Genomic DNA, 136,931 nt, shown 5'->3' with positions numbered 1-136,931 from the left:
AAACATTTCTCTGCATTTATTTTGCTGGTAGCTACAGAGTAGCTGGGACAATCTGGTCCTTACGTAGGGCTTGTCAATTTTTTCAGCTTTCAATTTCCAAACACTAGGGATACTCAAGTTGTGACATGCCTTGGGGATTGTAAAGATATTTTGGTTACTTTATATAATTTAGATGTGCTTGTCAAATAACTACATAAATATTATAATTTTTAAGCATTTTATTTGTTTCATTTGAAAGGTTCGTCTGTTTCTTTCTTTTTGTTTACAATTATTTTGTCTGAGAGTGTTAATACTGCTGGCCTCATTTCCCGTGAATGTGATAACTGATCTGTAATGGGTTCTAAAAAAAGTTATAAAGAAGCCTTAGACCAAACACACGTGCCCTCTACTTCAAAAGGAAAGACAGAATACCATTGATTAGAAATAACAAATGTCGCTATGCAGAGCATAAGATATGGTGTTGGTCTATGTGCCACTGCTGCCATTACCACAGCCGCATTCATAGATGCTGGCTTGATCACCAAAGAAGGCAAGAGATTTGTAGTTGACCACAATAAAGTCAAAGGAGCCCAGGAAAAAATTATGAAATTCCTAGATAAAGAATTTGATGAGCTCTGTAAGAAGGGCGAAATAGATTGCATCTTCTTTGATGGCTGTATTATAACATAATGTATTTTACTCAGTAAACATATGAGCTCCGTTTTCACTAACAGAGGCATCATGGGCCAGTCCTTTGCTATTTCTGGGCCAGCCCTGTGGGCCAGGTCTAAGCACCCTGTGGGTCGGATCCTGCCCATGGGCCTTGAGATTGACACCCCTGCTCTATGTACAGAATTTCAGTCTTCACTTTAAGTTTGTGATTTACAATTACATTCTTTCAAATTATTTCCCCAAAATGTTTGAACTGGAAGTGGAGAACTTCTCTTTATGAGCCCCTAATCCAAAGATTTTTTTTTTAATTCAGTAGGGGGTTGCATACATTAAATATAGTGCTATGGAACTATCTTTCCATAGTTATAAAGATGGAATTATAAAGATGGAATCTAGATCAGTGTTTGTTAACCTCAGTAATTTTTGTGTGGACTTCAGTTTCCTGAATTGGCTTCAACCCCAGAATTGGCACCTTAACATTGAGGTAAATAAACACTGACATAGATATCCGTTATAAGGTTTCACCTAAAATTTCAGGATTTTCATCAGGTTGGAGGGGACACAGCTGGTTCTTGAAATATGCAAATGGGCTGTCAGCCAGCTGAAAATGATACTTTCAATACCTCCTCAGGAGTTGATGGGGACAGCTGCTTTCATTTTTGAAGAATTGCTCTTTGTTCCCCCAGTTTGGGTTCCAATAGGAACCCCTCATGATAGGCTGCTATTGAGAATGATTGAAATTAATTCCAAATTCTCAAACATTTACAGCCATATCTTTGGAGGATATAAATGACACAAACAGTTGGAGGGGAGTGAGCCTAATTCTAGAGATAAAGGAAGATGTCTGCCATGTTATATGACATCTGCATTGCTTCTTTGCTTGGACCAGATAAAAATACTATCTTTTCCATAAGTTCTGGGTAATCCTCTGAATTCTACAACTTTCTTATTTCTGTTCTATTTTTTTTTAAAATATGGTGTTTATTTGAATAACAAAAGCAAAGTTTCAAAAGAGGCTCTATTCCATTTTCTTCCCAAACAGACTAAACATACATCTTTCTACAATTCAATAGTTCCTCTAAATATAGAAATAAAAATAAAAATTGCTAGGTGTATTTTATGAAAACATACATATGCCTTCCTAGTGAAATTAATTTCAACAAAAAAGCAACTAAAAATAGTAGATAGATAGGCATTTTTCCAAAAGCAGCTGAATGGAGACTAATTGATTGAGCATGGGGATATTGTTACATAGGCAGACCAGAACAAATCAACAATGAGAAAATAGCAGACCATACATTACACCTCAGCTGTTGCTATTACAGACTACAAGTCTTTCACACAACGTGTCTAGATGGAAAGATTGCATTTGACTCAAAGGAGACATTATCTATGGCTTACCTAATGGTAAGGATATGGCCAGTCAGTTAATAAATTAAGGTAAATCAAATCATGGCCTGATTTGAGATATGACTCTTAATTTTTTCCACATCAGATATTTTTCTGGTCAAGGGCTGCTAGCCTTACCAAATTGCATATCAAGCAGCTATCCCATCTTTTCTACCTTAGTGGCCTTTGAATTATAAGGAAAACCTAGAAGAAGCCAAGGGAAAGCATGGGATGCTTACAAATAGAAAATGACAATGATGTCTAAATATTTTTTTTACAAAAATATTTCATGATGATACAAGCAATTTAGGAGTTACAAAAGGGTTGCTGACTACAGAGTAAGAACTTTGGTGTAAATTCTTTTAAGAGTATGTTCACAGTATGTCAATTGTCATAATAAAATCCTGAATCCAATAGGGTATGATTCTAAATATGCCCAAAATTCATGGGCAGATTTAAGAAGTACCTAGCCAAATGAAAGCAGCTGACTGAAAGAACTGTAACTCTGCAGCCTAATTTCCAATGCTGAATCTTGAGCAACACCAGCTGATGACTGAAGATATTACAGTTACAATTTAAAGCAATGTTTTTTTTACAAAAAAAGAAAAGGCAAAGGTTCAAATCATTAAGACAGAATAAAAAACAAGATATTCTTAAAATGTTCTATATATTACTACTATTAGATGAGGTGGGGGGAGGTCCCTTGCATTCAATCATATTCAATTCTCAGGGACTTCTCTGCCTGGAATTCTACTGTCAATCTTCACCTTGAGCTATGCCAGTCTTTATCATGTACTTTTACCACCATACAACATAGGACTCAAACATCACTAAATCAATTGACAGTCACCCAACTTTCCAGTAAATATATTACATGAATTAGTGTTTTACAAGTTGTTCCTAAAAGTGGCTCTATCTCAGGACAAAAGTAATAGATCTGAATTTCTTTCCCAATCCACGAAGATATTTCCATTGCCAAGTAGAGGCTGCATTAATAAATCATACATAGAGGGAAGAGGGACTTACTATTATATGTATATTTGTGAGTGCTATTGGTTTTCACAGAGTAAAACAATACAAATATTGATTTGAAGATAACAGAAACAGAAAAGTAGTAGAAAAGTAAAAAGTATAAAAAGAAAGTAAAAAGAAAAGAAGAAATAAGTGGTTTCTGATCCTCTTAACAGCAGTTCTAAGCTCTTTTATATTACACCCTATTTCTCTTAAGTTTACATCAAAATTTTTTTCCCATAAGCTGCCTTTTTTAATAATCCAGAAATCATCAGTTCATTTTTTTCAGCAAAAATTCCATTAAACAGTGTCAATCTCTAATAAATGTAGTAGTTGATCTTTCTCTAAGCAAAGAGGTTAATTTTACCATCTCTATTAGATTCATTACATTCATCAACCATTCCTCTGTATTTCAGAATATTTCCATTTTTGTATATATAACTGTGTCGCAGAAATAATCATAACAAAAACAATGTGCCATGGCTTTTTTCCTACTTGTCTGCCCATTGATCTTAACAAAAAGGGTTCTGGTTTCAGTTGAATCCTTGTCTTTAAAAATCCTTGTATGTATTTGAATCCAAAATTTTCTGGCTTTTGTGAAATCCACCAAGCATCATGAAATGGTGTCCACTTTTCCATCGTAAGTTTGAAATACCTTTATGTTCTGTATTGTACATTAACATTCTTGTAAACACCGTGCCCTGATTGGCCAGGGCGCACGGCAACCGGATTGGCCGAGCGAGCCACACTGATTGGCCCGCCGCGAATCCCCGCGATTGGTGAAAACTGATCACGGGAGATTTGAGGCGGTGTCATTGGCCGCGGCCGGCGTGGCCAGCCCCATATAAGCCGCCGCCGATCCTCAGGACCCCGAGTCGATCTCGGGACAAATAAAGAGCTGAAAACTAGTCACTGACTCCCGAGCCTTCTTCCGACCGCCTACACAACACTGGCGACGAAGGTGGGATCGCGGAACTGATACCCACCGAGCACGTGGCACCGAGACGAACGAGACCAACAAGATGGCCAGCATCGTGCCACCCGCACCCTTTAACCAGGCTACTGAGGACTGGGAATCATATATTGATCGGTTCCTGATGTTCCTGGAGAGTAGCAACCTCAAGGACGCAAATGGGCAGAAAAAAAGGGCCGTATTCCTAACACACTGCGGGCCCGCAGTGTTTAAGATGGCCAAAGCCCTCGCGAAACCTGAAGATGTGAAGGCGATGGACTGGGCCGACCTCGAGCCTCTGTTGCGAAGCCACTATGCTCCCGCCGTGCCCACCCTCATCAGACGGCATGACTTCTACCAGCGCGACCAGAAAGAGGGTGAGAGCATCAGCGATTTCGTGGCTGACCTGCGAAATCTGGGAGGCATGTGCGGCTTCACGGATATGGACAAGGAGTTTCGAGATCGCATCGTCCTCGGGCTCAGGGACCCTGTCCTACAAAGCCGGCTGATGGCGAGAGGCGACATCTCCCTCACCAATGCCCTCGCCGAGGCCACCGCAGCCGAGGCAACCCGGAAGTCAGCGGCCTGAATGCGGAGGCAAGACGCCGGGGACCCAACCACAACCTCCGAGACGATCCCGGCAGCCAAGGCACAGCCAGAGGCAAGCCGAGAGTGACCACCACCACCCACCATGGCAACCTCGACTCCCCCTCCGACACCATGGACGAGGAGGAGGACATCCACTGACTCCAAACAGAACGAGACCGGCGCGAGCGGTGGAGTCGTAAGTCGGGGCTGCAATGTGCCGGGTGCGGGGGTGACCATCCTCATCGGAGTGCCGATTTTTCGACGCGATCTGCCGCCAATGCGACAAGAGAGGCCACATCGCCCGTCTGCCAACTCAAGAGAGCCTACAGCCCCCGACGACGAGACAGCAGCGGCCGGAGACGAGACGGCACCCCCCAGAATAAGGGACCGCCAAACCGAGAGCCGTTGGAACCAAGACGGACGGGGCCGACAGAACGGCGAGAACCAACAAAGAGAGGAGACCCACCAGACGGTCATCATCGGCCATTCATCTAGCTGGGACGCCCAAAAGGTACACGTGGAAGTGGGCATCGAGGGCAAGCCATGCAAGATGGAGGTGGACTCCGGGTCCTACCTCTCCATGGTTGCATGGCAGGAAATCAAGCGCCTGGTGCCCGCCATCTACAAGAGGGGGCTGGAAAGCCAGAAACTAATCCTAAAGGACTACCAAGGGAACCGCATCCCTGTAGTCGGAACAGGACATTTTGAAATCACATTCAAGGGGCGCACAGCAAGGCTTCCCCTGACAATCGTAGACAGAGACCGACCCAGCCTCTTGGGACTACAGTGGTTCGCGCCACTCGGGATCGAAGTAACGGGCATCGACCACGTCGCAGAGGTAGACTGGGAGGAGCAACTCGCAAGGGACTTCCAGGAAGTATTTGATGGCACCCTAGGCAAGTACCGAGGGCCCCCTATTTCCTTCAGTTTAGACCCCAGCGTTCCCCTGATACGCCTAAAACCGCGGCGAGTACCCTTCGCACTCAGACCCAAGATCGATGAGCAGATAGACAAGCTCATCAAACAGGGAGCCCTAGAGCCAACCGATCACGCCCGGTGGGAGACCCCCATAGTCACCCCAGTCAAGCCCGATGGGTCGGTGAGAATCTGTGGGGACTATAAGGCCACCCTCAACTGCGCCTTACAACAAAGCGCTTACCCCATCCCAGTAGTACAGCACCTTCTGCACTCACTGGGGGGAGGCAAGGTTTTCGCGAAACTCGACCTGGCGCAAGCCTACCAACAATTACCAGTCGACGCGGAAACCGCCGAGGCGCAGACCATAGTAACCCACCGGGGGGCCTTTCGCTGCAAGAGACTCCAGTTTGGAGTCAGCGTAGCACCAGGAATTTTCCAGAGCCTCATGGAGAGACTCCTACAAGGAATCAAGGGGGTGGTGCCCTACTTTGATGACGTGCTGGTGTCAGCGGCCAACCAAAAACAACTGGAAGGTCGCCTGAGGGAGGTACTACAAAAATTCAAAGACGTGGGGCTAAAAGTCAAAAAAGAAAAATGCCAGCTGCATACCAAGAGGGTCGAGTTCCTAGGGTACCTCCTAGAACAGCACGGAATTCACCCAACAGAAAAAAAAATCAGAGCCATCAAGGAGGCCCCCAGGCCAAGGAATAAAACAGAACTGCAGGCATTTCTCGGGCTGATTAACTTCTATAATGTTTTCCTACCCCAAAAGGCGACCGCGGCGGAACCGTTGCATAGGCTGTTGGACAAAACAGCCACCTGGACCTGGGGGAGACGAGAGGAAGCCACATTCAACCGAACCAAGGACCTGCTCACATCGGATGCCGTCCTCATCCAATACAATGAGACCCTCCCACTAACAGTAACGTGCGACGCATCACCGTTCAGCATCGGGGCGATCCTCAGCCACACACTTCTGAACAGAAACGAAGCACCCATCGCCTTTTACTCAAGAACCCTATCAAAGCCGGAAAGAAACTATAGCCAACTAGACAAGGAAGCCCTGGCTATCATCGCCACCGTAAAAAGGTTCCACGAGTACCTCTACGGCAGGACATTCACCATCATCACCGATCACAAACCGCTGTTGGGCATCCTGGCAGGGAACAAGGCCACCCCGAACATTCTATCCCCGAGAATGACAAGGTGGTCTGAATTCCTCGCCACCTACAGTTACCGGCTGACCCATCGACCCGGTAAGACAATCGCACATGCAGACGCCTTGAGCCGCACCCCGCTGCCCGACCTGGACGCCGACCCGGCACCCACAGCATCCACCCTGAGCATAGAGACCTTACCCAACCTCCCTCTAACCGCGTCAGACATTGCCCACGACACCAATAAAGACAAACATCTGGCGCGGGTGTTACGATGGGCGGAGAAAGGGTGGCCAGAAAAAGACGGCGACGAGACATTCAGGACTTTTCGGAACAGACAAATGGAACTTTTCATGCAAAAGGGTTGTATACTATGGGCGGACAGGGTTGTTATTCCGGATAAATTACAAAAAAGGGTCCTGGAGTTGTTACACGAGGGACACCCAGGCATCGTTAGGTCAAAAGCCCTGGCCAGAAGCTATGCCTGGTGGCCAGGGATGGACAAACAAATTGAAGCCTGGGTGGCAAGCTGCAAGCAATGCCAAGAATCCAGGCCAAGCCCACCCGCCACCCCAATCCTGGAATGGGAAACCCCCAGAGGACCATGGTCCAGGATACACATAGATTTCGCCGGGCCCACAAAAGGACACACATTCCTCATAATGGTAGACGCTTACTCCAATTGGCTGGAGGTAAGCGACATGAGAACTACCACTACCGAGGCCGTCATCAAAGAACCCAACAAACTATTCTCAACCCACAGTCTCCCAGATGTAATTGTGTCAGATAATGGTCCACAGTTCACCGCACTGGAATTCGAAAAATTCCTAGCGGAACGGGGTATACGACACGCCCTGACAGCGCCGGCACATCTGGCGGCGAATGGTAGGGTGGAACAAATGGTCCAATTCACCAAAAAAACAATCCAGAAAATCGAAACGGGGGACATGCAAGAGAAAATAAATAAACTACTTTTTATCCAACACATAACACCAAACACAACGACCAACAAGAGCCCCGCAGAACTGCTAATGGGGAGGAAACTAAGATCCCCCCTAGATAGGCTGCACCCCACATACAACCCCGAAAAACCCACTGACTCATCGAGCAGGCACCGAACGTTCGCACCAGGAGACGCAGTATACGCGAAAAACCTTAGAGGGGACCCCCTCTGGATACCGGCAACGATAACCCAGGCAACAGGTCCCTGCTCGTACCGGCTACAAACAGTCGATGGACGAGCATGGAAACGACATATCGATCAAATAAGATCGAGAACGACCACGGGAAACACAACCGACACGCAAACAGACAGAAACATAAACCCAGGAAGGGAAAAAAACCACCCAAGCACCAACTAAGAGGGGAGGGAAAGCCCCGGGAACCAACCCCAACCAGAAAGAAACCAAGAATACTCACCAACCGAAGCAGAAATAGACAACCAGCTCGAAGCCTCGCCTGGAAGAAATAGCCAAGCCAGCTCAACCAGCCCGGAAAGACCGGGCAGGAGCGGCAAAGCCAGCAGCTTGACCAGCCCGGGTAGACCGGGGGGAAGCTACGACGAAAGGCCCGGCTCACCCTTCCAGGCGGTTCCATCAACGAGGCGGAGAGCAGCACAGAACCCGACCGAACCGCCCGAAGGCCAGGCATCAACTAACCTGCGCAGGTCCAGTAGGCAAGTACGGAGCCCTGCCTACTTACGGGACTACGTCACGTAGGACCATACCAAGAGGGGAGGGGTGTTCTGTATTGTTCATTAACATTCTTGTAAACACCGCGCCCTGATTGGCCAGGGCTCACGGCAACCGGATTGGCCGAGCGAGCCGCACTGATTGGCCCGCCGCGAATCCCTGCGATTGGTGAAAACTGATTGCGGGAGATTTGAAGCGGTGTCATTGGCCGCGGCCGGCGCGGCCAGCCCCATATAAGCCGCTGCCGATCTTCAGGACCCCGAGTCGATCTCAGGACTAATAAAGAGCTGAAAACTAGTCACTGACTCCCGAGCCTTCTTCCGACCGCCTACACAACACTTTATATATTCTACCAGTAGATAATTTTGTATATTAGTACATCATTTTAAAAAACTCTGTTTTACATTTTAAAATAATGTGTATTTAAATCCTTTCAACTACAGGATTTCCACTTTTCCAACAATAAATTATATCTAAAATTCTTATCCTGTTTTATCATAAACTCTTTCACTTGTTCATGCTCCATGTCAGATTTTAGAAAGACTAGATACATTTGGGGAATTGCAAATTCATTATTGATATTTAATTCAGTTTTAAATTCTGTTCCAAATGCCCTGATTATTAATATTAAAATTTATTTAATGAATCAAAATCTTAAGTTTTTGCATTAATATTTCAATTCCCTCCAAAGGACCTTCTGAATTTATAATCAGATCATTAGCAAATGCCCATAATTTATATATATATTACTTTTAATCCTCACTCTAGAAATGCTCTCCTCTGATATCTCTATTCAATACCTCCAAAACTAACACAAATAGAGGGAAGATATCTGTCATGCCCCAGCATATAATTTTTATGTACTGTTCTTGCTCTCTAACCTCCTCTAGTGGCTGGAGAGACAAATACCAATTATATTTTTGAAGCTGACCCAACCCCTTTACTCATCAGCCCACACTCTCAAAACAAGTGCACACTGAGAAGCCAGGCTCCATTTCCTTTAGCAGTTGGAGAAGGCAGAAGCATAAAGAAAAATCCATCTTAATCTGCGGCACATAGTCATCCAAGGACAAATCCACATTCCACACACAGAGCATCGCGGGTGAGATTTAAATTACTTCTATTTATTAATTGTTATGTTCAGCAGTAACTCAATACTGCCTATCTTGTATTTGGTTTTCACTGTATGTGTACCTATTTTTCCCAGTTTCACCATATCCTGTTCTTTGAATAAAGCATCCAGATCTACCCACAAGGTCTGTTTTATTGGCGGATAGGTGGGTTTAGCTGTATGTAGAGCTGCACACAGACTAACGTGTCGTCTGTGAGGACAGAACAACAGTCTTATGTTATCCTGTTCTTTATCTCACAAGGTTTTGTTAATTCTCTGTTATTTCATTATTTTGTTAATTCTGGTCCTTTTTTGAGGTATAAATAGATTGTAACCATTTAATAAAATCATTGCCAAAGTCCATATCTTCACAGCTTGTTTTTTTTACTGTTTTCTTCAAGATATATAAAAATATCCAAAAGATTTCTAATATTGTCTTTCAACTGTCTTTTAGCTAAAAACTCACATTGATTTTCATGAATAAAGTCCAGTAAGATTATTTTCATTCATTTGGCTAAAACTAGAGTAAATATCCTATAGCGTGGGCATCAAACTGGTGGCCCATGTGCCTGATGTGTGATGCGCAGGCCATGCCAACCCCAGCTCCACAAAGGCAAAAAAACCTCATGATACGCCACATGATGCGATTGAGTTTGACACCTGTATCCTATAGTAATTATTATTCAATATCATTAATTTTTTCATGAAGTCAAATCATGACCTTATTTAGTTGTTAATGCTATATTAGCATCCATACTGTTTTTTCAGTCTGTAAAATATAATTCATTATTTTTTGCAAGTCTTAATATAGAATAAGAGGATGGTAAACTGGTCCTCCATTTTTACTTTTTATGGTTTCACAAACTTCCCCCATTGTTAAGGGTCCTTTCATTATTTTGTTTTTCTGTGTTCTTCAGTAAAATAAGCAAAACCAGAGAATTTTGAATTTGCAAATAAGATAGGGAAACGGTTGACATATAAACTGAATAGGTGCGAACCTGTAGAATCCCACCCCTGGTCAGAGGTTTTCCGAACTACTCAAAATTTCTGCTACCAGTTCTCTAGAACTGGTCAGAACCTGCTGAATACCATCTCTGAGTTATGGTCAGAAAAGATCTTTGGCAGTATGTCCACTTTATGGACATTAAATACAGGTAGTCCTCGAGTGACAACCATAATTAAGCCCCACAGTTATTGACATGTCACAATGATTGAAAAGTGGGTCACCATGTGATCAGACCCAATTTTACAATCTTTTTTGCAGTGGTTGTTAATCATCAGTCTGTATCAATTCTGATTGTAATTGGAAGTTTATATACAGAACAATGCCATTTCTCTTTTTGATTGCCACTGAAATAAATTTTTCATTCAAATTTTTTCAGATCAAATATTTTGCATGTTTTTTCTATGTATTTCTTTTAAACAAACTATTTTTAAAATTTTTTAAAAGGAAATAAAATTTTTTTGAGTTGCATTTGGTCATTTATATTCCACTCTATAAAATTTATATATATTTATTCATCTCACCTTTATTATTTTTATATTTATGCCCCAAACTTAGAGAATTTATCCTATCAAAATAAAACTATCAGGGTAATGATGATTTAATAGCTGACCAGCTGCTGTAATACTGTAATGATGCTACAATGATGTAATGCTGTAATGCAATAGTAGTAATGAGTCAGCAGGTTTTTTTTGACTGCTACTACTTTAAGAGGCTGCATTATAAAAGAGGCCCTGTTGGGGTGTATCGCTCTCCATCTCCATGTGCTTCCGTGCTGTAAATTACTGATTGCTGTTTGTTCAAGGCCTGTATTTGTATATATATCTGCTTTTGTAGGGATAAAACATATTGATCTCTCTGATCTCCATACATCCACTTTTTTGATTACAATATAGCAATAGCACTTAGACTTATATACTGCTTCACAGTGCTTTACAGCCCTGTCTAGGTGGTTTACAGAGTCAGCATATTGCCCCCAACAACTGGGTCCTCATATTGATGTATTCTCATTGTGTTCCTTATTTCATGGGTTCTATTATTTTACTTCTGTTTTGTTTATATTCTTTTTTTTCCTTTTTATTATTACAAGCTGCCTAGAGTAGCCCCATGGCAAAATAGGGGGCAAATAAATTTAACAGATGAATAAATAAACTTAATGCTCTATAACTCCATGTCTGAGCACTGATATCTTAAACTCTATTATTCTGAATGGTATGTAAAACATATATATAAAACCAGATTCTTTACCTCCTAAAATATAGAGCTTATATTGATAAATTAAAGAGACTAATTGTGAGCCTGAGGTATTTCTTTTGGGGTCTCTAGAATCAGGGTGTCTCATTTATGAAATAATCCTTAGATAATTCCCAGGAGTACAGACTATTGTAAGGAGAACTCCACCGTGGCATTAATTTTTCTTGCTAGAATTAAGTAGCTTTAAGGTGATATGAATTGATCTTTAGATTTTCTAAGTTCACCCAATTATTAAAGGAAAAATGGGACAGTGTGTGTGGTAGTAAACGTTCAGTAGAACCAGTTCAGAGAATTTATATGCAAATATTACACCTAAATAATAGGGAGAATAAAAAACTATTTACTAAGTCTGCATTACTATTACTATTAATCCTCCCATTTTTTCTTTCACCTATTTCCTCCCACGTGACTGTAGGACTGTAACTTTGTTGCTTGTATCCTTACAATTTATATTGACTTTCTTAATATGATTTGATTGCTTACTGTACCCTATGACTATCATTAAGTGTTGTACCTTATGATTCTTGATGAATGTATCTTTTCTTTAATGTATACTGAGAACATATGCACCAAGACAAATTCCTTGTGTGTCCAATCACACTTGGCCAATAAAGAATCACACTTGGCCAATAAAGAATTTCTTTCTTTCTTTCTTTCTTTCTTTCTTTCTTTCTTTCTTTCTTTCTTTCTTTCTTTCTTTCTTTCTTTCTCTTTCTTTCTTTCTTTCTTTCTTTCTTTCTTTCTTTCTTTCTTTCTTTCTTTTCTTTTCTTTTCTTTTCTTTTCTATCTATCTATCTATCTATCTATCTATCTATCTATCATCTATCTATATCAATCAATCAATCAATCTATCTATCTATCTATCTATCTATCTATCTATCTATCTATCTATCTATCTATCTATCTATCTATCATCTATCTATCTATCTAATTCCTAAACTAATTTCTGTCCTTGGCAAGTGTAGGTAATCCTTCTGATGCCCTTCCTTTAGTTTAATATTTCCTTGCAGTAATAAGTCTAGGATCCAAAACCTGGTAAAAGAATCTTTTCATCTGTAGTCAGCCAGGTCAGTTGGAGTGCTATGAATACAAATTTAGAGAGGTACTCCATCAAGTCCCCTCTTTTCTTCCAGCCAGCTATATTACAAGTTAGTTACTGGATAGAACCCTTGTGCTTAATATTATTGAGAATGATTGGGATCGTTTTGGAATTTGGGACTGAAACACATGGATTTTTCAATCATTTAATATAAATGATGGTATCCAAAATTCCTTTGTGTTAAAAAAAAATTAAACACTGATTTAAAATATGTCTACCTTTACCACTGCCTTGTTGTTTTATAAGCTCTGGCAGGTTTTGAAGTGAGCAGAAATTTGGATGTGGTACTTTTGCAAGTTGACAGCAGGGGTGGGATTCTACCGGTTCGCACCTATTCTCTAGAACCGGTTGTTAACATTCTAAGCAGTTTGGAGAACCGGTTGTTAAAGAAATTACTGGCCTAATCCTGTAAGGAAGGCAGGAAGGAAACATTCTGGTGTTGCTTACAGAAACTGCCTCCCTGTTAACCCTTATTACATTCTTGGCAGGACTAGACTTCCTGTCTCATGTCACCCCAGTCCTTCTTTTGATTCTACTAGATATACCCAATTTCTGCAACCGTTCTTCATATGTTTTAGCTTCCATCTCCATAATCTTCATTGTTTGTATTTTAATTTTGTCTCAAATTTTATTTTCTGATTTCTTAAATATAAGAATTCATAGATAATTCACTTGTACTGGTATATTACTGTAACGAGTTTGGCACGGTAGCTTGATTTTGTACAAACATTCTTTGTAATATCTTATTACATTCAGTAGCAGCAAAAATGTGGAAAATAATACTCATGAGTCATTCATTGGTTTAAGTGTTGGTGGATTGCTGTGTTACAATCGCCATCGGACATATCTAGCATTTTCTCAGTTGAGATAGCTGGAGAATTACAAAATTACATGCTACTGAGCCATGATTATTGCTTAAGAATTTAGAATTTAGAAGCAAGAATGAAAATCCTCATATTCTAGCAGCTACATTCGTGTTAAGATCTAAGAGGAAAATCCAAAGAAAAGATAAAGATTGCTGTACTCATTCTAACAAAACTCAAAATGAAAGAAAGAGAACACAGGGATTAATATGAGCAGGTTTGTAAACCAAACACTCCTTGCCATCCTCAGTCATAATGTTGTGATGCAACCAGGAAGAGGAAACTTGATGCATGAGTATGTTGAGCTATAAATTTCCTGATGAAAGCCTTTGTCTTTCTGGCATCATAATTCTTAGCATTTAAATAAATCAAAGTGCTGAGCAAATCTTATTGGGCACTGTCATGCTGACTGCCAAGGTCTGTTTGGTTTGGTTTCATAGATCTAGTATTTCCACTGGTGAATTTAAATCCATACATAGATATTCTTTATATCCCATTTCTAAGCACCCTGGTTGTCACACTGCAGCACCCTGATTTTCATATAGAAAAACAAGAAAGAAAGCACCCTGGTTTTCACATAGAAAAACAAGAAATAAAAAAATAAAAAGGATCCTACCCATATGATATCACTGTCTTGTTTAGAGTTTTGCAATGTGTGTATGACAGAGAAACTGTCTTGTCACTGTCTCTGCATATTATACAACCCTATGATTGTAGTTTACTCAACATATCATCTTAAACTTTGGCTTAGTAGAATGCATGAATCTGGCCTATGATCTAACAAAAATATTTCTAAGCAAGTAAATTATTTTGTAGCATTACTAACTTATTTTTGTGAAATGGATTTTCATTTGCATTTAGTTTATAATAACTATTGTTGTGAACATACTTATTAGCATAACAATTATTGATCTGCTACACCAAATGAAGATGCCAAATATCCCTAAGTGTGAGGGTTTGTAGATGGAAATTGTAGAATGCTTGTTTACTCTCAAATCCCAGTGATTTCAAGAAAGTAAGCTTACTTTCACATAACTGCACACAATAACGCCCTAATGATGAACAAATATAATTAGGAACAGAATTCATTTCACTTTCCCTTTATTAGAATTAGCTTACTAATGAATAAAAGCTATAATTCAGACAACCTGTTGGAAGAAATATCCTTCTGGGTTCAGTTCCAAGTGGGAAAAAACACACTGGAAACATGGAGGCTATTTGGAAAGATGATTTAATTGTAGACAGGACCACATAGCTCAAAGCCCCAAAGAAGGATGATCACATGCTCCAAGGTGAAGGAAAAAGAGAAAAAAGGGCCACCCAAGATGCTGAGAAACCCTTATATACAGGGGTGGGATTCTACAGGTTCTCACCTATTCTCTAGAACCGGTTGTTAACATTCTAAGCAGTTTGGAGAACCGGTTGTTAGAAGACATTACTGGCCTAATCCTGTAAGGAAGGCAGGAAGGAAACATTCTGGTGTTGCTTACAGAAATTGCCTCTCCATTAACCCTTATTACATTCTTGGCAGGACTAGACTTCCTGTCTCAGGAACTTCTCTGGAGGTTTTTTTTCCTCCTTTGCTGGTACTTTGCTTGTGTGGAGTGACCATTCAAAGTTACAAAGGCACTGAAAAAAGTGACTTATGACCATTTTTCACACTTATGGCTATTGCAGCATCCCCACAATCACGAGAAGCCAGGCGAGGAGATATGTGCCTCAATGTAATGTTGAGTTGGCCATGCCCAACCAGTCACATTACCACCAAGCCACATCCACCAACTAAGCCACGCCCACAGAACCAGTTGTTAAAAAAATTGAATCACAGCCCTGCTTATATACCCTCTGTTGGGCCCTGCCTTAGTGTTTCCTGTTTCTGTGCAAGAAATGTATCCCATTGGCTGTCAGGCTCCCAGGGATGGGGGTTTTATCTAACTTTGTAGCCTTTCCTGAGTTCCAGGTTTGGTTGAGCCTTGCTGGATGATAAACTGAAAGGGCTCTTGGGCAATTGCTATACCTTTACCTGGAGATCTTTGTTATGTAAAATATTCTGTCCCGGGTCTGGTGGGGGTGAGCTTCTGTTTCTGAGGTGAGTTTCTGCTCTTGAATTTCTACTCTTTTTAGGGGAAATATTCTGCCTTTCTAATATTTCCTAGGATATTTCAATTTTCTAGGAGAGGTGTGGGTGCTAACTTCCTACATACCTAAAGATAAATATTGTTTATTTAAAAATATAACAGTGTGGCAAAATTTGTATATATACACACACAGTATAAATCAACAATCTTTCAACTGTTGGAAATAATAAGAATCTATCCCTGCACCATTTTAGGGCAGTGTTTGTCAACTTCAGCACTTTAACAAACTCTCTGAATTCCCTAGCTGCAACTTAAAGTTGTTGAAATTGAGACATAGTACATTAATATCATTATTCTTCAAAGCACCTGAGACTAGGACAAGAAGCAATGGATGGAGGCTCATTAAAGAAGGAAAATTTCCTGAGCATGAGAACAATTAATCAATGAAACAACTTGCCTCTTAGAGTTGTGGGTGGTCCATCACTGAAGAGTTTCAAGAATAGACTGGACTATTTAACCTGGCAGGTATAAAGACTCCTGCCTTGAGCAGGGAGTTGGACTAGAAGACCCCAAAGATGCCTTCCAGCCACGGGTGGGATTCTACCAGTTTGCACCTCTTCGCTAGAACCAGTTGTTAACATTCTAAGCAGTTCGGAGAACTGGTTGTTAGAAGAAATTACTGACCTAATCCTGTAAGGAAGGCAGGAAGGAAACATTCTGGTGTTGCTTACAGAAACTGCCTCTCCGTTAACCCTTATTACATTCTTGGCAGGACTAGACTTCCTGTCTCAGGAACTTCTCTGGAGGTTTTTTTTTTCCTCCTTTGCTGGTACTTTGCTTGTGTGGAGTGACCATTCAAAGTTACAAAGGCACTGAAAAAAGTGACTTATGACCATTTTTCACACTTAGTACTGTTGCAGCATCCCCACAATCATGAGAGGCCAGGCGAGGAGATGCGTGCCTCGATGTGAGTGATATTGAATTGGCCACGCCCAGCCAATAACATGACCACCAAGCCACACCCACCAACTAAGCCATACCCACAGAACTGGTTGTTAAAAAATTTGAATCCCACCCCTGCTTCCAGCCCTATGATTCACTCCAACCAAACCATATTCCACATGTCAGAAACTGACCAAATAGAATAGAATAGAATTCTTTATTGGCCAAGTATGATTGGACTCACAAGGAATTTGTCTTGGTGCAAATACTCTCAGTATACATAAAATAAAAGATGATTCATCAAGAGTCAAGAATCATGAGGTACAACACTTAATAATAGTGATAGGGTACAATAAGCAATCAAATCATACTAGGAAATAGTAAATCTTGACCAACAAATGCTCTGTCCTACACATTGGTAAAAAAATCAATACACCAAATACAAGCTAGGAGGATATGACTTTGTTGATGACCCTCATTCTGTCAAGGACCTTAAAGTTCTCATATCGGATGACGTAAGCGCCAAAACTCATTGCAACAGTATTACCAAAAAGGCTTTAAGAATTGTAAATCTAATTTTATGAAGCTTCTCCTCTGGTAATACTGATTTGCAAACTAGGACATTCAAAACCTTTGGTAGACCAATACTTGAATACAGCTCTGCTGTCTGGTATCTGCATTGTATATCAGACATAAATACAATTGAGTGAGTCCAGAAGTATTTTACCAGAAGAGTACTATACTCCTCTGTTCGCAACAGAATACCCTACACCACCACACTTGAGATTCTAGGTTTAGACAACCTTGAACTATGCCGGCTAAGTTTGGACTTAAGCATAGAACATAAAATCATATGTTACAACATCTTACCAGTTAATGAATATTTCAGCTTTAACCACAACCACACAAGAGCACACAACAGATATAAACTGAAAGTAAACCACTCCAAACTCGATTGCAGGAAGTACGATTTCAGCAACAGAATGGTCACTGTCTGGAACTCACTACCTGATTCTGTTGTCACATTCTCAAACCCCCACGCCTTTATCCTCAAATTATCCACTATTGACCTCACCCCATTCCTAAGAGGTCTGTAAGGGGCATGCATAAGCGCACAATCATGCCTACCGTCCCTGTCCTATTGTCCACAATTATTAGTTCCTATTTTTTATATTTATACTTATGTTTATTCTTATTTCTATTATATTGTAAGCATTTGACTAATATTATATTGTAAGCATTTGACCCATCAAGCAGAACACAGCAAACTCCGAGACCAATAAACACAGACCAAGACTCCCAACCAATCAGGATGAAGAAAAAAACCATTCTGGCACAGCAATAGGCTGCCCCAAATTTAAATCTGAAACCACTGTAAAAGTCTGACCCACAGACGGACACAATACAGAAGCCTGATGATGGCAGATGAGATTCTGCTGAAACGTTGCTACAACTTTAAAAGAACTACAATGACGTGGGAAAATACCCGAACCAAGCCGAACACCATACGTGTAAGTACCCGCGAAAACTTAAGAAAATATATATATCACTCTGAGAAGCACAGAGCAGAAGACACAAGCCTGAAGATGATGAATAAGACTTCATCGAAATGTTGCCTAGATACTTCCAATCTTACGCGGGAGAAAACCCGAATAACCAAAGATATATATATATATATACACACATACATACACATCGTAAGGATACAAGCGACAAAGTTACAGTCATACAGTCACAAGTGGGAGGGGATGGGTGATAAGGAGTGATGAGAAGATTAATAGTAATACTAGTGCAGACTTTGTAAATAGTTGGAAGTGTTGAGGAAATTATTTGTTTAGCAGAGTGATGGCGTTTGGGGAAAAACTGTCCTTGTATCTAGTTGTTCTGGTATGCAGTGCTCTATAGTGTCATTTTGGGGGTAGGAGTTGAAACAGTTTATGTCCAGGATGTGAAAGGTCTGTAAATATTTTCACAGCCCTCTTTTGGACTTGCGCAGTATATGAGTCCTCAATTGAAGGCAGGTTGGTAGTCATTATTTTTTCTGCAGTCCTAATTATCCTCTGAAATCTGTGTCTGTCCTGTTGGATTGCAGAACCAAACCAGACAGTTATAGAGGTGCAGATAATAGACTTAATAATTTCTCTGTAGAACTGTATCAGCAGCTCCTTGGGCAGTTTGAGCTTTCTGAATTGGCACAGAAAGAACATTCTTTGTTGTACTTTTTTGATGATGTTTTTGATATTAGGTATCCATTTTAGGTCTTGTAATATGATAGAACTTAGAAATTTGAAGGTCTGTACTATTGATACTGTGTTGTTTAGTATTGTAAGAGGTGGTAGTATGGGAGGGTTTCCTCTAAAGTCTACCACCCAGTGGTGGGATTCAATTTTTTTTACTACCGGTTCTGTGGGCATGGCTTGCTGGGCTTGGCAGGGAAAGGATACTGTAAAATTTCCAGTCAGAGGTGGTATTTGCCGGTTCTCCAAACTACTCAAAATTTCCGCTACCGGTTCTCCAGAACTGGTCAGAACCTGCTGAATACCACCTCTGCTACTACCATTTCTACGGTTTTGAGTGTGTTCAGTTCCAGATTGTTCTGGTCACACCAAAAGGCAAGTTCTACAACCTCCCATCTGTATGCTGATTCATCATTGTCTCGAATGAGACCAATCACTGTTGTATCATCTGCAAACTTCAGTATTTTAACAGATGGATCCTTTGAGATGCAGTCATTGGTATAGAGAGAAGTGGAGAAAGCACACAGCCTTGGCGGGTGGGGGACGACGACTCTGTGCTAATTGTACAGGTATCAGATGTGATTCTGCCTAGCTTCACCTGCTGCTTCCTGTCAGGAAGCTTATGATCCACTGTAGTGTAGAGCCATATTAACAGCATCACCTGTTGATTTATCTGCTTGATATGCAAACTGCATGGGATCTAACAGCGGATCTGTGATATCTGGCCTACACTCCTTATGAGTAATTTTGACATTTGGAAAAAAAAAAAAAGAAATAATCAGGCAGCTTGAAAGAAACTGCATCCCCCCTTCCACAATATTTTTTATTTATTAAAATTATATGTAGCTCATCTCCCCAATATAATATAAAATGCTTGTGTATTTCGATTTCTTCTTACATCCTGAGTTTAGATTTGGACTTTATGCATGCACTTTGCCTCTACCCCACCCTGTTCCATCTCAGAAAATTTATTGCAAACTTTGTGAAGGGAGGGCATGATTATATGGGTAATCTGATGAACCTCAGTCTACAAGCCTGCACAGTTATACAGTTCTGACCCCAGGTGTGGGAGCCAGACAGATTTGCTTGCTTGCACATACATTCTGTATACAGGGCTAGACTTGCCTACTAAACAGAGTTCTTTTCTTGCTTACTGGTCACTTTGTTCCCTAGTTGGAAAAGAGTCCATTGTGCTTGAGGTGCCTCCAATGAAGCCCTCTTCAACACAGTCTTCTTGGAGAGAGCACTAAGTTTCTCTGATGCCCAGATGGAAATCAGAAGTATTCATATCTTTCTTTCTATTCAGACTTTTTGGTTTGGCTGGTGGTTTTTGTTTTCAGACAAGAAATAGGATTGCTTTTTAATAAATTGACCAAGGTGGAAATTTGCATCAGACATTCCATTTTTTAATGTTGTAGTCTACTTTCTAAACACTTTTTTTAAAAATTCAAAGCCATGATAGTTCTAAGCTCTTGGCGAAGGTAGACACTTCTTTGGTTGCTCAGAGTATAGAAAATGTTTTTTGAGCAAACTGCTAGTTTTTGCTTCAGGTGGCTGGTGCTCTGGTTAGCTCTGTCCACTGTAGAAGGTAAGGCTCCCTGGCTTTCTTATGTTTTATACAGAGTTCATGTATGTGTGCATACTAAAGAATGCAGAATTGTAAATGTGTTAAACTCCTCACTTTAAGGTCATTATCAATATATTGGTTGTAATTTGAGAAAGGGGCAGTTGGTATAATTATTATCAAAAAGCTCTTTGGGAATGTCTTTATAGCTAATCTGTTTTTTAAACAGGTTTACTCCCTAAGCAATTCTAATGTTTTTTTCTACTAGTTCTTATGAGGGGAAATTTCCAATAGTTTACGTTGCAAATATTAGGTAATTTAAATGATGAAAAAGTGCTGATTCCTTTTATAGAGTTCAGATTAATTTTGTGTTGTTTATTTGATTTTATGCTTGCAATAAATGTATGAGATCAGTTGGGCTTAAAAACATCTCCCTGGAACAAGTTCACTTAGAATCCAGAGGTGTGTTTTAGAAAAGTTCACAGCCAACTCATCTACCATCACAAACTGGTTCTAATATGCTTAATACTCTAAGTAAACACATTACTTCCCACATTTATTTTAAATTGGTAAAAAAAAGGTTATTGAAAGAGAAGGCAGCTCTTGCTCAAAGATGCCCAATCTAATAAGTACAACTTGATAGGAAAAAAAAGAAGCAGGGAATAGTATTAGAGGAACCTGTCTAGCTTTGTCTCAATCTAGATGGGAAAAGAGGATTTGGAGCAGCTGTCTCTGCTGTGATTCTTAATCTGGCAAGAGGAAAGCAGGTCTCTCTCTGACCTGACTTTCTTTTGGGTAACCTTTGCAAGCATCTCATATCTCTGATTGATTGACAAAGCAGGTTTTGGCAATTGCAGTATTGGGGGGGGGGTGTATTGAGCATTACTTGGTTGAACCCAAAATTGTTTATTACTGTATCTAAGTTAACATAAACAAATTGTAGTGTCAGCTTCATAAATGCTTTTATCAAGGAGTATGCCAACCACATGTATGTGCAACAATAAATAAAATATGCCTGACACCTTTTGGCAGTGAAAGGGGATAATACTTAGCAACCTTTTCAAAGCATAAGAGACAGGATAACAACTTGAGAGACACTGTTTTTATCATTACAGTGACAAACAGAAAGGCATATTTTCCCCATCCCTTTCCCACAGTCAAAAGATTATTTCTATCTTCCAGACTGCTGTTCAGGTAATGAAAAATATTCAGACAGTGCAATCCTGCCATTAATATCCTGCCATGATGGCTCTAAGTGTTTTCAGGATTGTATTTGGGATCGTACACTTTCCTAGAATATAACTGGCATATGAGAAGAGAAATATTTCTTGCACTTGGCCTCATGGGTTCCCAGAGCTGCTATATCCTTTCATGATCAGAATGCTGCTCTTTTACTATAATCATAATTAATATGTTATCTTGGCATTGATTCTTTCTTGCAATTAATTCTGCAAGCGGTTTCAAATCATATTGTATTCCACATAAATGAACAGTATTTACTATACAGTATCTGAAATGAATTTGTTTCTAATAGGTACAGTTATTTTATTTATTTATAAATTTTATTGGCCACCCATCTTACCACAAGATGCACTTTATAATATGCTTGATGTCTTTATTAACTGAGCATCACTTCTCTCAGTTAATAAAGACATCAAACATATTATAGAGTGCACCTTGTGGTAAGATGGGTTGTCAATAAAATTTATAAATAAATAAAATAACTGCCTACTTGAAAAAAATTCATTTCAGACATAGTAAATACCGTTCATTTGCCTGGAATACCATATGATTTGAAAATGCAGAATTAATTGCAACAAAGAATGAGATGACAAACAGCAAATTGTAGCCTGCTATTACAGTTATGTGTCTATATTTAATGAATGTGCAGAAAGAGCTGTTTTAATGTCAAGTTCATATGAAAGAAATAGATGCCAAAATAATTCATAGCAGATTTGATAATGGAGATCTTGATCTTTCTTAGAAAATTATTCCTCATGTTCCTGGGTTAATCACTGAGCCAGTGTTTCTTAATTCCTAACAGTATAAATATGAATGTTAGTAGTACACAGATGTTCTTTATCAATAGCTGAATTTGGAGAGAATTTATTAGACATTGATTTGACAGAGGACTTTTGGGACCTAATGGCTTTAAAAAATGGTCTTCAGACATCTTGAATAGCAACTTCTTTCAGTTATTATTTGAATTAGATCTGAATGTTCTGAATGAACTTGAAGCCCAATTTTACTCATTCACTGCCAAATACAACCATAAGTAGCTCCTACAGATGGCTCCTTTTCACGCCCATTTAACAATATGCATTCTTGATTTGAATGAATGAATGAATTCTTTATTTGGTCCAAACTAGCAGCATAAAATAGCTCTCAAGAATCAAATGCCCAAACAATAATACAATGTCCAGGTAGTTCTCAAATTATGACTATGATGGAGCCTTGAGTTATCCTATCAGATACATACATTCTTCCTGGCAATTCTGTCTTCCAGCTGAGAAGATAGAAGATGCTTAAAAGTGAGCCTAAGATTATGTTCTGTAATAGGTAGATTGTTCCAAGGTGATAAAATACCTTAGCTGTCTGTAGGCTCTAATTCAAAGTCAAGAACCTCACTTTATTAGGGATATTCTTATTTGAATTCTATTCTAGCAATTCTAGATTACAAATGTCATCAGAAAATGTAATTTTTGTCAGATCTAGTGGACATTAACTGGATAGATCTTTTCAGAGAACTGAGACAACACAATTGCATAGTCTGTTGTCTGAAATACATAGTGACATTTTGAGGCTGGAAAGATTTTTATATATTCTGGATTATTATTTTATTATTATTTATTAAATTTATTTGCTGCCTATCTTACTATGGGGCTACTCCACATGGCTTACAATAATAATAAGGAAGAAAAGAAAAGGTGTGAAAATAGAACAGAATTAGAACAATAACATAAACAATAACATGGGAACACAATGAGGATAATGCATCAAAATGATAACCAAAGAGATGGGTGGGTGGACAGCAGAGAACAAGGAGGGAGAGGGAATCTGCCATTAACCCAGCAGCCATTTCCAGCAGCCACTTCCAGTGAGCCTCCCATTTGGGCTCCAGCAGAGCCAGGATAAATGCAGTAGTTAGAATCAGGGTAGGACAAATATGCACCTTTGCCTTAGTTTTAGTAAAAACTGGCTAAAAGCTATATTGAAAATTTCCATATTTCAGCAATATATGCTGGAATTGTTCTCAAGATTTAAAATGGGTGTGTGTGTGGGGGTACAACTATCTTTGAAAGTTTCCTGCTGTTACAGTCAAAGCTATTCATCCAGTTCTTTCTGAAACATCTCCATTCTTAACATCAATGATCCATTGTTTACTCTTATATGTGAGATGCATGTTGCTTCTTTTTCAGTGTTCCAATGAAACTCCCCATTTCATTCAGTACTCAGGAAAAAAGTTCACCCAAATAAGAATTTATTGAAGAAGTCATATTGGCACATCAGGGAAAACCCGAATCTGGGGGTTCCAGGTTTTTCCTTCATAATTGAAAATCAAAACCCATCCCCCTGAACCCACCAGTCCATCACATGGTCCAATCACACATCGTCCCAACTGGAGAAGTTCCTCCATCCATTCCTTTCCAAGTACAGGTTGCCTTGTCCTTGACTTTATGAGAAGAATGTTGTTATGTCTAAACTTCCACCACTCTATGAAATCCCCCCTCCCAAATTCCCCGGCCCAAGCTGACAATGCAAGGCAACACATGTTGAATGGTGGGAGTGGGAGAGGAGAGCAGGTTGCATAGACTCTTGGACTGGTTCTGTCATTATCCTTTGTAGGAAAAGACTCAAGCCTTTTCCAAAGAGAAGAAAAGAGAGATGTCAGCGTGGAGCTGACTAAGACAGACGATGAACCTGTTGATGACTATAATGAGTTTCCAGCTGGATGCATTGCAAGAAGTAAGTATGAAAGAAGCAGCATAAATACCAGACAGCCCAAACTATCAAGTTATGTTGTTCACCTTTTTAAAAGTGTACTCCTGGAACTAGCTGTGGTACATTGGCTAAGCTTGAAAAAGCAGTTAACCCTGGTTAATACTAACAAGAAATCCCTGGGTGGTAAATAGGATTAAGAAATCAAAAGGAATCCTGAAGGTCACAATGGAAGCCACTGTAGTACTAGTGCCAAAGAATTTTTTTTTTTTAAATGATGTCCATGAAAAGGATTGTGCACATTTGATTTAGAGAATTACTGGGATTAATGGGAAGAATATAAAGTTCTTGGACTGTTTAATTTACTATGAATAGTAAAAGAAGGTTTGCATGTATGGTTCAACAAGGTGGTTATGTCTATTTATTATACTAAATAATTGGTACAGTCCACCTAAACTGTTTTAATCATTATGTCAAATAATATGTGAAACGTTCCTAGGCAGTTTAATAGAAAGTGTTCTAAATAAAATGAACTGTATTTATTATAGAAATGGCAAAGCGGTCCGCTTCCTTTGGTCTATCACAGCTTAGAGGCACAGACAGCCAAGAAACCAACTGTCAGATTGTCTCAGTAACAACTACAACACCTCCAGTCACCAAAGCACAAACTACAACCAAAGAGATGAAGAAGATAACTCACACAATTGAAACAGAATCATCAGAAGATAGATCTCGAATTTTATATTTTCTGCCCTATTTTCCACGTCCATCACACACTGTCTTTAATGTTATATTTCCTTTCAGTAAAGGTACCATTGGTTATTATAACACCATCTGGAATAACAAAAACTTAAGAGATGACTCTTCAGAAGAAAAGAGAAGGAAAAGAGACACACTAATGGTTAAGAAAAAAAGCAGGACCTCAATGAAGTAAGATGGTTCTTTGCGATGCTCACTTTTCTTGGTTTTCTTCTTTTCTGGCAGCTACAACAAAGACATTAAACAATGATCTTATAACCAAGACTGAAACTACAGTAAGTTAACAAGAGTGAATCAACTATTGGACATATCTATTTTTAAATCTTTAAATAAGCATACAAATTTTACTTATAAACAGTTTAGAGAAAGGAGTTGAGAAAAGTTTTCTCATTGACGATGAACAGAATCCATTGTCATCATACACAAGGACCAGTTAATTTCCCTTTCTACTAGTTCTACCAGGATGCAACAACTGGTCAAAAATGGTCAAAAGTCACCATTTTCACAATACAGTAAGCAGAGATGTATCCACTGGAGACAGACATATCCTGTTGCCCAGGCAACAGGAACATATTTTGTCTTAGCAGTGTCTTCTCTGCCAGTGAGGCAGGTAGCAGGGGATATAAAACAAAAGAGGAGATTAATTTGGGGGGGAAAAGTTCCACTAAAGGCAGCACCATTCCAAATGCTGATTTGGAATTTACATTTCCTATTCATTCTCCAAAGGACTTGAGACATCCCTGTAGCCATTAATGTACAGTCAGGATTGCAGACAGCTAATATGAGATTTCTCCTCTACCAATTATATCAAATAGTTGGTTCTATGAGGCCAGGATATCTCGAGTAATTCCTCGTGCTCTTCATCCATCATGGCACTCTTAAAAGGCAACCCAGGGGTATTTTCCAGTAGTACACACAAACACCCCTGCCTCAGAACATCTCTTCCAAAAGCATGGTGGCTAGCTAATTACAGTGCAGAGGAATACAGAATACTGCTAACATTGTTTCTATTATAGTACATGATAACCTTCATGAATTGTTTTTCATTACTTTCAGCTTGTCGGCCTCCAATTGCCAAATTAGTAGAAAGCTTTCTCATTCATTTTTTTCATATGGTGCAAGCTGCAGTATGGATTTCTAACTGGAGAATTCTGAGAGTTGAAGTCCACAAGTTTTAAAGTTGCCAAATTTGGAGACCCCCAAGGTAGATAATTACAATGTCTCGGGGTCTTCTGCCATTTCTTATGTGCATGGACTAGGGTTATGAAAAGTGTGTACTCTTCATGGTGCTCTAGGGTCACTGGTATCAAACTTGCATCACTTTACTGTCACGTGATGTATCGTGACATTTTTTCCCCTTCATGGAACTGGGGTGGGCATGGCCTGCACTTGATGTATCTGGTCCGTGGGCTGCCAGTTTGACACCCATGCTCTAGGTGAATGCAGGCTGTCACATTAGTATTGTGCTATAAGATTTGATAGCAAGAAATCTATTTACTGGTTCCCCTTGCCTCATTTATGGAGAAGCTGGTTATAACTATTATGGGGCAGAGTGATCTTACAACATAAGAAAGCTTTCATTTTATATTTGGGAATATTTGGGATCTTGAGCGCCATGATTGTATTCATATTCAAATATTATTTAGTTAACTTTAGAAGTATGTGAGATTCAATCTCACATTCAGTTAGTGATACTACTCTAAGGCTGTTGTTTTTTCCTCCTTCATTTGCTTTCATTACCGCATGTGCTTTCACAGATATGACTTCAAGCATCCTGATGGAAAAGATTGGTTCTTATGCAACTTTTCTATCTCTTTGGGTCAATTTATTTTCAAATGGGCCAATGGATAATTTGTGTGGGAGTCAGGAGGAGTTAGTTTAAACCTTGTGTATGACTGGATTTTTGGAAGGGTTAAAACTGGATCAAGGGAAAGTTTACAATATAGTTATAACTGCCCTCCCCCAACTATTTATGTGTGTCATGAGAATAAAGCTAAAGAGTAATATTTCCTAGTGTTTTTTTAAGCTTTTAGAGGAAAACCCAAACTGCCACATTTTATTTTACACAATAGAATTTAATAAAACACTAAGACAAGGATTAGATTTCTTTGCCACTACCTAGTAGTCATCAGATTTTTGCATTTTGGATCTGGTAGGCTTAGATTACCTTCTAGAAATGATATAAAGCCTGAGTAATCACGAGATTTAATGGTTGTGGCTTGCTGATTGCCTCTTTCTGGCCTTCTCTACTTATCTGGCTTTTGGTAAAGAACGAAATAAGGAAGAAGCCTCCTCTCCCTTTCTTAGCAAGTGTCACAACCATATTGTGTGATTACAGATCAAGGAATTAGGGGCCAATAACCTTACAGACTGCTCATTAAAATATAATTTCCAGGATTCTTGTAGAGAAAGAAATTATTGATTTCACACATCATGTAATGTTCAAATTTTTCATTGATTTGTTGATTCTGGCTAAATTTTGGAAAGTTATACAAGAACCAACTAATTAAGCTTTCTTCAGTAAGCCCTTAGTAAGCTGGTTAGTGAATCTAGGAAAGTGAATCGCTGTTAATTAACAACTACAAGTTTGGAGTATGTGTGCCCATACAGCAATTTTGGCATTTCCCTTACAAGTAGAATACAATCAAAACTCTGCATAGATTACATTGGTGTGAGTCATTATCATGAGTTTTAATTAGCTCCAAACATCTTCAGAAACAGATGTATTGATAATGTAAATGATATGGTTAACCCTTCCTTCACAAACATTCTTTACCTAAGTGTTATGTATGTAACATAATAATCCAGGGGGGGAAAGCTTTCTTAAAGACACATAAGCTTTAAATTTTCTTCTTGTTCTTTCATTGGGTGTTAAAAGGATTTCTGTAATATTGTAGCAGAATAGTAGAAAGTGCTACAGTGCAGTTAAAATCCTACTAACAAACCTTTTGCATTGCCAAGACTTGTAAAGATTATTTTCAACATTCCCTTGAATGCTGGGATTACTGTGATTTTTTCCATATTAAATGTTTAACAAATATGCTCAAAATCTTCCTCCTGACAACAGTGCAGTTTTCAGTCTTGTCCAAGACCTTCTCTTAAGCAAGATGTTCAGAGATGGAATAAACCCATGTACCCAGATCTGGGGATTCAACAGTATTCCGACCATAAATGTTGAAAGATTTTTGTAAATAAGAGTTTTCCAAACTCTTCTCCTAAAGATTTTCATGAATGGAATCCTTCCCAAGCTCTCTTTAAGTTTGTTAAAAATCTAAGACAGGGGTCCAAAATCCCAGGCAGCGATCCATTACTGGGCCCATTCAGAACCAGGTTGCACAAGCGGTGAGCAAACATGTGCAAAAAGCTCCACTAGCACAAGCAGCAGGTACTTACGCATGAAGCTCCACTCACAAGTGGTGCATGTGTACACCAACCACTTGCACAAATGGAGCTATGCATATGCGTGCATGCCTGCCACTCAATGGAACCATCCCCTCTCCCTCCCCACACTGTGCCAGGCCAGGCTACCAAGCTAGAAAGTTGGGGGGCATTAGTCTAAGACACTGCTTTATGTTCTATTGTTTGTGTTTGCATTATATTGAATTCCAATATGACATGGTCACTCTCCCCCAAAGTTCTGGCAACTTCATTCCCTCGATCACCACTTCTGTTACTAAGAATTAGGTTCAGTACAACTGTCTCTCTTGTTCCTTCCTCTATCTTTTGGATGACAAAATTCTTAGCTAGGCTGGCCAGGAACCTGGTCAATCTCCCACTTGATGCAGAGTTAGTTGATGTCAGGGTAGTTAAAGGCCCACATTACTATTGTGCTGTTTCCTACATACTGGTTAGCAAAATTTCATCATTTTCTTTTGCTTGGTTGGGTAGCCTGCAGTATATACCTATAGCAATGTTGTTCTTTTTTCCTTTTGTATTGACACATATTCATTCTAGGTGGCTTTCATTCTTGGTTTTGTGCATTTCTATAGAGATGTAGTGATTTCTTACATATAACGCAACTCTATCTCCTCTTTTATTAGTTCTGTTTCTTTTGAACATTTATATTCTTCCATCAGTACATTCCAGTCATGAGTTTCATCCTACCAAGGTTCAGTAATGGCAACCATATCATAAACTTTTGACAAAATATTTGTATTCCTAAATGTTTAACAAAATAGAAATGCCTGTTCCACAGACACAACAATTTGAGATTTGTTTTCAAAGTGTGCTGGATAAGTAACCCAATCAGGTAAAAGTTACAACTGTTAATTGGAAAAAATGTTAACTACTGTGTGAATAACAGCTCTATTTCTTCCAAAATCTTATTCAGCAACAAAAGCCACATCAAAGAGATGGTGAGTGAAGCTTCTGCTCCTGAAGTTTATAATTACTCAGACTGCTACAATCTTGAACTTGCTCCCTAATATACTCCCTGCATTTATATTGGAAGCAGACTACAGAAGGAACAGATTAATTCATAGATTACTCATGTAGTTATCTTTGCTAATTGCTTTGCTTCAAGTAACCCGACATTCATTCCATTCCTGGGCAAAGCTGGGTTTGACTGGTTCAATTCTTGCTGTATCTTGGATAAATGGATACTCCAAATGAATATATCTGTCAGCCAGCATTTAGTTGTAAATCTTCTACTAATCCTTGAATCCTTGAATTACAATACTTACTTGGCTCTACAAGCTGGATGCCCGGGCTGGTTTTTTTTCCTGAAGGAGAGTGGAAAGCAATGGTAAGAAGAAAGAATGGTCCAAGGGGTATTCGCTTCCACTGCTTCCATTATGGGACTGGAGGAAAGGGATCAAAGTGAAAAATAGGAAACAGTTCTGCTAAGGAACCTCGACTTTATATGCACTGATTAAATCTACTGATTGAAACCTACAACTTGGATGCAGAACACTCAGTGAATCATGTGAAGCATAGATAACGGGATTAAGAACAATGAGTTGAAACAGTAATGATGCAATAATGTTCATTTCCAACAATAAGGCATGCTATGTAATGATTCCAATCTAATATATCTGCTTTTTGATTTTCATATTCACTTTTAATAGTCAAAGATTACTGAGGCTGAAATTAATTTTTTTAAAAATGTTAAAGCTTTTCCAAACTTATGAGATCAAGCAGTGTTTCTAGCTGCATATTTCATTCTTTGGAAAGAATATATTTTATCCATGAAAGTAGGAAAAGGTCCCTCTCTTGAAGCTATCTTAATGCATAATAAGGGTCATACACTGATTTTTTTTTGTTCTCTGTATTGTTGAAAATGTGCAATAATGTTCTTTTGCTGAATTCCTTCAAGGAGGTTCAGATAAATGGAGGTTGAAGGCTGATTATAATCCGCTTCCTTATTAAATGCTGATGCTAATACTTTTAGATATATAGAATTACAGAAAATATGACTTTTGATTGCCCATACAGTGCAATCCAATTTTATAAAATGGTGGCGTTGTGAATAATTTTAGATTATTAATTGATATTTAGTAAAATTCAGGCCTCTGATTTCAAGTTGGTGCAATTATCTTATGAGATGGCCTGTGTGTGTATGAGTGTATGATGTTATAAAGGATTAGCTATCACTTGTGCTGGAATTATAAAATGATGGAATATCTGCTTCTCCATATAATATGGGCTTGCCTCACAATTTGATTTATTATCCATGTTCGTAAATAATGCTCTAGGAAGAAGAGGAATATAGTTTAAACTGATGTTTAGGGGAAATGGAGAGCAATCTTGAATGGAAAGATTTTCCAAAGTAAAAGTCAAGCATCTCCTTCCACTCTCACTCGATTGGTTAAAAAATAGTAGAGCAAGAAAAGTTCACAACTGAAGCCATTTTCAGCCTTTCAACTTGCTTATATGAAGACTAAAAGCAGAAAGATCATGAGTATGCAGAGACACATATTTAACAAAGATTAAGAATATTAAGTAACAGATAACTTAGAACAAACACAGAAGATATGTTCAGGCAGACCTGTCCAGATATTAGTAAAAGTGGCAGTAATGCCCCATGAAAGGATAGAAAATGGTGACACACTATTCCCTTCCCTACATAGAGAAAAGGAATTGTTCCTTCAGAATCCTGATTTATGCAATTTTTAAGTCACTTGGTGAGCCTTTACAGGAAGAACAGAGCAGGAGAGTGGATGAAAGGACCCACTCATTTCAGCTCTTTACCCGATTAAATTAAATGCAGATGCTCCGCACTTTTAATCATATTTAAGAAAAGTAGGTCCAGTGGAATTGCTGTAAGGGAAACTTAAAAAGCTGGCACAATGCTTCCTCTTACTTATTTCAAGGCATTAACTCACCCTCTTAAGTCACTTACTTCTGCTTTACTATCAATGATTTTTAAATCCCCGTTCAAACACGAGACAGACGTTTAATTAACATTTTATGTACACAATGAGAAATACACGTTTGAACATTGCAAAGCCACAGAGGTTAGAAATTATAGGTTATTTAAATGTTGAAATCAGAATGGTATTTTGTGGTAACATAAGAGTGAGGTCAGTATTTGGATAAAAATGATAGCATTTATGTTTTTATTCATATGAAAAATCAAACATAAATATTGGCCTACGGTCTACCCAGTAACAACAGTTTTTTCTTCTACAAACAGAATTATGTTCATGTGCCATAAACTAATAGCAAAATCACATATACAAGGTTCACTTATGAAAACAATTAATCAGTGAATTAATTAAAGCAAAATCAAATACAAAAATGTCTCTGGACAGCAGATGCACTTAAAAATATATTATTTTTCTAATCTCTGAATTGTTTTATTCACATCATTTAACAAATAATCAGTTAAAAATATGCATCAATGAAAAGTTTTCTACACTAAAAGATAACATGATACAGGAGATAAGCCAGAAGGTAATAAGGAAGTCTTTTCTCTTATGCAATAAAATAAGTCATATAAAAGTCACAGCAAGAAAAGAAACAATGTAATTAAATCTCCATTAATTAATTACAACATCCTTTTGAATTCAAGAGATATACTCTTCAGAAAATTAAAGAATGTATCTCTTCACATATTCGTACCCTTAGCCATTGGGTTGGGCATTCCTAGTTTAAATATGAGGGTATAATAAGAGACCTGGAGAAAAATTAGAGACAGGGAATTGCTATCAAGGGATGAAATAAATAATGATAAGCAAAAGTGGGGAAAGACTAGGAAATATGTAGGATTCATACACTTTGGGTTCTTGACATCTATTCATTTTTCTGGAAAAATTTCCTCTCTTGACTACCATCTTGCCATACCACTCCAGTCCAAATTATATACCAATGCCTTCACTGTAGATCTGTGTCAGGTGGATCAGTGAATTGATGTCTCGTTCACCACTCTTAGCATATAACTTGATGTAATTTATGTAGAGGAAGTGGCTGACGGTAGTTCCACTCCTGAACTTGTATCCATATCAAGTCCCTGTGATTAAAGTCCCTGGCTAAAGGCGTTCAAAGCTCTGTTGAACAGCAATGGAAACAATGCATCTTCTTGGTATGGCCACTTATGTAAGCTGTCTTGTACTACTTTCCAGTGTTGTCTTCCATTGGGTTTTTCAGGAAAGTCCTTAGTGTCTTGTTAACTTGTAGCCCCACATATTCACAGTGTGGTATGTGTGTGGTATTGAGTCATAGGTTTTCCTGTAATCAATCCAGATTGGTCTGTCTAGACTTGATTCTTGGGCAACTGCTCTATCTAGAAATGTCTGGTGTTTGGAGCCTCTGGGGTTCCCAATGTTCTTCTGAGCTGAACTCATATATTGGCCCATATGGTTCTGTAGCTTGGTAGCTATTAATGTCTGAAGGTACTTTATATATTGTGTGAAGGCAGGTTATTGGTTAGTAGTTGGCCATTGCTGTTCCCTTGTGGGGGGTCTTTCAAGATCACCCTTCCTTGTGTTAGCCTGTCTTGGTGGGAAGGAATCTGCTGCTAACTGGTACATCTGTGATGCCAGACATTCATGCCTGTTTTATTCCTTAGTCAGTCAATAGGTGTAGATTGTATCTGGGCCTGGTGCTATTCAGCTCTTCATGTTCTTAACTTGCTGCTGAATGTCTGCAACTGTAATAGTGACTGGTTCTTGTTCTGGAAGACTGCTGTGGTGTGGTGCAGGTCCTGCAGCCACTTCACATTGATATTTTATGTCTTCTCTTTCTCCCATATGTTATTCCAATACTGTTGTTTCTGCTAATGGTTGTTATCTGCTGTTGTTATTGTGTTATTGCACTGCAGTTGAGAGTACACTTTGGATGGTTCTTTGGAGACAGGGCATTTATCTTCTTAGCCTCTGCTTCTATATCTTCTTGGCCTGGTAGCCAGTGCTGTAAGCCTTTGTTTATCAGTCTCAATGATTTCCGGTAGTTTGGCTTTGTATGTTTTAAGAAGCCTAATCTTATCCCAAATCTTTACACCTTTCTGTAATTCCACCAGTTAACTAAGCCTCTTTCTGAGTTATCTTGATCTTAGCCTCTAACCTCATTTCCCAGAGGGAGTATTTATTACTGTTTTTCTTATTGTGTAGCCAGATATAGGAATACAGTGACTGTAGCATATACCAATTCATTAGTTTGAATTATTGTGATACCAGGGATTGTTGTAAGGGCTTCTAACATATTATCTACTGAGACTTGGTAATAACTCTCAGGAGTTGATTGTAGCTAGTTTGTGATCTTATCTTATCCCTCATATCTGCTGTTGCCCTTTGTAAAGGAAAGAGTAATGACATTCCAGTTCCAGGGGTTGGCTACATGTCCAGTTCTTCTTCCAAGTCTTCTTGAATTTAGGATGTAATGTGTAGCTGATCGATCTCAAATTGTGAGATAGATCAGCGAAACGCTACACAATATGGAATGTGGACATCAATAATCCAGTTAATGTCCAAGCCAGAATAACACTTCTAGTTTGTGTAAGTCATATTTTGAGATAGGCAGATGAAGCATTAGTTTTTTTTTGCCAAGGATTCATACTGGTAAGGTAGGTACCAATTGGGATTGGAACTCCAGTCTCCCATCTCAACGATGGTTTTCTACTAAGCTATCTAGCTGCTATAAAGAGCTCTTTTATCACTGATGATTCAATATACTGCTTTTTAATTAATAAACAATTGTACCCATGAGGGGGCACAATGGCTCAATGGTTAAAGAATCTGAGCTTGTCAGCTGGAAAGCTGACAGCTCAGATTCAAGTCCTGAGCATTCTGCAACAAGGTGAACTCCTTGCCCCAGCTCCTAGCAGTTAGAAAGCCTGCAAATGTGAGTGGACAAATAGGTACCACTTTGATGGGAAGATAAGAGTGTTCCATGCACCTCGGCATATACTCATGCTAGCTACATCACCATGGAAATGTCTTTGGAGAACATTGGTTCCCTCTGCTAGGAAACAGAAATGAGCACTGTCCCCTAGAGTAGGATACAACTAGACCAGGGGTCTCAAACACAATTTACCTGGGGGCCACTGGAGGCAGAGTCTGGGTGAGGCTGGGCCGCATAATATTATACTTTATATTATACTTTATATTTATATTATACACTAATATTATACTTTCATATCACGGTGGGGGCCACAGAATATCGTCCTGCAGGCTGCAATTGGCCCGCGGGCCGCGAGAATGAGACCTCTGAACTAGACAGAGGAAAGCTTTACCTTTATATCCATCCGTATTTTTAAAAGTACTTGTTTTATAAAAGACTTGATTTGTTTTCATTAAAATGCTGAGACCAAAGTAGATAATACTTCCTCATACAAATTCCAGCAAGCAGCATCCAAACATCAAGTTCTTTGCCATACTTGCAGAACCCCCTTCCCTCCTTCATTATACTTTACAAAGGTGTTAGTGGCAAGTAAGAGAAACTTCACATTACCATCGGCCTCCAAGTCAGAATCATCAATATAACAGAAAATAAATCTGTATTTTTTATGATGCCATTACAATTACAATAGCAAACACAAAGGACATATTTACAAATCAAATTTAAGTGCCTTTTTAAAAATTAATTCTAGCTTGTAGAGTGCTAAATGTGCAACAATGTAGTAAATCCGTTTTTGGTATCTCCTGGAGAGAAGGAATCAGTATTAAACTACTGCAAGTCTATGTTGCAGCAGTGGTGGGATTCAATTTTTTTTACTACCGGTTCTGTGAGCGTGGCTTGGTGGGCGTGGCAGGGGAAGGATACTGTAAAATCTCCAATCAGAGGTAGTATTTGCCAGTTTTCTGAACTACTCAAAATTTCGCTACCAGTTCTCCAGAACTGGTCAGAACCTACTGAATACCATCTCTGTGTTGCAGACTAGAATTGGTAATTATTATTATTTTTTTTGGCCTGCTGGGAGTTTTAGGAAGTACAGCCAGTGATATTAGGATGTGGAATTTTTAAATACATTTTAAATTTTCCTATATCACCAAAATGGAAGAATGGTGGTTCTGTATAATGTTCAATTTTGTTCAATCTGGAGAGGCAGTCAATGGGAAACTGAGGTATGTGTGAGTGTAGCAACCCACATAGTGCTCAGATTGTCCACTCTTGCTGTAGATATGAAATATCACTGGTATTCTAATATTACAATTACTACAATTTTATTATGTGGAAGCTAAAAATGTTAGACATCTGTTTACTCAAAACAGTAACAATGATGATAATTTCCAAATGCACTGAGTTGTAAGGCAAATATATGCAAACACTGCTATTCACAACACATTTTTAAGCATCTTCAATAATACATCTTATATAAGAATGCTTTAGAAATGATCAGTTCACTTTATTTGGGTGCAGTGATATAAAAAATATTACTCAAATAACATTAACTTCAGTTTACAAGAGTGATGGTATTAAAGAATTAGGAACATATCATTTAGTGCAGTGATCCCCAACCTTTCTTATGCCGCGACCCGGTATCCCCAACCTTTTTTATGGCGCGGCCCGGTACCGGCATTAGCTGGCGCCGCCATCTTTTGATGAAAAGTGCTTCCGGTGAGCTTTCTACCCGGAAAAGCTCACCGGAAGCACTTTTTCATCAAAAAGATGGCGCGGCAGCAAACCAGCGCCCGGTAGGACTTGTTCCACGGACCGGTACCGGTCCGCAGACTGGTGGTTGGGGACCCTTGATTTAGTGAGATCCAGATAAATGGAATGGAATAGAATAGAATAGCAGAGTTGGAAGGGAGATAAAGGCTAGTTTATAGAGAGCCAGTTTCCAAACATAATGTTTAGGAGTGCTGATTTTCCTTAAATGCATGCTTGTAACTACATGAAGATAATTCAGTGAAGCCATACACTAAATAAATTCAGTGAAAACTAGGACATGAATAGAGAAACATAGAGCTATGAATACAATAATTTTATCAATCTTGATAGAAAGCTTAGACAAAGAAAAGTATCCCTTGAGTTGAGTTTGACTCCCGGTGACTTCATCGCTGAGCTTGACAGGTGATTAATTTTTCCAAATTTCCAGGATCTACAAACTTGAAATTTCTTGATGATTTTTTACGCAAGTACTAATCAGGTCATATCATGCTTAGTTTTTTTCTAATTCATCCAAGTTAATTTATTATGAGAGGAAAGTATTTGTCACAAATATTGCAAATATAAGCTGTAATAGAATTTTAACCAAAAGCATAAAAATAATTTTAAACAATAGTTTTATCTTTTATCAAAGCGTTGTTTTCTCTTTTTCCTAAAATATCATTACTGGGTCTGTTTGCGTACTGTGTTCAGTCACAGTTAACATAACTATGCTCTCTTGAATAAACCACAATTGGCAGGGCTCATATAAAATGCTAATCTTATGGCTGTCAGAATCAACCCATAGTATCACTGATACGAATTCACAGTAGGTTTATTTCAATGGAAACTTATGCTAATTTTGTTTTACTTTAGGGATTTACAAAATATTTTATTTATTTATTTTATTTTAATTTTGCATTTCTAGACCACCATCTCTCTCCCGTACTAGATCAGAGCTAAGGCTTTTTAGCCCCAAATTCTGGCTTTCACAGGACTGAATTAGATATTTAAAAGAAAGTTAAGATACCAAGTCAATGGCCTTCCCCTGATTTATGATTTCAATTCAATTTGCAATTGAATACCAAGGAGTTTGAAATCAAAAGTGAAAAAATGATGCTTGTAAAATACCTATTAGTGCAAGGGTGTCAAACTCGTGACAACACGTTGTCACGTGACATATTGCAACTTTTTCCCCCCTTCACTAAACTGGGTGGGCATGGCCAGCGCATGACACATCCGGCCCATAAATTTGACACCCCTGTATTAGTGTAAGACAATGCTGTAAAATCCATCTTTCCTGTCTAAAGTACATGCTTGACCTCATACTAAGTGCTAAGTCATATACAATTTCACAGCCATGTACAAATAGCCATGATGATGCCAAAATTATGAAATATATGTCAAGGTATCTGTCCTTTCATATTTATATTGCAATGGTGAATGAAAGTTTGTAAGGGTTTGTGTTGCATTATTTTGATATTTGTTTCATAAGTGGCCGTGTTTTGGCGTCATGGATACCCATGTTTGCCACCTATGTTTGTCATTTACCAAAATATGTGAACAGCCAGTAAAGAAGACTTTAAAAGCCTGACTTCTAATGAATGACAGCTTTTCTATAGAAAATGTGAATCAGCATTGAGGAAATGAGAGATTTTCATTTAAATGGTTAAATTGTAATCCTCAACTGTTAGAGATCTCTTCCCACAACTTTCTACCAAATTACATCAGTTTTCAAGATAGCTGAAATGATTAATTGTAGATTATTTTCTTCACACACATGACATTATAAAAGAAGTAGCAGCCTTAGTACCATAGTGCTAGTTAACATAAAATCATTTTTCCTTTTACTGCCATTAGCTTAGCTATAGCAAAATACTAGCAACTTCCTCTCCCTCCCCAAAATACCTCCATAAGGGTGTAAAAGTGCTGTAGATGTGTGATCAATGGGAATCACATAAGAGTTGCCAATTCTGATTGTTATTGATGCTCTACCTTGGGGAAGCTGGCTTCTGAGGTATCTTGCAAGGAGTTTCCAGATATCTGCAAATCAAGTATATTTTAACTGAAATTCAAGCATGCTAATGTTTGGGCCGCAGTTAGTGTTAGCAGAAACATCAATAAGAAATAACAATAACTAGAATCTATTACCATGTTTGATCGTATTGAAATAATTTTATGAATTTTTATTATATTCCTCTAACTCATCCTTTATACATTACAAAGTCTAACTTCATCAATATTTATCTTATCTTTCTCTAAATATTCCCCCTCATATTTCTCCTGAGATAGTATTGATATAATGGTGTTCTAACTGAGCTGTATAAAATATAATTTTGATATTCTCTGCTTTATTTTCAATACAATTACTAATCAATACAAAGGTGAAAAGCAAGTTTTTTTTCTTCTTTGCATTTTTTCTACTGTGCATTTTTTTAAAGGAAAGTAAGGCTGCATATTGGAAAGATACATACTTCATAGGTAATAGTAATAAGAAAAACAAATGCCATAAGTTGTGTATGCATTTTTACCACCACCCCTCCCAAAATAAAAGGAACCAAATACCTGATGCAGAGCCAGGTTTGGATTCTGAAGATCTATCGTGGCAAGAGATGGCATGCGAGACTCTGGAATAATTTTGTTTTCTTTCTTTAGAAATCTGGAATTCCAAACTATTTATGAAGGAAACATTTGATTTTTGTTTAACAGAAGTTAGTCTTTACAAAATTACCAGACTTCCTAAAATGTACAATGCTACATAGGACTATGAACTGCTTTTTATTTTCATTTGACTGATTCAACTATTAATTGCTAGCCACTGATTTATAATACAGTGGACAACATGTGGCCTTCCACGATTATTGGATTGCAGTTCATATTATCATCACATCCGGTCATGCTGGATAGGTAAGAAGATAGTTAAAGCTTAACAGAATCTGGACATTTACACTATATCTTCTAAAAGAGTTTTTTTCAAGTTTGCTTACTTAGAGATATTTATTTTGAATATTTTCCATTCCCTTAATTAAAAAGCTAGTATGGACTAAAATAATTCCAAACGAATGGGCAGGCTAACATCAATCACAGTCTTCCACATCTGCAGCAAAGACAGAAGGCATGTTTATTATGGACTGAACATCTGTGCACAAGCATATGCATAATAAATTTTAGGACCACCCAGTGGTCGCCAACCAGTGGGCCAGGGACCACTGGTGGTCTGCGTGAAAATTTTGGTGGTCCGCAATGTCACCCCCAAAGCACCCACCCAAAGCAATCCAGACTGCATGGAAACACAGGCTTGCGTCACTTGCTTTGTGAACAACATAAGATAGTGAGGGGAGGGGGAAAAGGGCGGAGGGGGGAAACTTGCCCCACTCACCCCACACACCTCGCCTGGCCACCAGGCTGCTTCTTTCTGCTTCTTTCTTCTGCTTTTGGCTGCACGCAAGGAAAGCAGCAAAAGTCTTTCTTTCTCTCCCACAAACTCCACCAGAAATGAGTCTTTGGGACCCTTCAAGGCATCCTGCTCCAAGAAGCTGCGCCAGCAAAAGTCTCACAAAGACTCATTTCTGGTGGAGTTTGGGGCAGAGAAAGAAAGACTTCTGCTGTTCCTGCTGCTTTCCTTGCATGAAGCCAAAAGTCTCTCTCTCCCTCTCTCTCCCCCGAGCACGGAGCTGGAGACGGTATCCTGCAATCCCAAATAAAGAATGATTGATGGGTAGGAAAACAGGGTGGCAAATAAACCTGCAGACCTTTTTGGGGATTTCCCCAGGGTCTGTGGTCTGCGGGATTTAAAATTATGAGTTTGGTGGTCCCTGAGGTCCAAAAGGTTGGCGATCCCTGATATACAGAATTTGCACGCATAGAAATGAATTGAATAAAACATTATAGAAAAACAAAACATATCAACTTATTGACTTTGTTAATGTTCCTAGTTTAGATAGAGCAGGGTAAAATTTCATCAATGTTTCTATTTTTGAATTTTCACGTTTCAGAAAAATGTAAATGACAATGATACATTGAGCTGTACGTTTTAGCTTTGAACGTTATTATTCAATCAATTCTGAACTATAAAATGTAAAAGACTGACATCTTTTATAAACTTTTTGCTGAAAATGATTAAAAATGAACAGATGATTTAAAAGGTTTGTTTACTGGAAGGAACTATAACATGCAATATGAGATGGTGGAGATGTATTGTTATGCTAACTGCTACAAACTGCTTACAAAGATGACCAGAAGTTGCTTCTTTGGGTATCTTTCTTTTTCTTACTCTCTTGATAGTCTTCATTTTTTCTTTCCTTTATTTATTAAATAGATTTATATGGTCACACAATGACTTTTTCCTGTTTCTATAGTTTACAAAAAATCTTTGTAAAACCTTTATTATATAAAAATTATTCATAACCATTCTAAAACCAAACACAAACCCTTACCATCCACACCTTTGAGTTCGGGGAGATGGCTGTAATTAAGCTCCGGAAAATGGACATCTGCTTTAGAAAACTCCAATTTTTTCTTGAGGGATTGAAGAGTATTGTTCTCTTTTGGCATCTATTACCAGGCAAATAAAATGTGAAGGTTTTGCAAAAAAAAAAAGAAAGGTCCAAATTGAAACACTGTTTGCAGAGATTATATAAGCAGTAATAAATATTTATTCTATCCTATATCCTATATCAATAGCGAGCCCACTCTTTAACACCCAAATAACTTTAAGCAATATAATGGAGAGAGTGGGGCTGGGGGGCGGGGAAAGAATATTTACAAATATCTGCAGAAAGAAGTGATAGCTATTGAAAATATGTTAGACTATTGGCTGGGAAAGGATGCTATGGTGATATACCTACGTTAAATCAGCTAAATGAAGGCTATTCTCTATTAAGGAAAATTGAAAGCTTGAGTTGCATCCTATAGTAGGAGATACAGGTACAATTAAAGTCTCTCCCTGTTTGCATAAAATATCCTAAATATTCAAATTGTTTGTGCCTGTATCTTGATAAGCTTTCAAAGCAGATGCTAAATGAGTTATGAAACATAACAAAAATTGTAATATTTTGTGTAATTTGGACAGGAACAATAATGAAGAAATATGTGTGTGTGTGTGTATTTGTTTTCTTAAGTACCCTTCTTTCGCGGGTACTTACATGTATGGTATTCAGCTTTGTTCGGGTATTTTCCCACGTCATTACAGTTGTGCTTTTAAAGTTGTAGCAACGTTTCAGCAGAATCTCATCTGCCATCATCAGGCTTCTGTATTGTGTTCGTCTGTGAGTTAGACTTTTACAGTTGTTTCAGTTTTAAATTTGGGGCTAGCCTACTGCTGTGCCAGAATGGTTTTTTCTTCATCCTGATTGGTTGGGAGTCTTGGTCTGTGTTTATTGGTCTTGGAGTTTGCTGTGTTCTGCTTGATTGGTGTTTCTAATATCTTCTGTCTGTTTTGTGGCTCTTTTTGTCTTGATTGTGAAATATCTCAGAGGTGATATTCAGCAGGTTCTGACCAGTTCTGGACAACCAGTAGTGGAAATTTTGAGTAGTTCAGAGAACCAGCAAATACCACCTCTGACTGGCCCTGCCCCCATCTACTCTCTGCCCCCAAGTCCCAGCTGATTGGTTGGGTCTTCTTTGGTTCCCCTGCACAGGAGAACGGAGCTGGAAAGCAGGTTAGTGGGATAGGGAGGGAATGGAGATTTTACAGTATCCTTCCCCTGACACACCCACCAAGCCATGCCACACCATGCCCATAGAACCAGTAGTAACAAAATTTGAATCTCACCACTGAGATAGATAGATCGATCGATCAACAGATCGATCGATCGATCGATATACACACATATACACATACACACACATACACATATACATTTCTTCATAATTGTTCCTGTCCAAATTACACAAAATATTATCATTTTTGTTATTTTTCATTACACACACACACACACACACACACACACACACACACTTTAGAAAGAAAAAAGCTTTAATTACAAATTTGTAACTGAAAAGGATTGAAGAAACTCTTCTCTTTTCCCCCCTTACAAATGTTTCATATTTTAAGAAAAAAATGCTTAATTTCTTTCTTTCTTTCTTATGTGTTTTTTTTCCCCTCTTGGTGCTGTGAATGTTTCACTATAGGTTTGCTGGTAGGATTGCTTTATTTTTATTTATTTTATTTAAATCACCCAGGGAACATTTTTAGCTGATGAGTATAGTAGAATATTTTAACTAAACAAAAGGATACCAAAATATCAAGGAGAGATAAAATGTTAAGAGAAAGGCCCTACTTGCTAGGTGCACGTGGAAGTGATAACTTTGCTTCCCTTGCCTCTGCCCACTTTCCAATATATGTATATTTTCTAAACAGAAATGGCTAAACTGTAAAGCTCATCCTATGCTTTCCTAAATTTCCACAAGATGTGATTTCATAAATGCCAAATGTCAGGAAGGCTCAAAATTTTTGAAGAGAGCTTACCGATGCTGTTAAGTTTACATTGTATTGACCTGCTGGTGATTTTTTCCCTTGCTTGATACAAGGATTGAAATATACTTTGGTTTTTTCATCAATTCTAGAAATAAACAGAGAATGGTCATCCTTAAATAGCCAGATCCACGACTATATAATTGAAAAATACAATTGTCCCAGATTGATCTACAGGCAGAAGATGTTGAGACTTTGCAGAAATTAATTAGATCTACAACTGAGTCAATGTTTGCATAGAAGACTGCTAACATGAATTAATATTGAAGTTGTCATGCTATATACTGATTATAAGAGGTAATATTTGCTTATAGCTAGGTAAGAGTTTTCTCCCTCCTTCAACCTTCCTTCACTCTGTGATGTCTATTCAGTTACAGGTCTTTTGTTCCACCACTGCACAATTGGGTGTTTTTTAAAAAAACTGACTATGAGGCCTAAACATAAGAAAAAATACTGCTGGAGCAATTCTCACTTTGCATAGGAATCATCATCCTATTTCAAAATGTATACTGTAGTTATATACTTAGGAAATAATGTGTGAATTAGTCCTTAAGTAACATCGGATAATATGCAAAGATATATATTTTCTAAATAGAAATGTCTAAAGTGTAAAGTAATCTGCGATACTGATACCAATCGGATAGTTCACTCTGATGTTGTACCTGTAATTATGGCTTGCTAATGTTGTCCCCATTGTGGGGGTCCTGTTGATGCTGGATTGTGTGGTGGAATAATTCTGTGTAATGGGAGGAATTACCATGCTTGGATTCTTCACATATTCTAGGCTACTGTTTGAATCCTTTAGATATATTGGAATTGTATTAAATTGTCCAACACTGTTATCATACAGGAAACTTATACATGATGATCTTTCAGATTTCAGTATGTCAGCCTTAGATACTTTCATTCTGAACATCTTGGAATCTCTGAGCTTTGAATTCACATCTAAATCCTGTTACAAGACACAAACCAAGTACTATAAATGAACTGAACACAATTAAAAAATAATATAAGTGTTATATAAAGGTCACAGAAAACTGAAATTCTGTTAACATTTGAACCATTTAAGGAGACACTAGGAGAACTACATGAGAAAAAAAATATTATTTCTATCTGCAAGCAGCAACCAATCACATTCAAATCCACAGTATTGCTCTATATATGTACAATTATCCTGATCTATGGAAGAATACAGAATATTTTATCTCAATGAAAGACAGAAAAAGTAACATTTAAAATAAGAATTCGACAGAGATAGCAATAAATCTGTTTTCACGTATACAATTAGACAACCAACTAACACCAATCCTGGTTCTCTGATGAGTTGCCCTGCATAATATATACATAAATGTACAATTATTTCTGTGTTCAAATATTCCATCATCATTTGAATCAAACCAGACAGCCAAAATAATGAGTTTCAGCAAAAAAAATATTTAGTTTTCTGGTATTTTTTAATGACATACTTTCTTTTCTCTACTCTTGTCCTCACTTTATTTTATTTCGAAAATAGTAACTATTAATAAAATATACAGAAGTAGATAGAAGGAAAGAAATATATAAACAGGTGTAAAACAAATTAATGGACCTCATACTAAATCACCAAGATGTGGGGTGATCTTAATTCTTTAGTATCAACATTTAAGCAAAAAAAAAAAAAAATAGACATTTTTAATTCTATAGCAGCAGGAAGCAATGAAAAGGTAAACCTTTGTAGACTATTTTAGAGCAACAATAAGAATGAGATGTATAACCATCACCTTAATAAACATCCATTTCTACAGTATATCCTGGACAGCAATACTGTCACATTCCTTAATTCTCAGTATTTCTTCCTACTTTATACTTTGTCTCTTTTATTCTTCAGTAAATCCTACTTAGTACTTCAGTGGTAGCAGCTGAACTACATTTGAAATTGAAGTTATCATGTTACAAAAATTGAGAAGCAACACCTGTCCAAAGAGATTTTAATTACTGTTTTTCAGCCTAAAGATTATTAGAGATATCACACTACTGCAACCTGATACAGTTGTGCTGCTTAGGAAACTGCAGTTCAAACCTATTCTTATGTCTCTATAAAGCCTTGTATTTATCCAGCTTCTGTCATCTAAAGTTAGAATTCTAAGTCTGAACATATTCTTGGAAGACAAACCTAACACTTCATTAAAATATTTTTTCAGAAAAATGTATTTCTTAGAAATGACTGAATTACATGTTAATATAATTTAATATAGATGATTCTTTGCCACAACATGCTGCCAGTTGACATATACCTAAACAAGTGAAATTCTAGTGAATCTCCTCTCACACAAAAATGTAGATGTGGGCAGGAAGAAATATAAAATGCTAAAGTAGATAACAAAGACATTAAAAAACAATGCACGTAAAAACAAAAAAGAAATTAAAGTGTATTCAAATGTTTGTTACAAATGTATCAATGTAATTAAAACATTATATTTATTAATTACCAGGGAATAGTTGTATATACTAAAGGAGAAAGAGTTTCAGGGGTTCCTCTCAAGATGGCTGCTGCATGGTAAGGGCTTCTTTTTTTCTTACCGATGATCTGCTGATTTTATTGCCAAAGCTGGTTCTTTGGCAGTGCTATTCCCTGGTTTTAAATGGGAGCATTTAGGAATGACCTAAGATGACTTTTGGACAATCATGAACCCAGCTGGGAAGGTGGGGGGGGGGGGTCTTGAAAATTGCAGTTCCTTCTGGAAGCGATCAATGAATGTCTATCAATGAAGTATACACCTTCTTGTCAGCAGTTTCATTTTCTTAAGCATGTCTGAATATTAACTTTCACTTTTTGAACTTATTGTTTTGTTTTTTGCTTTAAAAATTTATTAGCAGTTGAATGCTGATTTATTTCAACCCCTTGTTGGATTCTAATTGTTTTTTTATATATATTTCTTCTTTTTGTATTGTATACTTCTTGTGCAAACCGAGATGAGGCCCTGAATGTTCTCTATCACACCATCAGTCAATTATTTACTTGGAGGGTGCTTTTATTGTTGTAAGGGATTTTAATCAGGTTGGTTTGAAAATAACTCCCCCCCTCCCTTTCCATCAATATGTGAACTTTGCAATCAGAGATGGAATACATTGGTTCTTTCTTATTCCAATATCATGAATGCATTCAAAGCTATTCCCCGCCCTCACTTTGGCTCTTTTGACCACCTCTCTGTGCTGCTTGACCCAACATTTAAGCCTCTATTATTTATGGGAAAAGCTAATAGTGAAGCACGTGAGAGTTTGAATGGAGAGATCTATAGAAGCATTACAAGATTTGCTTTGAGTATACAGACTGGGGCATGTTTAAAGAAGCTGCTACAGTTAACCAACATATTAATGTAGAAGTGTATGCCACTACTGTGTTTGCATATATTCAGAAGTACATTGAGGATGTCTCTGTCCTTAGAAACATTGTGGTGCACGGTAATGAAAAACCATGGACGAAAATGAGGTTCGCAAGATCCCAAAAGCACAGAATGCGGCTTTTAAATCCAGTGATATGCTGGTGCTCAGAACAGCCAGAACTAATTTGAAATATACCATAAAAACAGTAAAGCAAGCGCAGTCAGAAAGTTCAGATCTTCTTTCAGGACTCTACAAACACATTAGGTGTATATGGCAAGGCATTCAGGCCTTTACAGACTATAAATTGGCTCCATTGTGCTATAAGGATGACACAGTTTTTAAAAATGATTTGAACAAATTTTTTAGGAAGATTTGAGGCATCAAATATTACCCAATAGGAAAGCAATATCCCATCCTGATGAGAAAATGATTAGCTTTGATGTTACCTCTGACTAGAAGACATTGGGAAAGTTAACATTCATAAATCAGCAGGCCTGGATAATATCCCTGGGCGTGTTCTTAGGAAGTATGCAGATGAATTGGTTTGTGTTCTTACAAATATTTTCAATTGCAGCAGGCAGTGTTCCATCATATTTTAAAACTGCCATTATTTTACAAATGCCAAAAATGTCTTTCAATCACATTTGATGATTATCATTCAGTTGCAATTATGTCCATCATTATGAAATATTTTGGAAGGCTGATAAAGGACTTTATTGTATCCAGCTTCCTTCCAGTGTTTGACTCACTTCAGTCATCCAAACCATTCAGCTAAAGATGTTACTTCCTATGTTCTCTATCTGAGTTTGATGCACTTAGAGGAAAGAAATACTCATGTGCGAATGTTGTTTGTTGGTTTTAGTTTGGCATTTAATTTGATTATTCCTCAACATTTAGTAGATAAATTGGGTCTTTTAGGCTTCAAAACTCCTTTGTGCAACTGGATTCTTGATTTTCTCACTGATAGGCCCCAGTATGTGTGAGTTGGGACTAATAATTTTAACACCATGTTCTTGAGCACAGGTTCTCTTTACAGCTGTGTCCTAAGTCTGCTATTATTCATCCCGCTGACCCTTGACTGTTGTGCAAGGTTTGCTACCAGCCATATACCAGGTACGCAGATGATATAACACTGGTGTGCCTTATTCAGGACGATTATGAGGGCAATTACAGGAGGAGGTAGAGGGTTTGATGAACTGGTGTAATAAAAATAGCCTGGTTTTAAATGTAAGAAAAACAAGAGATCATTGCTGATTTCAGAAAAGGCAGGCATAGCCGTACACCTCTGTGTATTAACAATTCAACTGTGGAGGTCGTTAGTAATATCAAGTTTTTGGATGTGCAGCTGACGACCAGATTAGCTTAGTCACTGGACAGTGAGACACTGGTGAAGCGAGTATAGCAGTGCCTATATTTTCTCCATTGTATGAGAAGAGTACATCTTCCTCCCCCTCTTCTTATCATTTTCTATAGAGGGATAACTGAAAGCATCCTGTTGTGTTGTATTACTGTGTGGCTTGGAGATATTACTGCTTTGGACAAGAAAAATGTGCAGAGTGTGATGAAGACAGCAGAAAAGATTATTGGAAGTTCACTTCCTTTTATCTAGGACATAGCATGTAAGTATTGCTTGACTAGGATCTGCAGTATTGCCTGGGACATTCCATATCCTTTCCATGACTAGTTTTGTTATTTTCTGGGAGGAGGCTCTACAATATCCAAAGCAAATAACTAGATTCTCTAATAGCTTAATACCATATAGTACCATATCAATCTTGTTTGTTGATTCTGAAAATGCTGCATATGCAGCTCAACAATGAATTTGTCTTTAAAAAGCTCGATGAAACAATAATGATCCTGCAAAATATATTAGGGCATGGAATTTTGGATAAAGATACACAAAAGGACTTTGATCCAGTTTCAGACCAAATAAACATTCTAATGTTGGAGAACTAAGTGAATTCCATCTGCTGCTCTGAACTTTAAATCTGCATATTTCTACAATACCAGGACTCTGACTGAAAGGGGAATTGGCAAATTCCTTTCTTCTACAAAGATTGAGGGAGACAAGATGGATTAGTTACCGTATTTTTCAGTCTATAAGATGCTCCGGACCATAAGACACACATTACCTTTAGAGGAGGAAAGCAAGAAAAAAACATCTACCCCTGCTTTCCGGCATCCATCTGGTATTCATCTGGCTAGCATCCTTGCAGCAAACTGCAAACAGCCCAGTCAGCTTCAGCACATTATCACAAGTCCCAGCATGTGATTTGTCAAGGCTCTGCTCCATTGTGCCCACCACCAGTTCAACTGAGCTGAACTCTGCCACCACTGGCAGGGAACATTGGAGCCTTCGTTGCCAATAGCCACCTATCGCCATTGCCCTGCTGCCTATCACTACCCATTCACCAATGGCAAATGGGCTGTGGCGATCAGCAGCAAACAGGCGGCAGCCAACAGTAGTGGCGGCGGTGGCAATCCCCATCGCCTAGAACTGATCGATGGTATTCTGGGAGGCCGATCCAACCGCCAATCAGCTGCTCAGCACCGAAGGCTCCAGAATTTCCCAGCAGCAGTGCACCAACCCCTCTCCTCTCCCTGCAACATTTGCTCTGTAAGACACACAGACATTTTCCCCACTTCTGAGAGGTGGAAAAGTGCATCTTATAGCGCGAAATATACGGTAACTGGTATCACTTCTACTTGGACTTTGACTGGAAGATAGACTTATTCTGGAGACTGAATCTATTATATTTAATGAAACAATTGATAAGAAATGGAATTAAGAAACAAACATGGATATTTGATCCAGGATGAACTATTTATAACTTTTGGGATGACTTGGAATAGATAACATGCCACTGTAAACCTTCTATGATTACAACAGAAGTTTGTTAACAGAGAGTTTTGAAACTTTAATTTTGTTTTGTTATAGTACTATTATTGTTCCTGTTAACTACTTTGTCACTATTATAGCATATAGTAGACGACGGGTCAATAATTTGCAAATAGATTTAGTAGTTTAAAAAATTTGGGATGGCCTCTTTTGCAAGTGGTGGATATTAATATAGTAGTAAAGTATTAATCCGTATTCAACTAGAGGAGATAATATGTGTATGTTTTTTTGATGTATCTTTTTAATATTTTTGATCATGTTTTTTACTTTTGTTTTGTTTTGTTTTTGTCTTCTTTTAGATTTTTTTTTGGGGGGGGGAATTTCATACTTTGTATTTTAATCTTGTCTTGAATAAATAAAATATATAACTAAAAAAATAAAGAAAGAAGGATTTCAGAGAACATTGCATTTAAAATAGGATGCTATGTAATTAATGGAGAGAACAGGGTTTGTATGCAAATATGCAGTATGCAGTAAAACTGCACGATTTCTAATAGGAAAGCTCTTAGAATGTTACATTCTGACAGTCCCATCTCAAACAATGAAGAATAATTTTTCATAGGCACAGATTAAATTTGGCTTTAAAATCATTTTTATACATATATTCATATAAAATTGTAAAGAAGGGAAAAAATCCTGAGTTCCACAAACCTGGATTAAAAGCATTTTTCTTTCATCACCTATATCATCTTTGTCCTTCTTATTTGTTTTTGATTTCTTGGGTAGAGAGTGTTCTTTTTCCTTTTGAATCTTGATTTTAAATTCTTGAACAAATCTTATGTTTCACATTAAAATGAAAACATAAAAATGAAACTTTTATTTAATAAGCAAAAGCATTTACTCATCACACATTCACATTTAAAACCCCTTCTCTTATATTTTTGTTGTTATTCAATATTTTCAAAAAATATAAATTAAAAATATCTTTACCATGTTGGTAAGAAAAGACATTTCAATATAGTTCTGGAAATACTGGCAGTTTTGAGTGCAGTTTTGAGTTTGAATGCAGGGTCATAAGATTTTTGTGGAATTTAAATGGCTGAGAGTAATGGGGTATTTACATTTTTAAATTGCATAGAGATTATTGTATGGTTGGTTGTGTTTAGTTCAATTTTTTTCTTTTAGTGGTGTTTGTCCAGTTTTACTTTGTGGAAGAGCACCTCATTTCGTTGCACCCGCTAGCGAGTGTAATGACAAATAAATTCTTATGTCTTATGTCTTTTATTTATCATTTCTTGATGTAACTAGAAGTACAATGAGATAACAAATAAAACTGCCATTTAAACAGGTCTAAGGAAAAATATAGGACAATATATGTGACTCACACTGAACTATGGAGTCCTTGATGCTCTCTGAGCTTGTGTGTATTAATGATTGTTATCCATTCAGATAATGAAACTGCACGCAAACAACCAAGCTTAGAGCGTAAAGGACCTCATAAAACTCTACAAAGCTATACACTTTGATGCAGACCTAGTGCTGAGTGCTCTGTACAATGGCCATCTTGGGGTTTCTCTGCTATCATTCTACAGGGGTTCCTGATAACTGAGTGGATATTTGTTATCATCTTGCTTGGTGTGTTATGTTTTTGTGTTTCTGTTTAAATCTGTCTACTAAAGTTAATAATAAAGCTTATTTTTATTTTACATTATACTATTATTTCAACAGATGTTTGCAATCCTATGTTGCAAAGTTTTTATTCGTGGATCAAAACTGAAATAAATAAATTGACTAGAATACAAAAAAAGAGATTAAAAATTACAGGTAGTCCTCAAGATACAACTGATCACTTAGCAACTATTCAGTTATTGCAGTCTATCCCTAAAGCTACTCATTTCAAAGTTACAGTTGCTGCAGCATCCCAGTGATTATTCATCCTTACAACTGACTGGAGGGAGCCAGCTCTTCATCATCATTTGAGCTGGTGCCTGAGGGAATCATCATATTTGGGGCAAGTGGGCCTGTGCTTACCATTTCAGGGCCTCCCATACCCAAGACGCCTGTGATCTACTTATCAATCTGCATCTTAACAACTGCACCAGGTAGAGCAAGGGGCAGAGGTCATTAAGCATGGTCATCTCTCTTAATGACCATCATGACATGTGACTATAAGAGGCAAGTTCCATTATAGCTATATCTTAAGAACTACCTGTGTGGGTTTAATATCATGTCTTTTTCACTCTTGCCCAATCTCCATTTATTTTTTAATTAATGCTAGTTATAGACTCAGATCAAATACATTAAGATTTTCACACATAGATTTCCACTAAAAGCACATTCCAAGAAATCAGCAAGAACATTTTAAAAAATTATCTCTGTACAGAGAAACTACCATACATAAACACTGAGTTTTATATTGTTCAATTGTTCATAAACTCTATGTTTATGAACACAGACTTATGTAATAAACACACATAAGTCTAAAAGATAAGCCAATGTGAGTTAAATAGATGTGAGAAGGGGCAGTCTCTAATGTGAATTAAGCCTCATTTGAAATGTCACTTCCTATTACAATAAATTAGGGGTCTTGTTCTGGTTAGTAATATATTACTGGCACTAACCATTTGATAGCAAACAAGGAGCAACTAGTTTGCATTTGGTACAGGAAATGGAAAGAAGTAAAATTCTTCTGCAATGAAGAATTAGCTGGGCCAGATCATGCCCTATACCACTTTGTTTTCCTGAGTTGTAATTAGACCAAATCTGTAATCGTTTTTCTGAGAACGTAGCAGCAGAAAAAGAAGCAGATAAGAAGTGTCATTATTCCCATCCATGATTTTCACTTAGTGACACTATGTAAGTCTTTTGCAGCTCCAGAAGTCAACAATGTCTAGTTCCATCTTCATATATGCTAAAAGGAGAATGTATTATATACATAGAACTTCTCAGCATTCTTTCTTTTTAACAAGTACTTTGATAAAATCAGGAAACTCACCTTTCAGCAAACCCATCTTTGCTAAAGAGGTTGCATTGCAGCAGTTCATTACAAGACGGCCTCTTTTCTGGATTAGTTTGCAGGCATTGCTGAAGTAAGATTAAAACTTTAACTGGTTAAACACAATGGAATCAAACAAAATGATCCAAGCTCTATTAAACAAAACACAGTATCAGTACATCTAATCTACATAAGAAGAATTTAGCCTGGATTTTATGAAATCCCTTTCATATTATACAGCAAACCATTTCTGAAGCAGAGGGACAGCAAAAGGTATACAATATAGTGGAAATGGAGGGGAGTAATGGCAGAAGCTAAAATGTCAAAAATTCCATTGAACACTCCAGTCTTCTAGATCTAAACTAGTCTTTTGTACTTTTGTAATTAAATGAAGTAAAGTAAGCTAACATTTTACAGGATATATTCAGAGGGTAATCATACAAATCTAATCACAATATTGCCAGGAAGTTCTATATCTGAAATTAGGACATCACATCACAAAATATAAAATGGATATTGAAAATAGTACAAAACTGAGAAAATTCTAATTCCACTTGAGGCATGAAAGCTGGCTAAGTGTCTTTGGGTCAGACACCCTCCCTTCAGTCTAACCCACATCATAGAGATGTTATAGAGGAAATACAAGGAGGGAGGAATATTACGTATGTTTGCCACCTTGAGTTATTTTTTAAAAATAATAAAAGCAGGAAATCTAATTCAATAAAACAAGTGAGCAATCACTCAAAGAAGAGGAGGCAAAGACATTATAGCTAAGTTGTGTCAAGATATTCCAAAAGTTTTAAGCCGTCACTTGAACCAAGAAATTAATACTGGAAAGACTGAAAAAGTCCTCTAAAAAGTCATTCAGAATGCAGGTTAACATCTGTTTTTTAAAAAAAGAAAATAGAGATGTTTCTCTATTGTACAGGTAGTCCTAATCGTACAAGTATAATGGAATCTGCCCATTAAAGTTACAAATTGTTGTTAAGTGAGACAGTGAAGTGAGACTGTTTCGTTCAAAGACTCCAAAATCAACCATACCAATTGTAGTCACTAACTGGGGACTACAGTAGTCACTAACTGAATGTATGGGTCATTAAGCAAATGTCCTAGCACAAGGTGCTGTGGGGATGCAGAGGAGGACTGGCACTGGATTTGCGCGAGTTGGACAGTATGCTGAAGTACAGCTCAAATGCAAGAAAACTGGGAAAGAAGCCCAGTCTGTCCTAGAATGGGAAGGCAGCACCCCAGCCCGGCCTCAGTCAGGAAGGGGAAGGCAGAGACAGGAAGGCAGAAAGCAGGCAGATCCCAGGAATGGAGCAGCCATTAAAGCCACTTCAATCTAAGGCTAAGCCTTTCTTCACACACAGCAACAGCAATCAAACTGTCCCATTGGTGATTTCCCTCTTACTGGTGACTCTCCATACCACAGAACACTTACCCAAGTCTTTGTTCAACCCCCCGCCATCGCCACCCCCACCACTGCCAAGGTTGGGTTTAGCCCCTCATCTCTACTACTCAGGTCCCAATCTTACTTGTCTGCAGTTGCCGGTGACTGTGGCTGATGAGGGAGCTCCCTTTCTGTTGTGTGGCCACGCTGTCCAAGGGGCTAGCAGTTCAAAAGAAAGTGGGGCTGCCCAGCAGAGAGAAAGAGAGCTCCCTCTCTGGGAGCGAAATGGTGGGAGGGAAACCACTGGCAGGAGCAACTAAGGTGCTGTTTCATAATGGCACGTGGAAAATGGCACACACTTCTGGAATGGAACCAAGCAGTCCAGAGTCACCGACTGGCGCAATTGAAGGTGGATGGGCTCTGGTGAGGTGGAAAACAGATTCAAGGCTTGCAGCAACCTGGTGGGAGAGATAGGCTGGGGGGGGTGGGGGGGTGGGGGAGGGAAGCTGCAGCATCCCTGCATTTGGTTGTAAGGACAAATGTAAGAATGCCGCAGCGGCCCTAACTTTGAAACTGGGTCATAAGTAGCTTTTAAGGGGTCTGTAATATCTCTGAATGATTGCTAAACTGAGGACTAGATATCTGGCTTCTTTGGAAGGCTCTCTCAATTGTTTTCATGTGTGTGTGTGTGTGTGTGTGTGTGTGTGTGTGTGTGTGTGTATCTTTGGTTATTCGGGTTTTCTCCTGCGTAAAATTGGAAGTATCTAGGTGACGTTTTGATGAAGTCTCATTCATCATCTTCAGGCTTGTGTCTTCGGCTTTGTGCTTCTCAGAGTAATGTGAACTTGCAGCTGCTTCTTCCTTTTAACTGCTAGTGAGGGTGTGATTTGATTGGGTGGGGGCTTGGCTGTGTTCTGATTGGTGGGGTGTGTTCTGTTCAGGTGGGGGCTTGGTTGTGCTCAGGTTAGTCTTAGTTGCTGGGGATTTGAGCTGGTGAGCTGTGATCCTGCTGTTTGGCTTCGCGTTCGTGGTCGTGCCGCATCTTCATGGTGGGCGTCAGTTCGCTTCATGTATGGGTCGGAGGGGTTTGAAGCGGGTAGTGATGCAGCCGCGGTGCGGCTTCTGGTCTGTGGTCATGTCAGAACAATCAGAACACAGCCAACCCCCAACCAATGAAAACACACCCCCACCCAATCAGAACACAGCCAAGCCCCCACCCAATCAAGTCACACCCTCACTAGCAGTTAAAAGGAAGAAGCAGCTGCAAGTTCACATTATTCTGAGAAGCACAAAGCCTGAAGATGATGAATGAGACTTCATCGAAACGTCGCCTAGATACTTCCAATTTTACGCGGGAGAAAACCCGAATAACCAAAGATACATACATACATACATACATAATTAATTAATTTTGCTTTTTTTTCACCTGAAAAGCTAAATAGGAGGACATATGCCTACCTACTAAGATAGCTAGGAACAGTTTCTAAAGCAGTCGTGTGAGTTTGGGAAAAGATCACTGATATTGAAATGATTGGTTTTCTTATCAATATTCAATTTCACAGAAACTTGAAGATTCCTAAAGGCATGATTCTGTTAATAGGAACAGACTAGAAAGATAGGAGACCTCAAAATTACCTTTGCAAATTCTATGACTGCAATGGAGAGCTTTGAGTATCGTTTTTCAAGAGGTTCTAACTCTTTGATTTCAGGCAATCTCACTCCAGCAAAGAGAGGATTTTTGTAGAATAACTCCTGGTGCTTTGGAATTAAGTTTCCTAAAATTTATAATCGTTTATATCAATAACAAGACTTTAAAAGTATAATCTTACAAAAAAATGAATAACTAGCTAGCTAGCCAGACAGATAAAAACATACACAAAAAGGCAGGATGCATTCTTACCTAGACTTTTCATAATATGGTATAATTGGTCAATATCAGAATCTCCAGGGAAAAGGGGCTCTCCTGTAAGCATTTCAGTTACCAGGCAGCCAATGGCCCAGACATCAACAGCCCTGCAAATAAAACATACTTATGCAGAACTAGCTCTACCTTAATTGCCTATTTGTGACAATAGAAAAAGAAGTTTATTCTATTTGATTTTCTACAGAGTGTATATTAAAATAATAATAGTACTTTTAAGTTTCTGCTTAAGCTACAATTCATCATATCCATTAATTTCCTTTTCCTTGTAAATGTATTTAAAAAAAAGCTAAGAAAATTTTGGCCCTCTTTTCAAAATGGCTCCTGTTCACTGTGGATTTTCCCCCCCTCTTATCAACGATCTACTGATTTCACTGCTAAAATTGGTACTTTGACAGTGCTGCTTCCTGGTTTTGAAGGGAGCACTTAAGTGTAACCATGATCTGCTTGCACTCTGATTCAAAGATTGACATACTATGGAGACCGAATTTACATTTAATTAAACCACAATTGACAAGAGGATATTAAGAAATAAACATGGATTTTTGACCTAGGACAATCTCTTTATAACTTTTTATCTATTTATCTTGGATAGCTAAGATACAGTGGTAAATTTTCTATGAGTGGATTATAACAACAGCTTGTTAACATAAAGATTTGAAACTTTAATTTTGTGCTTTAATTATTTTTCCAGTTAACTACTTTGTCACTAATATAACATATAGAACACAGGTCAACAAGTTGCTAATAGATTTAATAGTTTAAAATTTGGGGGAGAGCCTGTTTCACAAGGGGTAGGAATTAATTGTAGTAATATATTAATCAGTATTCAACTAGAGGGGATAATTTGTGTATGTTATTTTTGATGCACCCTTTTTAATGTTCTGTTTTGTGTTTTTTTCTTTTCTTTTATGTCTTCTTGGATTTTTATTGAGTTTTGTATTCTAACTTTGTTTTGAATAAAATAAAAATATTTTTAAACATCTAAGACTATCTTAATATTGAATTATTCTATATTTCCTTACTTGCCATATTTGGTATCACCAACTAACAGCTCAGGAGCTCGATACCACCGTGTTGCCACATAATCTGTATAAACTTCACCAGGAGCGGCCAGCATTCGAGCAAATCCAAAATCACAGAGTTTGATAATTCCTGAACAGGAGACCAATATGTTTTCAGGTTTAATATCCCTGTGTATGATCTAAAAAAAGGATTCATATCCATGTTAGCAAAGTCACTATAAACCCATCATGGAAAACCATCCATAGAAAACATCTACGTTCTTCAGACTAATCTAAAGAGGATAGCCTACTTCACATTCTCATTGTTTGACAAATGGAATGTGAGAAACTGTACTGGAAAATGGATGGTCCGTGATGTTATATCTCCACACATTGAATTATTTTTTTAAAAGGATATTTTTCTAGAAATAAAAAAAATACAATAAAATGTCTGTTAAAGAACTCTCTCCATTTCCATAACTGTGCAATATTGCGCTATCCCAAAAGAAGAACATGTAAATTTTTACTCACTCTATATGAGCATACAAGTGATAAACCTGCAGAATGTTCAGAAAATATTAACACAAGCATAATAATATATCCTTGCCTTTGAAATAATAGCTTTGCATACTAACCTTGAAGCAACTATTACATCACCAATTAATGGGGAAAAACATGATACAAACATGTCACTTCCACAAAGAATAGAAATCAAAAAAGGCAGTTTGTTTTCATTAGATAGCATATAGTTTCATAGCTGTATGTAAGAAACATGAAAATACAATTATTGGAATATTATAAATTATTACAAATGTAAATTTATTCTGAGGTATGAAGCTAGCATCTCTCTCAAATATCCTAACAAGAAAATAGACAAACAAACTCAAACAGATGCAGCAATGTACTTACATTATGACTATGACAAAATCCTACCCCTTTTATAATTTGAAATAAGTATTTTCGAACTCTGTTATAATCCAAGCCATTGGGAAACATCTCAAGATCATCAAGGATTGTGTGATCTACAAATTCAAACACCAGATACCATCGTTTTTTCTTCTTGCAGACTTCCAGCAAATTCACCAAGTTGTCATGCCTTAATTGCTATCAGGAGACATGAAGTACGTCATAAAACTACAATAGGAGACAGTGTGTTGCATGAGAACATTCACAATAATTGCCTCTTGAATAATATGTACATCATTAAGTAAACCATATAAATACTTCCAAATACTGTCCTGTTCTATGCATGATTACTAAGTAACAGTACTAACGATTACTAATATTCACAAATTATTATAGTCTCATTATTTACACAATCTCTTTTCCCTATCACTGTATAAACAATTTAACTCAACAATCCATTACAACCAAAGTACACTATTTTTTTCAGAGATTAATCCATAAAGGTGGAAATTTTCTCCCATTTATTTATTCAGCAAAGTCTAATTGATAGAACAAAGTTAAATACTTGTTTAATTCTATGCCCTATTTCTAGGCCATGACAATAAGGTTATACAATTTAATATAAAATAATACATATTTTTAAATGATTTCATTTTCTAAATATTAGATTTCTCTAAACATTAGAACTCAGTGATAATATAGTAAAGAGAAATTACAATCTTTTTTTCTAACTAGCTAATAACTCTAGTCTACAGCAATAAAATCATATCTTAGTAATTACCTAAAGACCAAACAAAACCCAGCTTTTTAAAATTTATTCTTTTTCGTTGAATAAATGATGTATTTTCTACTAACTAGTTCTTCCTTATTCATTCTTACTGTTATGCTTGTAATTCCCTCTAGTAATACTAATTTCCTTTTCTCTAAGAACAGTTTTCTATATACCTTTTGTTTAATATTTAACATGCTGGAGCCCAATTCACACTACATATTAATCATCAAGTAGTTTGGATTATAACAATTATGGTTAATAAATTATTATGGATTTTTTGTTCTGGGAATCTAGCCAATGGAAATCAGACATATGAAATCAATCTAAAACTAAACATAAATAATTGTATTTGCACACATCTCTTTGGTGTTACTTTATCTCTGCCATCTCCTGTGTTTTAATTTTTTTTTAATAAACGTCAAGAATAACATTATAGCAAAGACGAAAGGTCTACAAAATTACATATATATTTATATGTGACAGGGCACTACAGATTTAGAAATATGAACTTATCAGCCATTATCTTACCTTGAGAAATTTTATTTCTCTCAGGGCAATTTTTTTAACCATTTTATCATCTTCACTTTCCAAAAATTTTTTAATGGCAACAACTCTGCCATTCTCCTTGTTTCTGCATTTCATCACCATTCCATAACTTCCTTCTCCCACAAGTCCAAGGATCTCATATTTTTCCATCTGTATTCAAACAAATGGGTTGTTTATAGTACACAATTAATACCCAGTGTACATTAGTTAATATACACATTTAAGCAATAGACTGTATATGTCCCAGTATCAATTATTCGTTCTTTTGCTCATAATATTTCAGTTTTTCATTAGGGATCAATATATTACCTTCTAAGCAATTATCACAGTAAGTTTCTCAGAGTAGAGGCTTCACAGAGTACATTATATCCTTATAAGAAAAGCAGTTAATATTGTAGAGAACAGCCAAGGGTTAAGTATAAAATCCTATAAGATGCCAAGAAATGAGGACAGCCTGATTTGAAATTGTATTTTGTAGCCTGTTGCTTGGTTTGGATGAAGAAGTGGGTACTGCTGAAAAATAAGAAAAATTTAGAACTAGAAGAGCACAACCTTTCTGTTACTAAAAAATATAAATGTAACTTGTAATTCCTATTTGAGAAGACCAGAAACCACTTCTTTATAACTTTTTCTTTTATTTCTTTTTTCTTTTTCTTTCTTTGTACTTTTCCCCCTTATTAGTTTCATTTTCCTTATTTTCTCTTTCAAAATTGTATTGTGTATTGTGCTTATTTTTGAAAAAGCACTTATTTCAGAAAAATTATATTTAAAAGAGGAAGTAATTAACATTGTTGGCTAGGACTCAAACTTTTATGCTTAGTATTTAATAGGGAAATCAATTATTTTAAAAGTCACTAGCAACACAAATATACTCATTTAAATAAAGTTGATTTAAAAACATACAAGGGTAATAGATATCACTAATCTTCACTTTGCAAGGAAAAAAATATTCAAGGGATGAGTATATGAGGAAAACATAATGGTATAATTATAGACACTTGCCAATAGGAGTTGAACATTTAATGAACTAAACTAGAATTGAAATATGTTTTAAGCTCTCTATTGAAGGGGAAAAAATGTTTCTACCTTGTTCACTTCAATGGGCTGATCTTAACACAATGAAATAAATGGAACAAATTATAATGTCCCATTGACTTTATTTGGTTCAGCTTCATTAGTTTTACAAATACCATGTGTTCACAATGCAAATATTATGTCATATTTTGTATTTACATTCAATATTTATATCCTTTGTTTAATTAAAATAATGCTGAGGAGAATTTACAATGAAAAAATTAAGGACATTAAAAAGAATCCTAAATTATAAAACAAATAGATGAGACTCTGCAAGTTCATCATAAAATCACACTATTATGGGGAAAAGCAAGTAAACTATGCTTCATATATCCTACAAAGATATAGGTAAAGCCTGGGTGGAAAATGTGTTAATCCATCTGAGATCCCTTTTGTCACTTCCAACAATTCTGATTTAGTCTGACTGTACTCTCACAGGGCAGCAGCTGCTTTAGAAATACAAATGTTTTACATATGTTTAAATGTATGTCATTTCAAAGGCACTTCAAATAAAAAAATAAAAACTGAATATCAATCTGCTGCCAGCAATATATAATAAAATTATGGGATAAAAGTTAAAACTTCAGCAATATGCAATTCAAAATGTCTAGCAATGTGTGCCTTTTTATCAATCTTGAAAGGATTGCAAAAGTACAGTTTTAGATTTTTCATGGGAAGGGCGTCTCTATTATCTCCCTTAATAAAATCCCAATTACGGTTGAAAATAAGCATTATACAAACAAGATATGTATATTTGGTTTAGATTTTTTTATCCCACCTATTTTTTAATAAATAACTCAAGAGGGGGAACATACCTAATACTCCTTCCTATCTGCCCCACAACAATACCCTGCAATGTGAGTTGGACTAAGAGAAATTGGTCCTGAGTAACCCAGCCAGTTTTCTTGCCTATGATGGGCTAAAGCTCATCTTTTTTTCTTTTTTTAGCCAGGTGTCTTAAATGAATCAAATTGATTCAAGCCATGGTTTTATGTCTAAGAAAGGTTTTATGTCTAAGGATCACTATTATGAAAAGGCTGTATGGAAAAAAAATGTTCCTTTGAATTAGGCTTCTAGATAGTGGAATTTAAAAGAGAGGAAAGTCAAAAATCTCAGCAAGATTTTTCAGCAAGATGAGGATGGAGCGCTACAATGTGGGATTTGTCTGTTTGGAGCATTCATGAAATGGCACACATACATACAAAGGAGGTGGCAGGCAGAGTGTTATGATGCAAGCCACATTTTGTTGATTTTATCTTCCTCCTTCCCCCACACATATATAATTGCAACTCCTGAAGAAAACTGAAAAATGACTTGGAAAAATAGTTCAATAACCGAAGAAGTAAAATTAAATTATCGGGAAGCACATTATAGTGCCTGTAGCAATGAATGCAGTACTGTAATAGGTCCAGCAGATACACAACATACAAGACCAAACTGACAAACTAGCCTCTAGTTAAAAAAAAAACAAAGTCCATTCCTATCTTGAATCACCAATAGGAGTGCCTAAAATACCGGCCTTAGTAGGACTTCCAAAACAGCAAAGCTACTGTTGAAATCACATGCCATCTTGGTTACTGCTGCCACTTAGACTCACCACCTATGTTTAGTAATAGTGTACAGTACCGATTTTCTGATCTCACCTCAGGTGGACATTCCACGTTTGACTTCATAAATTGGATAACCGTAATATCCTAACTAAGATACCAAGCTCAAAGGATCTCATCCCACATTTTCACGTAGATATTTAAAGCGGTGGGCGCTATAAATACCTACAGGTTCATCACTCCATTAGAGCTCCGTCTCCAGCCCGCTCTTCCGGAGTCATTCTCTGCCAGGACTGGAAAGTCAGTGAGCAATTAAGAGTACGCTGTCGGAAGGGCCCGCGCATAAATCTTATTGCAGGACTTGTTATATAGCTGTCCTTCTTCCTCTTGGTAAAACAGTAACATTATCTGAAAATAAAATCCAGATTGCACTTTTTCTGATCCTAGAATTATTTGCATTGCAGAAATGGATGAAACTCACCGAGCCTGTTCCGCTTGCAAAGTTCCCTGGCGAAGCTTGCTCGTGCCTACCACCATCACCCACTCCTCACTGCAAGGCTTCTTGGGGGAGCCACAAACCTATGGGAAGAAGAAAAGAATCCGCACAACCCGAGCTTAGACGCGGCTGCGAGAATGGAACGCAAAGGCCCAGGCAGTAACCAATGGCAACAGTCTGCTTGCTCTTGCACAACACGTAGCAGAATCAGTGGCCGATGCACGCCGCAAGGGAAGGAGGGGCAACTCCAGGCTCTGGTGGAAGAAGTATCAGTGAAGATCCTGGTCTTCTTATGCTCCTCATTCTGAGGCAGATATGCAGTCAATAATAAGGTTGAAGGATGTTTATCCAATACAAAAGCAAGTGCCGTTTTCCAAGGATGGAGAGTAGATCAGTCAAAAAGAGGCGTCCCAAGGCTTGAGGAAGAAAAATTAGCTATGCGTAACAAAACCCAGGCTTCACGGTGAATGGCAAGAACCACCTTGCCCTATTTCACACTTCCCAGTTCTTTTTTACTTTGCGGCAGAGAAAATGATAGTAAATGGTGCGCAAAACTTGGGCTCAGACAAGTTGGAGAAGGGGGAGGGAATTGCCGGCGGTTTACAGGATACTCAAATATTTTTAGTGATGAAAAACAGGAAGGCAGGATCGAAGCAATTGCCCCGAGCGTGGTACTAGAACGTTTTCCCTCTTTTCCTCTTCGGAGCAGAAGCTTTTTTTTAAACAGTGCGTCGTTTCTCCAAAGGCTGCTGTTCCTCCAAGATGGAGCATCAAAATAGAAGTGAGGCTCTGAGGATTTAAATAAGGGAATCTAACTGTTTCTGAGGGTAGAAACAATCCACTATGTCTTAAACGAAATATCCAACATCTGTTTCAGTCCCTAATCATCCTAATACAAAATCCGATCTGATCTCCTCTGAAGTGAAAAAACAAAACAAAACACTTCCTTTCGTGCCAAAGCCAGAGAACTACGGCTGGCAGTTGGAATATGCTAAGGTTTCCATTTCCCCAGTAATAATAATACATTAAAATCCCCAATAAATTACAAGAGGTTACAGCAAGGTTTATACAGAACAGCTGCAATCCACTTTGACCAGACAATTCACTTTGAGAGACAGTCTTGCCCTCTCTTGTGTATTACCACTGAACCACGTGTGGTACTGACAACCCCAGTCTTCCTAAACAGGTCTGATCTCATTCTCGGTCTGTGATTTGAATCTCCCTGAGTTGTCAGTAAGCAGAGAATACCTATATAAAACAGTTTCCTCCCCAACAACACAGTGTTAGCATCACTTATTACATCCCATGAAATGTAAATGTGTAATGCTTTGAAGGAAAACCAGCACATATTTTTTGTTTTGTTTTCAACCATTCTTGTGTTTATATTTCTTTGGAATGTATAACTTTTCCATTGTTCTCAGACCACTTATAAATTTGTACCTGCTGCTGTTATTATTATATCTAATGCTTTATCAGCCATTATTTTAGAGGCTAGATCAGGAGATCTGTTCTAACTATAAGCCGAGATGTGCTTGGGTAACATTGTGAGTTACAGGCATCCTCCTTCCCTTCTGATCACCAGCATGCCTCTACATTTTGCTCACCTTGTTCATCAGCATTTTTTTACAGATGATTTCCTCCACTTTCTGTGTTTTGAGGGAAAAAAACTTTTCCAAAAGGAGAGCAGTATTTTGTTACATTTAATTTGATAACATGGGTTGTAGTAGCATTGTTCTACTTCCATCAGCATTCTAAAACAGAATCCAGAGTATCCCTACTTTGTGGCATCTGGAAAATAATAATCTAGCTCAGCATCTAGTCACTGATCAAAACAAATATCTATCTAGTTCAGCAACTTTTGATAGTTTCCTTATATTTGTCAGTTTTATTCACTTCTTTTATTCCATGTATAGCAAGAAATCATTATCTAGCAGCTAGTCAATTTCAGTTCTCCCAGTCTATTGACCAAGATAATTGCAGAACTTGCCTCCCTCTTCTTTAGAACCATTTCTACCTTGATGTTTTCCCATATGTTTTGTTTTTTGCTTTTAAATAAAAAATAAATGCCCCAATGGGAAATGGGAGGGGCAAGGTAGTGGTGGTGGGAGGTTAATCTATTCCCACTGAGATGATTGATAAGATGTTTATCCCGCTGGATCATAGTGTATTGAAATCACAACAAAACCCAAGTGGAACTCAAGTGTTAGCATACTCATAGTGGGTAGCATACTCCCAAATCATGATACTATCATTTGGCAATGACTTGGAACAGAAGCAGTAGAGGCAGTACAAGATTGTAAACTGGCAGGTGGGAGAAGCAAATTTTATGCATTATTTTGTCCCAACTCAAGGAAGAGTAGTAACGTTCTACATTAAGGCAAGAAAAAGCAAATGCATAGTGCAGTATATGTGATACCTTGCTCAGTAGTAGTAACTGTGAGAGGGATCTCGGAGTCCTAGTGGACAATCATTTAAATATGAGCCAGCAGTGTGCTGCAGCTGCCAAAAAAGCCAACACAGTTCTAAGCTGCATAAACAGAGGGATAGAATTAAGATCACATGAAGTGATAATACCACTTTATAATGCCTTGGAAATGCTACACTTGGAATACTGCATCCAGTTTTGGTCACCATGATGTAAAAAAGATGTCCAGACTCTAGAAAGAGTATAGAGAAGAGCAACAAAGATGATTAGGGGACTGGAGGCTAAAACATATGAAGAACGGTTTCTGGAACTGGGTATGTCTAGTTTGATGAAAACAAGGACTAGGAGTGATATGATAGCAGTGTTCCAATATTTCAGGGGCTGCCACAAAGAACAGGGAGCCAAGCTATTGTCCAAAGCACCTGAGGGTAGGACAAGAACCAATGGGTGGAAACCAATCAAGGAGAGAAGTAACTTAGAAGTAAGGATAAATTTCCTGACAGTTAGAACAATTAATCAGTGGAACAACTTGTCTCCAGAAGTTGTACATGCTCCAACACTGGAAGTTTTTAAGAAGAGATTGGATAACCATTTGTCTGAAGTGGTATAGAGTTTCCTGCTCTAAACAGGGTTGGACTAGAAGACCTCCAAGGTCCCTTCCAGCTTTGTTATTCTATTCTATTCTATTCTATTCTATTCTATTCTATTCTATTCTATTCTTATTCTATTCTATCCTATACTATCCTATCCTATTCTAGTTGTCAAGCCCGAAATTGACATATGCATAGTCATTTTATTTAGCCTTATTATATATTCCTTTTCTTTCTTTCTCCTTGCTGTTTATGGGGGGAAGAGTTTCGGGCTTGTCACATTCCTAAGGTGGGAGGAATAGAGATAGAGTTATTTAGGCTAGGTGGTTTCCCATGGGAGCGAATGCTGACCCTGCTGAGACCTGGAGGTGGAGATTGATGACACCAAGCAACGTTGATTTAATTCTATTGGGGAATGTGACTTTTTGGGGGTTGTTTCTAATTTCCAATATTATGTGATGTAATTCCGGGTTGTGTCAGATCCGGAATGACAACAGACTTTGCCAACTTGATGTTTTCCTAAATAAAAGAAATTGTTTTGGAAGATGGACTTTGCTCTTTTCTTTTTAAATGGATTTCATCACTTGGAAACCTGACATTATTCCGGATCTCAAAAAAAAACACCGTAATCCCGAACCGGGTTTGTTATTCAGGATCCTGATCCCTGGCTGTTTACATGGAGCTTTGGGCAACAGCAAAGACTCAGAGAAGATGGCAGAAGGATGGGACCCAGGGGTACCGGAACATGAGTGCAAACTCTGTGCTACTGGTCCAGCAGCTGTTCTGACCTTCTCTGGTTCCAAAAGAGCAAACATGAGACAAAGAGAATAGCACAACCTTTTACTGTTTCATTTACGAATCCCGCTTCTTCACAGATAAAAGGCTGCTTGCAACTAATTAGTTCCAATAAGAAAGAACCTTGCCAAGTTTTTGCAAGGCTGCCAAGAATACCAATCAAAGTTATTAAACAATAAATCAAAGATTTTTCAAACACCAACTCAGATATTCTAATGTCCACCAGGCTCGAGTATCAAACTTCTTTGCCTTCTGTAAAGAACTGCAGTTTCTCAGCTGACTTTTATCTTCTCAGGGAGGGGCCATTACCTTGCAGCCTTACTCTCGAGTCGCCCATGCTGCTGCAGCTGCTCTTTCCTTTGAATAGCTCTGCGCGCATGCGCGCTGGGCACAGGCTCCTCTTCATCACTGCTGCCAGCCTCTACAATCTCCAAAGTCAGCATTCCACTCCCTGATGATCCTGGCCCATCCCTGCATCATACGCAGGCCCCTCATCTAAGTCCTCACTCTCCAAGACCTCAGCCATCTGCACCTGCAGCTGGAGAACCACAACAGCAGCAGACTTCCCAACAGATTCCCCAGGAGACGATCAGAGTAACAGCAGTCATGGAGGATATTGCGCACCAGCTAGGGGCCCACCCAAAATCCCCAGTTGAATGGTCTGGAAGCGCAGGTATGCAATGGATGGAAAGAGACTTGCTTGGCCAGGCAACTCTTCCTGACCCGCTCATCGATCAGCCATTAACTGCAGCCGGGGAGTCTCGAGCCATGATCTTAGAGTGGAGAGCAGCAACTGAACCCATAGGACATATGGGAGACCACAATGAGCTGGCTGAATGGCAGTACCAAACGGCGATTTGCAGCCAAACCTTCAAGGATCTACCTGACCAGCTGGAGCAGCTCATCATCGGACATGAAGGCAGAAGTCAGCAAAGGAAGCAAATGCCCACCTGGAGAGATCGTGAAACACGACTTCCAGCCCGTTCACTTTCAGTTTAACCCAGCTGTTGGGAGAAGTATCTCCTCCCAGAAGAGGGTGATCTACCACTGCAGGAGATCTACCACCATTATACCATTCGCCCCCGAGAGTGGAACGGAGAGGGGTAGGTAGAAGGGGAATCCGTAAAGAATCCATCAAGGAATGAGCCTCCCCAAACTCGTCTATCTTCAGCTGACCAAATCCCTCTGGGATGGGCATTTTATCCAGGCAGAGGATGGGTTTGAGAACAAGCTCAAATGAGGCCAGCCAAACTGCAGCCCCACCTCCCTCACCACAACCAGCTCCGTGTGCGAATGCCCCAACAGCTTTTAAAACCATGTTTGATGGGACAGCAAGTAAACTTGCACTTTTCCTAACAGAGCATGGTTTTACATCGACAGGTGTGGAGATGAATTCCATGATGATGCACAACTAGACCAATTCCTTGAAGACAATTTGGAGGAGGAAGCATCTGAATGGTTCACCCAGCTCAATGATGAAAGCGCTCCTGAATTAAACAACATGGATGACTTCCTAAGACAGCTCCAGTCACATTTTGAGGCAGAAGCAGAAATAAAAAGTATCAGGCAGAAGGGTAGACCCAGCAAGGAACTAGTGCTTGAGTTCAGACGCCTGGCCAGTAATCTCAGGCATTGGTCTCAAAGGATACGTGCACTATTTCCAAAAAAGCCTGGATGAGGAGTTGTTAAAAATCTGCCTTTGCCTTGGGCTGCCTGAGAATAGAATCTATGAGTGGTACCAAATGGCCATAACAATGGACAATGCACTCAGACAGCAAGACAAATGACATGACACTCAGCCTCACCTAAGGCAAAGGACATCAAAAAGCAGCCCCCCGCAACTTTCATGAGGTGTTTCTGTTGTGGGCAACAAGGGCATTGCGCATCGGTGTGCTTAGCACCATCCCAGTACCTCAAGTGAGAGCACTCACTCCCCCTAAAGGGAAAAAGGCACTAAGAAAACCTCCTGAGAAAAACAAATTTGTGTGCCAAGCCATCGAGGTCCCTATCCCTCAACAACCAACAGGGGAGGGAATTCTGGCAACAGGATTGCCCATCATTCAAGATGCAGACAGCAAAGGAGATGACCCAATAGTAAGTGGAGCCATTCAACTTTATAAAATTGAAGGGACATTGACTGTTACTCGCACAGGCGTAGAAGGGCCCATAGATATTATTATTGACACTGGCAGTTCACGGTGCCTTATCAGTCCCAAGACTGTGCATAGTTTAGGCATAGAAACTAAACCATTAACTACCTCCATTTGATTCCAACAAGTGGATGGATCCATGATAGCAGGAAATCCAGCTACACAAGTCACAGAAAAAGTAAAACTAACTGGGAAAGAATCCAGTTCATAGTAGTCCCAAAGATGACCCAATCAGTAATCCTGGATCTCGCCTGGTTAGACAAATGGTGCCCAAATATAAGCTGGGAGGGTGGCTATAGGGGGATTAAATTAGCACTAGGTACTAAGCCACCTCCTGAACAAGGTAACATCCAAATTGAGAGCCCAGAATTACAGGGGAGCCAGGAGGACCAAACAGTAGCATTAGCTGATCAACCCCCAGGGATTCCTGAAATCCCAATCCAGTACAGCGATCTGGCTCAAGTCTTCAGTGAGGAGGAATGCAATGTGCTACACATTGCAACACTGACTGTGCAATAGAGTTTATAGAGGTGGCGAAATTACCAAAACCAAAATGTACTCCATGATAACTAAGGAAATGAAAAAGCTATGAGACAATATAGACACAAATCTATCCAGAGGTTTCATCCAACCTGCAAAGTCCAGAGTGGCTGCCCCCATGCTATTTTAAAAAAAAAGATTGGGGGTGTATTTCTGTGTTGATTTTAAGGCAATTAACAGGGTGAATATTCACAACACTACCCCTTACCGCTCATGAAAGATATGTTAGGACATATCCTTAGCAAAAACGAAAGTATTTACCAAATTAGATCTCCGAGAAGCGTATTACAGAATCCGCATCAGAGAAGGAAATGATTGCCCTTTAAGCAGTTTTCAGTTCAGGGTAATGCCATTTGGATTACAAGAAGCCCAGAGGTCTTCATGCAGCTGATAAACAAAGTCTTACATCAATATTTGTAAAGGGGTCCTGGTTTATTTGGGTGACATTCTTATTTACAACGAAACTTTAGAAGAATACATCAAGTTCATGAGAAAAGTATTAAAAAGACTGTTAGATGCAAAGCTGTATGTGAAACTATCCAAATGCGAATTCCATAAAGAGTCATTAGATTATCTTGGCTACCGCATTTCAAATCGGGATAGAAATGGATCCAGCAAAAGTGAAAGCAGCCTTGGATTGGCAACCCCCAAAGAATCGCAAACAGCAGCAAAGTTTCCTGGGATTTGTGAACTTCTACTGGCAATTTATCCCCTCATTTGCGAAGATTGCATTACCGGTAAGAAAACTATTAAAAATAAGGGGGGGGGAAGGGAAGCAACCTAGCCAAAACCTGGACAACCCCTTAAATGAACTCTAGAATGCCAAAACACTTTTGAATGGTTAAAAAGGCATTTCGCACAGGAACCCATTCTAAAGCATCCTGACCCAGCATTGCCTTTTATAGTGAAAGCCGACGCTAGCAGCATAGCAGTGGCAGTTGTTCTATTCCAGAAAAATGAAAAAGGAGATCTGCAACCTTGCGCATATACCTCCAAAAAACTCACAGACATCTGAAAGAAGATGGGCTGTATGGGAGAAGGAAGCTTATGCAGTTCGTTGGGCTTTGCTAACTTGGAGACAGTTTTTAGACAGCAGCAACATTCCATTCAAAGTGTGTGCAGACCACAAAAACTTAGAAGCTCTAAAAACACCCAGGAAACTCTCCTAAACAAGTTAGATGGGCTCAATACTTCAAAAAATTCAATTTCCAATTGAAGTACCTCCCAGGATGGGGGGGGGGGGAATCTACTAGCAGACATGCTGTCTAGGAAACCCCAATTTGACAGTAAGCGAGAAGTATTTCACCCAATTTTTCCACCGTCCCCACAAGAGACAGTTCAAGTAATCACGCGAGCACAAGCTCAAACCTAAAAATTCAAAGACAAATCAGAAATGACCAAGAGGTTGCAAAATGAATTAACAGTAGATATTTGAAAACTAGCCCTGCACAAAGGATATTGTAATAATTTATAGTTTATTAATAGATTATTTTGTCAAGCTATTCCTATCTAGAAATAGCTGGTATTATATATTTCCACTGACAGTGATGGATTTAGGAGCTTGTCTAACTTCACCAGTTCCCTGTGTTCATCGTGTTCCCTTCCTTTCCATCTTCTTAATTTAAATTAATGTATGTTAATTTCAGAGTTAATATTTATTGTTTTAATGTTTTACATGTTGTTTTCATAAATATAAGTAGCCTATAGACCTCACTAGGCAAGAGGGGTGGCATAAAATTTAATAAAAAATAAATAAATCTGCATACTCAGGCTGTGAAACTTTCTCATCATTGTCAAATCATAGAAAAACATGACAATTTTTCTTGAAACATCTCATATTTACATATTGGTCTTAAGGGCTTTCGCATAAATTAAAAAAGGGAGTTGCATGAAAAAATATCAGAAATGATACATTTGTAAAGGATTACTTTCCATGTGTTGTGTAACATTTGGATTTTATATTTCTAGAAGTGGACCAATAATTCTTCCTTTTCCCCTGAAAATTTTGCAAGAGCAATTAATACAATTTGACAATATTTCAGAATTTATAGATGCCAATGTGCATGTTTGCAGATTAGTCTATTGAAATTGTAACAGGTTGCTGATATGATTTAAATACCAACTATATTTTCCTCCTTATTTCTCGGGTTAGCCACTTTGCCTGATGAAAAAATTCCAGAAACTTTTTGTATACGCGATATACAGAGGTGGGATTCAATTTTTTTAACAACTGGTTCTGTAGGTGTGGCTTAGTTGGTGGGCATGGCTTGGTAGTCATGTGACTGGCTGGGTGTGGCCAACTCAACATCACTCACATTGAGGCACACATCTCCTCGCCTGGTCTCTTATGACTGTGGGGATGCTGCAACAGTTGTAAGTGTGAAAAATGGTCATAAGTCACTTTTTTCAGTGCCATTGTAACTCTGAATGGTCACTCTACACAAGCAAAGTACCAGCAAAGGAGGGGGAAAAAACTCCAGAGAAGTTCCTGAGACAGGAAGTTTAGTCCTGCCAAGAATGTAATAAGGGTTAACGGAGAGGCAGTTTCTGTAAGCAACACCAGAATGTTTCCTTCCTGCCTTCCTTACAGGATTAGGCCAGAAATGTCTTCTAACAACCGGTTCTCTGAACTGCTTAGGATGTTAACAACCGGTTCTAGCGAATAGGTGCGAACTGGTAGAATCCCACCCCTGGATATATATGTCATATTTGTAATATGTAATATGCTATATTTGATTTTTTGATTCAGAATTCCAATTTTACTGACTGGTATAATTGTTTAATATTTGAATATGAATTGAGAGTAATTTTGATGAAGATATTGCTGAGTCTTTTGTGATTTGCATAAATGCAATATGTAAATAGATAAAATATGAAGTAGTACAAGAATGTAAGTTTATACATAATGAATTATATTCCAGTGTTGGAACAATGGGACATTCCCACTTTCATTTCTTCTAGCAAAATAAAATTTTGCAGAAATAATATACCAGATAATACTATATTGTACTTTTAACTAGCTATTAAAATATGTATAATAGCTATTAACCAAATTATGATCAATTGTGCTCATCTAGAGTCTTGTCAAGATCTGATTAGTTTAAATATCAAGGTCATTATTTTTAAAGATGTGTTTATAAGATTCTTTTCCCAGAAGGCAAAAGTTTTCTTGACTGTTTCATTCTAATTTTAGAACAATTTTAGAAATCAGACTGGAAGGCAGCAGAAAATTTGCAAAAAAAAACCTTGGGATTCAATATTTTGTGTGTTTTTAATAACTGAGCCCACTTTTTCTGTTATTGTGAGTTTCCAGAACTGAATGAGCAGTTGAGTATCATACTATTTTGAAAAAAATACTCACATTGCATTTCATCCTAAAAGGAAAGGGAACTGAAAGTTGGTGTTTTTATAAAGGCTTCGCAATATGCAGTAATCATATTAACTCATTCTGTACAAGCTTGTTTCCAAATATACATTACCTTGACAAAAAGACTTGTAGGGACCCTAATGCAATCTAAGTAGATGATTGACTGGGGGAGAAAGTATACAGGTGAAACTCGAAAAATTAGAATATCGTGCAAAAGTTCTTTTATTTCAGTAATGCAACTTAAAAGGTGAACCTCATATATGAGATAGACTCATTATATGAGATAGACATATATAACCTCATATATGAGATAGACTCATTAGACTCATGACAAATCACGGCTTGAACTAGTTCAAGCCGTGATTTGTCATAATTGAGATGTTATGGCTTACAGCTTATGAAAACCCCAAATCCACAATCTCAGAAAATTAGAATATTGTGAAAAGGTTCAATATTCTAGGCTCAAAATGTCCCACTCTAATCAGCTAATTAAGCCATAACACCTGCAAAGGGTTTCTGAGCCTTTATGGGAAATGAAGATCATGGGAAAGACTGTTGACCTGACAGTTGTGTAGAAAACCATCATTGACACCCTCCGTAAGGAGGGAAAGCCTCAAAAGGTAATTGCAAACAAAGTTGGATGTTCCCAAAGTGCTGTATCAAAGCACATTAATAGAAAGTTATGTGGAAGGGAAAAGTGTGGAAGAAAAAGGTGCACAAGCAGCAGGGATGACTGCAGCCTGGAGAGGAATGTCAGGAAAAGGCCATTCAAGTGTTGGGGACTTTCATAAGGAGTGGACTGAGGCTGGAGTCAGTGCATCAAGAGCCACCACACACAGACGGATCCTGGACATGGGCTTCAAATGTCGTATTCCTCGTCAAGCCGCTCCTGAACAACAAACATCAGAAGCATCTGACCTGGGCTAAAGAAAAACAGAACTGGTCTATTGCTCAGTGGTCCAAAGTCCTTTTTTCTGATGAGAGCAACTTTTGCATCTCATTTGGAAACCAAGGACCCAGAGTCTGGAGGAAGAATGGAGAGGCACACACTGCAAGATGCTTGAAGTCTAGTGTGAAGTTTCCACAGTCTGTGTTGATTTGGGGAACCATGTCATCTGCTGGTGTTGGTCCACTGTGCTTCATTAAGTCCAGGGTCAATGCAGCCGTCTACCAGGAGATTTTGGAGCACTTCCTGCTTTCTTCCACAGACGAGCTTTATGGGGATGCTGACTTCATTTTCCAGCAGGACTTGGCACCTGCCCACACTGCCAAAACACCAAAACCTGGTTCAATGACCGTGGGATTACTGTGCTCGATTGGCCAGCAAACTCACCTGACCTGAACCCCATAGAGAATCTATGGGGCATTGCCAAGAGAAAGATGAGAGACATGAGACCGAACAATGCAGAAGAGTTGAAGGCCGCTATTGAAGCATCCTGGTCTTCCATAACACCTCAGCAGTGCCACAGGCTGATAGCTTCCATGCCTGGCCGCATTGAGGCAGTAATTGCTGCAGAAGGGGCCCAAACCAAGTACTGAATACATATGCATGCTTATACTTTTCAGTCTATGTACAATCCTTGTTTTATTGACTGCATGTAATATTCTAATTTTCTGAGACTGTGGATTTGGGGTTTTGATGAGCTATAAGCCATAATCATCTCAATTATGACAAATCATGGTTTGAACTATCTTGCTTTGCATATAATGAGTCTATCTCATATATTAGTTTCACCTTTTAAGTTGCATTATTGAAATAAATAAACTTTTGCACGATATTCTAATTTTTCGAGTTTCACCTGTATATAGAAATAACGTATCACCTTATTACACATGAGTATTTCAGGCCTGATGTTAAATTACTCATACATCTTGTCTGATTTCAGAGCATTTATATTGCCTTGAAAAAACTGCTAATCATCTGGTGAGCTAATCTAGTTTCCACTCAAATATTGTTGCTGCTGTGTTATTTTAAATAAGCCTGAATATAGCTTCCTGGAAAAACTACATTTTTAATCAGAAGTTCTTCTACTCAAAAGACCAGAAATTTAATTTCATAGAAGACAATGATATATATTTATTGTTTCAGAGTTTAACATCAGTACTCTACATATTGAAAAAGAGGAATATGTATTGTAGTTCGATTTACATCTCCTGATGAGATGCAAAGAACATATTGGTGGAAGATGTACAAGCTTGTTTGCCTAAATTCCTATTCAAACCCCGAAAATGACATATACATGGATTTATCATGTCAAAGACTAAGTGCTATGTTGGATGTAGCTTTTTATGACTGCTTTGAATATTTGTTCAGTGTGTGCAATTTGTGGTGCTATGTTCATTACATATAGATTTTGAATGATGCTCCAGCTGCCAAATTTGTGCATTATCTTTGGGCATCATGACTTACAATGATAGAAATAACAATCAACAGAAGAACACAAATTCCCTCTGCAATGTTTTTCAAAACATTTAATAGTTTTGTATATTTGTCACTGGATACGAGTTTTACATTCTTTCCATTTAATTCTGCTTCTTTTCTTACTCCATGTTCTGACTGGCAAAATACCTACTTCCTTTCCAAGTATAAAAGATTTGAATGTTCTTAAGGTATGCAGTTAAATCTAGGCAAAACCATCCATACTGTCTATTATTTAGCTTCAGGATATGGCCCATTTTCCATTTTTTATATTGTTTTTGGCTGCCCTTGAGAGTTAAGGATGGGCAGGCCAGATTAATACTGAAATGACATCACCATGAAGTCCCACCTGCCTTGTGCAAAAGTCCCTTCAAACCCTATGATTCTATGTCTATCTGCAGACTAGACTAGGAGATTAAGAGCAGACCATATTTATATAATTGCCAGAAAACTAAGCTCAGTGCAAAAAACATACAAGATAAATCAGTGAAGCAAAACAAAACTCAACTACAGTGAATATATGAAGCAAATCTTATGCAATAAAAATAATAAATGTAACTCAGAGTTAAATTGTGGAGTTCTTGCTACTGAGCTTGGTTTGTTTGCAGACATTTCATTACCACATTAGCTAACATCTTCAGTGTTAGTGAATGTGGAGTTTTCTCTTTGTTTGTATATAATAGTTTTCCTTACTAGTTTGGGGGGTTTCTCCTTGGTTGTACCTTTATTAGGCTATTGTTGACACCCAGAAAAGACCAGACAAAAAAAATCAAACAGAAAACGAAGCAGGGAGTAATATCAGACAAACAAGCAGAAAACAATACCTTAATCAAGGAACTACCAATATGAAAACCACATGGTCACTAACCTGGCAGGGCAAGCTATTGTATGTAAACAAGGAGCAAATCATACACTACTACTGATATTACCTAGCTGGGTAATGAAATGTCTGTAAGAAAATATCCAAGCTCAGATAACATCAAACATTCCATATGCAGCTATAAAGCATAAGATATACAAATAGTCCTTAACATATAACTGTAATGAAGCCTGCCCATTAAGGACACGTGTCATAATAGCCATTAAGTGAGACAGGTTTGCTTAATGACCCGTATCCTCAGCTTTCCCTCCCTCCCTGATGAAGCTGTTAAATGAACATGTGGGTCATTGAGTGGAACATGGGTGAGGCCCCCTAAGGCCTAGTGCAGCCCACTTCCCTGGGTCCCCCCTAAGGCCTCCCCCACCCCCAAGACACCCTGTGCTGCTTCCCCAACCCTTGGGACACAGCAGGCCTTCCCCCCCCCCAGTGAACTGTCCTAGAGCTCTTCCAAAGATGAGTGTTTGGGGCTTGGGAGGTGGGAATCATATTAAGGCTGGAGAGATCTGGTGCGGGGGAAAAGGCCTGCAGGGATCTGGTGGAGAAGGAAAATTTTGCTAGGACCTAATGGGGGAACGAAAGGCCAGCTGGAACCCAGTGTTAGGAAAAAGACCTGTGAGTACTGTGGGGAGGCAACTAAGCAAGAAAGGAGGCACTTGGCCATAAGGGCAAATGACTGTGGGAGGGCTGCAGCAGCCATAATGTTAGGACTGAGTTATAAGTAGCGCTGGAGAGTCCATTGTAACTTTGAATACCTGTTAAGCACCAGTCATAAATTGAGGACTATTTGTAATTAATTTCATGGACATTGGGAAATATAATCATTTGAATGCTCATTGGACAGATTTTTAGTTTTCCTTGGCAAAGATGTAACTACTGAAATGATTATCTGTTATCTCAAGAAACAATTTTGCATGTACATAATCAGTCAAAGGTTTCATCAGGCCTCAAACATATATTGAAATACCACAAGAATCAAAGAACTGCTTTATCTACTCTTCTTCTGAGTAGAAAAATGTCATTTACCAGCCAATGAAAACTCAAAAGAACTTCAAGGCCCAAATGACCAAGATCAAATTATCATCTTTTCAACACATTATGAGAAGATCTAGCTCTCTTGATAATTTTACAATGTTGGCAAAGACATGATGATGATCAATTCAAGATGGATGGATTCAATTACAGCAGCAAATGCACCTTTAGAAGACCTAAAGAACCAGGCTGGAAATAGATTAGCTTGGGAAAAATCCATGTATGTGATCACTAAGTATTGACACAAACTAGATGGCACATAATCAAAAGCACATACAAACTAATCATATGAAGTAACCATAGCAATACAGAAATGAGAGCTCACTAGCACAAGTGATATACACCGTAGAATCATTAAGTGACCACTTTGTATATGCTTTGTGTTTTAAATCAAGGTTCGGCTATTAAATTGTAAGCAACAATGAGTTATTAAAATAAAATAGAAATATTTTAACATTTTCATTGAATATAGACATTTCTGCAATCAACAGGAATTTAGAGATTGTTCTTGTTGACAACCAGTTGAATGAGATGTCCATGTGAAGGGGTCTCATGGTTATTGTCTTAGTGTCCTTGTGATTACAAGATCACAATCTGAGCATTTGACAACTGGCTTGGATTTATGATGGTTGCAGATCCCACATTCATGCAATCGCCATTTATGGTCTTCACTGCCAGTTTCTGACACAATTAATGGAGAAGTCAGAGGAGATTGCACATAGAGATTCTGGGATGTTACAACTGCTGTAGCCATTAAGATTTATCTAACAACCATAGCTTAGACTGCTGCAACTGCCACTATAAGTAAGGCACAGTCATATGATGTCATATTTTAAGACTGTTGCTTAGCAATAGAGTGCCCAGTCCCAATTACCATTGCTAAGCTAAGACTACTTGTATCACAGTTCAGTATGAAATGATGAGGAGGCAGTTTTGTACATCATTATCAAAGCAGAATTACCGGTCAGAAAGTTGCCAAACTAAAATACTAAATCACATTGAGAGAGAATTCTGGACCATTTGTAAACGCTGCAGACATCAGTAGTTTATTAGTATGTTTAGTCAAAACACATTCAAAAATGGAAACTTAAAAGGTAAATATTTTCTACCTGCAACAATTAAACTAGGTTCTACTAGCATATAATGCTCAACACATTACAGCAATAAAGATGGTAGTCCATTGTTTGCATACTTATTAAAGCCAAAAGATGATTAAAGTACATTTGTTGACATAGGACTGTAACAATAGCAATATTACCTATATCAACAAATCAGCAATAAAATAGATCAAAGAGATCTGTTCGTTTCTTCTAGAGGTACATTTATTGAAAACAGGAACAAGAACACTATGTTTCCATTATAAAGTAGGTGAACAATCACCATGTAAACGTCTGTGTATGCTTCCAATATTATTAGTTCATGGCATTTAAAAAAGCGAACTTGAAAGCTCAATGGCTCGGTAGTTCCTCTAATTGTAATTACATTTTTTTTTTTTTATTATTCCATTAGTGCTGTTTGCCTCAACAGTTTTACAGAAGGTGGTAGGACAATATTATAGCACTAAAAAGCCAAATATAAATACTGAAACACTGGTACGCAACTGCTTCTTGAGAAAAGCAGTTTAAAAAATGGTTTCCAATTCAATATGATTCATGGAGAAGCATTCAAGTACTACATATCCAGGTATCATCTGAAAATGAAACAATTCAACACAACCCCCTCCCCCCACATAAACATGGCAATAGAGAAATGTACCCCAGAAAGTGTATGAAAATAGTGCAAGACTTACCATCAAACATGGAAAATCTCAATTTGGGGAATAAAAAACAATAAACTTACTCCACACCTCAACGTACAGGCAAAATTTTCCATATTTTTGGGAAACAACAAATGGTTAGTTTCACCAAATACTTCTTGAGTTACATGCTTTTGTTACGTCATAGCATGAGGTCTTCCATGTTTAGGGCAGTTCTGAACAGTCACAAGCTTTTGTCTCCCCTCTTCAAGAGTAAGCCTGAATGAGGGTTTGTGGAAACGGTCTAGCTTGAAGCTGGGGAGTACTGTTCGCTACATCTGCAGTTTTATGGAATGTACTATCTATGCAAACAGGAACTGGAAACAGCAAACTTCTCACCCAAACACAAGATGCTCCACCAAGTCCAAATACATAAAAAGAGATCTTCCCTCTATGTACAAATCTGAGCCTTGTAGGCAAAGTCACTTCAAAGTTTGTGCAAAATGGGTGATAGTTCCCTGTTCTATGAAAATTGCAGTATCCTTGAGTGTAACAAGTTGTATGTTAAATATCTTATCTGGAGTACACTTAAAACAACCCCCCCACTTGATTAACTTTGGACTTATCTATGCAAAAGGAATACTCAATTCCATAACCAACTTTCCATTTTTAAAAAGCATCTACCACTTAATACCTCCTTTGTTCAAAGGCTTCAAAAACTTAACTACAGAGCTAGGCAAGTAATATTCCAGTAGCCTTTACTGATTTAAAGATACTGCAATTTTATACAATGATTTTATAAACATTTTTACAGCTGTTAAAGTTTTGCAGCACAGCCATTCATACACTATACTGTACAAAATCACCAGCAAGACTGGAATGATGTATTTAATAGAAGGCACCATTCATGCTTATTACATTACCAGAGACCTCGATACAGTAAAGACATTTTTTTCATTGTACACTGCTTACAGAAAGGGAAAAGGTAAGAGGAGTGTGTTGAGCAATCAACCGTCCCCATCTACAGAGAGGCAGAAAGCTCATAAGACTCTTTAAACAGAAAAAACATTTTTTTCTATTCAGAACTATGATTTTTGAAGTTTTACATTTGTGTTTACAGCTAAATGGTTTCCTTCTGGAACATATTTTTAGTCTTGTTAAGGTTTATGTGTACATATATTGGTCACAGCAAGCAGAGCAGATGCCCGCATCGTTTTACAAGCTATTATTTTTCCTTGCTGTTTTCAGCAGATGTTAATGTAAAATGAAGCAGGTACCCATTAGTGCGTTTAAAGTTCACAAAACATGAGTTGTTTGGAATCAAGAGTTCTAACAGAAAAAAAAAGGGAGGGGGCAAGCTTTCCCAATTCAAAGATTGCACTATTTGCATTTCCAACAGTAACACTTAAACAAAACGTGCAGCACAAGGATTTTAACACACCGGAAAGACCTAACCTCAATTAGGCATACCCTTTTTGTCCTTTGTTGTTGCTGCAGAAAGTTTAAATGATCATTTCTCAGTTCCTAATTCCCAAATCTAATGTATAAATTAATATTATGATTTCATCATGAAATTAGGAAAAGAATGTCCACAATTTACCTGGTGATCAAAAGATGTTTTACACATCAAAGAAATGATTTTAAAAGGTTGTTACATTCCAAAGCCAGAAAATTAACAAAAATGCAAACATGACAAATAACGTATCACTTTCAAGACTGCCTGCCAACAATGAATCTTCAGCGACGTTGACCTGTGAACCGGCCTTCCATCTGCCCTGTTCCTCTTCCAGACCCAAGCTTCTGGGCCATGGCCCCTCTCAGAGGTGGCCCTCTGCCTTCACGGTCTCGCATCATTCCACCACCCACCATGCCACGTGAACCCCCAGGGCCTCTGTCACTGCGTCGAATATCCTTGCGATCATCACCACCACCTCGAATTTCTCTTTCACGAGCAGCTCTGGTCTTTTTTTCTTCTACGTTCAAACGCACCTCACCACGGAACATTATAGGCTTTTAAATGAAGAGGAAGGGAAGAATGGTAATACCAAAAGCTTAGTTAGTTGAATATCCAAAAGACACAGGCCAATAATAGTTTACATGAAAAACATATTCTAGCTCAAAATTTATCAATGCCATATTTAGCTAAACTTCAAATAATGGGTCTAGGACAGGGGTCTGCAACCTTAAACACTCAAAGAGCCACTTGGGCCCGTTTCCCACAGAAAACAAAACACTGGAAGCCACAAAACCTGGGTGGGCGTGGCCAACGATGTTACTTACTCCCACCCAGTCACATGACACACACCCTGCTATGTCTATCCATATTTTGTGGCTCCCCATATTTTCTATGGGAAATAGGTATCTCCCTCTCTCTCTCCCTCCCTCCCACCTCTCTTTCTCCCTCTGTTAATTTCCCCCTCTCATCTCCCATTTCTCTATCTCCCTCACCCTCCTTCCCTCTCATCTTTCTCTTTCTCTCATCTGTCTTTCTCTTTTTCTCTCTATCTCTTACTCTCTCTCATCTCTTTTTCTTTTTCTCTTTCTCTATCTCCCCCCATCCCCTTTCTTTCTCTTTCTTTCTCTTTCTCTTTCTCTGTCTCTCTCTCTCTCTTTCTTCCTCCCTCCCTTCCTCCCTCCCACTCCGCACCTCCACTTCCCAACCTACACACCCAAGGAATAACTGTAATGAAATTCTGTCCCTGGAAAGATACAAAAATAAACCTTGCATTGCAAAAGGAGTGACTGTCACGTTGTTACATCACAGCACCATGAGACTGCCACTTTAGATCACTGCACACACTTCAGAGAAGTATCATCCCAAGCAGCAGCACAATCAAACAGGCACACATACACATCCTGCAACTCGATCCAAAGTGGCTGGGCACCCCGGAAATGCTTGGCAGGCAAAGTATGGGACGAAACTCCCCCCAATCACCAAGGCAGTGTCCACTGAATCCTTGCAAAACTGGGCAAGGTGGAGAGACGAGAGTAGACAGAGCCAAATCAAGCTGTATGTCTCTCTCTGTCTCCCTCTTGCTGTTTGACTGGTAGGAAACGGCGGGTGACTACTTTCGGCTCTGTTGGTGCTGAATGCACGACCTGCTCTCTGCCCCGAGAGTTGCCAGGGGCGAGTGGGGCAGGGTCGCATTATGTTGTAATGGGCTCATGGAGGAGGGGATCCAATCTCCCCCATTGTGAAGCATGCTTTCGCTGTGCTGCACAAGGCACTGCGACAGTAGTGGGCAGGTCATGGAGGGTTTATTAGATCTTCCCCCTGCCCCACGCCAAAGGAAAGCCATTTGGGCTTCTCTTTACCTCCTACCCTTCCCCCTGCTCTCTTCCCCCCACTCAATCCTACTTTGGGACAGAGGAGCGCACCCTGGAAACGCGTGTTAGGGTAACGTCGGAGCATGTCTTCTGATCCTCCACATTCCTCCAGGCCCTGATGCCTCTGCTGCCCACACCCCCATGGCCCCAGCCATCGCTGCCCGGGGGAAGGCACAGGAAAAGAAAACGAGCAGAAACATAGCTCTCACTGGGGCAAGAGAGCCGATAAACTGCCGCGACAGGGCAACAGCTCTTTCATCCCGCTGCCGTGACAAGGTGACAGGGAGCCACAGCAGAGGGTCTAAAGACCCACATGCGGCTCCACAGCCACAGGTTGCTGACCCCTGGTCTAGGAAAACATTCTCTCCATCCTGCAATGAATTATTTCCCAAGAATATATATTTCACTACTTTTTCTTCATCTAGAGACATCTATAATAGAAGACCAATATAGGACTTGTAAACAAATTTCAGAACTGATTCAAACTAAATTCACCCTGGTAATCACCATCCAGTGACTTTTATCAAATTACTTACTTTGGCCAATAGAATTTTCTGAACTGGTTCAGAGTCATCAAACACCACAAAGCCAAAATTTGGAAGTTTTCCTCCAACACCTTTTGTATTAATACGAAGTTCCACAACATTCCCAAAACCTGTAAAAGTATAACGCAGGTGGTTAGGAAAAATGCATTGCATGAATTAAACAGAAATGACATGTTGCTTATAGAAGCAGTTTAATATTTGAATTATAACAGGGCTTAAAAATCTAAAAATATGGAGTTTTCTCTCTACTGGGCTTCATAGCAAAGTAAAAGAGAAATTACTTACTCATAAAGAACTCTTTCAGTTCATTTTCATCAATGTCATGTGGCAGATTGCCAACAAAGAGCTGGTGACTATCTGGATATCGAATTATTCGACGACTATCTGATTCATTTTGATCCATATCCCCTCGGCCTATAGTAATTAAAACATAAAAAATTAATGTAAAAATCATATCTTTTAACAAGTATACCAAATTGTAATTTTATATTGGTATTTCAATCACACAATCCTTGTTTTGGACTCAAATATGTTTTATAAAAACTTTTGACAACCTCAAAAGACAATAATGAAGATAAAATTTTACTGATTTCCTAATAAATTTAAATTTATCCAAAACAACTGTTTCACCAGCAATAAGCACCTACATCAGCATAGATTAACTCCAAAATTAACATCAGACCAAGCATCAAGTAAACAATATCCCAATCAAGAAACTGCCAAAGAAGCCAACAGTAAACAGCTCAATCAAAGAATCTCTTAAGACCATCCCCACCAACACTAATAGGGCATGCCACTGGAATATAAACTGATAGCAAACTCCAATCCTTACTAGTACTGATGATGTTACCTAGTTTGGGTAATGAAAAGTCTGCAAGAAAAGAAGCAAGCTCAGAGCACCAATCGCTAACTGAAGATCTGAAGTAACAAGAGAAGAGTAACCTTCTGCCAAAAGACCTTCATCTACACTTTCAGCCTAATATATGCCTTCTTTATATACCCCACAGGAACCATCCAAACCAAATCTTCTCCTCTTTCTGCCCTACACTCCCATTATTCTTGCCCTATTTTTTTCCTCGACATCTCTTTTTAATTAATTAACTGATCTTAACTATTTGATTAATTAATTTTACAATTTATCATTAGTGATTATGTATTATTAGTGACTAATGGTTATTGTTTAGCTTGATTGCTTTGAATATTAGTATTAGAATGTTTAGTGTAAATTAGTGATTAGTGCAATTAATTGATTAGTGTGTTTAGTGATTAGTGTAATTAATTATTAGGGTGATTATTGATTAGTTAAATTAATTGACTAATGTGATTAGTATAATTGACTGTTTGGTGTGATATTGCTTTATTGATTACCATAATATCTTGTTTGATTGAACAACCCAATCAACAAACCATCTCAACAAACCCACCATGTCAGAAAAACAATCCAATGTCAAACCACAATCTAAAAAGAAAGAAATCCCTACTGAAAAACCACAAGACTCCTGCTTTTACCTTATATGTAAAGAAACTTTAAAGGAAAATGAAGATTACATCAAATATTCTCTTTGTGACAACTACGCTCACCATAATTGCTTAGAATTACCCAAGCAAATGGCTCTATTCCTAAAATCATCCGCCAATGTTTTTCCATATTTCTGTCCACCGTGCAGACCCAATCTAGACAATACATTGCTCTGTTCGAAAGAGTTGATACCATAGAAACACATATAACATCCCTTGACACCATTGTAGCATCCCTGGACACTATACAATTAACAAACCAAAGAAACGAACATCAAACAACTACAAACCATATCTCTACCCAACAACTGCAACCAAAACTCAATCCACAAAAAAACCCACAAATGCTACAAATATTGATCTCCATCTCATCAAAGAAGCTGTTGAGTGTGATCGGAAACGACCAAATACCATCTTATTTGGTCTAGAGGTCAACAACAATGATGACATCCCTAACATCTGCAACATCATCAGAGACTATCAAGTGTCAACCATCTCCCCTGATGAAATACTTGATATTTCCTGCGTCGGTCCAGAGCTCAAAAACAAAGACGGCTCAATGGCCCCACGCCTCTGCTGGGTCGTTTGCAAAAAGGAATCAAACAAATGTAAATTCATTTTCTCAATAAATTCACTCGCAAACAGTAACAACCATAAGAACCTCATTCTCACCCTGATCTAACCTTACAGCAACGTATACTATCCTGTGAACTACACTCTGAGCTCAAAAGACTACATGATTTAGGTAATACTAATCTATACATTGACTACTGCACAGATTGTATCAAAAGCAAGAGCTACAACCTATGTGCCAATAACCATCACCCAAACATCCAACGCTAGGGATGCACACCCCTTACTTCCTCCAGACCAACTACTTCATATCTTAAAGGCAAACTACTCAATGCAAGAAGCCTTGCAAATAAAATGCATGAATTCCTCATCTTCCTAAGCACAGCCACATTCGACATTATATTTGTCTATGAAATGTGGTTGAATGCATCTTTCCCAGACTCCATTACCACTGTAGGAGAATATCATGTTTATCGGTCTGATTGCAAAATCTGTAGAGGAGGTGGAGTTGCTATATTCTATAAAAAGTCTACAAACTACAAACTGCCATATTGACTTTACTGAAGATAATGTAGAAAATGCACTACGTAACCTAAAACCATCCTTATCTATTGGCCCTGATGGCTTACTACCAACCTGCTTCAATCGAGGACCTGTATACTGTACAAGTCAAAAAGAGGGCTATGAAAATATTTATAGACCCCTCACATCCCGGACATAAACTGTTTCAACTCCTTCCCTCAAAATGATGCTACAGAGCACTGCACAGCAGAACAACTAGACACAAGAACAGTTTTTCCTGAAAGCCATCACTCTGCTAAACAAATAATTCCCTCAACACTGTTCAACTATTACAAAGTCTGCACTACTATTACTGTTAATCTTCTCATCACCCATCCCCTCCCACTTGTGACTGTATCACTGTAACTTTGTTGCTTGTATCCTTATGATTTATATTGACTGTTTCCTAGTATGATTTGATTGCTTATTGTACTCTGTGACTATCGTTAAGTGTACCTTATGATTCTTGACGAATGCATCTTTTCTGTTATGTATACTGAGAGTATTTGAATCAAGACAAATTCCTTGTGTGTCCAAACACACTTGACCAATAAAGAATTCTGTTCTGTTCTATTCTATTCTAATGTGCAAACTTCTTTAAAAAGCTCTCCACTGCCCTAACAAAACCACTAAGCATAATATATGAGATATCATTCAGAACCAGCTCCTTAACAAACCTATGGTCTTTAGCAATGGTCATCCCTATCTTAAAAAAAGGTGACCCCTGCCTGGTTGAAAACTACAGACAATCTCATTGTCTTGTGTCACATGCAAAGTTATGGAATCAATTATTAATTAATGCATTACCTTCCACCTAGAGCCAAACAACCTATTCTCCAACAAATAATTTGGTTTCAGAAAAAAATTGTCCTGCAATTTGCAACTTCTACACTGCAAAAACATATGGACTACATTATTTGACCAGGGCAAAGCAATAGATGTAATTTACATAGACTTCTGCAAAGACTTTGACTCAGTGGTATATGACAAACTACTATTAAAATTAAAATCTTACAGCATTTCCGGATTACTGCCTTCCTGTCAAACAGGCAACAAATACTAAAAATAGGAAATGCCCTATCAAGCCCTGAACCAGTTAACAGTGGTGTCCTCCAAGGGAGCGTTCTAGGACCCACACTCTTTACACTCTATATAAATGACCTTTGTGATCACCTTATAAGTAACTGCGTCCTCTTCGCTGATGATGTAAAACTATTCAACACAATGCTACTGTGCTTCAAAGTGATTGTGATTTTGTATCTGAATGGTCAAACAGTTGGCAACTCCAAATCTCAACCAACAAATGCTCTGTCCTATACATTGCTTAAAAAAATCAATACACCAAATACAAGCTAGGCAGATATGACCTCGTTGATGACCCTCACTCTGTCAAAGACCTTGGAGTTCTCATATCGAATGACCTAAGCACCAAAGCTCACTGCAACAACATTGCAAAAAAGCCTTTAAGAGTTGTAAATCTGATCTTACGAAGCTTCTCCTCTGGTAATATCGATTTGCAAACTAGAGTATTCAAAACTTTTGCTAGACCAATACTTGAATACAGCTCTGCTGTCTGGAATTCGCACTGTATATCAGACATAAATACAATGGAACGTATTGAGAAGTATTTTTTGAGAAGTATTTTACAAGAAGAGTACTACACTCCTCTATTCGCAACAGAATACCCTATACCAATGATAGAATTGAATTGGAATGGAATGAGTGGTTTAATTACATATATTTATAATCACTTTTTAAGAATATAGTGTGTATTTTAAGAATGTACCAAGCAGAATTCGATTGGAAGTTATGTATTATATTGAATGTTATAACCTCAAGATATATATTGAAGCTTAAATAAGAGTTGAATGGATGTAATTAAAAGATATAAAGGTGTCATACTCCAATTAGTAACTACAGGAGAAAATTTGTTTAATGAGAAAAGATAACATGAAATTGAAACAGAACAGACAAAAGTATAAATATAATGATTTGAATTGAGATGAGATAATCAAAATAAAATTGAGAAAATTAAAAGAGGGGAAAAACTATATAGAAAATGTAAAGCAGTAATAAGATATGGAATAGAACATAAAAGTGAGCATGAAATTGAGTTTGTGTCTGTAAGTGTAACCCGGGACCATGCTATTTTCAAAAAAAGATGTTTTATTTGTATTATGGTTTTTTTTTTGTGAAAACCCAAATAAAATTTTCAAAAAAAAGAATACCTTATACCACCAGAGATTCTAGGCTTAGACAACCTTGAACTACGCCGGCTAAGATTGGACTTAAGCATAGTACATAAAATCATATGTTACAACTTCTTACCAGTTAATTAATATTTCAGCTGTAACCACAACAACACAAGAGCACAGAACAGATATAAACTAAATGTAAACCATTCTAAACTTGATTGCAGGAAGTACGATTTCAGCAACAGAGTGGAACTCTGTCTGGAACTCACTACCTGATTCTGTTGTCACCTGCTCAAATCCCTACTCCTTTACCCTCAAACTAACCTCTATCAACCTCACCCCATTCCTAAGAGGTGTGTAAGGGGGATGCATAAGTGCACAATTGTGCCTACCGTCCCTGTCCTATTGTCCCCAATTATTAGTTCCTATTTCATGTATTTAAACATGTTTATTCTTATTTCTACTATATTGTAAGCGTTTGAAAAAATAAATAAATTTTAAAAAGCTATAAAAGTCATTACAAAAAGAGACCTAGCTTTAACACTGCAGCCTACTGAACTGTACCTTTTTCTTCGATCCACAAAAATTCTTATGAACCTACAGAATATTTTACCTGTTATTAGAAATTTTTATTGCAGTTTTACTTAGCCTCACAAGTTGTTGCTTATGCACTTTGACTACACAAAGGGCCATAAAACAATATCTCCTAATATTTCAACAATTGAATTGTTCTTTTCTCTTATATTTTTATCTCATTTTTATTATTTTTTATAAATAACAAGGTGATAAACATAATTAATACTCCTTCCTCCACTTAGTTTCCTATTTTTTCCACAGCAACAATATGAAGTGAACTGGACTGATGACAGTGACTGATCCAAAATTGCTCAGCTGGCTTTTAGACCTAAGTCAGGACTAGATTTCTAGTCTGGCAGCTTAACCAGTATACCAAACAGGGTGCTAACTGTTCCAGTAAAGATAGACACACTGTAAGTTACATGAACATATTTATTCCATATACTTATGCAGAACAATTCTATGCAGTTCATATAGCTTTTATGTGATTTTCACTGTCGATTTCATTTGATTTCTAATGCAAGTTTGTTACTCAGAAACAACATTATTTAAGGTTCTGTTTACCTGTTGTATAAGATTATAAATCTGAACTATGTTCACAAAGGAAATTTTTAAAAGAGCAAGGAACTCAAATTTCTACTACAGATAGTCCTTGTTATTGACCAAAACTGGGGTTTGCAACTTGGTCATTAAGTAAAGCAGCTACTAAATGAAACCACCACTATGCTTGTGTTCATATTTCAGCTTTCCTTTGCTTTACAGACTTGCAAAGATTATCTTTTCATTATTGTTGTGTGAACTGTTGCTAAATGAGGCAATCACTAAACAATATTTTGAAAAATCATTACATTGTTAGAGTAGGCTCATTTAAAAGTCATGTTTACATGGGAAAGTTTTATTCCAGGAGTAAAAGTATGTAAGTTTCATTCTGAAATGTTTTATGAATGAAATTTCATGAAACATCAATTTGTCATGAGTAGAAAATATTCTGGAGGAACTACAAACGTGATGTAACACATTTTAAGCTTGAAAGGCTTCCAAATGCATGAAACAAGTAGTTCAATACTCAGAACACTGATTCTATCTTCAGATTCTAAGTGTCATGGATTGAAAGTAAAATTGAAAAGTGCTTTGCATAGCCCTATTTATTTTCTTATCCAACATACTTATTTACTTAATAATATTGTATATTCTATCATGGAATTCAAAATGGCACATTTAGTTCTCACCCAATCTCCATCCATCCATGAACAATCCTACCTCTACCTAATTTTAAAAGGCACTTCTATCTTCTCCTATAGTTTTTTTTACCTGCATATATTAAGTCTATAATCTTTAAGTGAAAATCCGTATCTTGATCTTCATAGAAATCCAGGAAAATTCACAACAAATTGAAGGAATACCTGGTCTGGGTCCCCTTGATGGAAAACCTGGTCGCTCCCTTGGACGCTGTTCACGTACACGAGGTGACTGAGACTGATTTTCGGATTTTGTTTCGATTCTTTGCTGAAAAAAATAGTAAAACTTAACAAAAACTAAAACAACATGAGCATTGTATATTATTTGATAATACAAAAAAACCTTATGCAGTATTTATTCCACATTTACAATAATTATATGGCTTGTTGCTCTAGCAGCAAAGAAAATCACAAACAAAATGTGTGGTAACCCATATTAATGTGTATTTATTCATATTGACTAGAACCAAAATATTAGCCTTCTGAGAGATTTTTAGCTCTTTTCCATTATTGCCCATTAGTTTGCCCTATAGGCAAGTAATTATGAAGTGTTCCTTTCAGAAGGAAGATATTCATCATCCTGCACATGCACAAGATGGGTATAGGAGGTATTCGGAATCATACATTTTTTTCAGTCCAGAGTGAACTGAAACTTTTTAAGCCATATCATGTATCACAAAGGCAAGTAACCAATATAAAAATAGGAAAAAGCAATTATATTACATTAGAACCAAGTTAAAGCCAGTCAGATGGAATGGCAACATCTTCAGATATTATGAAGAAGAAATTTCAAAAGTTGGGGTTATTTTCTTTCTCATCCCCCCGCTAATACATTTGGAATTTTATAATTGCAAATACCTTATCTCTAAAAATTCTGAAATTGAGGAAAAGGAGGGATTTTTTTCTAATGTCATTGTACATTATTTCTTCTCTTTTGGGATATTTACTTTAAACAATTAGGCTCTTGATCAAGCAACTTGTATACTCACTCAGGCACTTGTATTATTTGTTAAAAAGAACACTCTATTATTTCCACCATGTACAATTACCTTGCTCTTCAATACATTAATTTTCAGATAATACATGGGATATCATACAGGTAGTCCTCATTTTACAACTATAATGGAGCCTGCTATGATTACTGCTCATGCAATCACATGAGCAGACACATTTTTACTTTTACTTTTACTTTTATGGCAATCATAAAGCAAACCCATTGCAAAGCAAACCCTTTGTTTGCTATAGGCTGTCTATGTTGAAAACTGGAAGTAAATGGAATGGTAGAATGAGATGCTGCAAATGACCATAAAAGGCTGGTTATTGAGTGCCCAAAATGCAGTTATGTGATCAGGGGGAGATACCAGGTGGTAAATAGCTTTTAGGTGATCCTTTTTAATGGTTGGTTAGTGACAATTCATAAGTTGAGGACTATCTGTACATTATACCAGAGCTTCCCAACCTTTCTGGCTTTATGGACTGGCTGGAGAAAGGGGATGGTTCCATGCAAGTAGCAGGAAAGCACACAGGCAGTTCCATTTGCACAAGCTGTGGGCACTTGTGCTTGTCGTTTGTTCAACTGGAGCGCATAAGCAGGTGTTTGCACACTGCTCATGCAGGTGGAGATGCATGCACTTCCATGGCCCAGTTCCAATCTTCTCAAGGCCCAATAATGGTCCATGACCCAGGGGTTTTGTATACCTCATTATACATAATATTCAATGCAAATCACTGAGATTCTCATACAGTAACATATCTGCATAAAGTGTGTGTGTGTATAAATATACACTGCTCAAAAAAATAAAGGGAACACTTAAACAACACAATGTAACTCCAAGTCAATCACACTTCTGTGAAATCAAACTGTCCACTTAGGTAGCAACACTGATTGACAATCAATTTCACATGCTGTTGTGCAAAGGGAATAGACAACAGGTGGAAAGCATAGGCAGTTAGCAAGACATCCCCAATAAACGAGTGGTTCTGCAGGTGGTGACCACAGACCACTTCTCAGTTCCTATGCTTTCTGGCTGATGGTTTGGTCACTTTTGAATGCTGGCGGTGCTTTCACTCTAGTGGTAGCATGAGACGGAGTCTACAACCCACAAATGGCTCAAGTAGTGCAGCACATCCAGGATGGCACATCAATGCGAGCTGTGGCAAGAAGGTTTGCTGTGTCTGTCAGCGTACTGTCCAGAGCATGGAGGCGCTACCAGGAGACAGGCCAGTACATCAGGAGACGTGGAGGAGGCCGTAGGAGGGCAACAACCCAGCATCAGGACCGCTACCTCCGCCTTTGTGCAAGGAGGGACAAGAGGAGCACTGCCAGAGCCCTGCAAAATGACCTCCAGCGGGCCACAAACGTGCATGTGGCTGCTCAAATGGTCAGAAGCAGACTCCATGAGGGTGGTATGAGGGCCCAACATCCACAGGTGGGGGTTGTGCTTACAGCCCAACACCGTGCAGGACATTTGGCATTTGCCAGAGAACACCAAGATTGGCAAATTCGCCACTGGCGCCCTGTGCTCTTCACAGATGAAAGCAGGTTCACACTGAGCACATGTGACAGACATGACAGGGTCTGGAGATGCTGTGGAGAACGTCTGCTGCCTGCAACATCCTCCAGCATGACCAGTTTGACAGTGGGTCAGTTATGGTGTGGGGTGGCATTTCTTTAGGAGGGCGCACAGTCTTCCATGTGCTCGCCAGAGGTAGCCTAACTGCCATTAGGTACCAAGATGAGATCCTCAGACCCCCTGTGAGACCATATGCTGGTGCGGTTGGCCCTGGGTTCCTCCTAATGCAAGACAATGCTAGACCTCATGTGGCTGGAGTGTGTCAGCAGTTCCTACAAGACGAAGGCATTGATGCTATGGACTGCCCCGCCCGTTCCCCAGACCTGAATCCAATTGAGCACATCTGGGACATCATGTCTCGCTCCATCCACCAGCGCCACGTTGCACCACAGACAGTCCAGGAGTTGGGGGATACTTTAGTCCAGGTGTGGGAGGAGATCCCTCAGGAGACCATCCGCCACCTCATCAGGAGCATGCCCAGGTGTTGTAGGGAGGTCATACAGGCACGTGGAGCCCACACACACTACCGAGCCTCATTTTGACTTGTTTTAAGGACATTACATCAAAGTTGGATCAGCCTGTAGTGTTTTTTTCCACTTTAATTTTGAGTGTAACTCCAAATCCAGACCTCCATGGGTTGCTAAATTTGATTTCCATTGATAATTTTTGTGTGATTTTGTTGTCAGCGCATTCAACTATGTAATGAACAAAGTATTTAATAAGAATATTTCATTCATTCAGATCTAGGATGTCTTATTTTTGTGTCCCTTTATTTTTTTGAGCAGTGTATATAAACATATACACACATCCATGTCTTGGATTAATTATAATTTAGATGTCAGTGAAATATTGTTTACTATTAATCCCAAATCATAAAATGCTAAACCATCAAACAGAATTAACTTATTGCTACAAATATTACCTGTAACATACAGTACAACTAGTAGTAGTCTAAATTTTTAATTCTAGGTTTGTCAATGGCCACTTGTCTCTCTTCCTGAAAATGATCAAACTAAACAAAGCCTTCTAACTCAGAACTAATTACCTCCTGTACTAAAGTCATAAAGGAGAACTTATGTAAACTAGTGATTAGGGATGAATTTTTAAAAAACCCTCATCTCTGTTGGTTGTGCTAAGACAGCATGATTGACGCAAAGTCAGATTAGCTGAGACCTAATACTTAGTGTTTAAATGCTGGTTTTAGGCCAGCACCTTAACTATTACACCATCTTTTTACCAGGAGATTCAAATATTGTTTGTTTAAAAAGTATACTATTAACTTCATCCACACAAAAATTTAGCTTGCAGATGATATGTAGAAAATACCCATTTTGCTTTGTTATTTGCAGAACTACTATAGGATATAAACAGTAACAATGATATAAACCATCACTATTTTTTTCTAATGAGAAAATATTTTTTAAATCTTAAATATGAATATATGAAAATCAGCATTTAGATACAAATCTTTATTAAGTATTTTGCTAAATAATCTGTTGGGAATTACTGTATGTGCAGTTTTCTAACTTTCTTCACATATATTTTGACATATATTTAAAGAAATAATGAATTCTGCATTATGAAAATTGTCTCTGAATATGTTAGCTAGATTTCTATTGTCAGTTCTCTTCCCTCCCTGTTATTTCTAGATATCTCCCATTATTCTCACAAAAGCATTTTTGAAATGTTGACAATGATTGTGCTATTATATCAGTATTGCAGCCTGCAAACAAATAACCATGGTACAGGAAAGTGGCTGTAGATGAAAAATACAGCTTTATTAATGAAACAGTTTTCACAGACAAACAAGAAAATAACCTAAAGCATCCACAGATTGGTTACCTGGGAGACTTGTGCTTTAACATGACTTGGAATTCCAGAAGAAGAAATAGTACCACTAGGAGGCAGGTTTTTACTGGTCACTGAAGCCCAGGAGAAAGCCTACAGGAAATGCAACAAACTTGGTCTACTGATTATGGCAGACTATTGGCATTCCTTAAGAAAAATCTGGTTTAGGAAAACATTCCTGTTCTACCCCACAACTGAGGAAGTAATTAGAACAATTTATTTTCAGTCTATTTACTGTGCAAGATAGTTAACAAGCACCATTGTTAGGTTCATTGCATAAGGTTACAAATGCTCTTACTAATATATATGTTGATGTCAATTATTCAATTATTTTTATATTTTTTTAATAGTACAGACTTAATATTTGCACATTTAAAAATCTGAAAAACATGATGGGAAAAACACTTTCTCAATCCCTTCTCTTCCTGACCTGAAAGCAAATGTGGTTATGGCATCAGGGTGAGTATTAGCACCTGAATTAATGTAAGCAAAATTAATCAGGAGCTTTTTTCACTAACAGGAAACTTTAGAAAAGTACAAGCTACAGCTTTTTCTTAATACCTATGTAACATTTATAGCACAAACAATTTGTGAGATGATGTTGCACTAAACAATCGACCTGAAGATGCTGTACCAGGAAAAAAAATTGTTGTATATCATCTAAAGCAATGTTTTTCAAACTTGGTAACCTTAAGCTACATGTCTAAGAATTCCCCAGCAACAAACACTTAAGATATTAAGCATAAAGTTGCCACACTGAGAAACACTGATCTAGGCTTACAAACTGTGATATCTCAAACTTTGACGAATCTGTTGTGATACCCTGATTTCGAATGCTCTTGCCTGAGGGCAAAGATGAAACCAAAATATCTGATTTTTACTACTAAATGAAAACCTTTCTTTTTATTCTTGCACTTATGACATCAGGTCCATAGCTTATTTTATCTCTTAAGTGCCTATATTCTGTCACATTTATTATCTGGTATTCCAAATTATTTCCTTTTTTTGTTGTGTTTGGATTGGTTTGGCTTTTTATTACCCAACCAAAGATAATCTGGAGAATGAGTAGGACCATAAATAATTTAAACAAATAAATTCAAATAAAAACACTACTAATTATCTTCAACCAAATGTGAAATCCAAATTAGAAGAGATCCTGGGCTAATATTAAAGTTAACCGATTAACAGAAAAACCAATAAGGGTAGCCTACTTCAGTAATAAAAAAAATGTATTCACAATACCCTCCTGATGATTTACCCTTCTTTAAGACAGCAACAATATTACGTTCTTCTGTACCAGAGAAAATGTATAGTATGTAATCTTCAATTACCAAAACTAAGATGCACATATTTAAGAATTTAAGGACTATGTACAAAGTTCTTAATGTTTTCCTGCAGACTGCAAAGCTAAACAGAGTACTATTACTACCATTACAAACTAGATATTACAAACTGTTACTCAATAACAAGGGATTACTATTAGGACAGGATAATTTCAGATTAAATTAGTGAAAAATATGAAGAAATTATGATAAAAACATAACGGTACTCTAGGACGTGTCAATTTTTCAACTTTCAATTCCAAACATTAGGGGTGCTCAAAAGTTGTGACATGCATTGGAGATTGTAAATATATTTTGGTTACTTTAATATAATTTAGATATGCTTGGTAAATAACTACATAAATATAATAACTTTTAAACATTTTGTTTCATTTCACAGGTTCAGCTGTTTTTCTCTTTTTATTTAACAGTATTTTGTATGAGAGTGGCTTTGTTTCCTGTCAGTGTGATAACTGATTTGTAATGGGTTCTGGAAGAACAAGACTGGAAACATTCACTCATATGAGCAACCTATTGGGACTGGTAGGGACTTGTTGCCGACTGAACTCCCAAAACTGTGAGGCATTCTCAGATATGGCTTACTATTAAGAAAACAAAGTAGTGATGATGCTAGAAACTACCCAGCAGGCAGTCTTGCAAGAGACATCCATCCAAAAGTTCTTGGAAAGTGGGAATGAGCAAACAGTTATTTTGTGATCTCTGTTGTAAATTCATGAGTGACAATCTTGACAAGAACCAAGGGAGCTGGGATCAAGCCAAAAACATATTTCTTGGTAAAGGAAAGCTAGATGTCAAAGAGACTTTTCATTGTGAAACTTGACAAACTGTCAACTACAATTGTCAAATTGTTCTGTATGCTGAATTCAGCTGTCCTGCTGGCTGCAAAAAAGCTCACATTAACTGAACCTGCCTTAAGGAGACAAAGATACCACTGAAGAAACTTGCTTTCCTTAAAGATCAGAGAGACAAGATTGGTTCTTTTGGATTGCACAAGACTGGCTTGCCAGATGGGCCGAAGCAGAAACGACTAGTCTGGGTGGAAGATATCTTTATCATTTCATTCCAGAGAAAAGTTCAAAAACAGGAAAACCTGCTCAAGTGATTGCAGATAATCAAGGGTATTTCATGAAGAAGAAAAGCATTGACAAAAGCTTAAAGGCCATTGGAGGAAATTCTATACAAATGTTAATACTGGCTGTGAAGGTGGTGCCATGCACTGGGTAGAGGTCAAGCTTGATCAGAAGTTGATCTGATCAGTGTGTGCACTCCACACGAATGAGTTATTTCTATAGCACTTCATCACAAAATTGGATGGAAAGACTTTGTCTAACATGCTGGCAATTTTAACTGGCAATTTTAACTGGTTAAAATTGGCATTATGCTAGACACTGGAACAGAACTTGACATTGATCTTTCATTCATCAGTTTCAATTGGTGAGCCTCTAATTTCACTGAGTGACAGTATTGTAAAGGATCTCTCTACTGATCAAGCAAATGGATATAGGAACACACAGAGAATAAGGATAGGAGAACTTCCCATAGATCTGGTTCTTTTGGAAATTGGCCCTGCAAACCATTCATACTGGTTGACAACTGCAAATAGGTTGTGTCGAATATGGGTTTCAAAACATAGCTTTAAAGGCAAAATTCTCCATAACTTAATAATAATAGTGGAATACATCGTTGGTGTGTTCAATATCAAAGTAAAACATTCCTGGATTGAAAGCCCTTGTTGTTCCAGCCACAGCAAGTCAGATTGCAAAAGAAGACTGCAGTATGTGCTGTTTTGCCAACCATTCAGCACTGAGCATGGTACGCTTTCAATTAAATGATAATTCAGACACTCTTGTGTTCAGATGACATTCAAGAGAGAAGAGCTGGTATGCAAAAGATCATTGACTTGAGGAGTGCAGACGATGACACACCAGGAAATTTTTCTATACATGAAAGAAAAACACCTTTAATTAATGCCAGAGCATCCACTCTGATGGAGCTGACTGGATGGTGTGAAGGTGTATATGGGCCACCTTTGATATATAAACTGATTACAATGGAAATAAAGAAGTTCACTGATGAAACAATGCAAGTACCACAGTGGCCCAATCAATAGAGAGATGTGCGAAACAGGTCCCAGAAGTATCAAGCAGAGTGTACACACATGAGAAATGTGACAGTTATACCAGAAACCAAGAAGCAAGTTGGCGGCTGATGTCGAAAAACAAATCAAAACAAGACTTGATGAAACTCACTTAAACATGTTTGTAACTCAATAAATTGCTTTCTGATGTTGACTGCATGAATTAATTTTTGATTAGCTAAATAAGATTCATGCAGAAAAAACTTAATTTTTGTAGAAGGTGTAATTTTTAGAAGATAAAGTTAATAGTATTTGGGTTACAAAAGACTTTTGTAGGGTACATGATCAGTCATGGATTTACCATACCAAGCTAAACATTGTGCAATTGCAAACATAATAGCAGATTTGAATTCTTGGTGTAAAAACACATATTTTTTGAAAAAAAATTGCAAAAATTAATTTTCACCCTATTAAATGACACATCTTAACATAATACTATGTTCTAACAATGTTTAAATATTACAATACTAAATCATACACTTATGAACCTCTATCAATTATATGTATTTAACTTTTGGATTTGGACAGTATGTAATTATAATCTCTGTACATGCTGGACAACTGGAATATAGCTGACAAACGTTGAATTATCAATGCAAGCTACATTCTCTTTAGATCTAGTATATGATTATAAATATTTAGAACAACCTCATAATCAAGTTTGCTACCAAGTTCCATTTAATTACACAAACGATATTGACTTAACCAACCTTTGGTGGTTCCTGTGGTAGAGAAACAGTTTCTACAGGAAGTGGGGATGGAGATTTTTCTTCTAGTTCTTCAAGGTTTTTTTCTTCCCCTTCAGTTTTCAGTTCTTCCGTTTTTAATTCAGATTCCAGATCTGGCTCAACTTCATGGGAAGACTCTGCCAATGTTTCTTCTAGTCCATTACTGGAATAATCAGATATTTCAATGTTTCTATTAATGTAAATTATTAGTATTACCCAATTTTCAAGAAAAAAAATAACTACTAGAATTTATTATACAATTGTTACATATGCATCTTATGCATCATTTAACATTAAGTTTTACTTGAAGTCCTTTTGATGATGCCCAATTTAAAAGTTTGCAGAGTCATTAGTATTTTGAGACAGATGGACACTTCTACATTTTTGTATGAGAAAGCTATCATAGTGAATCTGGCCATTCAGAAACATATACCACTCTTTCTAGCCACTCAGAACACCCAAGGTGTTCTGCCTTTTTCTGGGCAGATCCATTTACTCAGGGGTGGGATTCAATTTTTTTAACAACCGCTTCTGTGGGCGTGACTTATTTGGTGGTTGTGGCTTGGTGTTGATGTGACTGGTTGGCCATGGCCAACTCAACATCACTCACATCGAGGCATGCATCTCCTCATCTGGCCTCTCGTGACTGTGGGGATGCTGCTATAGTTATAAGTATGAAAAGTGGTTATAAGTCACTTTTTTCAGTGCCATTGTAACTTTGAATGGTCACTCCACACAAGCAAAGTACCAGCAAAGGAGGGGGAAAAAACTCCAGAGACATTCCTGAGATAGGAAGTCTAGTCCTTCCAAGAATGTAATAAGGGTTAACGGAGAGGCAGTTTCTGTAAGCAACACCAGAATGTTTCCTTCCTGCCTTCCTTACAGGATTAGACCAGTAATTTTTTCTAACAACTGGTTCTCCGAACTGCTTAGAATGTTAACAACAGGTTCTAGTGAATAGGTGCGAACCTGTTGAATCCCACCCCTGCATTCATAAAAATATGAATAAGGTTAAATTTCACTTTGATTAGAATTTCTCATCTCTTGTTTTATTATGGGCTAATTATGGGACATTAACATACAGATTCATGATTTTCAAACACATTTGTACAGACTGCAACATAAGCATGGATAATTATCTTACGCTACAGGATGACTATCATAGTAAGTGCTGCTTGTATTTTCTTGTACAGGTTCAGGTGTTGTTTGCCTTTCTTCATTTTCTTCTTCTACTTCATCTTCTGATTCTGAAATGTAATTCATCAATTCACAATTCATAAAAATGTTATGTCTGCCACAATCATTTCTTATATTTTCATTTTTACTTGAAATGAAAGAGAACATATTTATTCCAGGAATTCATATGCAATACAATACATTTTTGTTTCCATAATGCCAAGAGCCATAAAAATTTGTAGATATAGTCTAATAAATTATCTTGGCTTTGTGTAAGTATTGCAAATTCTGTCATATTTTTGCTTAAGTCCCTTCTTTGAGATAGCTTTTTATTTATTTTTTTCAGTTATTTGCAAATACATTAATCATTGAGGACTCCTATCTTCATTAAGTAATTCTCATTAGGTCTTTAGTCTATTTCTTCATAATACAGGTAGACCTTGACTTACTACCACAATTGAGCTCAAAATTTCTGTTGCTGAAACATTTGTGAAGTGAAATTTGCCCCATTTTATAACTTTTCTTGCCACAAGTGTTAAATGAATCAGTGCATGTGTTAAGTTAGTAACATGGGTGTTAAGGGAATCTGTCTTCCTCAATGATTTTTCTGTAAGAAGATTACAAAGATGATCAACATGACTTTGAGACACTGCGACCATTATAAATGTCAGTAGCCAAGCATTTGAATTTTGATCACATAAACATGGAATAGTAATGTTAACCTTTTTCATTACCATTGTAACTTCAAATGGTCACTAAACAACTAAATTGTTGTTAAGTTGAAGACCAGCTTTATATAAAAATATTCATATTTAAAAATAATTATAGAAAGCACAAGAGAGGATGCTGTTAACTACAATAAGGGAGCTATTGTTAAGATTCCTTTTGTTTCTTAGTATTTGAATGGATAACCAGCTTTTGAAGGACCTGAGAAATATTAAGAAGGATGGAATTAACCTCACCCCCCAAGAGAGAAGATTCCATAAGCGTAGTCTGGATGAAACGGACCTACAGTATATATATTTTTATTAGATTTTATGGTTTTAAAAAACTAACTTTTTCTTATATTATGTTCCTTCTGATCTTTATCTCCTTTGGTTTATTTATCCCATAAGTATCTATCAATTGACTAAGCCTGCTTCTTCTAGAGTGGATATTCTGCTGTTAGGAAACTATCTCCAGTCTGTTATCTATGACAGCAGGTTATTTCTATAATAATAATCTGAGATTGAAAAAAGCTAATCTATTTTTGAGCCTTGCAAATTTTAATCTTACTCTTTTTTTCCCACTGACCCATATAAATATATAAACATATTAATTGTTGCTTGCCAGTCACAAATATTTTTTCTGAAATTTCATTTGACGCCATTTGAAGTAGGAAATTTATTTTTGTTAAAACATCAGTTTTTATTATCACAATAAATTCTACCAGGAAAGATGTTTTTTCAGCCTTTTAAAGTCTTATTTATTTCTCTAATTTGTTGGATAATTCTGAAATATCTCTTTATTGCATCCTGTCAGATAAACACTGTATGTTTTCATTGGATCTTTTGTTACCTCACCAAAACCCTCCCTTTTTATAAACCTGTAGTCCCTATTTGGGGTGGAGTCGGGGTGACTGGATGGAGCCAAGCATTTACTGGCCAGATTTCCTTCCTGACGCCTACAAATTCACAGCAGATATTTTTTCTTTACACTACAGGAAAGAAATATCTGCTTATATCTAGGATTGAGCTCTCAACTTTCCCAGTGGAAACAAGCATCTTCATCACTAGGCCACTACACCACTCTTTTGTTATCTCACAACCTGTCTCTTTTTTCACAAAAATGTATTCTTTAGAAATTAAATGCCTTGTTACTATAACTTTGGAATATGTATATACCCAGTATCTTGGGTTAGATGGACAGTATTAAGATCTAAATCTATTAAAATTCTAGTATGTCTAGAAATAATTATATCTGTTAGGAAGCCATGAATGTAATGTCTTAAAAATTATTCTTTTTCACATGCTAAATTGAGTTTATGGACAACATTAAAACATTGGAAAAAAAGATGTGGATACGGAAAATGGGATAAAAGCAAGAATACTGACTTTAGATCAACTGATAGAGGAGGATGAATTTTTAACATATGCTGTGCTAAGAGATAAATATCATGTATCAGATGTAACAGTGGCAATATTTACACCTTCAACTTTTGTTAACAATATTGTTATATTGAATTATAATTACTACTACTACAACATATTATACATTTTTTCTGTTGTATTTTTTCACTTATTTTTAAATATTTATGCATTTTTGTAATGTATGCATTTTTCTGTTTATTTTGTTTTATTATTGTTTTATAATTTTCAAATATATAAACAATTAATATTACAAATACCTACCTTCATCAAGTTCAGGTTCAGAATCACCAAATACTTCATCTTCATAGCGAAAGATATCATTGTGGACATAAAATTTATTAGGGACAGATCCCTGAAAAACAAAGATAGAAGCAAGCTTAATTTGGGGATGGTTGCTCTACGATATTACTAATTACACCCATATTTTTTTTCTGTTTGTCCTTGCAAAGGCAAAGTTGATATCTGTGGAGTGCACAGTTGCTAAGAAAGCTTCATTGATATGTGAATGAAGTCACCGGGTATTGAGCTCAATTTGAGGGAGACTTAGGAACAGAGCATCTAATGAAAGTAGTATTGATTCAAAAATGGTTGTGCATTGTTAGTCTTTAGGATCCCACTGGATCTTTGTTTTAACTATAAACACAGCTAGCTACTGCTTTAGAAACTAGAATACATCACTTTGATGTGCCTTTTTTTCTTCATGGACATAACGATGCTTGATTGTCATAATTTCAAGTTTCTGGGAAGAATCATTAAACTTAAGGCTCTTCAGAGTTGAGATTTTGCCTATCCATAGGAAGACAATTTACCTATTTCCAAACAGTGAATAGTATTGTAATAATTCAGGATTTGTGAGACTTCTGGTATATATTGAAATGAACAAGAAATACCCATTCTCAGACAGTCTTCAAAATTTCACATTTGAAGAACCAATGTTATTGGAATTGGAATCCTTAGAATTGCTAGTTTATACTGATGTCATCAAACCTAGCCCCTATCCCACTACGACATACAGTCTGATAATTTGCCCTTTATTTGCTACCTTGATTAAATAAAGTCCACACTTCGTTAAAACTTCCAGTCTTGGTTATACTGCAGGATATCAGCAGAGAAGTGAAATTTTCAGCTTATAGGCATTTTTACATTAGTTCAAGAGTTTGATTTTTAGAAAAATAATTAAAAAACAAATTAAGCCTAACAAAAACATGTCTGCTTTAAATTTTATTTTCTTTTTTAAACAAATTTTATTCAGTTTTTCACATTAAAAACAAAAATCTCTTTTTAGTGGACAACATATTTCTGGGTCATCACCTTTACATACAAATATGACAGCAATTATACATTCATATATGCATACTTAATTCTATTATTACCTTTTCCATTCCAAATTTTCAGTAAGGAGAGAAACAAACACATTAATTCTAGCTCTTTCATTAATTTCAATCGAAACATCTTTTTGTTTCATTTCAATTATTTCAAATATAATCATTTAATATTTATTTTAAAAATAAAGATAAACAATATGTGCTTGTCTAATAATAATAATAATAATAATAATAATAAAGGTTACCAATGTCTCTCCTTGCTTTTAATAGTTATATTAACTTATTAATTTAGTTGGTTCTTTAGTCTGTCATATTCCCTTTCCATTACACATTCTTTTTATAAATTCTAGATTAATACAAATTTTAACACTAAAGAAAAAAAACCAAGTATAGGTTTCCTCCCTTTTACTGCTTTGAGTGTGACACCTCAATGATTAAAATATGCCTTTATTCCCTCATCTTGATTCCCAATAAACAATTATTTTTAAGAAGTTACAATAATAATTATTACATCTTTTCATTTGGATTCCGCAGCATATTTCCCCCCTTAATTTTTAATACGAATTATCAGTATCTATATTACCCTATTTTCTAAATATTTTTAATTGCAGAAATATTCTTATTACCCCTTGTCACCCTGAAGAATCCCCTTTTTAATTCATCAACCATTATCTCTGAAAAAACCATTTCTTTTCAACATTTTATTATTTCCGTATTTCTTTATATTTCTTGCACCTGTTTCTTACTGCTTCTCCTCCCCCCCTTTCCCCCATATCTTTTCTCATTCCAGTTTATATCCCTCTCTTTCTTAATATCTTCCTTTCCCCTTTTCTGCTGGGTCTTTCTGCCTTTCCCAACTTCACAGGTATATTCCATCTTTTGATTGCCTTCTTAAATCTCAACTTTTTAACCTTCCTTCTTTCCCCACTTCTTTGTAGTGTTCTTTGTGTTAATTGTCTATTTAAAATGTCTTCTCCTTGAGTCGACTCCTCTTCCTCTGAAGCTTTCTTCTTATTCTTCAATCACCATTTCCATTTTTTCTAACACAGAGCAAAGTGATTCGCCTCTTTCCTGCAGTAATTCTCTCATATTTTTAAGTTCCATTTTTAATTCCCAAAGAGATATCATCATTACACACTCTTATATTTTATGATCATTAAAGTCCACAAAAAGAACACTTTTACTTTCCTTCTTTCTTCTTTCAATTTTCTAAAGTTCTCAGTTATTCCAGCCCAGGGTCTATACCAAAAACATCAATCAATCCCACAGTCAGTCTTTCCTTGCTTTTTTCTTTATTCTGATTCTGCTTTCACTTTCTAAGATTCTTACTTTGTTTCAATATTTCTTTAATGTTATATCCACACAAGTTCATTCAGAAACAGGATGCTTTCCCTTTTGTTTGAGCTCAAGTTTTTGTCAAAAGGTGGCACTCTCCATTATACAAAGTCTTCACCTTTTCCCCCTATCTTTTTATTTAGGGTTTTTCGAACCTCGATATTCCAGCACAGGCCAGTCTCCAATTTGTAAACTTTATTGTTATTATTTTTTGACAATCTTATGTCCAGCTTTATTTTATGCCTGTTTATTGCCAAAATATTTTAGTCCAATTTAGTTAAATCTTTAGTTCTGGCTTCTTCCTTTCCCGGTTCGAAGCCCCGCTTAGCTGTCAAAAATATTTTCTTATTTTTTTCCTGTCCCTTTGTAATTTCACCGCTCACTTTTCTTTTCTTAAAAATTCCATGTTCCTTAATCCCGAGGTACTTTTGTTTAGTTGTATTGCCCAGTTGTCCCAGTTCAGATGTTATCCACCTCTTTCTTCCCTCCTGCACAAACAGCTGAGTCCTCTTCGGCGTGGCCGTTTTAAACCACCGCTGCAGTCTTGTTCGGGGGGGAAAAAGACCAAGATGGGGGGGGGAGATGCAGCTCCCCTCATCCTGGCTTGTGGCTTCCCCTTACTCCGCCGCCCCTCCAAGGCAGCTTCATCCCCAATCGTAATGATCGGGGCTCTCCAATGAAAGAGCACGGACCATAGCCGCAGAGAGTTGCGATCTACGGTCCGTCAGCGAGGAGGCTCCGCCTTCTTCCTCGTGTCTGCTTTAAATTTTCATTTGCTCTTCACTTGAAAATCCAAATTTTTGCACACAAGTTGGAGAAGCTCTGGGAAAGCCAAAAAACCATATGGCTTATTAGCTATGGCTTACTATTTCTGCCTTTAAGTCTGATGAAGTAATAGAAACCAGACAAGAGCTCCATGTATCCATGTAAGTATAAATACATGTCTGTGTGCTTTCTAGTTTTGCACTTAGATATATCTCCCCTCCAACTTTGGGGGAACATAAATTCTCTGAATGAAGGTGAAACTGCTCACGCTGGCCTACATTTTGGGAATAGTTGAAGGAGATTCTGCCGAAATGTTGCTACAACTTTAAAAGCACAACTGTAATGGCGTGGGAATGTATGTATGTATGTATGTATGTATGTATGTATGTTTTCGTAGATTTTCATGGGTACTGCTACCTAAATGCACAATCCCATCACCACCTTGCACAGATCAACTCTGTAGCCAAGACCCTCATCTCCAGAGCCAAACACCTAGCTGACAAAGACCACCTGAGAACAGAACTACACATCCTCACTAACGTATTAATTTCCAACGGATTCCAAAGAAACATTATCACCAATCTAATCCGAAAAGAGATACCCCCAAAAAAACCAAGACATAGAACAATACAACGGTATCGCACTCCTCCCCTACATCAAAGGCACCACAGGCAAAATCAGCAAAATTATCCACAAACACAATATCAGGACAGCCTTTGGCACTGACCAAAAAATAGCCAACATCCTAAGAAACCCCAAAGACAAGATCCAGCTAGAACACCAAGGAGTTTATGAAATACCATGCAACAATTGCCCAGCCACATACATTGGACAAACCAACAGGAGAATAAATGCACGCATCGTAGAACACAAAAATGCAGTCAGAAGAGAAGAAAATACTTCCTCCCTCTTCCAGCACCTTAAAGCCACAGGACATGAAATTAATTTCGAAGGAACCAAATTAATATCCAACACTGAACACTCCAGCAAGAGAATAATCAGGGAAGCCATCGAGATAGAGAAACACCCCCATAACATGAATAGACGGGATGATACCTCCCGCCTACCAGACATCTGGAAGCTAGCCCTCACCAACAAACGAGTCCCAGCCACGAAAACCAACATCAGACCCAAAACAACACGGGACACCACCACCAATCCCCCTCATCAGACCCAGGCCCAAGCCCATCCTATAAACAAAGGACAACCACCATCCAGAAAACAGACCGTGGCTGCTTCGCCAGCTGTCGCACCCCCCGACCCCAAAACCAAACAAGCTGACACACGCCAAGAACACAGACCCAGACCCCAAACCCGAAGCCAGACTAAAACCCAGAATGCTACATCACAGCCACCCGCTCAGGATATCACATCAGAAAACTCAGGAAATTACACCACAAGAACTCAAGAAGTTGCAACACAGCAAATGACCCAGGATATCACAGCACAAGACCAAGGATACCACAGCAATAAGTCTCACAAGGTCATCATACAACCCATTACCCAAGCCATTACTACACAGGAGGCTAATGGAAAAGAGATCAAAACACAAACGACCCAGGAGATTACAACGCAGGACCCAGGATACCACAACAAAAGAACTTGCAAGCCCATCACACAACCCATTACCCAAGCCGTTAAAACACGAGAAGTTAATGGAAAAAAGATCACTACAAAACAAACGACCCAGGAGATTACAGCACAAGATCCAGGATATCTCCACAACAAAACTCACAAGGCCATCACACAGCCCATGATACCAACATCAACTCCATCAACCAATCAAGAGGCAGCAGCGCAGCCAACAAGCCCAGCACACCAGCCCCCACCACCAATATTTATAGAGAGACGGCAGCTCCGATCACACACTGCTTGCACTGGCACGAAGCCGAAAGCACCAGCCTGAGGATGGCGAGTGGGACCTCACCAAAACGTCGCCAAGATACTCTTAATTTTACACGGGAAAACACCCGAACACACTTAGACCACCCAATCAGAACACAGCCAAGCCCCCACCCAATCAAGTCACACCCCCACTAGCAGTTAAAAGGAAGAAGCAGCTGCAAACTCACATCACTCTGAGAAGCACAGAGCTGAAGACAGAAGCCTGAAGATGATGAATGAGACTTCATCGAAACGTTGCCTAGATACTTCCAATCTTACGCGGGAGAAAACCCGAATAACCAAAGATCCATATATATATATATATATGTAAGTACCATGAAAACTTAAGAATATATATATATATATATATATATATATATATATATATATATATATATATATATATATATATATATATATGTTTTCTTAAGTTTTCGCATGGTACTTACATGTATGGTGTTCGGCTTGGTTCGGGTATTTTCCCACGTCATTGTAGTTCTTTTAAAGTTGTAGCAACGTTTCAGCAGAATCTCATCTGCCATCATCAGGCTTCTGTATTGTGTCCGTCTGTGAGTCAGACTTTACAGTAGTTTCAGATTTGAATTTGGGGCAGCCTATTGCTGTGCCAGAATGGTTTTTTCTTCATCCTGATTGGTTGGGAGTCTTGGTCTGTGTTTATTGGTCTCGGAGTTTGCTGTGTTCTGCTTGATTGGTGTCTCTAATATCTTCTGTCTGTTTTTGGCTCTTTTTGTATCTTGATTGGCTGGCAGCATTGTGTTGCTTTAATGGAGGCCTTTAGTGCAGCTTGGCCCGGGTAAATGGACTGGCTATCATTAGTTAGGAAGCTGGGTTTCATCTGGGTGCCTGGTTGGGGTGTGTTTGAGCTGGAGGTATCAGGGGGATCTGTTTGTGCCCAGGTGTTTGCCTGGCTTGTGGTGTGGAGATTTTTTTGTTTGTGAGTGCAGGCTTCCAAATGATTGACAGCCTGGTGGAATCATCTCTTCTGTTCATGCTTTCTGGTCTTTTTTCAATCTCTATGGCTTCTCTGATGATTCTGTGATTAGGGTTTTCTATAGTGGCCAGGGTTTTGGTGCCATTGAAGTTGATGCTATGACCTGTGGCTTCCATGTGTTGGACTAGTGAGGAAGTGTGTTCCAGATTTTTGACTGCATTTTTGTGTTCATCCAGGCGGGTGCTTATTCTTCTATTGGTCTGTCCAATGTATGTGGCCGGGCATGATGCACAGGGGACTTCGTATATGCCTTGGTTTTCCAGGTCAATTTTATCTTTGGGGTTGCTAAGGATGGCTGCTATTTTTCTGTCTGTTTTGAAGGCAGTCCTGATGTGATGTCTGTGTAGTACCTTACTAATTTTGTCTGTAGTACCTCTTATGTAGGGCAGGACAGCTGTTCCACAGGTCTGTTCATCTTCTGGGTCTCTATTATGTTTCAGTGTGTTTTTGTGGATCAAGCTGGTGATTTTGCTTTTGTGGAAGCCGTTGGCTGTCAGTACTTTAGTCAGGGTGCATAGTTCAGTCTTAATGTGTGTCTTGTCTGCCAGGCGTTTGGTTCTGGTAATTAGTGTTTTAGCCACGGAGTTTATCTGTGCTGGGTGGTGGTGGGATTGGGCGTTGAGGTAGCGGTTGGTGTGGGTTTTCTTCTGGTATATGGTGTGTCCTAGTGTGCCATCTGTTTTTTTGTAGATTAGTACATCTAGGAATGGTAGTTGTTTGTTTGTTTCTGTTTCCATGGTGAACTTGATTTTGGGGTGTGCGCTGTTTAGGTGTGTTAGGAAATTGTTTAGGTTTTCTTGTCCATGGGGCCAAATCACGAATGTGTCATCGATGTATCTTAACCATAGTTTGGGTTTGAGGGTGGCATTGGCCAGGGCTCTGGATTCGAATTCTTCCATGAACAGGTTTGCAATGACAGGTGACAGTGGTGATCCCATGGGAGCTCCTTCTATTTGTTTGTATCTTTGTCCTTTGTATATGAAATATGTGTTGGTTAAGCAGTGTTCTGTTAGTTCCATGAGGTGTTTAGCTGGTTGGTATTTATTTTTGATGATTTCAAGGGTCTCTTTTATCGGGACTTGAGTGAATAGTGAAACCACGTCAAAACTTACAAGCAGATCTTCTTGCTCCACGTGTAGATCTTTGATCATTTCCAAGAAGTGGTATGAGTTTTTTACATGAGAAGCTGCTGTTTCAGCATGGGGCTGTAGCTCTTTTGCTAGGTGTTTAGCTAGGTTTTGTAGTGGTGCTCCTCTGGAGCTGACTATGGGTCTGAGAGGTATGCCTTCTTTGTGTATTTTTGGGAGGCCGTATAAAGTACTGACAGCCAACGGCTTCCACAAAAGCAAAATCACCAGCTTGATCCACAAAAACACACTGAAACATAATAGAGACCCAGAAGATGAACAGACCTGTGGAACAGCTGTCCTGCCCTACATAAGAGGTACTACAGACAAAATTAGTAAGGTACTACACAGACATCACATCAGGACTGCCTTCAAAACAGACAGAAAAATAGCAGCCATCCTTAGCAACCCCAAAGATAAAATTGACCTGGAAAACCAAGGCATATACGAAGTCCCCTGTGCATCATGCCCGGCCACATACATTGGACAGACCAATAGAAGAATAAGCACCCGCCTGGATGAACACAAAAATGCAGTCAAAAATCTGGAACACACTTCCTCACTAGTCCAACACATGGAAGCCACAGGTCATAGCATCAACTTCAATGGCACCAAAACCCTGGCCACTATAGAAAACCCTAATCACAGAATCATCAGAGAAGCCATAGAGATTGAAAAAGACCAGAAAGCATGAACAGAAGAGATGATTCCACCAGGCTGTCAATCATTTGGAAGCCTGCACTCACAAACAAAAAATCTCCACACCACAAGCCAGACAAACACCTGGGCACAAACAGATCCCCCTGATACCTCCAGCTCAAACACACCCCAACCAGGCACCCAGATGAAACCCAGCTTCCTAACTAATGATAGCCGTCCATTTACCCGAAGCCAAGCTGCACTAAAGGCCTCCATTAAAGCAACACAATGCTGCCAGCCAATCAAGATACAAAAAGAGCCAAAAAACAGACAGAAGATATTAGAGACACCAATCAAGCAGAACACAGCAAACTCCGAGACCAATAAACACAGACCAAGACTCCCAACCAATCAGGATGAAGAAAAAACCATTCTGGCACAGCAATAGGCTGCCCCAAATTCAAATCTGAAACTACTGTAAAAGTCTGACTCACAGACGGACACAATACAGAAGCCTGATGATGGCAGATGAGATTCTGCTGAAACGTTGCTACAACTTTAAAGAACTACAATGGCGTGGGAAAATACCCGAACCAAGCGAACACCATATATATATATATATATATATATATATATATATATATATATATATATATATATATATATACACACACACATACACACACATACATACACACACACACATATATATATTTATATATACACATACACACACACACACACACACATATATATATATATATATATATATATATATATATATATATATATATATATATATATATACATATACATATACATACACACACACACACACACACACACACACATATATATATTCTTAAGTTTTCGCAGGTACTTATATGTATGGTATTCAGCTTTGTTCGGATATTTTCCCACGTCATTATAGTTGTGCTTTTAAAGTTGTAGCAACGTTTTGGCAGAATCTCATCTGCCATCATCAGGCTTCTGTATTGTGTTCATCTGATGTGATTCTGCCGAAACGTTGCTACAACTTTAAAAGCACAACTAAAACGACGTGGGAAAATACCCGAACAAATGTTACATTCATATACTATTTAATTTTTTAATTAGTATAAAGACACAGTGGGGTACTGTGTTAAGTGCTAACAGTTTCTTCAAAATAACAAACAGCATGTAAATTAATCCAATTTGCAATCTCCTTATGTCAGAAATAGTTATTTGAACCATATCAATGGAAAAGTTTCATTCCAAACAAAGCTCTTCATAAGAAGGTAATCACCCTGTGCTTCCTGTCGAGCAATCTCTACTGCTTCCAACATTCAAAATATCACTTACTTCTGGAGCCAGCACAAAAGTTTGCATGAACTTTCTCATTGGTTGTCCATTGTTTGTCAACTCCCCCATGACTTGTACAACTACTCCATCATTCAGGGTTGCATGGGCATCAACATGGCGAATCTTAGTGCGGCACTCACTAAACTGCAGGGACATCACCTTTTTGTGAATGTCCTAAACACAAATACAGTAAAAAAAAAAAACCTAAGTAAAATTAACTTTCTACAACATATACTTTTATGTAGAAAAAAATAGCACTGAAAAACAATAGTTAGCTTTTCTTTTATTAGGCATTTTATAAATGTTCCTTTGTAGTTTTTGTGGTAAACTTTATTAAAATGTATTAGCCAGTTTGAAAATCAATGCTTTTAGGAAGTTTCTAGTGAATGCAAAGACATTTTCAAATATCATCTGCTAACAAGGCAGGTTCAGGCTCTATGTTAACATCCTTTTTTCTTCGGTACAGAGACATAATATAACTTGTGGTGGTAGAATAGATACTCCTCAATTAACAATCCTAATTAGCAGCAGCAACTCTGATGCTAAATAAAGGAGTAAGTAGTTAAGTGGCAAATCATATCACCACTTCTTTTCACTTGGAAAGAGGGAAGGCTACTCAGTTGCACATCTTCAGCTTAATAACTTTATTAAATGTTTAAGTAAGAAAGATAAAAACCTAACATAAATTAACAAGATGAGAAAAAGAGAGAAAAAAAGGAATGAATAAAGTCAAAAGTGCAGGAAAAAAGAAAAAATATAAAAAATTGCCTTCCTGTTTTCTTACACTTATAATAAACACAAACTTCTTACTCTATAATGACAACATAATTTTCATTTTTTTCCTATCATTTACTTTTTTAAAATTGTCAGTCCTATATATATTTTTTCTGTTTCATGCATAAAGTGCAGAAGGGGTTTTCAATTATCATTAATCAGTGTCTTTTTTCTAGTCAACATTGTCACATCTTCAGCTTTTGTTTGCCTCTTAACCACTCCCTGCCCTTTGGAATGGCTCAAGTGTCTACTCAAGTGTCTGCATGTACACATTGAAAGCAACAGAATCATGCTGACTATCTGGGGCTGGGCATGCTATGCAAACAGCTTACTCTCTTGAAATCTCTTTCTCTCCAATCTCTATGCTCTAAGAGGTGGGGAGAGGGAAGAGGAAAAAAAGCAAAAGTTGTAATCTCTCTTTTGTCTGAATCTTTCCTACTGCTTATAAAAACACACTGCTTTTGATGTCTAGAAGTCAGTCTGTTTTTTTTTTCAATCTCCAATCTCTTTGGTCTGCAAGGGGAAAAAAAGAAAAGTATACTAAATTATAATGGTAATCATATGACTGAGGGATGCTACAAAGGTCATAAATGGGCATAAATAAGCCTGAAGTTATTATTTAGCACCAGTACATCTTTGAACAGTTGCTGAATCAGTAAGTGGACACTATTTGAAAGTATTACAAGGAATGACAGTAGAAAGACAATAAATGGGAAGAATAAGCCAGCCCCCTCCCTCAAATCACATGCATTTAAGTGTTAGGAAGATGAATGGAGTGAGGAGACATGAAGAAAGGTGAGACAAAAGATGTTTTTCTCCTGACTTTAAAGGTACTAAGATTATTGTGAGCTTTAACAGAAACATGTAAATATAGCATTTGTTAATGCAGATAACTTTTAATTATCAAGAGTCATGTTTATTTGTAGTATCCAACTTCAAGTAGGATTTATAATACATACAGCTTGCCCATATACAGCTTCCAGTGGCTTGCCGTTGGCATCTAGTCCACCATGGACATAAGAAGAATTCCTGCCATAAAACCTTTAAAGAAATTAAACAGTATTTAAGATTATCATGTGGAAGCATATTCTAAAATATTTTCTTCTTGACAATTTCAAATGAAACATATTTTAAATGCTCTAAAATATTGCCTTTGAGAGGTAGATAAAAGGACCTTAATTAATTCATTCATCCATCCATATTACCCTGCATTTTCTATAGGATCTCAAAATAGCATACATAACACCCCGTGAGGTACACAGGGCCGAAGGTTCTGACAAGCCCAAATTCATCTAATAACTTTTTCATACTTTACCTAAACCTTAACCACCATGGCAAACTGACCCAGTAGATACAATTGATAACAACTCTTACAAGTAGTCCTTGTTTAATGTCAGTAATTGGATCGTAAATAAAGCAAAATGACTCATGATTACGTTGTCTCACAATGCAACAGTTCTAATTGCTCGTTAGGTAAATCCCAGAGTTGCATCATCCTATGGTCACATCATCAAAATCTGTGACCTATTGACTTCTACATTGACTTTGCTTGTTGGAAGCCAGAGGTAAAGATGCAAATTGTGTTCACATGTGATTCTGAACACTGAAATTGTCAGCTGATTTCAAAGTACCCTACTAGTGACCACATGACCACACAGATGCTGCTGCAATGGCCACAATTACAAAGAACAGTTGTAAGTCCCGAGACTTCCGGTTTGCAGGGCTTCAGCGGCAGGCAGGAATCCGCGATCGTGCGCAGTTTCTGCCTGGGCTCACCGCTGGAGCGCCCCGAGCCAGCAGGCTTCGGGGCTAAGCCACCCCGTAGAGGTGGTGAAGACGGGGAGACCCAGCAGGGTTGAGGGGAGCCACACATCTCCTCCTCAGCTGGCTAAACTCCCTTTCCTGAAGGCGGTAAGAGCGGCGGTCAGAAATGGCCACCTCAAAGAAGCACTCAGCTGGAAAAGAAAGTGCAGGAGGAAGTTAAGAAGTGAAAGTTTTTGGCTGACCGGGACAAAAAGTAACAACTAAGGTACCCTGGAATTTAAATTTTGCAAAAGATACATCACTCCCAAAGAAGAGTTGGAAGCAGCGAACAAAAGTGAAAAGGGAAAGTTTTTTTTTTCTTCACTCTCCTTCCTCACGCTGACAACAACAAGATCTGAATAAAGAAATCGGAAAAATCTGCTTTGGCATCAACAGGTAATTAAACTGGAAATATAATTAAATGCCAAAGGGACAATAAAGATTTCTGAACACTAAAAAATCCTTTTTTTTTTTTTTTTTTGCTATAAGTGGGAAGGGAGAGGAAAAGAATAAGGGCAGGACTTGGAAGGAGGAGACTGCTTGGAATTCAAAAGAATTTAAAGTTAAATCTTAACAAGACTTCTAAAGGATATATTTTAACTGGAACTTTGCAACTAAATAGTAACCCCAAGAAGAGAAAGTGAAAAAAGAAGAAAGTGTTAAAAGAAACAGCTTGTGTGTATTCGGATTGTTTGGTGACTTTGGGACTTTTGGAAATCATATTTGAATGACTAAAAACAATTGGGTGGTTGTTTAAAAAAAAAACACTCTACAATGGCATCACCTCTGGATGAACTGAATGAACTGGATGAACTGAAAATTGAATTTAAAAAAATATAAAGAAGAGGAACAAGAAGGGAAGGGCTCCTTTGGTTCCATTTTTCAATTCTTAGAAATGGCGATTGGTGTCTACAAGAAACAACAAGAAAAGACTGCGCAACAAGAAGATTGGGACAAAGAAGAAGCCATTTTTAATGAACAAGTAATTTTATCTGGGGAAGAAAAGGGAAAGGGGGGGGGAAGAGAATGGAGAATTTAAGACTTAAAAAAACAGCCAAAAAAGGAAAAAATAATGTGAAAAGGGGATATAATGTTGGAAAGCAACAGAAAAGGGGAATACAGAAGAGGGAAATGGAGGTGGAGAGACGGGGGGGGGGGGTAAAAAGGGGAGAGAAGAAAGAGAAGAAGGAAGGGAAGTTACAAAGGTCTGGAGCAAGATGTAAAGAAACAGGATTTATTTAGAGATAATGGATGAAAATTTAATTGAAAAAGGGATTCTGTAAAGGTACATAAGATGGTATTGTTATATTTGTAATAGAAATAATGTTAGCAAATTGGAAACAACATATGATTAAAAAGTGGAATAAAATAGTTAGTGTAATTTAGTGAAACTTTTGTGAACAAAATAAATGAAATGAAATAAATGAGAGAATTGAACTAGGAAGGAATGGGAACATTTTAACTACTCAATGTTTTATAAAATATAAGTGAAGTGGGAGGAAAGTAATTATGGAAACTTTATAAGTGTTTCCATAGAAGTATGATACTTATTTGAAAAGTAATGTATAAAATGTTCAAGATTTAAATGAATATTAATATTAATTATAGAATTGAATTGGTATGGATTGTTGTTTTAATTATGTTATATATTTATAATTTTTTTCTTTTTTAAAAAATACATTGTATAGTTTTAGAATGTACCAAGCAGAATCCGAATGGAAGTTATGTATTATATCAATTTTAGGGGAAAGATATAAAGGCGTCATACTCCAATCAGTGATCACAGGAGAAATTTTGCTTAATGAGAAAAGGTAATAGATAGCTGAAACAGGACAGACAAAGAATATAAGTATGATGATTTTAATTGAGATGAAATAAATAAAATAACATTAAGAAAGTTGAAAGAGGAGAGAAGTTATATAGAAAACATAGAATGGTAATAAGATATGGAATGGAATATAAAAATGAGCACGAAGAGATGTAACCGGGATCAGGCTGCTTTCAAAAAAGATGTTTTATGTTTTTATGTTCTATGTTTTATTTATGTTTGTTTTTAAAAATCAATAAAATTTTCAAAAAAAAAAAAAAAAAAGAACAGTTGTAAGTCCCCTTGTTCAACACTATCATAACTTAAACAGTCACTAAATAACCAATATCAGCACCAAAAGTATAGCAAATAAGTTTCTAAAAACACAGGACAAATACAAAAAGAAAACATCATTAAGCAATATGTCTGTTATCTCCTTTTAAGTTATATTCATAGTCTTAAGTGTAGTCTTATATGAAGATAAGCCAGAGTTCCACAGAAGAAACAATCCTGAGCTTGTTTTGAGGTTGCAATGGGAACACAGTGACTGACTGAAGATTATATACTCTTTCTATCTGGAATGGTAATCCTGTTTTACTGAGCACACAGGTTGGGGGCTGTGGGAGAACACATATGCAGTTTTGAGGGAGGAAGGGGACTATTGCCAAATCAGCCAGGTCACTCAAATCAACCTTAGTGAACAATAACATGGCACGTGTCATAGCCAGATCACATCTTGTCCTATCTTGCATAATCAATATGAATAACTAGTAGCCAAAATTGGCTGTCAATGAGAAGAGTAGAAATAGACAGAAATCCCTAATTTAGGGAAGCTATCTGTCTCATAATCTCATTCTCTGTAGTTAATTCACAAATCATGCAAAGACGTATTATGGTCTGTTTATTTATTTCTGATTTAAGGTCTTATACAAGTAGTCCTCCTTCTGACAACTGAACCAAAAATTTCTGTTGCTGAGACATTTGTTAAGTAAATTTTGCTCCATTTTATGACCTTCCTTGCCACAGTTTTTGAGTGAAATCACTGCAGGTGTTAAGTTAGTAATGTTATTATTAAATGAATCTGGCTTCCATTTACTTTGTTTGTCAGAAGATCACAAAAGAGGATCACATGACCTCAGGATGCTGCAACCATCATAAATATGGGTCAGTTACCAAGCATCTGAAGTTTGATCATGTGACCTGCAATGGTTGTAAGTATGGAAATGGTCATAATCAGTGGTGGGATTCAGCTGGTTTCCTGAAATCTGTCAGGACCCAATAATTTGAATTCGTCTAGATTAGATGAGTGTTTCTCTTATTTTAATAAGTAAGAAATTAATTTAATTTAATTTCTAGTCTGTCTTTTAGGGCTTTGTTTTTGGTAAGCTGGGATGTACAATATTTTCTTTTTGCAAGAAGACAGATGCAAAGAACAAATTAAGCAGTTCTGCTTTCTTTCTATTGTCTTGTTACTTCCCTGCCATTCCCCACCCCCCCATTAATAGACTGCTTGTTTCCTTGACTTTTTTCTTGTTTTTTATGTGAGAAAAAAAAGTCAAGAAAACAATCAGTTCAGTAATGGGAGAAGATGGCAAGGAAGTAACAGATAATAATATTGAAACGTCTCATTATTTTGATACTGTTTTCTTTACACTGATTTTCATTTTTCTGTTTTTTTCCTGTTATAAGCTGCCCAGAATAGTCTCTGGTTGACATGTGCGCAAATAAATTTAACAAATAAATGAATTAGAGAAGATTTCAAATGGTTTTGGCTGTCTCTTTTAGTTCTTAAGCAATCACTGAGTGATTATATATTTCTAGTGGCAGATATTCCACATAGTTATCTAAATCTACGTGGGATCAAATCTGAGATAGAATCATCTGATGCAGTAGAATTAATACACCTTTGCAATGAAGAAAATACATCAAACAAAATTGAGGCCACATCCTCTTATCCTCGTGTTTTTTAGATATGACAGGGTCAGACCTAGTTCATATGTTCATCTGCTTGCTTAATCCTAACATATGAAAATTGCCTCTCCCTGCCCCCAGATGAAGCCCTCTTACAAACCCCTCCCAAAAGAAGTTTTGCAGTTCTAAAAAAAAGGGATGAGTTTCTACCTAGTACATTTTGACAGTGTATGGTGATTTTCATATGCAATAGAAAGTTTAAGTCTACTTGTTTTATTCTGTCCTTTTATCAGCATGAAAGATAGGGGGAGAGGTGTTTTTTTTTTTTGCTGAGCAAGTTTGTGCATGACTCATGACTACCCTTGTTCTATGTGCAACAAAGTATATGAATGTAATTTATAATTAGGATGTAAATGCCAACAGTCAGAATTTTTTTCCACACACAGAAGAGGGCTTTGCTAGACAATGGTTCTGTCCTTTGCTTGTTCTTATTGTACTAAATAGAAACTGTCATTTTTTTTTAGTACTGCCAGAAGTTTTTTAAGTAAATCTGCAATTGAAAAATTAAGTATGAGGTGGAAGACACTCCATTTTCCTGCTTGTCCACAAAATTAGGTTTAGGCACAGACAAAAGATGTTCCAAAAGATGCAGTTGGGAAAAAAAGCATTATAGTAATCCTTTAATGAACTAATTTGAATTAATTTAATATTTTCTGCTAGAAAGTCTGGAGAAAGTAACCGAATGAAAGGGCTGTATATTGACTACACTATAAATTCAAGAAAAAGATTTCCCTTAGCAACTGGAATTTTAACGTAGTATTTGCCTTACTGTCTTTCTTCTTTTCCTAGATCACTCGTTTCTCTACTCAATGAAACCAATTTGAGCCACCAAGCTAAAAACTAGAAGGTTGTGAGTTATAGTTCTGCCTTCAGTACAAAGCCAGTTGGATGACTTTGGGTTAGTCACATTTTTGGTCCTATGAAGAAAACAATGGCAAACCATTTCTAAAAACCTCAGAAAAAGTAGGTGGATTTGCGTAAGTAGTTAGCACTAGTCTAAAATACTAGAAAGCAAACATTGTGTATGTATACAAATATACTGCTGAAGCAGTAATAAAGTCAATAATCGCATGTGATAATTTAAGTACTTTATTTTCTAACCTGGAATTTCTTATTTTACAACTTGTTGATTGGATTCCATTTTAATTTATCTCCAACTTTAGAAATTGGATACATCTTTTTTTCTCAATACCAGACAGATACTTGAATATTTAGTCTACGGTCTTTTAAAGCAGGTTTCTATGGAGATTGTCAATTATCCAGGTCATGGTTGTTCCAAAGGTGTTCTTTTTTTTTTTTATAAAAGGCAACTGGACTCTCTTGGTTTTTATTTTATTTTGAAACCAAAACCAAACCTTTAAAACAAGTTGTTTTATTTATTTACTCAACTTATATTCTGCCCATCTTACCTGGAGGTCAGATATGTGAACTTTGACTCCAATTATTGGACTAGTAATACTACCCTGAATGCTATGAGCCTTTTCTCCCGTGTGCTGGGAAGAACATGAAAGAGTATATTGTGGTTCCTTTTAAGTATACCCAAGTCAGTAGGCTCCTAAAAGCAAGATAGCCAACAGAACAAAACAGGTTCCTAGACACTACATGCAGGCAAGCCTTCACAGACTAGTACTCACTGCTCACCACTTTTCCATTCTTCCATACTGCTACTACACTTCTCCCTACTGCTCTTCCAACTACAACTCCTTGTGAGTTCTACTACTGGAGAAAAGTATTTCTTTCAAACTGAATCAGGCTACTTTATTTCTATGTACAAACCCACTTCCTTCCTTCTTTGATACACACCAACCCCGCCTGTCTCTCAGCCTAGCTTTTATAGTCAAGGGTTCCTGTGCTGACTGGGAAGAGGACTTAAAGAGGCAGGACAATAGCAGCAGAGGTGCTGCCCTCTCACAGATTAGGGGTGTGGTTTTATATGTACCTTAAAATGGTTGTTAAACAGTTTGGCACAAAAATCTTTACTCTTTATTAAATCTTTATTTAAAATTTTCTTTCTTCAATAATATTTATTTAAATTTAAATATAATTTTTGCTGTACTACTTTGTTTCTTTTTCTATGAGATTTTACTGAATCAAACCTTGATTTTATTCTTATTATGTGAGGCATTCTGAAAACTGTAGACTCTTGGCATTTTGAGAGACATTTTGGCATTTGAGAACCAGTTTGGTCTATTGATTAAGGCACCAGGCTAGAAATCAGTAGACTGTGAGTTCAAGTCCCAACTTACCATGAAAGCCAGCTGGGTGACCTGGGGCCAGTCATTCTCTCAGCCCAACACACCTCACAGGTTATTAGTTATGTTTATTTGTGAAAATAATAAAGCCAGGATACAAATAAACAAAATTTGGTGCTGAATTTCCTGTGTTGGAAATAGATGTAGTGTTCTCTCTATAAGATGCAACTTACAAATACAAATTTACAAATATACCAACTATGGATACCTTGTTATACACCTATTTCAAGTGAATTAGATACCTCAAATTATCATTAGGGAGAACTGAATGATTGAGCATGCTCTTCAACCCTCAGCTTGACTGCATTCTATAAAATTATAATATGATTAAGTAATAAGTTCAATGACATGTTAAACTCTAGCAATCATAACTAATAATAGTTGAAATTTAGGAGATCACAAGTCCCTGTCTTGTGCATTTACTTCCTTCAAGAAGTTTGCCAGGCACTTTTCTATCAATACAAAGCATGCATTTTAGCTTTGTCAAGCTCTTTACATGCTATTTCAATTTGCAACTATTTATGGCACTTTTATGATATGGCATTCACTTTGAATGTTTTTTTCATACATATATTTAAATTCTATTAAATTTCTAAGCTGTTCAGCTCTAAACAATTGTTTTATTTTTGTGAACCTCTTTAAACTTTTTGTGAACCTCTTTAAAAAAGTTTAAACTGTGTGACAGAGCAATATCTCTCCCACATAATTCCACTTTCTATAATTTGCTGATTAGTTTCCTATTCTTCTATCCACTCCAAAGAATAATACAGAAGATAAATTTGATGCAAATGTAAGAGTTAAAAATCTAAATTTAGATAATTTTTACATTTCTATAATTTATTGCAGAGGATTTTTCTTTATATTGTAAACAAAAATTTGGAACAGATATCATTTAGTCAAATTTAGCTACATAAAAATATTAATTTAAAAGATCTTTGGTCATTTAAAAGAAAAGACATTTAAAAGGAAGTACCTGTGTAAGAAATCTGGTGCTTTATTTAGCAGGGTATAGTACTGTCTCACAAACTCTTGCCCTACAAGCAGCGGACTTGGCTTCTCCATCACCATTTCTTTGGTAAACGTCAAAGGCTGCAACAGAGGAAGAATATCTATATAAGAAACATGCTTCAAAATAATTAGTTTTAAATTGAAAATATGTAAAACGTTTCAAAACAAAAGAGGAATGTCTTTTCTTTCAGGCTACAGCATGAAGACCTTAGTGACCAGTCAATAGCCTGTACATCTAATAATCCAATCCCATGCAAATCTCTTTGAATTTTATTTATTAAGTTTACACTTACCTTTCTACTAACAGCTGAAGGCAGCCTATACTGCAATACTCTTGTAGACTAGGTTGAAAAATATAGACCGAAGTTACCCAGTGGCTTTTTACGATCAAGAATAGATTTTGAATCTGGATTTGAATCAGACTTAGATGAAGGAATAGAAGGGGATCTCATCAAATTTGCAGGTAACACTAAGTTGGTAAGAATAACCGATACTCCAGAAGACAAGTTCAAGATCCAAAAAGATTTTGACAGACTTGAACAAGGAACCCTATCCAACAAAATGAAATTTAATGTGGAAAAAAGCAAGGTTTTACACTAAGGAAGAAAAAAAACCCCCAAAGGTACAAATGCAGGTTAGGTGGCACTGGCTCAAAAAGAGTAACTGTGAGAGGGATCTTGGAGTCCTAGTGTACAATCACGTGTACAATTAGTTAATATGATTACTTTCAACTCTATAGGAACATAATACTGTAGTCGAGTATTTCCTTGTCTTTGCAAATATGGCTCTTGCAACAAATATTTCAAAATTATGTTAACTAACGATTTGGTGATTTTGTTTTTTACATGGAATTTAAAGATTCAGGATTCTTAAACACTTCTGGTAAATGTTTATTAAAATCCCATTTGAATAGAATGCTACACATTTAACTTTTTTTCAATGGAATGAAATTAATAAGTAGAATCAAATAATATTTACAATGGAGTCACACAAGATTTTATATATTTGAACAGATGTTAGCATTTACAATAATTTTCATATTAAAAATCCAGAAGAGAAATTAATTCTTTCAGTTAATGCTCTACTATAGCATACTATACTACTGCAAAAAATTGCAATGTTTAAAAAATACAACACAAAACAGTAAAAGTGAAATAACTTTTTGCAATTGATTTACTGTGGTTCATGAAAGTTCAGAGAAGCTTTGCTGTAAAACTTCTAAAAGTTGTCAAGTTTGCATAAAGCTTAGCAGTTTGTGCTAAATAGATATTTGAAATTCTTTTTGTAATTCACCATATTTCAATTTGTGGAAGCTTTAGAATGACAGAAATGTTTACAAAATTATTTTAAACTACTGCAGTATTGTAGAATTTCAGACTGAAATGGGTTAAAAATATAATATAATCACTACATATGCAGAATTGCAAAGCTCTCAGGAGATATATTGTGCATGTCTGATTTGTGATGGGTCACATTGCATTTGTTTTGACCACTATATATCATACCAAAAGAAATAGAAACTACCCTGAGTATTTTTGACTTACATTTTCCCAAGAGGCATAGAAGTATTTCATTACAATTGTTTGAATGCCTCCTGAACAATATCTACAATTTATTATTTCCATTATCTTTAAATATTTGTATATTTCAATAATTCTGTAAAGTGCAACTGAAAATGGACATTGGGAACAAAATCCAGAACCTCAGAAGTCAACCCCTCCCCAATCCAAAATAACCTAAGAGCAACAAATAACACCAACAACAGAAAACACTTGATTTCATCACTGGAAATTAAAAAGTAATTTCTCATTCTGATTAATTATTCCAAGTATAGTACAATGTTAAGTTCCTGTGTAATAATCAATTATTTATATCTGTTTGAATTTATTAGTTACTCAAGTCCAGTGGAGTCTGTTTTACAAGAATAATGATCCCCAATAGATTTCAAATGTGATCTTTTTTCAAACTCATGAATCAATATATACTCCACTCATCTAAATTTCTTACTCACTTTCAAAACTAAATTTCTACTTGCAATGAATTGTTAGATGCTATAATAGTGTTCAAAACTATAGTCTAAATTTACTGTTTTTTAAGAATCTTAGTAAGAAAGAATAGACATATTTTATCATCTCCATTTTATAATTATAAAAACTGGTTGATTGCTATAGAGTGTAAGGAAAAATGTTAGTTTTGGGAAAAAAAAATTAAGAAATGCAAAATGAAACTGTCTAAAATAACTAAAAATGGCTCTGAAAATGGAAGAATTTGCATGTTTTTCTATTTTCTATTATATTTAGCTGCGACTAGAAAGTAAATGGAAGGTTGTATCATAGTCCCATTTCCAGAACTGCGCTCAAGATTGCAGTTGCAATAATGACCAAACAAAAAGAAGAGCTACATACACAAACACCATAAGAAAGGGATGCATATACTCCAAATTGAACTTATCCAGATATATTTCAAGGCTTGTAAAAGACATTGAATCCTTCTTTACCTATTATTAAAGAACATTCCTGGATTACTAGAGATGTTATCACTCTCAAATGAGATAGGGATTGTAAGAGATATATAAAGGGCAGATTTAGAGTAATCAATTATGAACAAGGCCAGATTAGATTAGATTAACTTGCTTTAAACTCTTAAGTGGAAGCCATTTGGACCTTTTAACGTGGTGGCACACTTTCTAGCTCTCAAAGACTATCAGCTTACAGAAGTGAAAATTACTGTACTCATGATCTTTATTATCTTTATGAAGTAACTAAATGCTGCACCCAACTGTTGCTATGTAAGCAGAACCAGCATATCAAATAATACTTGCAGAAAAATCCCCAAGAAAGAAACTTTGTAAACAGATGTTTGTCTCAACAGTAGTAAAAGCCACTAAATTTTTCTGAAATGCTCTGCAGGACGTGGACAATCTCAAGATGGAAACATCACATGTACCAAGAGACCAAGAAGACATCTGATAAAACTGACTTCCTAAAAGCAAAAGAAAATCAGAAACTCTTGCCCCAGAACCCTGTGGACATAATTGCCTATAACCATGCCAGTTTGAATGTGGAAGGGATCAACTAAACTATCTGAGAAAAATCATTTTCACTGGAGAAACTCACATTGTAATGTCTGCACAGTACACAAGGATTTTATTCCTTGATTCTATAAATCTTAAAATAAGTACACTTATTCAACTGAATACTGCATCAGTTCAATTAGTTCAGACCATAGCCAAAAGAATCTCAAACCATATCCCACTGAAGACCAGAAGCCTAGATTACTCCCTATATCCATTAACTACTACTGCTACAAAGATCAGTGATTGATCATTTACCTACAAAAAGTCTTGCTGCAGAAAAGCTACCTACCTACCTACCTGCTTAACTGCGTAAACTAAATTCTTCACTCTCCTAAAGGATATAGCAACCAGAAAGAAATTGTGATGATTGTTGTTTGAACTTCATACCCAGGAAAACTCTATTGGTAAATTCTATTACTTACTTTATATGTATTGCAAGTACCAGACAAAATTATGATCTTTTCAATATTGCTTTTTCTTGGCTCTCTACAATATTGGTCCTCCAGTAGATGTAGTAGAAAGATAATCCTTGTCCCAGAACTACACAGATACAAAGAAGAGTATGCAATACAGCATGTATGAGTTGTTGTCATGTAGCATTATTCCACAGAATATTACATGGAACTCCTATTCCACAGAATTTCTGTGTCTTTGCAGCGCATGGCAAGGAAGATGAAATATTGGAGAACTTTGCTGTATCATAGAAAAACTATGACAAAAGATGAGTGATAGTTCATTTTCTTACAGAATATTATATGTCATGCTACTAAGGATGATCCTCCTTCCTCCCTATGTACTTTACATAATGGCACTCAAGTTTCAAATTTTAAAGAGATGAAGTTGAACAAAAGAATACCTCATAAAATGCTTTCATTTGCAAATATGCAGCTAGGTCTATAAAGAGGAATGAGAAATGTTTCATTAATGTTCATCTCTTTTCAGTTACAGTGATTGTGTGGCATACTTGTGTTAATTTACCTTGTTTTTTCTTTTCTTTTGCCATGACTGCTGGAGAACCAAGCAAGCAAAATAGGTTTGTCCAATTCTGTTACTTGCCTGCTAAGGGTTTGTAGTGCTATAGTTGTATATATTTCCATCTCAGTGTAATAAAAATAAGAACAACCATTAGGAGACTTTTAAAAAAGAGCATTGTGGTTTCTATTATAATCACTCTTAATAAAATTTTAGACAAATTTAGGCCTTTCTGAATCTTCCAAATGTCATCTTATTAGGATTGTTTCTATTGCTCACTAAATTACTATATTTATAGAGGAAGAAAAACAGTATTCAAGAAATGTGTATTTCAGCATATAACACACCCAGGAAGCAACCCTAGCTGTGTAACCAGGAATATAAGCACACAATATCTCTTTCACCTGTGAAATTAGTTTGCATAGTGATCAGCAGCAATCAACCAGAAATAAATTCACACTATTACCCAATACTGATTTACCTTATAGGGCTGTTCTCCTTGATTAGAAGACTTGCATAATACAATTTAATAGAGGGTCTTCAAACGATCTGCGTATGCATGTATTCTTAGGCAACATACTCTGATGGCTTTCAAAGGCCAGCTCTAGATATTCTATAAGCTGTCTAAGGAGCTTTGAATTTCTATTTTCTCCTTTGTGATCTTTTTGTAGGAAAGAATAAAATAAGCCTTTCCTAAATTCCTTGGACCACGAAGTCGGCCTGCGTGCTATTGACAGCAGCTCTCTTCCCCCGCCCCCCGCACCCCCAACATCCCTGTTTTCCTTAACGTAAAGCGCCCCAGCGGAAAACCTGCTCTGATTTGTAGAGATAACATCCCGATACTCTCAAAGGAAAAGAAGTCTCCTCCTCCCGGGAAGGGCCTTCTCATCCTATCTTACTCCGTTACCCACCTAAACACTGTCTTCGAGCTCAGGGTCCGGTTCGCTCCCAGGCAAAGGCACGGGGAGGAGCGACTGATGCCGCGCGTCCCTCCTTCACGGTGATTCGGGGCGGAACCGGATGTCTCTAGCGCGCCCTCGGCAGGGAGGGAAGAGCACGCGGCGCGCGCAACCTTCACAAGCGGCCAGATGTGGGGGGAGTGGCGATTATAACCAGAGGCCGCTCCAGTGAGAGCAAAGGATACCAGAGTATTTTTAAGTTAATGGGGTAATAGCAGCTTTTAAGTTTGACCGGAAGTTCTGGTTCTCTCTCCCGCGCTTGCTTGTGTATCTATATATGAATTCCTTCCTCCGCTGTTTTCCAGAGACAAGAATTTCACTATTTCACCTGCAGGCAATCAGAGGAGCCTCCGAGCTATGATGGTCTTTGGGATTTTCTGAGATTCCCTTCTAAGAGATATTAAAAAAAAAAAAGGTCTGCAGACCTCACTTCCGGTTCCGATGAGGATTTTTCATATCTGGGAGGCAAAATGGAATTCTTGAAATCATAATTCTAATCTATTTAAAGACCTATTTTTGTAGTGCTCTGAAATGATCATATCCTGAAGTCTTGTAGCCCTACCCATTTTATTATCCAAATGCCTGAGGGAGAAAAAAACTCAAAATTGAATAATTTATAAATACAAAACAAAGATTATACCACAGCGTTTTAGAAGTGAAATTCATCAAATATTGCAATTTTATAAGTCCAATTATACTCAGTCATTTCAGAATAAATCAGTCAAGAAACAACTTTTTAAAAAAGAAATGGTAACAGTATTCAGGAAAACTATTACCTGCTGTTATTTTTCTAATCACCTATTTCAAAAGATTCTTCCATAGTTTAAGAAGCATAATTTTTTAAAGGTATAATATTCCCTAAAATGGTTCAGATTATAAGTGACTTTAATTTTATGGCATGGGTGAATTTACAGGTGTACCAGATGAGTTGTGAAGGAAACACAGGATGGAGTGGCTCACCCACCTAGAAGGGAAGTCTTTGACTCAGGGGTCTACCTGTTCATTGAATTGGGCCCAGGCAAAGACAGACATTGCATAACCATACTCTGTACTGCCCTTAGTCTATTTCGCTGAAGTGAAAAAGAAGTGTTGAGGACTCCAACAAGTGTTTGGTGGTGATATAACAGGGTGAGGGAGAAACATGGTGTTTTTGTGAAGCATCTTTGTGGAGGGTGGGTATAGATTGTTAGGAATATTTCCACTCCAACCCAAATCCTTCAGCAGCTTTGGAAAAATAAAAGCAACGAGAATGAGATTTGCTTCCCTTTCACTTCTTTTTCTATCAATAAATCTCTTGTTTACTGCCATCCATTAGATTTTTGCAGCTCTCCCACAATTTTATTGAGCACCAATTCAAGGGCTCATCTTCATATCCAACTGTTATTGACTCTTAACTTCTGATTGTGAGGATAAAAAGAGAACCAGGTGGACTCTCCACCTGCTGTTCAGAAAGCAACAGGCTGCCAGTTGTCTATGAATACAATAATTACTAATTGCTAGTAGTTGCTGATTCAGAATATGACCTTGGGAGAGTGCCAAGTCCAAAATCATATTTTAGTTAAAGAAAGCTGAGCGCTGGAGATGGAATAATACCTTAAGAGAAAGTAGCATTATATGGCTTTATCAGGCTATATCCAAACTGCTCAAGACTTGCCTCCTTGCTGCCTCCTTCCTGACTGTTCTTTCCCGTTTCCCCTGCTGCTTACCATGAGATGGGACTTAGTTGACTTCTGCAGAACTATTTGGTGCTCAAGCTACAAAATGTTTTAAATTCTCTTTCACCATTTCTGTTTCCAAAGTCTCCTGGCTAGCAAATTGTAGAAATAGAATAATAGAGGAAAGTAACTCCAATTTTTTCTTTATCTCTAAATAACCGGAACTTTCTGTATATCAATATTTATGCACTAATAAAGTTTCTCAAGTTTAACTACCATGTTTTCTGTGTGCACTATTCCAAGACATAGACAAGAACACCCACTAACTGCCACAAAATTGTTCTATTAGCCACTTTTAGAGGACATCTCAAGATGCAGTCTTTGTCTCACTGGCAGTCAATTACAGAGGCCACCAAAAATTGTATTTAGCTGTTCCAGTTTTAAAATATTTTGTCTTCTACACTGTAAAAGGCAGCTATTCTATTCAATTGTAATTGCTTTAAAATAACATTTTCTCCCTTTCCCTACAATTTATCTTTGCTTGTATCACAGACATTCATTTATCAGTTAATACACCATATTTTATTCCTTAACATTCTCACCTCTAGCCAATCATTTAAAGTTTTCTTCTTTCTCTGAACTCAAAATTTTCTTGCTTTACCAGACACATTTCTCAACTTATTTCTATTTCATTTTAATTTAGTGTTTGATATATTCAACTTTCAATTACAAATAAAAATATACCATTATATACAAAAGTAGACACACCCATTTCCCTTTATTTCAACATTCATTTCTAGCAACAAACTACATACTATCCACTCTATTCTACCAAATTAACTTATCTATGTATTTCTTTATTGGAGAATACAGTTCACTTACTTTGTTCTTTTTCATTCTTCCTGTAAGAAAAGAAACAGCCTAGAAAATGTCCAGCACCTATACTGCTGACCTCCTCAAACCTTCTCCCCAACCAGCAATGCAATTTTATATGTAAAAGCAGTGCTGAGAAACAGCTGGTGTTATATGGGAGGGGGAAAGAAGAGGGAAGGTGTGGGTGGAGTAAAGCCTGAAAGTGATAATTTTCTCTAACAGTTTTCGAAAAGAGTAATGGGACAGGAGTAGTAGTAAAACTCACAAAGTAGCAATGAGAAGAGTGATCTAATGACAAATAGCTTGTGAATAGTTGTGTGTTGGCTCAATCAGAGCTGGAAGGGACCTCAGAGGCCTTCTAGTCCAACCCCCCTGCTCAAGCGGGAGCCCAAAATTTATGTGGTTAAGCAAGACATTTGTTAAGTGAGTTTTATCCCATTTTAGGGCCTTTCTTGCCACAGTTGTTAAATGAATCTCCACAGTTGGTAAGTTAGTACCCTGGTTGTTAAAACTATTTTGTGTTGAGATCACCAAATTGGATATAATTAAAAGAACCTTTGCTTTACTTTGTACATTTCCTATTTCTACTTCATTTTAGTTTAATGTGTTGGAATAAATTTATTGAGTTTGTCTCCCAGCTGGGAAGCAGTCACTGATGCTGAGAAGAAATAGACCTGGAAGCCAGCTGCCAGAAAAGGGATCCTTTAATTCAGAAAGGCAAGAAAGTAGTGACACATCTCAAGCATTCCTGGCCTGCAAGCAGATTGGTATGATAAGTATATGGATTTTTATACCCATTTTCCCTTTGAAGTGTGTGTGGTTTGATGAGATTTGGTGTGCCTTTAGTTAAGATGGTTGCTCTGAGTTCTGTCTTCCTGCTTTAATGGTTTAATCCTGTTCCTGCGGCTTTGTCTTTCCTATATAAATAAGGAGAAACTTTCTGACAGTGAGAGCAATCAACCAATGGAACAGCTTGCCCTCGGAAGTTGTGGGAGCGCCATCACTTGAGACCTTCAAGAAGATATTGGACTGCCATTTGTCAGAAATGGTGTAGGGTCTCCTGCTTGGGTGGGGTGGGGGGTTGGACTAGATGACCTATAAGGTCCCTTCCAACTCTGATTATCTGTTAACTGTTAACTTCAATCTGTTAACTATCCTGGGGGTTAATTCTGCCAAGAAAAGGGGAGTTCCAGGTGACTTATTTTTAGTTGGTTTGAGTACTTTCAGGATCTGCCTCATAGTCCAGTTTTGTTTTGTTTTGTTTTTGTTATTCCTAGTACTAGCCTTTGGCAGTAGCCCAGACTTTTAGTTTACTTTGTTATTTCTATTAACAAAGTTAACTAAAAAAGTTAATGGCTTTTGGCAGCATGTTTAGAATTTCAATCAGCTGAGGTTGGGATTTTTGCTTTAGACTTTCTTAAAGGGGAAGGGCTGGCTTGAGTCTCTTGGCAGTGTTTTCTGAGGTTTCTGGTGATGTAAGGTTTCTGGCACTGTCTTTTTTTGGGGTGCTGTTTCTGCTGTTCTATTCAACTTTTAATTACAAATAACAAAGTAAACAGAAGCACCTCCTTATACACGCTGTTTTTTAGTACTTAAGGGGCTTTCACTAAGAGGGAACTGATGTATTCTCCAAAGCACAAGGGGCAGGATAAGTAATGGGTGGGCACTTTTTAAAGAGCTCCAATCTAGGAGACATTTTCTCACAATAATTTATCTATGAAATAGCTCGCCTCCCAGAGTTGTGGGTGCTCCATCATTGGAGGTTTTCAAATATAGACTGGATAACTACATGAACGGGATGCTATAAGGTTTGTCTTGATCAGGGGTTGGGCCTCCCTTCCAGCCCTATAATTTTGTGTTGTTTTCCCTTATTTCAATGTCCATTCCCTGTAATAAACTACATACTATCCACTCTTTTATCATATTAATTTCACTAGGTATTTCTTTAGTAAACATTTTGATGAATACAAGTTAATTTTCTTGGTAATTTTTCATTATTTCTATGTAAATTGAAACTGTTCATTTTCCAGTCAAATACAACTACCTTGATTTTTAATCTATTTATTATTACATTAATTTTCAGATCCATATTGTTCTCTCACGCAATCCATCTAAAATTAACTACCAATATAATCAACACTATGGCATCATTGATCTGCATATTTACACTTGATAAACTAACCTTATTTATATTTTAGTGTTGTTTCAGCTACACTATCTCCTATTGCTTTTTCATCGTTCTTCAACTGTTTCACAGCATTTACATTTTTGGTCTTTTTTTTTGGACATTAATATTTATAGTATTTCATCTCTTTGTACGGAATACATTTTCCCTTCTCGAGAATTGCCACGAAAGTTAACGGAGTAATTAAACATATCCTGACGAGTTCAGAGACTGAACTTTAGAGTTTTAGTTTTTAACTTTTAAAACATCGACTGTCTCCTGTTTTGCATATGGGGTGTAACCTCAATGTTTTAGGGCAACAGTTTAAGAATAGTCTTAATAATACATTTGAATTTCTAATTTGAATTTCTATTTGCCAAATCGTTATTAAAAATATTACAGAAAAGGTCAATCTTCATTAACCTTGCTCCAATGCTTTCTTTTCTAGCCAAATATGGAATTCAGAATTTAGTGGCAAAACCGCCTTGCTTTCCATTGATTTGATTGCACTTTAAATGTTGAATATCTAAAATAATGAAACAATATAAAAGCCGAATGTTTTGCTTTAGAGAACACGTTCGCGTGGGTTCCACGTTCGGAATTTGATTAAAACCAAGATGCCTTATACCGCATACAACATTCCACTGGAATAAAATTAAAAAGATCTACTGAAAACGGAAGTTCTGTCTGTAAAATATTGGTTTCTATCTCTATGGTGGCTACCGTGGTGCCACGTCTTGGCGCAAGCGCATTGAAGTTAGTGCTGACGGTTGTTGACGGGGACCTAGTGGGGAGTCGCGGCCTAAGGATCCTTGGGAGAGTGGTCACGGTGATAAGATGAACTTCTTACGGGGCGTCATGGGCGGGCAGAACCCTGGACCTCAGCCGTCCGGTGCTGACACGGTAAGTTGTACAGTGTGGCGAAGAAAATCCTGGTTTAGGACTCTTTCTCTGCATGGTGACTCGTAGGACCCTCTTCCCGGCAAAAGCCCTGCTTTACAGACCCACGTTGTATCCTTGGCGTGGCGTTTTCGCTGCTTTTGCAGAGCGTTGACAGAAGCTTGAGGATGAAGATACCTTCGAAGTAACCCGTTTGTGTTGTACCTGTTTCTTTATAATAATATGTAAAAGAGGCTGTGTCCACGTAGACAAAATATATCACAATGAAACACTGGGGTGATAAACCCTGGTAAATACTGTTAAGCATAGCTTTGAAAACAATGAATGGAATAGCTGAATTTCAGCCATTTCCATTTATTCTCCTTAATTTGCCACCTTAGCTTCTGTAAGCTGAGGATCAGTGCTGCAGTTGCTCCTTATAAAGCATAAATGCCCAGTGGGTCTGTATGCCCCCTTTTTTTTAAATATCTAAGGTCATTTCAGCAGCCAGCTGAAATGGTATTCTATTATTATAGTTTTCCTAAGAAAGAATTTCATTTTCATTTGTGTCCCCATGTTGATAAATTATGAATATAAAATCATTTATTTACTGAGCTTGTTAAAAGCATGTACAGTATACATTTTTGAGCAAAAGTTTTTGAATTTATAAATATTGGCAGTAAGAACACATAAGACCTGAAAAAATTATTTGAAATATGTATTGAACATGTATCTTTTTGCCCAGCTAAATGGTAACACCTACCCAAACTTGGCTGACCTAAAAAGAAATCAAAGCAAAGTCAACCTTTCTTAGTACCTAATGTAGGACTACCAAGATATATTAGGGCTATACCAAGCTGGAAAAATAAAAATAAGATAAAAAAAAATCCTAGAATTAAGGTATGTAAAGCAAATCACATCTATATTCTGCTAACAATACATATGTTATATGGTGTGGGAATTGAATTGACTTAGAGGAGAGCACTAACAAATTGCTTCCCATATTTTCCTCATAGTTGCTGTACCTTATTTGTATAGTAGTGTCTTCAATAATATGTCATGTTTTGTGTTCAGAAGAAAAGTATGAGCATTGTGATTTGGGGTGATAGCAAGATACTGGTACTTGGATTTGGATTATTTGCAAAAAAAATCTACAGTAATTTCTGATTTGCCATTATTTTAACAACATAGCATTCACGTCCTGCTACCTTATGTTCCCTAATACAGCAAATTAAATAAAGATTTATACAGATAGTTGGTTATATTTTCAATAGGTAGCCTATTGTTCCATGAAGTACCATTAAGTTTCAACCCAGGTGTGTTTATTGAATAGAACTCCTGGATTCTAATTTTTAAAACATATTAAATTTTGTAATTCTAAAATTTTCCCATGCATTTCATAAATACTATTTTACTCTATTTTGGGATTATTTTACTGAAAAACAAGGTGCTAAAAATAAACAATCCCCTGAAATTAATATAATTATTAATATAAAGTAGAAGATAAAGTGTGCATTTAACAAGTTCACAAGTACTACAAGTAGTAAAATAGTAAAATAAATAAGCAAATCAGAGAATACAATTTCCTAAAAGGTGGATTGTAATGTTTTCCATATATCCTGCCTTTTAATGCAATTATATTTTAATATCTACATTCACATCTTTCTAGAATATTCTGCACTGAAGAACTGATTAAAGCACCTCAAAGACAACACAACTCTTCACTATATGCTCTAAGCCTCCGTAATTATAAAAAAAACCATGTAACATTACTACTAGAGAATGTGTACATGACTTTTAGCTGAATTTTAGTGCATATGTGTAAAGGAATACAAGAGCCTTTTTAGAGTAAATTACAAAGAGATAATAGAATAGCGCATAGTTTTTTGCTTTTGTTACTTATTTTTTTCTTTTTATAACTTGATTTTAAACATAATGACTAAAAAAATAAGCAGGAAGCATTTCTCTCAGTTGGTCCACAATGTTTTGATTCCACATAGGATTACTGAAAAATAAACTCAGTATGATTGTTGAGTGGAAGATAATATGCTGTGACCTTTGATAATATCTAAGGCAGAAACAACATTTTGCCTATGTTCTGAGCATATTTTGCTGACTTAGTTTTTTCACCAATGTTTCTGCAAAATAATAGTTCTGCCTTTCTAAATGTTAAGATGATAAAAATCTATGGGGGAAGCCATTCCTGAGTGAGGGAACTCTTTTTGAGAAGGGTATCTTTTTCAGTGTATGGGAATCATAAGCTTTCCCTCCATATTAGAAGGGCAAATTCTACCTGGAGTAGATGGTTCACAGGTAACAGGGACCTGAGCTGATAGGGAAAGTACTGACAAGTACTATTCAAAAAGCAATTGTAATTAATAATGCATATATTTCAGAACAGTCGAGGTTTAAATGGCTTTATGAATCCTTTTTTCCTGGGGAAAAATGTTGGTAGGTTTCAAGTCTGAGATGAATGAATAAAGATAGACTATTTAATTCTTGTTTGTCTGGTAAGCTTTCATTGTAATGCCCAGTTGTTTTTATCTGCAAGGTGCAAACATATGCTTATCATGAATTTATCTTCTTAGAATGATTTAGAAATAAAAAATTGTTGCTTGCTTTTTTCTATTGAAATGTGTTTGTTATGATTGTTTTTAAAAGATGGAGGATTAAAGCTTAGGTTCCATGTAAGACTTATATCTGTATGAGGAAAAAGAGAATCCAATTATAAATCTTCTGATCTGTTTCATAGCTTTAGTATGGCTGTGACCATAAACAGGCAAATCCCTTTAAATGCCAGCACAAAGAACTTTGCAATAAATATATTATAATCAATGGAAACTAATCAAGGACAAAAGCAAAAGAACAATTAACCAGTGGAACAACTTGCCTTCAGAAGTTGGGGGTACTTTACCAATGGAGGTTTCTAAGAAGATAATGGACAGCCATTTGTCTAAATGGTATAGGGTCTCCTTGCACAGGAGCTTGGACTAGACAGCAGTCACCAGCTGGTGATCCATGGACCACTGATGGTCCGTGAGAAAATTTTGGTGATCTGTAGAAAAATTATTTGGATTTTTTATTTTGCACTAAATCAGGAGTCCTCAAACTATGGCCCCTGGGCTGGATAGGTGTAATGAATGTTTGTGTTGCTGCAGAGAGTCTCCTCCTTCAGGGTCTTTTTGTGCGGGTTGGAGGGAGGCAGAAATTCCGACTTGGGGTCTGCTTCAGCCTCCTGGTGCGGAGCTTTGGGTGAAGTCTGGAGGGAAGTGCCACTGGTGGTGAAGAGCCAGAGGGCCTTGTTCCAGTGGGACTGCATCATGGCCTGGAATGGCTGTCGATCTCAGGTGCTCCACTGAACGTCCAGGTGCTGGTACCTGGCCTTGCACTCCCGCAAGTGTTCCCTCTGTTTGGAAAGCCTATGCTCATAGTCCTCAGTGAAGTGCTTCTGCTGAGCCTCCTTCTCGGTCAGATCCAATTTGAACTGAGCCAGCTGTTTTGCCAACTCTTTCTGATTGGCTGCTTAGCTTCAACAACTACTTCCTGTTGGGGTCCTAAAGGACCCGGGCAGGCAGGCGATCAGTGGCTGGGAGGAGAGGGGTGAGTTGAAGCCTTGACGTGAGTGACATCAAGTTGGCCATGCCCACCCAGTCACATGATCACCTAGTCACACACACCCATCTGGTCATTAGGCAGATCATATTAGTGGTCCGCAGGATTTCAAAATATGAGTTTAGTAGTTTCTGAGGTCCATAAGGTTGGTGACCTCTGGACTAGAAGACCTCCAAGGTCCTTTAAAAATTCTGAATTGAAAATTGAATTGAAATGAATACATTTTGAAAGACTGCTGATGTAGAGCTTAAGATGGTGTATAGCAGTGAGTCCCAGATTCACGCTATCTTATGAAATCTGATTGGGTGACTTTGGGATAGTCACTCTCTTAGCCAATATATCTCATGTTGAATGTGAAAATAGAAGGTGTCATTATATATCCCATCTTGGAACTCTTGTAAAAAAAAGTGAAATCTAAATCTAACAAATAGATAAAAGAATATTCCTTGGAAATGGAGAACTAATATCTAATAATAATTTTAATGATTATTTAATAATTTTAATTAAGTCTGCACATTACTTTAAACTGTGATTCAACCTTTTTTTCTTCAAAGAAATCAATTCGATATATTCATACAAAACATTAAGTCAGTATCAGGTATGCTGTACTGTAGTTTTGCATTTCTGTATGTATGAATCCATCTAGCACAGGGATGTCAAACTCAATTACATTGACGGCCACATCATGGTTGTTTTTGACCTTGGGGGTCCAGGGTGGGCATGGCCAGATCAACATCACTTGTGTTGGCGCCTGTGGTGGCCAGTACGCTTTGCCAGCAAAAGGGCTCCCAAGCTTCTATTTCAGCTCTGACAGCTTCCTGCAACCCTTTGCCAGTGAAAACGGAATTCAGGAGGGCTGTGTGCTGCCCTCCCGAGTTCCTTTTTTGCTGGCAAAGGCACCGCAGGCCTGTCCTTCACTGTTTCCAGGGTAGCCCCATGGGCCAGATCTAAGCACCCCACAGGCCGGATCCTGCCCCCAGGTCTTGAGGTTGATACCCCTGATCAAGCATATAGTTTCAAATGAAGAATACATATTTATATAAAATTGTGTATAAATTCATATTCTTTTGAACTGTAACGTGAACTATACCATGGTTAGTTTTGATTTCTATCTGAGAAAATCTGAAATTTTGACATTTTAGAATCTTAGTTTTTGAATCATTTTATTTCTGTTGTAGATTCAAAAATTATGTGATAGAGTGGCATCTTCCACCTTACTTGATGATCGCAGAGATGCTGTACGTGCCCTGAAATCTCTTTCAAAGGTATATATAAATATATTTCTAACAAAATGTCATTTGCATGTGGCATCTAAAGTTTGGTAAAACATTATAATATTTTAAAAAAAACACTTGTTCTGTTCTTGGCAGAAATATCATTTGGAAGTGGGGATTCAAGCTATGTCTCATCTTATACATGTTCTCCAAACAGACCGGTAAGATTTGCCAGATGATTTTAAAATATACAAATAGGATCTTCCAGATGTAAATCTTGAATTATGAAATTGAATTATGATTAAAACATAAGAAATATACTCATGAGAATCAAATTGATCATTGTCTGCCCAGTGTTTTCCGCAATAATGGAGTATAATTCTACTATAGTAAATTCAAGAAGCTTCAGGACCTATCAGTGTAACTAACAAATTGATCTTGAATGCTTAGGACAGATGTTTCTTGCTTATTCATCATTTGTTCAGCGACAATTTGAATAATGAATACTGAAACTTATAACTGGCCTTGAAGTTAATGAAACTTATAACTGGCCTTGAAGCCTTCGTAGTAGCGCCATGGTCACTTGATTGTAATTCAGGCACTTGGCAACCAGCACGTATTTATGATGGTCACAGCATCCCACAGTAACATAATTCTCATCTGTGACCTTCACAGCTGCCTTCCAACAAGGAAAGTCAGTGAGGAAGCAGGCAGGCAGGAAGTCACAAATCATGGTCACATGAAATTGTGCTTAATAAGCACTGTTGATTCATTTACAACACAACCAGAACTATCACACTGCCCTCATAAGTCAGGCATAGTATTGTGATTTTTCTTTTTAGACCACATTGTGTAGTGCAGGGTTGTCAGTTCTTATTGCAGTCAGTATGCAAAGGCTACCTGTAGTAGAATTCCTGAACATATTCCTTATCAAGTATTAAACATACTCCAAACCAAGGCTTTGCAATAAGCCTTGTAATGACATCAGAGATTAATTATATTATTTGTAATGTTAGTGTTATATGCAGTTTATTCAATGAGAGTTTGTCCTTTTATTCATAGTTCAGATTCTGAAATAATCGGCTATGCTTTGGATACCCTCTGCAATATCATGTCCAATGATTTGGAAGAGGAAGAACAAGGTTAAGTAGTTGATTTTTAATATGTCCTTAACAAATAGATTTTACTTAATTTTATTTAATTCAGTGAAATATTTTTTAAAAAATTAAAGTGATCAGCTTTAGATATGCAAGTCTGCATTAAGTTTTGGCTCAGTTGCTGTCACCTCTATAATGGCCAGAGGAAATGTAATGCATATAAATCCAGTTTTAAGTTGAAAAAAGGCTTTCTGTATATGAACTTGAGGTACTATGACTATTTCAGGGGAAAAAAAGTTATAATCCAGAATTTGATTTCATCCTTATCCCACTCCATTTTTGCAAAATGGCTATTGGATGGGAATATATTGAGTCCTTCTAACCTTATCTACTGCAGTTATAAGGAAGTGAGAAAAGAATAGAGTGTGGTGCCCCAAGCTTATGAAGGCACATTCATGTAATTATAGATCATAATTTAGGGTTGCATCAAAACTAATACAATATCTCTTTCCTATTGCAGAAATAATTTTGCTTTAATCTTTCGTAACTATTGTTATGGATTTGCATGATTTGTTTTTAATGTAGTGTGAGTGAAATGAGCAGCATCTGAAAGCATTGTTTTAAATTCAAGAAATATAGTGGTCACAGAAATCAGTTTGAATGAGTATAACTCAAAATAAGTAAAGTGATTATGTTGGAATTTCTAAAATTAAAGATTCTCATTTCATTCTAGTTACAAATTATTTTGTTTTACTGATAACCATATTTCATTGTGTGTTTCTTTTTACCTTACTTAAAATTGCCAGTTTTAAATACCCTTTTGTTGTTTTTTACTGTTTCATGTTAAAGAAAATAATATAAAAAGATTCACAGTACTATGTTGATGCAAAGGATTGGATTCTTATTGAATAGGCCCAATAAGAAACAAAACACTGTAAATTGCTCAAATGTGCTGTCTTTCCCAATATTGGGAGAATACTGGTGTAGCGGATCCTGCATCTGGGAGTCAACATTAACCCAAAGGAAATCATAATCTCAAGATACTTGGCTCATCTATTAATTGATAGGCATGCTTTTGGTAGCACAGAAGACAGACTTATGGCACCAGAACGAGTAACCCTGGAACTGTTAAGATTCCTACAAATGGGAGAGAGGTGTAAGGGCTCTGGGAGATTATGAGAACTACTGGAAAGGAAGAGGAGTTCAGTAAGTGTGAGATGAAGCAATACAGCCCAGAAATCCTCCCTTAATTGGTTTATTATAAGTCTGCCTGAGAACTAACTTTCAAGTTTTATTATTACATTCTTATCCTGCCTATCTTGGGTTTGCCATCTACATGAGGCTTGACAAAGGCTTGCATTGTATCAGTTGATTGCCACTTAAAGCTATGTCCTGATTGGGTGATGGGCATCCTTTCCTAAGAGTGTCAGC

The 136,931-nt window shown here is 37.4% G+C and overlaps 3 protein-coding genes and 1 long non-coding RNA gene across 13 annotated transcripts in view; 2 read left to right on the top strand and 2 right to left on the bottom strand.

Moving 5' to 3' along the window:
- The first annotated feature begins 36,021 nt into the window (after positions 1–36,021).
- Positions 36,022–36,440, top strand: LOC148128951 (uncharacterized). Its single transcript, XR_015745710.1, has 2 exons — positions 36,022–36,085; positions 36,346–36,440. It is a non-coding gene; the product is annotated as an uncharacterized LOC148128951 (long non-coding RNA).
- On the bottom strand, positions 36,343–61,659 carry CDKL2 (cyclin dependent kinase like 2). 4 transcript variants are annotated; one of them, XM_087945848.1, is made up of 14 exons: positions 61,545–61,659; positions 58,752–58,952; positions 58,425–58,592; positions 57,128–57,322; positions 56,240–56,418; positions 55,194–55,306; positions 54,929–55,068; positions 51,904–51,992; positions 49,620–49,743; positions 43,369–43,658; positions 42,701–42,794; positions 40,668–40,785; positions 38,797–38,903; positions 36,343–38,274 (listed from the first exon to the last, which is right to left on the bottom strand). In XM_087945848.1, the coding sequence occupies exons 3-14, from the start codon at positions 58,590–58,592 to the stop codon at positions 38,212–38,214; spliced, it is 1,680 nt and encodes a 559-aa protein (XP_087801974.1). In that variant the 5' UTR covers positions 58,752–58,952; positions 61,545–61,659; the 3' UTR covers positions 36,343–38,211. The 4 variants fall into 4 exon arrangements, with proteins under 4 accessions (XP_087801974.1, XP_087801973.1, XP_087801975.1 ...); XM_087945847.1 differs by lacking the exon at positions 58,752–58,952 and having other exon boundaries at positions 36,343–36,820; positions 38,227–38,274; positions 61,545–61,636; XM_087945849.1 differs by lacking the exons at positions 36,343–38,274; positions 38,797–38,903 and adding an exon at positions 39,294–39,328.
- Positions 61,660–62,180: 521 nt separating this feature from the next.
- On the bottom strand, positions 62,181–124,019 carry G3BP2 (G3BP stress granule assembly factor 2). 6 transcript variants are annotated; one of them, XM_087945843.1, is made up of 14 exons: positions 123,959–124,019; positions 123,054–123,172; positions 122,498–122,615; positions 118,965–119,080; positions 111,118–111,199; positions 109,385–109,558; positions 100,218–100,308; positions 97,796–97,898; positions 96,634–96,814; positions 92,438–92,536; positions 88,188–88,290; positions 81,647–81,775; positions 81,353–81,471; positions 62,181–62,348 (listed from the first exon to the last, which is right to left on the bottom strand). In XM_087945843.1, exons 2-14 carry the CDS (start codon positions 123,170–123,172, stop codon positions 62,181–62,183), a joined length of 1,602 nt encoding a protein of 533 aa, XP_087801969.1. In that variant the 5' UTR covers positions 123,959–124,019. The 6 variants fall into 6 exon arrangements, with proteins under 6 accessions (XP_087801969.1, XP_087801972.1, XP_087801968.1 ...); XM_087945846.1 differs by lacking the exons at positions 62,181–62,348; positions 123,054–123,172 and adding exons at positions 78,360–79,499; positions 123,529–123,708; XM_087945842.1 differs by lacking the exon at positions 62,181–62,348 and adding an exon at positions 78,360–79,499.
- Positions 124,020–129,457: 5,438 nt separating this feature from the next.
- The window catches only part of USO1 (USO1 vesicle transport factor), a 64,778-nt gene continuing 57,304 nt past the window's right edge, over positions 129,458–136,931 (top strand). For both annotated transcript variants that reach the window (XM_026679891.2, XM_026679890.2), the window contains exons 1-4: positions 129,458–129,601; positions 134,368–134,454; positions 134,560–134,624; positions 135,466–135,545. In XM_026679891.2, the coding sequence (XP_026535676.1) occupies positions 129,536–129,601; positions 134,368–134,454; positions 134,560–134,624; positions 135,466–135,545 (298 nt within the window). In that variant the 5' untranslated portion in view covers positions 129,458–129,535. The remainder of the gene's footprint in view (positions 129,602–134,367; positions 134,455–134,559; positions 134,625–135,465; positions 135,546–136,931) is intronic.

This window comes from Notechis scutatus, chromosome Z, assembly GCF_049901735.1.
Source record: "Notechis scutatus isolate UNSWTSFEM ecotype Mainland chromosome Z, rNotScu1.2, whole genome shotgun sequence".
In the NCBI taxonomy this organism is placed as follows: Eukaryota; Metazoa; Chordata; class Lepidosauria; order Squamata; family Elapidae; genus Notechis; species Notechis scutatus.
The sequence above is the reverse complement of the archived record's forward strand: the minus strand, read 5'-3'. Positions and strand labels throughout refer to the sequence as shown.

Bases quoted from the DNA above. Each gene is read 5' to 3' on its own strand.
- CDKL2 (XM_087945847.1), bottom strand. From the start codon at position 58,592: ATGGAAAAATATGAGATCCTTGGACTTGTGGGAGAAGGAAGTTATGGA. The intron at 51,993-54,928 runs GTAATTTTGAGG...ATCTTACTTCAG, and splicing joins CAGTCATAGAATTTGCAAAG to CAATGCCTGCAAACTAATCC. The intron at 40,786-42,700 runs GTAAGCTCTCTT...GCCTGGTAATAG, and splicing joins ATGTAAACTTAACAGCATCG to ATGCCAAAAGAGAACAATAC.
- G3BP2 (XM_087945842.1), bottom strand. From the start codon at position 123,172: ATGGAAATATATACAACTATAGCACTACAAACCCTTAGCAGGCAAGTA. The intron at 96,815-97,795 runs GTAAGATAATTA...TGATTATTCCAG, and splicing joins TATGATAGTCATCCTGTAGC to TAATGGACTAGAAGAAACAT. The intron at 81,776-88,187 runs GTATTCCTTCAA...TAATTACTATAG, and splicing joins ATCAAGGGGACCCAGACCAG to GCCGAGGGGATATGGATCAA.